Genomic DNA, 144,179 nt, shown 5'->3' with positions numbered 1-144,179 from the left:
GTGCTGTTGTTTGCCGTGTAATTATAATACTTCACACTCTTCATAAACAGTGATGTATTGTTATTATTAACCACATTATACAGCTAACATAAAAATAACTGTACCATGGACAAATATACCAGTGCAATCAAAAGATTTGAGACTTTTATATGTTCTAAGTGTCTTTTTAAATGTTGATTATCGCTTGCAGTTGATCAACAGTCCAGCGTCTTACATTAAGGGTGATGAGGACGCTGCACCTGTTGTGGTGAAGTTCACCAGGGGTGGGGAGCTCCAGGCCTCGAGGGCCGGTGTCAATTCAATTCAAATTTATTTATATAGCGCCAAATCACAACAAAAGTCGCCTCAAGGCGCTGCTTCCTGCAGGTTTTAGATCTCACCCTGAGTCAACACACCTGTATCACATGATTAGTTCATTACCAGGCCTCTGGAGAACTTCAAGACATGTTGAGGAGGTAATTTAGCCATTTAAATCAGCTGTGATGGATCAAGGACACATCTAAAATCTGCAGGACACCGGCCCTCGAGGCCTGGAGTTGGACACCCCTGCTTTAGAGGGTCATCAAGAAGAGGGGGTCCAAGAACTCTTGAGAGCTTCAGAAGGAGCAGACTGAGGCTGGTGTTGATGCATCAAGAGCCACTGCGTACAGTACATGAGATACGAACGTCACATCCCTGATATCAATCCACTCATCAACCAGAGTTTGACGAGGGATTTGGAAATCAAGGTCCTAGAGCAGGGGTCCCCAATCCCAGTCCACGAGGGCCGGTGTCCCTGCAGGTTTTAGATGTGTCTGTGATCCATCACAGCTGATTTAAATGGAAAAATTACCTCCTCAACATGTCTTGGAGTTTTCCAGAGGCCTGGTAATGAACTAATCATGTGATTCAGGTGTGTTGACCCAGGGTGAGATCTAAAACCTGCAGGGACACCGGCCCTCGTGGACTGGGATTGGGGACCCCTGTCCTAGAGTCTGGAAGAAGACGGAATCCAAGTTGTTTGAAATCCAGCATCAAGTTTCCGAACTCTGATAGTTTCAGGTGGGTGTCGTGTCATCTGCTGGTGTTGGTGGCTGGTCCACTATGTTTAATTCAATTCAATTCAATTCAATTTTATTTATATAGCGCCAAATCACAACAAAAGTCGCCTCAAGGCGCTTTATATTGTACAGTAGATAGCACAATAATAAATACAGAGAAAAACCCAACAATCATATGACCCCCTATGAGCAAGCACTTTGGCGACAGTGGGAAGGAAAAACTCCCTTTAACAGGAAGAAACCTCCGGCAGAACCAGGCTCAGGGAGGCGGCCATCTGCTGCGACCGGGTTGGGGTGAAAGAAGGAAAACAGGATGAAAGACATGCTGTGGAAGAGAGACAGAGATTAATAACAGATATGATTCGATGCAGAGGTCTATTAGCACATAGTGAGTGAGAAAGGTGACTGGAAGGAAAAACTCAATGCATCATGGGAATCCCCGGCAGCCTACGTCTGTTGCAGCATAACTAAGGGAGGATTCAGGGTCACCTGGTCCAGCCCTAACTATATGCTTTAGCAAAAGGAAAGTTTTAAGCCTAATCTTGAAAGTAGAGATAGTGTCTGTCTCCTGAATCCAAACTGGAAGCTGGTTCCACAGAAGAGGGGCCTGAAAACTGAAGGCTCTGCCTCCCATTCTACTTTTAAATACTCTAGGAACAACAAGTAGGCCTGCAGTGCAAGAGCGAAGTGCTCTAATAGGGTGATATGGTACTACAAGGTCATTAAGATAAGATGGGGCCTGATTATTTAAGACCTTGTATGTGAGGAGCAGGATTTTGAAATCAATTCTGGATTTAACAGGAAGCCAATGAAGGGAAGCCAAAACAGGAGAAATATGCTCTCTCTTTCTAGTCCCTGTCAGTACTCTTGCTGCAGCATTTTGGATCAGCTGAAGGCTTCTCAGCGAGTTTTTAGGACTTCCTGATAATAGTGAATTACAGTAGTCCAGCCTGGAAGTAATAAATGCATGAACTAGTTTTTCAGCATCACTCTGAGACAGGATATTTCTAATTTTAGAGATGTTGCACAAATGGAAGAAAGCAGTCTTACATATTTGTTTAATATGTGCGTTGAAGGACATGTCCTGGTCAAAAATGACTCCAAGGTTCCTCACAGTGTTACTGGAGGCCAAGGTAATGCCATCCAGAGTAAGAATCTGGTTAGACACCATATTTCTAAGATTTTCAGGGCCGAGTACAATAACCTCAATTTTATCTGAATTAAGAAGCAGAAAGTTAGCGACCATCCAGGTCTTTATGTCTTTAAGACATTCCTGCAGTTTAACTAATTGGTGTGTGTTACCTGGCTTCATGGATAGATAGAGCTGCGTGTCATCTGCATAGCAGTGAAAATTTATGCTATGTCTTCTAATGATGTTGCCTAGGGGAAGCATGTATAATGTAAATAGAATTGGTCCTAGCACTGAACCCTGTGGAACACCATAATTGACCTTAGTGTCTGAAGAGGACTCTCCATTTACATGTACAAATTGGAGTCTATTAGATAGATATGATACAAACCACTGCAGTGCAGTACCTGTAATACCTACAGCATGTTCTAATCGCTCTAATAGGATATTATGGTCAACAGTATCGAGCGCAGCACTGAGGTCTAGCAGGACAAGCACAGAGATGAGTCCACTGTCAGAGGCCATAAGAAGATCATTTGTAACCTTCACTAAAGCTGTTTCTGTGCTGTGATGAGCTCTGAAACCTGACTGAAACTCTTCAAATAAGCCATTCCTCTGCAGATGATCTGTTAGCTGTTTGACAACTACTCTTTCAAGGATGTTTGATATGAAAGGAAGGTTGGAGATTGGCCTATAATTAGCTAAGACAGCTGGGTCTAGAGATGGCTTTTTAAGTAAAGGTTTAACTACAGCCAGCTTGAAGGCCTGTGGTACATAGCCGATTATTAGAGATAGGTTGATCATATTTAAGATCGAAGAATTAATTAATGGCAGGACTTCTTTGAGCAGTTTTGTAGGAATGGGGTCTAAAAGACACGTTGATGGTTTGGAGGAATTAATTATTGAAGTTAACTCAGAAAGATCAATTGGAGAAAAAGAGTCTAACTTAACATCGATGGTACTAAGAGTAGCTGTAGATAATATTACATCTGTGGGATGATTATTGGTAATTTTTCTCTAATGATAAAAATTTTATTTGTGAAGAAGTTCATGAAGTCATTACTAGTTAACGTTAAAGGGATGGTTGGCTCAGTAGAGCTCTGACTGTTTGCCAGCCTGGCTACAGTGCTGAAGAGAAACCTGGGGTTGTTCTTATTTTCTTCAATCAGTGACGAATAGTAAGATGTTCTGGCTTTGCGGAGGGCTTTCTTATAAAGCAGCAAACTATTTCTCCAGGCTAAATGATGATCCTCTAAATTTGTGACACGCCATTTCCTCTCCAGCTTACGAGTTATCTGCTTTAGGCTACGTGTTTGAGAATTATACCACGGAGTCAGGGACTTTGGATTTGAGGCCTTAGTTTTCACAGGAGCTACAGTATCCAGAGTCGTACGTAGTGAGGAGGTAAAATTATTAACAAGATAATCGATAATCGACCAATCAAGACCAAAGTCAATGCAGCGTCTACAGCTCTCCACGCTTCCATCTGCTCACAAGCTTTATGCTGTGAGACCTGTCCGCCTTGCCTAACTACTACAGACCACGTTATTACAGCGACTGACTGACCAGCCAGCTAAAGAGAGCCAAAACAGAGACAAGCTAAACAACCCGGGCTTCGGCGGCACCTCAGCAGCCCTTCAAGCTGATCACCTCCACGCCACGCTGCGCTGATGCAGGCGTCATTGTGGCGTGGAGTCCTCGCCACGACAGTAGCTGCATGTACCAAACTAGACTGAGATCCATATTTATACAGTTTAAATAATAATAGTAGATTCACCATCAACCAGCCGCCCGAGTAGGAAAAGGCTTCTCGTCCTCAGCCCTTCAGTGTCTAATACAGTGAAATCAACTTTAAGTTCAAGAAAGGATGGTTCACACTCTTCACAGCAGAAAGCCATTTTCAGATTTTTAACACCGTTTTTATTATTTTCTGTGCAGATGTGCTTCATGTTTTTCCACATAGAGCCATTTATGTATTTTTTATATTGTACCATTATTTTTTTCCAATATCCTGCAGCCCCAGAAGAAATTATTCATCACGTTGTTCGACGCCGTGTGTTTTGGTGAGCAGCCCTGAAACTAAACACAACTTAGTTTGCCTGTGAGAAGCCTCCACTGGGCACCTTTACTCTTTCCTTCCTTCCTCTCCGATTGTTTCCTCCTTAGCCATATTATTTCGTTTCCCCTCCCTCTCTCTCGCCTCTCGAGTTCGACACCATTGAGTGCCACAAAATCGCCTTTGATCACCTTCATCCCAGTTTAAGCCTCTTCATTTTTGATCATCCAACCAAACGAGTCCCTTCTCTAATCACTGCAAATACCTCTCCAATAAAAGACTAAAGAAGCAGCCCTTTATAGAAGAAAGAAGCCCATCTTCAAGGCCTTTGTCTTGTTGGGATCATCGGCTTGGATTACGGCTCGATGAGAGGAGGCAACTCCCGATCCACGGCCTGTGTTGTTAAGCCTGATTTAAAGCCGCCGCGCTTACTGGGATTAAATTCTGGGAAAATACACACATGCTCATGTATCTATTGTTTGGTACCGTTCACACACACTCAAACAGAACAAGAGTGTGTGTAGTGTGCAGCAACATGCACATGTTTCTGACAGAGTGTGTGTGGCAGTTATTAGTGGGGATGTGTGAAGACCTGAAAGCCTCACACTGATGAAGAGAAGACGGTCAAAACTGCTTCAAAGTCCAAAGCAAAACTCAATGACCCAGTTCAGAAGCGGGACGGGAGAGACTCTGACCTGCTTCTCACACGAAAGGAAGACGCCGAGAAAACATCAGTGACCTGCGCGGTCGATATTTTGGTTCTCCTTTGATTCTCCACTTTGTTGCTCTGCACTCACCGGGGCCTTATTTCACGCTATTTCTAGATAAAATGAAGATAAACGCTGGTAGCTTCAGAAAGTTGTGAAGCATTTGAGAGTTTTCAGACGGTGCGTTTGCACAGCGGGGGTCCAGCAAAACAACACCGAGCCATCCAGGAAAGTTCAACTTGCAGCAACTTTTTGTTGTTATCTTAAAGGAAAAATAAAACAGGACGGCGAATAATAAGACCGTGCAATGGAAATGAAATATGAGTTTGTAAACTCATACATATGAAAACCGCAGAGCTAAATTCTTCATGGTTTTTGTGTTCAGGACTTTTTGGGCAGGTTGAACACTTTAGCAGCTACGTTGGGGATTTTGTCTTCTATAGCCTGTTACAGTCATAACTGTCGAGGCCGACTGTGTGGCAGGCAGGACTCAGGAGACAGGAAATAAACTTGAAAGCTGCTTTATTGCTGAGCACCAAGAAAAGCAGGTCAAGAGCAAATAATCCAAAATGATCTCTCGTCATGTAAAAGCACACAAAGAGGGAGAACGCAATACAGGGCAAGGGGGAGTCGGACAATACGTACACACTAGAGAGGAGGAACAGGTGGGACCAGAGCCGACACTAATCACAGAGGAAGTAGAACTAAATACAAAAGAACAACAGACTATCACAATAAAAACAGGAAGTAACCCCAAGACACGAACTCTAACATTTAAACTTGAAACAAAGACAGAAAGGTAACCAAACACAGAGACTTCACACAGAAGACACAGAGGACAAACAGAGACGAGACTCGGACAGAAAAGGGAACCGACATCACCTGAAGTAGAACTAGAAGAAAACTAACCAAAACACAATAGACCAGGGTCGGGGACTCCAGGCCTCGAGGGCCGGTGTCCTGCAGGTTTTAGATGCGTCCTTGCTCAGCTGATTTAAATGGCTAAATGACCTCCTCAACATGGTTGAGGCCTGGTAATGAACCAATCATTTGATTCAGGTGTGCTAACCCAGGGTGAGATCTAAAACCTGCAGACCTGCAGGACACCGGCCCTCGAGGCCTGGAGTTCCCACCTCTGCAATGGAACACGATGCCGTCACATTTTCACACTGCATAACTGTAATCTCTGTGTTTATTAACATTGTTCTTAATTAACTTAATGCATAGGTGTCAAACTCTGGCCCGCGGGCCAAATTTGGCCCGCAGCCTAATTACATTTGGCCCGCGAAGCCATACCAAATTACTATTACAGCTGGCCTACTGGCATTATACAGCTAATATATATATATTGTTTAGTATTAAGCTTTGCTTGTTCCAAATTCAGTTTTTCAGCAAAACTTGTTTGAGTCCATAAGAAAAGATTCATTCATATATCTGGAGGAAGATTTTTTTTAAAATAAATATTAATGTTAGCCCGCGACTTTGTTCCAGTTTTGAATTTTGGCCCACTGTGCATTTGAGTTTGACACCCCTGACTTAATGGGTCGGTCTTTAAGACATTCCTGGAACACACAGTTGTCTGAACTCAGACTAACGAGTGCTTTTGATTATGAGTCCATGCAGAAAGGTACCGACGTGCCTGCGATCACGAGCTGAGAACTTTGGTTGTGCACTTACAAATGCAGACCCAACGAGAGATACACTCTAACCTCTGAAAAACAATCTGCTCATGAAGAGTTTGAGTTCACAGGCGAACTATACTTAGAGATCTGTGTGATTGGTCAATCTCATCTGAGGTGGTCATGTATTGATGTCGGTGTATCTCAGTTTCCTCCTTTATCAGGTTAGTTTTCCTCAAGCTCAATATCCTGTTCAAGCGCAGCAGATGCGTGGGAAACAGATTCATTTCATTTTTAGATCGTGTGGTTTAACTGGTGATGTATCTGATGCCGAGGCGTTAGACTGGTTTTACTCAAACTGATCTAAAGTGGGATGGAGCTTACACAGAGTCTCCTGAAGTTTTTCAGACCACATCATTAACATGCTGAACGCTCACTTGCTGTATCCACAGCGCATCCATAAACAGGACATTATGAAACGCCGGTTTGCAAATATTTTTTATTCAAAGTGCAGGAGAAAGACATAAACCCCATGCAAGGGAATAATCTGCATGAAACAAAAACACAAAGAGGACAAAAAAAAACAGGAAGAAAAAAGAAGAACTTTAAGCTTTTCCCACGATGCAGTGCAAATATTTCAGTGCAGGTGGAAGCGGCGTGTTTCTGCACGGCGGACACGCTCGTGTTCGCAACACAACACTCGCACTGTGTAAGAAGTCGACCTCGGCTCTGCCCGGCCGCAGCATACCTGACTGAGACTGTTTAGCATTGCAGAGCAGATGAGGAGAGCTGCTAAGAGCAATGAGTAACCATAGTAACGGCAGACAGCAGCAGAATTGGCGTTTCCTGAATAAATAACAGAAGCAGTGATATTTTCATACCATGAGGTGAGCTGAAGAAAACCTGCTTTTGTATATTTGTGGTCAAAAATGATTTAACAGGAGTGCAAAGATGTTTAACGTTTCTGTTTACCTTCTATATCTACATATCTACAATTCTGTATCTCTATCTCTATAGATATCTATATCTCTCAATCTCTCTATGTATCTATATATCTCACACAGCTATATCTCAGTATCAGGAGATTAAACTGATAGTGAAAACAACAAGACGTCACATGTTTGATGCCAGAAAGCTGCACATTATTTTAAGGTTTTCACTTTCTGCGATCTCCGACCATCACGCTGCTGTCAGTCTTTACAGTGTGAGCACAGCTGTAGCACCGATTAGCAGACCTCACAAATGTGCTTCTGGAAGATCGGTCAGAAATTCCCACAAACACTCCTAACCTGTGGAAAGACTTCCCAGAATAGCTGAAGCAAACGGTGGGTCGACGTCATATTAAACCCTTTTGGTTCAGAACGGGATGTTACCCTGTCAAAACCAACCAACCCACCCACCCACAGCCTGGTTAGTGCAGGGTGGGGTCTCAGACCAAAGCCACATTATAAATTCTCAGCCTCCGCCCTCTGCACGTGTGGTTCCTCCGTGTCGGTGTTTTTCAATCACAGCTGAATTTAGATGGTGTCTCATCGGTGACCTGTGTGAATAGTTGAGCAGGCGCCGCGTGTGCATCAGCAAAAGAATAAAAAATGAGACTCGCTGCCAAATGTGAGCAAGAATTGATCTTTTTCCTCCAAGCAGCACTTTGGGAGAAAAAAGGCCACTTACAGCTCGGCTTCATGAATAATGTTCAGACGGTGTGAAACGAGCAGGCCCGGCTCGTGGTGCTGCTGACCCTCCGCTCCTTCTTCATACCCACATGATACGTGAACAACACGCTGAGGCCTTCCATTTTTCATAAGCACGCCTCCTGTGTGTTAAAGGCTGAAGGATGCATTTCAGTGTGAGACACGGGGAACATTAACCCCCAAACATCTCAAACTGAACATTGTTTTTGAGTGCGGTCCTCTCCACTGCAGACACAATCACCATCGCATCATCACCGTAAGTGTCGGGTAAACAGAGTGAACGTGGTAAGCCTTTATGTCGCTGCTGTTTGAACTGTACAAAAGCAAAGCCGCATTAAACTGCAATTCTCTCCCACTTGAGGAGAAACAATGGAAGCGACGTGAAATCAGAATAAGTGATGAACAAGATGTTTATGCCATTTCACGGCTCCTGTAAATCCTGATGATTCATAAAAACACACAGTGTGGCTTTGAGTCCACACAGGAAATCTCCCCTGGAGGCTGTTTGTCTTTCTGTGGGACACTCTGGATTAGTTCTGGTCAAATGTGTTAGATTAGCTTTGTTCACAGTGTGGAGTGAATTTACACGTTTGATGACTAATGAAGCAGAAGAAAATGATTACAGCTTTTATTTCTGGATAAATAAGCACTCACCCTGTGAAAACATAAAATATCCAACAATAAAAATGTTGTCTGTGGGTAATTTTACATGTATTTCCATATTCAACAGAAGACCACAGATCTTCCATATACAGACTCTACTAAAGTAGCTTTGCATGAATCACAGATCAATATCATCTTTATTTGTTTTAAACTTGGCCCCTCAGTTCCTCCTCTGCCTGAATCAAGCTTTTAAGTTCCGCCTCTTTAAGACAACATTCCTCTGATTGGGTGATGGTCACAAACAAAAGGTTTGAACAGAAGGAGGGAGGGACTTGTAGTACAACAATTCACAGCCCAAAGTGATCCATATATCAGGCCTCGGTCTGAAATTGTTCTTTATTGGCCAAATTTTGGAAGCTTGCTGAGGGGCAAAACACACTGCTGTCTTAAAAAGAAGGTTTAAAGAGTAAGAGGGCGGGGCTTCAGTGCCCACAGCCAAATCTGTGAGCCTGAGATGGCCATGATATCATGTATCCTTAAAACATAAATTTGGAAGACGATTCTCCGCCCTATTAATCTTTATTAAGCACCAATCGGTGCACCTCTAGTGTGTCACATGTTTAAACATGCCACCATAGAAAAAATCCACCATTTGTACATACTGTGGTGCCATTTTTAGAGTATTTCAACTTACTATTCATCAATGCAACCCTTATATCCCACATTTTAATAATGTGTGTGTAACATATCCATAGTAACCATAGAAATGGCTAAAAAAAAAGTGCAATAAATCAGAAGAATATCCGAAAAACATTTTTTGTGTTTCACATATTTTTCTTTATACAAAAATGTCAAAGCGACAAAGTTCAAAATTGTTAATAAAAAAAGTTGCACAAAGTCCTTTCAGACTACATAAAATTCATTTTTGGCATCAATCGTTTTTATAAACTGTAGCAAAAATGAAAATGAATAAAATGCATATTGTGCACAACCGAACTGTAATTATTAGAAATGTGACAGCTTGGAAACCTGCTGTGGAACTGCCCCCAGTATCGCCTCACAGACTCTCCCATACACGGTACACATCACCAACATCATCATCATCATCATCATCATCATCATCATCTGCCTCCACTCCACGTCTCACTCAGCCCACGGCTTTACAGCTCCTTCACTTTGCTTCGGTTTACATGTGAACAGGATGAAAGCTTTGGGCTGCTCAGCCTCCTGGAGAGAGAACTCGTCCTCATAAATCTGTACAGCCGGCACATTCTGTGGAATAAATCGCTCATCGCTCACTCAGACTTCCTCCACCTGTCTCTGCCTCCTCCCTGCTGCTCGTGTATAGAAAGTATATCAGCGAAGGCTTTGAAAATGTTTGACAAACTTCAACAGTCCTTTCTTATTGTCTGTGATATTTAAGTTATTGGGAAGTCTCCCAAAGTGCGGGCTCATTTCCTCCCTGCTGGCTCCGGCCGTCCTCCTCCATTCTCCGCAGACAAAGCAAACAGCAGAAGCCTCTTCTGTCTGTGGATGAATCTCTCATTCACACCTCAAACACACTTCACATGCTGCCTGTCTATTACATCCCTGCTTAAGAGAAGCCTCCTGCTTTCATATGGAAAAAACCTCTGAGCTGTGAGGGATTCAAGTTTTTGGCATTTCTGCAGCTTTCAAAGACACACGCAGTCCTAAAAGTTGCACATCAGTGATATCAGAAACCTGCAGCAGCTTTAAAATCACTCCTATACACCAACCGCGCTCTGCCACGGCCTGCCTGTCCTTAAATAAATCTTTCAGGAACCTTTTAATTTTCTCTGTAGCCTGAAATGTTGAAGGAGTCACAGCAACGTGGGGCAGACACAGACGGTAGCACCTCGTCGATGCTTTGTGCCACCGCGATGCACCGAATACCAGAACAGTAACAGAGTTTGTGATTCAGAAAGCAGCAGTACGATGGCAAAACAACCCTAAAAGACAAAGGCTTAGGTTACCAATATTGTCCAGTGTTTAATTTGATGGGTTTTTGAAGTCGAGCTTCGAGTGCAGGAAGTTCAAGTATCTCAGGATCTCGCTCACGAGTGCGGAGAGCGCGGATTGGCACGCTTTACCAGTCTGAACGGTGTCTGGGCTCACTGGGAGCAGCAGAGTCAGCTGAGGTGGTTTTGGATGGATGAATGAACACAGACAACACTGGGGAGACCCCGAACCTCGTCTGTCCTCCATCCGAGGAGAAGCAGGTGTGTGACGTAGACACGCAGCAGCAGCTTATCTGAGCCATCAGCCACCGTCATGGCAGCTGTTGTTGGACAGGCACAGATACACTTAACTCCATCAGCTGTATGAAATCAGTTTACACAGCAGGGATGTAAAGTGTGAGCAGTCAGCAGAGGGACTCGAAATACAGCCAACCTCATAAAACCACAAAACATTTTAAAATCATTTTTCTCAGAATTTTCTCTGATGGCTAAAAAAAAAAATATGAATCTTAATGTGACGATGACGGAGTCCTGAGTGTCACCACAGCCACGAGGGGAAAAGTCGTTAGTTCATCTCTCGTCAATGAAGTCTAAACGCCCGGTTAATTAAACCAAACAGTTCATTACACACAGCAGTGTGTGTGTGTGTGTGTGTGTGTGTGTGTGTGTGTGTGTGTGTGTGTGTGTGTGTGTGTGTGTGTGTGTGTGTGTGTGTGTGCGTGCGTGGGGGGGGAGTACAGGCCAGTATCTTGCGGACAGGGAAAAAGAGACGAAGAAGGAAATATTTCTCGCCGAGCGTGGAAATGAAGCTCTCCAACTGTAAAATTAAATCTGCTGCACAGGAACATTGTTTGGAGAGGCTAACAAACAAAAACAAATGAGCTGCTGTTTGACATTCATTACTAACTAGCCAAGTGTGGGAGCTCGACACAGACGAGATTTCAGCTCCCATTTCAAGCCACTTGGTCTCCATCTTATTGCCATGATGGTTTTATTTTTGCTTCATGTGACAACAGGGAAACAAAGATTACAGTCTCTGTGTCAGGCAGGAAGATGACACATACGAGTGTTTGAAGCCTGGAACTTCGAGAACAGACTCTAAATATATTCCTTTCTTTAGCTTATACATTTCTCACGGTTTGGTCCTATCAGTGTTTCAGTTGTGAAGTAAATGTGTGGATTTTTCTGGACTGAATGTTTCTTTAAGGAGATGAGAGCAAGCAAGTGGGTCATGCTAATGGGCAGTGTGCAAGCAACAATCAACCAAAACTATGACACACAGTCCTGCACGGTCATGTGGATCTCTTGTATGTACTGTGCAATGCAGTGAAAAGTCCTCATTTCTGTATGTCAGCCTGAGTTTTTCTCTATACGTTGTTGTTTCTGCACTCAAGCACATGGGATTTGTTCCTATTTCTTTAGCTTAGAGGCTACTATACTGTATACCTGTGTGTCAGTATGGCTGGATGGATACACTTTGTAATTAGTTAATTTGGACTAATGATGCCAGCCATTTCCTGCACAAAGCTAAGGCAGGGACAGGTAACAAGCTAGCTGTCACTAACAAGCTTGTTTCTGGCAGTTAGTGAATAAAATCAGCACTGTTTAAGATATGTCTACTCGGAAAGGCTTAGTTACAGTCACTGAGTTGGTAACTGAGTTACAATATTCTAAAAGTAACTAATTACTAGGAAAAGTAATTATTGCATTACCAGGGTATAACTGATTTTTCCTCTCTATTTCACCTTTAAAAACTAAAGTTAATAGCAGCTATTTACCTAAAAATGCAGCCAAGGCATTTCTAAAATAACAATTTCAGACTATTTGCAGAACAATCAGGTGTTCTGCATCAAATAAGATGCCTCACAAATTATTTGTGCCACTCCAAAAGATAATTTGTCCACTACAAGATAAAGGAGAACCTCACAGCCTGATACCTGCAGGTCTGACAGCAGCAGGTGTGTCACTGCTCCTGTTTTCACCTGGAGACAGAGTTTACACTGTAATGTGCCTTTGGTGGCTACACACACACACACACACACACACACACACTACTACACACTAACTACACACTCCAAACATTTTAAACATCATAAATCTCTCACAGCTCGAAACTCTCTCTCTTTTTCGCTCTCTCACCGCTCCTAAAACTTCCCCCTCGTCCTGAACAACCAAATGTCATGTTGCCGTATCATTTTTTGATTGGTCGACATGGTACATTTTTCCACCAATAGGAAAAGGGTGTTTTTTCTTTTCTTTTGCTTGTTAGCGCTTAGACAGTAAACGTGACGAAAGTATTCATGACTCTGGTTTCATGTGGGCTATCAACACAATTTAAAAACTGGTATTCAGCATCTTGTAGCTTTTTCATCTTAAATTGGTCATGTGATTGGTTTACCATGACTACTTTATTCTTCCTCAGCCAATCAGCAGCACCCCCCGCTCCCGGTAAGAAGAAGACAGCTTCAACTGTCTGTGTTGAAAAACAGTAACGCATCCACACTGCATTTTTTTGTTAGCAACAGTAACAGCATAACAATAGAAAGAGTAATTGGTTAGATTACTTGTTACTGAAAAAAAGTAATGCTGTTACTTTTAACGCCATTATTCCCATCACTGGTCCTTTTAGGATGTGAGTAACCTTCGGCGTGCGGCTAGCCGACATGTTTTGGACATGACCAGGAAGCCGATCAGCACACAGTGGTGAGGTCTCAGCTAGCTTGGGAATGACTCCGTGTCCTCTGGAAGAGCTTTACAGGCTGACGAGGTGGACGGGGATCTGGGTGGTTTTGCTTAGACTGCCGGCGCGTAAAATATTGTGGTAAGTTTTAAATAAGTAGGATTTAAATTCAGATCTGTTCATTTTCAGCTGTGGTGCATGAATATAATCAGCTTGTAATGTTGGCAGATAACAGCTAACAATGTCATTAAAAAGCTGCTAGTTAGTTTAGCTGACAGATCGTCCCGATCAGTTTTCTGCAGTTTAATGCAGAGTAACACACACAAACCTCCATGAATGTCTTTCTGACACTGACCTTAACTTTTAGGGTTATGTTAAACCAATAAACACACTCGATAACATTTAATGCCACAGAGGAAAAATACCAAAAGAATTACATTTTAAATAAACTGCAAAACATGAGACCAAATCGTCCTGTGATGGAAAATAAAGAATCTAAAAACTAATGCCAGGCAGCAACAGTGACCACAAGTATCTTAGTTTCCATCCATCCATCCATTCGCTTCCTATCCTTTCCAGGGTCGCTGGGGGCGCTGGAGCCTATCCCAGCTGTCATAGGGGCGAGAGGCGGGGTACACCCTGGACAGGTCGCCAGTCTGTCGCAGGGCCAACACACGGGGACAGACAACCATTCACGCTCACATTCACTCGCACATTCACACCCTAGTGACAATTTGGATTATCCAATTAACCTATCCCCAAACTGCATGTCTTTGGGCGGTGGGAGGAAGCCGAGTACCGGAGGGAACCCATACAAACACGGGAGAACATAAACTCCACACAGAAAGACCCCGGCCTGATGGTGGAATTGAACTCAGGACCTTCTTGCTGTGCGGCAACAGTGCTACCACCACCGTGCCACCGCTTAGTTTGTCTGCAATATAAAAAATACAAACCCACAGCACTAAAACGAATATTTTCAGTTTTTCAGGTCAGATAGAGAAAAATAAAACAGCTAACTGAACTTTAATGAAAGTGTTCCTTTGTTCAGTATGCGCTGCATGAAACCACAACAGCCTGCCAGACTGCTCGCCAACATCAGCCTCTTTGTAAAACAGTGTTTTGGCTTCACGTGTTCCAAACGCCAGAGGCTGAAAAGTGCACAGAATATTAAAACACACACGGTTCAGAATGCAGCGCGCTCCAGTCCATGCTCGACACAGCAGCATTCGACCTCCCAGCCGGGCTTGCTGCCCTGAAAGGGGCTTTGCAAACAAGAGCATCAGCGTGCTCCTCGTTAAGTCGGGTTACAGATGAACCTCCATGTGCCAAACACCCACTCTGAGGCTCAGGTGAGTTATGGTGTTCTCATTTTGTTCTCATTTTGTTGTACACTGTCACACTTTCTTGATCGTGCCTGCTGGATCCTCAGCTGTGGGTGTGGATGATAGATCACATTTCTTACTTGCCCCAAAGTTCCCGTCCGCAGGGCCTTCAGAGCTGTTCTGGGTTTTTCCTACATGGAGATGTTTGTCGTATAATCCCTAAGATGCTGTTGAACTTCATTTTGAATGCACAAAACTGACCTTGAAACACGATCCAGGAAAGATGGCTGCGTTCATCACCAGCTGCAGGACCTGAAGATTTTCTGCAGTCGTTTCTTTCAGCTGTGGTTTCAGGTTCCCGTCCTTGTCCTCAACTGATGAAGTTGAATGTATCTTCCACATTAGGACAGAGTGGCATGGACTCAGGACCTTTTACACAATCTCAACAACGATAGGTCCGAATCTTTTGGCATGAGCTGCTACTTCTTTCTGCCATCTGCTAAAACTGCACAGACAGTTTGTTGCTGTTCAAAAAGCCGGGTCGCAGTGTGTCGGCTCATCGTGCCGTTTGGTGTCATTAGTGATTATACGACACTGTTTCTCTTGGTTGTGGCTTCAGTCATTACTCAGAAAAGTGGGTGGGGTCTTTACCTTGACATGGGTGGCTGTTTCTGCTGCCTGGACTACAACACTGGTGTCTGCCCAAGTCCTGGATCCAAGTCCTGGAATAGCTGCAATAGGTTTGAACCGAGCTCCTGCACCTCCACTGGATCCTAGTCGCACATCTCCTATAACATACTGTCACCTATTCACTGAGGCCTTCGGCCTTCAGTGTTTTTGTGTAACGCAGCCTTGGGTTCATTGAAAGGAGCCATATAAATCTTCTTACTATAATTATTTCAAGCTAGAAATGATAATAGCGACTTGCTCACTGTTGATGCCGAGAGCAGAAGAGAGGCACTCAAGGTTTTCCATTCAGACACCAGCAATAAAAAAAGCTTTGCTGTATGAAAAAGTCTTAACTTCAGAGTCTAAATGGATAAAGCCAACATGTTCCTTGTGCCACACAGGAACGCAGCATTTTGTAAAATCCTCTAGTTTCTCACAACCAAGTACAAAAACATTTAACACTGAACCCGGATAGAGAGCAGGAGCACGTTTACTCTCTACTGTACGAGGCTCCTGACTCACTGTTACTGAGAAGGCTGTGAAATTAAAGTTGCTCTGAGACCTGCTGTTGCGTCCATGGCCTTATCTCTGAGTTAACTGCCTGAGCCTCAAAGGAAAAGACGGCAAGGCCACAACAGAGAGACGAGTCAGTGACGCATGATGAGAAACAATATTTAAACACTAATGTAGGTTCGTATATGTCAGGTTCAAAGAGGACCCATTTTATACTGCTAGACACAGACACACACACACACACACACACACACACACACACACACACACACACACACAGTGTAGTATATATAAATATACAAGTACTGTGTCTATGCTATTGTCTACAGCAGCATTCAGCTCTCAGCGTCCACACGATAACTCTGTTATTAAGAAATAAATCCCTGCTGATGAGAAGTGAGAAGAGTGGAGGGTTAAAGGAAACACAGCGAGCTCTTGGGAAATCTTTAGACTCTCTTGGCAGCATCAGCTGTTGCAGAACTCAAAGTGCGAGCTGACGATGTTTCTTTGTCTGAGGCCGAGCTCCTCGTTCCTCCTGCGTCGTGTCGTCGACTCTTTATGGTTTCTCTGACTTTGCTCCAGCTTTACGAGTCCTGAAATGGCCCGTCTCCGTAGTCAGGTGTCCTTTATGTGTCTTTGCACCCACAGTGCTCGTCCAAATTTATGGCAGATGTCTTGTTTGTCTGTGTAGCAGTCACAAGTTGGCTGATAAATGTCTGTATGTTCAAGTGCACTTCCTTTATGTCCCCGCCTCGCCTCTCTGCAGCTTCTATCTTTGTAAGTTTATGTTCACATTTACGATGAAGACAGATGTTGCCTCTGTTTGTGCAGTATTTAATGCACGTTTATCATTTTGCCTTTGAATAACTGGCACACATTAATCCCACTCTGTGACAGGAAAGGCTGGACCAGAACACCAATTCATAGACGAGGTGTATTTTGTTCTTGATGTGGAAAGCAACAAAACTTTTGCTTATGATGTTTGAATAGTTCTCCATCAAACAAAGGGCTTTCATTCAGCTGAATTCCTTTGTCAGGAGTGTCCAAAATAATCCCAATATTTGCTTCTTGTTCGTCTCCTCAAACTCATCTTTTGTCAGTGATCAGTGCTTCAACCTAAATGTGCCGTTGACACCTTCCAGGAGGTCCCAGACCTCTCGTTTGTTTCTGCCCCCGATTGATGGATTGTATAAACTTAGGTTATAGATTATAATCTATATAATCTGTGGTCAAAGGTGAGCAGGTAAAGGTGGAGGAACAACAACAGGTGTAATAGAAAGGTTTAATGTCAGGTTTGAACATGTCCTGTATCAAAGGAGGAGCGGGCTGACCAATGAAAATGGATAAATAATAATTCCATGAGCCTTCTTGGGAAAGTCTGAACCAGGATACTGGAGAAAAGTGCTGAACCTTTGGACCCTGACCAAAGTGTGCCCACTGGTCTGTGATTTGGGTGAAGGCATTAGGGATCACTTGTACAGGAAGGAAGCAGCGTTACTTTTATTGACCAGCAACACTTTTTTTCTCCTAACAAAAACAATTAAATTTTATTTATATAAATCACAACAACAGTTGCTGCAAGGCGCTTTATAATGTAAGGTAAGGACCTACAATAACACCTGTCAATCATATGACCCCCTATAAGCAAGCACTGTGGCGACAGTGGGAAGGAAAAAACAGGAAGAAACCTCCGGTAGAACCAGGCTCAGGGAGGGGCGGGGCCATCTGCTGCGACTGGTTGGGGTGAGAGAAGGAAGACAGGATAAAGACATGCTGTGGAAGAGAGACAGAGATTAATAACTAACTAGTTAAAATGCAAAGACTAAAACTGATGAAATGCCACCGGTGCTACCCCCTCAGCGTCTCAGTAAATGCACCTATGGTATAAAATCTGAAAATCCCAGGTGATTGAGGGAAACGTTGACCTTGGGGTCTTCTGGGGACGACCTTGGGGAGTCTTTTTACCCCTCAAACTGGTCTCAAAGCGATACAATTCTACTTAAAATGGTTTTCGACTGTAGGAATGTGTGAAAAATGATCTTTTCCAGCATTCCTCACATCTTTAGAGCCACGTAGAATAAAGCATGGCATCGGCTGCCTCCTTCACAGACATGAGATGCTCGGCGTCCATGTTGGATTGTTTATATATTGGTTATTCCTCCAAGGTTACTCGGCGTATTTTCACTCAGAGTGAATTACAGGTTTTGAATGACAAAGGTTACAAAGCAGTGGAAAACAGAATGAGCTGCCATCTGCAGGATTTTACTCTCCGGGTCGTGAGGTCAAACAAACGGAGACGGTGCTGCAGAGCGTAAGCAGGCCGAGCGTCACGTTCCAGGTGGCATCCGGGGTTTCTTGATTACAGAGAAGCGATGTGAGTCACGCCGAAGGGTTTGTGTTATTCAGAGATGACCTCAGCAGCAGACAAGTCAGACTGTGAAAGCTGAAGTACTTTTCATCCCCACCAAAGCAAGATTTACCCGTGCGAAAGGTCATCCTTTCATTCTCACATCCCTCCTGCCCGAGTAGATTTCTCATTTTTGATATTAGAGCTGTAATACCCAGGAGACCATTTTTAAAACCACAATGATGAAGGCTGTGATAGTGAAGCAGTACAGACTGAAAGTACTCATAACTCCAATAAAAGACCTCGGGAGGGTTGTAACTCCGAGCGTCTGCACTAAACTTAAAAGCTTCTGAAAATGTCTCAAAGTATGAAGAACGGATGATAACTCGGGACGCATTCATCATTTCCTGCTCGGTCACATTTCCTTTGCTTTTTTCACCAACTAATATTCTGAAATAAAATCAGTTTCACTGCTAAAAGAAAAGCTGGTGCTATCAAAAGTAATCGCCTAAAGAAACGATTCCATTATCACAACTGTGGCTGTAGTAATGAATAACCAGCTGATTTAACTCAGTTAGCTGCAGTGATCCTGCAAGAAGGTCAGCTAGTGTATGGGACAGGACTTTTTGGGGGGCAGGGCTGGGGCTTATCAATGGGAAACTGAGTGGAAAGAAAAAAAGTGGGAGAACAACCAGGATAGTGTGGAAAAGTCAACTGAATTGGACCGAGGCCGGAGTCACGGCACACCTGAACCAGAGACAGAGTCTTACCTGGACTAAAGTCTTGGTTTCAGATTAAAGCACATTTAGTCTGGAGGACGAGTGGAGACACAGAATCCACAGTGTTTGAAATCCACTGTGAAGTTCCTCTCAATGCAAAGTAAAGAAAGCTTTATGGAGATTTCTTTTTCCAGCAGCACTGATCACCTGCCCGTCATGCCACACGACTACCAAACGGTTTTCTGACCATCCCATCAGTGCCAGCCAGCTCCGCTGACATGAACCTTTCAGAGAACCTGAGCTGTTGTCAGGAGGAAGACGAGAAATACCAGAACCCCAAAATACAGACTAGCTGAATCCTTCTGTCAAAACCTGGTCCTCAGGAGCACCTCAGCAGAGCTGATCACCTGCACCATGCACCAGACTGATGATGCAGTAATGCGTTTACCCAGGACTGTGTGTTTAAATCGAGACTAAAGATTCTAATGTTTCAGATACTGAAAGACTGATTTTGGTGACCTACAAGCTGTGATCACCAAACTGAAGCTGGTTTCATCATCGGTCACATCAAATGTGAAAAATCTGTAAAAACTTTAAATTGTATTTATTTACCTTCATTGTTGAGCTTCCTGAACAAGGTCAAAGTTCAGGAAACCATATTGAGTAATACATCGTATGAAGGGACATGAGGAGGTGGTTTCACATGTACTGAATACTCAACATGTAAAAGCTTCACTTTTCTAACTACATTACAAAAACAGGACACATCTTTGCCGACACATCCTCTGCACCCCCGTGGAGGTGGACTAAATTTGTCTAAATGTCTCATCTCAAAGCTCATCATCTCAAGGCTGGCCGTCAGCAGCTGTGATGCAGATGTCAAAACCTGATTTCAGTCCAGCTGTTCAGCCTGAAACACAAACAGGACAAACTGAATCATGTTCGCAGTAATCACAGATGAAGCTAGCTCGTTTCTCCGACTGCCTGTTTCTGGATCCCACTCAGGTTCTCTTCTCCTGTGTCACAGCAACATCTGCTCAGCCACTTGTTGGAATAACCAAGGTGCTTGCAGGGTCGACAGACCCCGGGGACCAATCTGAGGCTCGGCAGGCTGAACTGAACTGTGCGCCTCTCAGACGCTGAGCGGAAACGCGCAGAGGGTTGGTGTGACAGAGGAGGATGCTGGGATAGGACCAGATGGAGGCAGAGCCACTGTGGCGCCTCCTAAAGGTGAGAGTAGGGTAGAGCCCGTAAGACACACACACACACACACACACACACTCTCACACACACACAGCCCCATGAGTTTTCCTGATTAAGAGATTAACATGTTAGCTCTCCTAAGGACAACTGGATGGGTACGCCGTGTGTGTGTGTGTGTGTGTGTGTGTGTGTGTGTGTGTGTGTGGACTCCTAAATCCTATTATTTGCTGCGACTGATAAAGAGCAGTAGATTATCCCTTTAGTGTAAGACGACGGCACAGGCGGCGATTAGCTCAGCGATAGCGTGTGTCACAGCGTGTGAGTCTTTAATTCAGCGATCAGAAGAAGACGCTCGTGCTAATGACGCTAACTGGAGCTTTCTGTGTTCATGTTTACATTCTGACCCTGTATCTGAAGCATGTGTCGGTCGAACGCAGCAGCTTTCAAAACCTCATCAAATCACATTTCAGCTAAAACAAAGAGTTTCATCAAATGATCTGAAGTCAGTGTTCAAACATCTGAACCAACAGAAGAGGCTGACTGGGAGACACCTGGAGGGTTTCCATGTTGGTATGGCTGCCGTCTCAGCAAAAGGTAAAATCAGTTTGAAACATCACGACACGACAACGGCGATCAAGTTTGGGTCTCAAGCCATATGGAAAAGATGTTTATAAATCTTATCAAGTTTGTATCTGTCTTGTGTGGAACTTGTATGAAAAGCGTACAAGAGTGAAAACAGATACAAGATCCCTTGAAAAATCATATAAATGAAACTTGTATGTTTTGGATACTTCCTAAAACAATATATGAAAGTAATGTGAAAGTGGCCACTTTCATGAGTAAATCATATGAACCTTATATGATTCACTTTATGAAGCAGGCCACATCTGATCCAAGTCTTTTATAAGTTTTGACTATTTCTTTTCCATATGGAAAGCCCCGTTTTCTGCTTCAGGCTCTGAGCGCGCTCACTTGTCACGTGAGTGCCACCTGCTCCAATCAGAGAGGTTACCTGGTGATGATGATGGTAAAAAGGTGAGAAAGACAAACAGAAAACATCTGTAACACTAACACTGCTGCAAATAAGATGCAGAAACCCAATGATCTGATGATTTAAGACGGAGCTGTGAAATAAACACTGCTGTCTGAGCGTGCTCTCTGTGCTGCTGTTTATGTGTTAGAGCCTTCAACCTGCAAACTTAAACATTAAAGGTTAAAGGTCACTGTCCCACAGGAGACGTGGAAATGTAGCAAATGAAGTTTGTCAGCAGATGAACTTCATCTGATTGAGCAGGTTTTCTTATTCTGTGAGCTTCATGCATGTGAGCCACAGTTTAAATATGAATGCATGAAACATGCATTCAAAGAATATGCTGAGCTCACCGAGGCTGCAGAGCAGAGCCGGAGTTCATGATTATTTATATTCATATGAACAGAAACTAATTATTTATCTGATGACACATCATGGAGGTCAGGAATCCCACTGGTGTTAGGATGTGGGAGGCTTCAGGCCAGAAGATGATTGGACTGGAGTAGTGATGTCATCGTTGAGTTTGACAGTGTGGGAAAGTGGAAGTGATTTAACGAATATCAGGCAGAAGTTTGATTCCAGATCATCCTGATTGAACAGCCACACTACACATCCCACATGATGAGGATCATCCATTTCTTTATGGACACATATCACCCTCAGAGCTTTTACTCCCAGCACACCCGCCTGCCTTTCTTCATTTTTTCATTCTAAAGTAAAAATATGAATCATTGTTTCCCAGATGAGCTGCAGGAGGCGAGAGGGAGGTCAGGCCTTCCCTGCTTAGACTGCTGCTGCTTTTCATCTACTTTTCTGAGCAAAACATCCTGTTAGAAAACTAATTTGGTTTTTTAAAATGTGCACCTGCAGGTTGGGACTCCATCGTAAAACTGCGACCGTCTGCCAGCTCTCCTGTGGATCAGACACTGAAAATCAGGACGGATGTCACACGGCTCGTGTGGTCTGAGCCTGTGTGTGATCTGCAGCAAAGCGCCCAAAAAGATGGCGGCAATAAAAATCAGCTTTTAAATCAGTCACTCCGCTTTACCGCCACCTCGACCTTTATGGCTGCACTGATGGAAAGACAGGCGCCAGAGATTGGCTTCATGATTGGCTGCAGCTGCACCACACACACACACACACACACACACACACACACACACACACACAATCAAACTCTGAAGATGACTCCCCTCCACTTTACATCATCAAAACACACCTGATGTGTTGGAATTTATAAAAAGTAACGTCCTGATTATTCCACAAATGGAAACAAACAGTGTTTTCATATTTCACACACACAGACACACACACACACACACACACACACGCACACACACACACACACACACACACGAGTCTCTTAAACAAACTGAGGCTGAATTGTGTCTCTCACATGTTGCTCATCAGGAGCATCGTTATCGTCTGCAGAGGAAGAAACTGGCAACACATTGGCGAGTGGCTCAAGCAACAACCAATGGGAGTGAAGGAGACCACTCACAGTTTAAGTACAGAACCCCAGTGTAAAATGTTAGCTAGCATTCAACTGTCAGCTACAAGACTGTGTGGTGATGTCAATGTGGGCGTGGTTTTGGGCACAGAGACTGTTCAGGGTCACCGCTAACAGAGCGGCGCGGGCTGAGGTGGCAGACAGTGGAAACAAGGCTGGGAGCTACACAGGAAGTGACGGAGAGACGACAGCCAGCCAGCCGACAGCTCGGCCCAAAACAGATGCACTTGATTTATACTCCAGAGCTGATGACGTTGTTTTAAAAAATCACTGGAAAATAATGACCAAAACAGAAAACGGACTGCACTTGATTTATACTCCAGACCAAATCTGAGCTGGACCATCCCAGCCTTGCCGTAATGGTCTATTTGATGATGACGTTGTTTAAAAAAAATCACTGGAAAATAATGACTCCTGTTAGTCTTACAGAACGAGTAAAACGGACTGGACTCCAGCAGGAGGGTTATGATGTTATGATATTAGCAAACATGAAGAATGATGTTAGCCATGAAATGAACTTCCTTCTGCTTATTTCTGTCACTGCCCCCTGGTGACAGAACACAGCTACAACGTGTAGATGTGAGTCTGCCAGTAGTCTCTAAGCTGTGTCACTGTAACGCGAACAGCAGCAGAATCTCTGAAAGATCTCAGCAGAAACTCACATTAACAGCAAGACCCCGACAGCACGGCGGAGGGGGAGCTCCTCATTATCCAGAGTGAACTGAGCAGCTCTGACACAGAAGGAAAGGAGGCTTTAACTGGAAACCAGAGACAGGAAACAAAGTCGTTTACCAGCTGCTCAGCGTGCGTCACGTCATCAGAGCCGCAGCAGCAGCAGTCATCTAAATGTAAATGGAATGTAAATCACAGACGGCGTGGTCACAGGAAACATGCGGCCTCAGCAGCACGTCACACAACAAGAGATAAAAACAAATACAAAATTTCAACCAATTTTAAAGTGAAAGAAAAGCAAAACAGCTCCGGTCCAGCTGCAGTGTAAACACATGGGGTTTGTGTCACAGGGTGGGATTGGCATGTTTTAACTTGGTGTTTTTAATCATTTTGCAGTGTTGCTGTGTTTCATCATTGTTAATCTTTCATAATGTCTTTTCTTAGTTTTATTGCACCCCCTCCTGGCGGACGGAGCGCTGGACCGCGGACGAGATTACGGCGGCGTCGTTAGACACAAGGCGAGGAAAGCACACCCTCGGTGGAGAGCAAAGCAGAGACGGAAGGACGTCCTATCTTGTGAGACAACGAGACACCAGCCACGCATGTGGAACACAGAACAGCGGTGGGCGGAGCTCTGCCCATGCGGGGTAAGCTCCGACCCTATCAATTAATGAAGGCACTCCGGGTAAATAAAGACAAGTGTCCTCCTTTTTCTTCAGTGGACGCTGGAACAAACTGGTGGAGAGGACGTCCGAGGACTCTGTCGGTTTGGGGTTTTAATGGACTCCTTGATTGGCTGAGGCCATTTGAACTTTTGAACTTTGTTGTATTGTTTTTATCTATTTAAATTCTTGTTGTCCCTGGTCAGGGTGTTTCATTATTGTTTTTATGCTAAGTAAATTATATTTGAGAAACTTCGTTTTTATATTCACGACTGTCTTGGCTCCTCCACTGCTCGTCCCGTTTAGAAGGATTTCCTTCTCATAGACCCGCCTCGTCACATTTGGATAAACTCGTGGGCCGGGTCACACAGCAGCTCCGGCTGATTCTGGCTCCTGCTGGGAGGAAACTGGAAATCAAACTTCCATCTGTATCTTAGAAGACACAAAGATGAATCTGGTCCAATAAAAACATCCTCTGGCAGTGAAGACCAACAGCAGATGTCTGAGGCCAACTAAACAGCAGCACACTTTAAACACATGCTAACAGTGTTCAGATGCAGGGTCACGACCTAGACCGGAGGGCAGACTAACTCTTGGACTTTGGTGACAAATGAAACATGTAAAGTGAGCCGTGCTTCTCAGCGTGGCAGCACTAGCGTTGCACCTGTGCAGCCGCGCTCTGCCGCAGCACTCGCCCAGCAGTGACAAACAGCTCAGCACATGTTAGCTTCACTGTTCAGTTACATCAGAGAAATAAACAGACTGAAGAGGCTGCCTTTCACTTTAACGAACTCATTAAAACATCTCAACAACAACACAAACATCCACCCGAGCTCATATCGATTCAGTCAGGGGGGTCAAATCTACAGCAGTGCCTCTGCTCAGTCCCCCAAACAAGCTAATTTCTTTCTCTTTCATTTTATTTTCATGACTCAGTTTTAATAAAGTGTCTGAGATCACACGTTTTTATAGAAAATCTGTGACTGTATTTGAATGAAAAATTTGGGGGATTTTATTTCACATTTGATGTTTAAAAAGGTACAGTAAGTAATATTTTGGGGTTACAGAATGTTGTAGTTATTATTATACACTGATTAGTGTGATTAATGTGCTTTTATTCCGAATATTGTCACAATCACTTATTTTCAGCAGGTTAGACGACAGCTGTCTCTGAGAGCTTCAGAAGAGCCGGCTACACAGCAGCTGGTTATAAGCTAACTAAGCTATAAGCTAACGTTGGGCTCGAGTGCCCTAAAAGAAATAATCATACTTTTTCTCTGATAAACAGTTTTATCACATTCTCACATCATATGAGAGTTTATTCAGGACTGAGTACAACAACGGCAATCAAATTTGAAGAGTTTCACTAAGGCCGGCTTAGGGAGCCTAACAGCAGCTAACAGCGGCTAACAGCAGCTAACAGAGACAAAAACAGCAGCACTTACTGACAGAAAAGTTCAGGATATCATGAATAACTCACCTCAGTTTCGCTGTCATCAGTCACACGTGAGCTTCACTGACTCATATTCGAGTCCTCTCGCAGAGTTTTACAGTCTGATTTGTATTTCCTCTCAGGTTCAAGCTGACATGTGCACATTGGCTGTTTTATGGAGCAGAAAATCAAAGGAGCTCCACATAGAACCACCACGACGGTGCTTTAACAGATCTATGTGCTGTGGATCACATGACCAACCACACAGAACAACTGACAACAACAGCACACGAACTGTGCAGACGTTTAGAGAACAACCCCAGGCTCCTCTGCACTTCATTCATTAGACACAACGAGACCCTCGGTCTGTGTCTCACCACACAAAAAGAAACGAGGCTTCACCTGACATGTGAAAGATCGGCTTTACACGTTGATCAGTTACTGAAGTCATTTCAAAGGAGGCAGAGCTGCATGAGTCAAACAAGCAACAAGAGTCAGACCCCAAAAGACGGAGGTTGAAGCAGATGAGCCTCGCATCACTGAAACATCAGAACCCACAGAAAACACACACACACACACACACACACACACACACACACACACACACACACACACCAACAAAAAGCAGCTTCTTACCTTCATGATGTCCTCAGGTTGATGATCAAACGCTTCATCACAACATTTTCATCAGTTTGCCACATTTATTGTTTTCTCAGCATCGGTCCAACAAACGGCGAGTGTGGAGGTGTGTGTGCAGCAGTAAGCACCCCCCAACCCCACCACTCACTACTCTCACTAGACGACCCACAGAACCGTGTGTGTGTGTGTGTGTGTGTGTGTGTGTGTGTGTGTGTGTGTGTAAATGTCCACACAGTTAATAAGAAGGCAGACAGAGCAAACACCGACCAACAGCCGAGACACTCCAAGCCATCATCAGGTGAACGAGATGCTTTCAAAACATGAAGAACAGCAACTTCTTACCTTTATGACATCATCACCTTCATCAGCACACTCTTCATCACGCTGGTCACAGCCAGGTTTATGAGACAGACCGTAGACACCATCAAAAGCTGTGAAGGAACTTTTACTTTCCTGTCTCCACAGAGCTCAGATTAATGTGGCACACCTGCACAGGTGTGCTGCTGCGTTCAAACAAACAGGAAGAATGGGAAATGAGAGTTTCCTGTCACTAAAGTCTCTGTTTTTAGGAGGAAAATTGTCCATGATGAAATCCTCCGGTGTTTTTATTCAGTCAGCTGATCAGAAAAACTAAATCTGTCATATAATAAATGTTTAAATATTTTACAGTGAACATGTTAAACTGAAATCTTTGGTTCACATAAAACCAACCAAATCTGTTCAGACCTGAGCTCCTCACAGTCAGCTGAATGTTTATTCACAGTAACTTTATTATATTTAATGAAGCAATGCAAAATTTGATCTGCTTTTAAAACTTTCCACGTCACAGGCAAAGCCCACAGGAGGTCACTTTAATCCCTGTAATCTCATAACTACAAATATCCACGTGAAATGTTCAGCTCTGTTTAAAAACCGCAGCTGTCACAGCCAAAATCTGCTCTGTGTTCATCACTGCAGCATCAGTATCATGAGATTTATCAGTCAGAAATCTGCAGCGGTTTAAAGTCTGTGATGAAGAGGAGCAGGAACAAGCAGGGGCACTCTGATCTGCTTTATCACATCATTCCTGGGAGAAAACCTCAAAAAGTGCACATTCAAAACAAGGAAATTGGGTGTTTGTTACATTTAAAAAGTCTGACTCGTAATTTGAACAAAATAATTTCACGTTTCCATGGTGAACGTAATTAAATCATGTGATCTGCAGGAAATTCACCAACTTAATTTGTTCTTGTTGAGATGACCTGATATGATCTAGTTAGAGTGGATACCTGGACTGACGAAATTCACAAGGTCACAGGAGATTTTAAACCACAGGAAAATCACTGCAGTTATCAGATGCAGACAACTGCACACACCACGTGTATGCTAGTGTTATTTATTGTGGTTTAACCTGTTAAGGACTTGTAAGCATAGCTTTCCCACTTTGGTTAAGTCTGTAATGACAGCGCAGTGGTTCACACTGTTGCCTTAAAGCAAAACGATCTTGGGTTCAAATCCACAATCCAGCTACTTTACAGTGGGTTCTCTCTGGTTTCCTCCCGCAGTTATTGGGGTTAGGCTAATCCAGTCTTTAAGTGACGATGTATGAACCCTGCATCTGTGTTTAATAAGGCTGTTGTATTTTAATTCTTTGTATCTTGTTCTATTTAATCTGAACAAGCCCCTAAAAACAGTCAGTGATCACTGTCGGCCTGTTTTTATTACCACTGTTCATTTTAAAGCTCAGTCTTTAAACCCTTACATGTAACTACAGCCCAGCCCATGCTGCAGTATATTAATGACTAACCTCGTATTGTGAATGGATTATCTCAGTTGTTCTCCTGACTGAAGTTTGGTCCGTTTACAGCATCCTGCCATGCGATTGCATTTGTCCCTAACCATCAGGAACCCTCACGTTAACTTTTATCGAGTGGAAAAAGTTAGCGTCATCCTCCAGCTTCACTGTGTTTATGCTATGCTAACATAGCTGTTAGCTAGTAATCACGTAGCACATCATTATATACCAGCTAGCCCAACTTCAGTAACCCTACAAACATCACTGCTGTTTAGTTTTCTGTCTTCGTTTATGTTGGAAGTGATAGCAGAGCTGTACGTTTGCTAACTTCCTGCTAACTTCTAACTCCGTTAAATTTAATAAACTCTGTTTTCATGGATGCCTGGATGTAAAACTTAATTGTTACACCTGGTAAAGCAGCAACGCTGATCGTTTTATTAAAGATGAAAGAATTTAGACAGTTTGTAACTCTGAGTGATGCCGCAGTGTTCGCTGGACTTTAGGAACTGAAGCGGAGTGGACCCAGAGACGGCTAATGACGTCAGACTTCTCTGCGTGAGCCCTGTGATAGACGGGTGATGTGTCCAGGGTGTATCCCGGCTCTTGCCTTATCACATCTGGGATAGGCCCCAGGCCCCCTGCAACCCTGATAAAGATAAGAGGATGGATGGAGTGGAAGTCGTTATAAATCCATTAAATCTTTATGTTAAGCAGACTCTAGACTTTGTTGAACATTATGTAATATGAAGATAATGTTTTTAAGTGACCAAGTAGTATTGGAGTAAAAGTGAATGAACAGTGTTGGAATAAAGTGACAAAACTGTGAAGGACTGAAATATTTGAAAAGCTCAAATTACTTTATCTAAACATGTTTCAGCCACATATTATCAGCACAAACTTCACAGGGTTATTGAATATGAATAAGTTGTGCTGATTACACTTTGATTTTGATTTGACTAAAAGTTGTTTAAGTTGCTGCCAAAGCAAAACATCTGTGTGCAACAATGTCCACGACTGAATGAAGTAAATCCAACATGTTGTTTTTTCAGTGCAGACGCATCGATTCCTTCTGGAGCTTTTTGTTTACTTGCTTTGTAATCCCATCAATAATGGAAATGTCATTAATCAAACTGCAACAGAAATTAAAATGTCCGTTTTAATGAATGAAACCTCAAACTAATGTCTTCAGATTTCTTGTTTTCTCCAGCAGGACACAACAACGAGAAATTTATTGACACATAAGGAAAAGAAAGTAGAAGACTCGTAACGATTAATCCAATAACGAGCCTGATGCTGAAGCAGATTTGATATGTGGACAAAAAAAGCATTAAACGTGGCGCACCGAGGCGCAGTTAAAGGCTCTCGCTGTGATGATGGAGCCGATTTCACCTGCTGATGAAAGGAAACAGGAGGAAGCTCGAGTGTTGATGTTTTCCAAACGTCTGCCGAGAGGATGATTGCTGGTTATTTCTCAGATGAAAAGCTGTTTTCAGTTGTCGTTTTATTCCAGTTCTGCAGATGTGTAATTAAGTTTGTGAATCGATGTTTCCCCCTCGCGCTCGGCACGGCTAATTATGAATCAAAGACGCTGGAAGCTCTGCCTACCTCCTGTCTGCATTACATCTGTGCGAGTCAGAGTCGGCTTCGGTTGTCGTTTGGCCTTCGGCTAAGTTTAAGATTTAAAGCACGGGAATGAGCCTCCCCGTCACAGACGGCCATAGACTGAACAAACAGGAAGTCAGTCTGATTGGTTCTCCAGGAGGTTTTTTAAGCATAAAGCCTGAAAGTGCCGAGAACTGTGCCAAAAATCACACTGAACTCGAAAAACACTGGACTTCCTGTTGGTTTTGGGGTCCCGAGAGATTTTCTGTTCCTCTTGGGATGTAACAGGATACTGAATTCCATAAATGGAGGAGAAATGTAGTACTGGGAGTACTACATGGTAGATTTTATTCAATTCAACAACCGGCACGGCGCCATAGAAACATCGTGCAGCAAAGCTTCACTATTTAATATACCAGGAATTTGTTTACACACAGGGAGAAGCTGATTGGTTCTGCTCGGGCTCAGGGATGAGAGACAGTATTGTCATGTGATGCAAGCGTAACCATAAAACCTGAGCGAGACGATAGTAAACGTTTATTCTTCCAGCATGTATTCAAACACAAACACGCCAACGTGCATCCTGACTGACCCTGACCCTTAAGCAGAGGAGAAGCTGGACCATCCTTCAGGAAAAGAGAGGAAATAATTCCATCCCATAATTCCCAGCGACGTTCCCGCCATCCGTCCGTTCATGAGAACAATCAGTGAGAGGATAACACAGATCATGTACATGTTATTTATGAACATGTAACCTGCTGATGTGTTTGGATAGTTGTGTTAAACCGACAGCTGAACTCTGAACGTCTCACAGCTGGAAGAACATCTGCTTCTTCTGTTTGATGAAAACTCCTCAGTTTATGTTTATTAATGGATGAAAGTGTTTAAGGTGGAATCAACATACCTGCTGTCGTGTCGCAGTCCTTAAGATACTCATGAATGAATGTTTACTCCGGTCGGCACAGTCGCACTGATTACACACCATGGTGGTAATCTATGAACACCTGGAGCCAGATGTTTAATATCAAGGAAGCCATTTGTTTTATTAGGATGAAATTATAAATTAAATTTTAAAAACTGTAAAAATGTCACTTATATATAAAAAATTCACCTCCCTCTTTAATAGCAGTATGTGGGGTTTCCTTCAGCCATTAAAACTTTAATTAGATCTTCTGTAAATGTTTAATCCCTGTAAAAGTACTGACATATTGTTCACACACTGACCACTTTATTAGGAACACCTGTGTAATCTAATGTGGGCCATTACAGGTTCGAGGTTTTCCCCGGCGCCCGTATTACTCAGACAGGTTATCTGAAGCGCCCGCTCTGTTCCTCCAGCCGCCATGTTTGTTCATGAAAACTGTGCACCTGTTCACTTCCTGTTCGTCTCTAGTTCACCTAGAGGGCACTCGCTGGGTAAAGCTCGTATAAACCAGTCTGAACTGGACTCAAACGACAACAAAGAGGTGTAAAAATGACCAGAAATACAAAAACAGCAGAAATTTACCCAGAATGACCACAAACATGCAGAAATGACAGTAATCAGATGCACAGGGACCCGTTAGGACATGCAGAACCAGCACGATCTCATCCACGGGGCCTCAGCTGTCACTGGTTATCAGAGGCTGCCTGTATTTCATCGTTACACACACACACGCTGTCCTTTGGTTTAATAGGTGAGCTTTATTATAAGAGCTCAGAGATGCTGTTTCATGTCCTGTTTGAACCTTTGCCTCATTTAAAGCTCTTGGTTTATATTTGGAAATGATCAGAATTTAGTTTCAAACAGAATCCAAACAGGCTGAAAATGATGACCTGAGAGCAACAGACCCGTCCCACACACACACACACACACACACACACACACACACACACACACACCCACACACACACACACACACACACACACACACACACACACACACACACACACACACGCACACACGCACACACACACACACACACACACACACACACACACACACACACACACACACACACACACACACACACACACACACACACACACACACACACACACACACACACACACACCACACACACACACACACACACACACACACACACACACACACACACACACACACACACACACACACACACACACACACACACACACACACACACACACACACACACACACACACACACACACACACACACACACACACACACACACACACACACACACACACACACACACACACACACACCCACACACACACACACACACACACACACACACACACACACACACACACACACACACACACACACACACACACACACACACACACACACACACACACACACACACACACACACACACACACACACACACACACACACACACACACACACACACACACACACACACACACCCACGCACACGCACACCAGAGGACATTTTACATGCAGAATAAGCAGAGAGAGACGGAGGCCACGGTGCAGAGAAAACGAGCAATGACTCCAAGAGAAGCGCTAACATATAAATGATAAAATAATATAAATATAACAAACAGGCAGAATCCGTCCATCGTTTGTTTCATGTTATATACAAGTTGACAGATCCTGAGACACGCGCCTTTTAAACTCCATGGTTCCACCACCTGGACCTGAGTTCTCACAGTTTGTCACCTGCTGCTGGTTTAACCAATCAGAGGCCAGTAACCAGCCTGGCCATCTACTGGGCAGCAGATGTTTGGCCGGCCGGAGCGAGCGGTCAGCAGACACGCTATTCTTTTGGTCTATCGACAAAGTGAGAAAAAACCTGGAACCAGAGGATTCTGCTGCTGACACGAGCTGGCAGTGCAGGTTTGCAGGTGCAGATGTTGCTGCAGATGTTGCTGCAGATGCAGTGGTTGGTGCAGTTGCAGTTGCTACAGCAGGAATATCAGTATAGTGTCATTTTCTGACATTATGTCATACATACGACAAAGTTCCTGCTGTAGCTGGAGTCCCATCAGCTTATTTATGCAGACATATCAGGACACTTTGGAGGGTCTTTGCTCCACCCGCCTGTGGTGCGAGTCATTAAGGTCACACAGGTGGAGGTGTGAATGATGGTTAAGACTCTTTGGACCGCAGGTGGCTCATAGTTGGTGTTCAGTGATGGTTGTTTCTCCACTCGGTGCTCAAACGTCCCGTCTCCTCTGAAACATGCCTGACTCGAGCACCACCCTGACCCGGAGACCCCCGCACTGATATTTACCACAAATACAGCTTCATGTTTTTAGTACACACAAAAACCAGCAGATTTCTGCTTCTCACTGGATGCTGCTCGCGCACACACACACACACACACACCTCAGTTGATCCCCAACAGATGGAAGCTGGAAATCAAGCGGCGTTGCAGCTGAGGTGACATTTCAGCTGACAGCGAAGAGGCGATGAGTGGCGGCGCCGTTGCCTTAGCGTGTGTGACGCTGAAGAAGAAAATCCTCCAGTGTCGTCCACGCCGCGTTGTTTCTTCTACAAACAGCAGCAGCAGCTGATGAAGGCTTTGCTGAAGACATATGAGGCAGATGTTTGGACAGCTGTCTACATTACAGGGTGGTTCCTGGTAATTTAATGCAAGCTTCTGGATGGATGCTTTCACAGTCATTAATGAGCAGGATGGAACAAAGCAACAGAAAGCCTCACATGTTCGCTTCATGGCCATCACCAGCTTGGGTTTCTGGAACCAGAATTGACCATATTTAAATCTGACATGCGTCCCCTATTTCAAAGACATGCGTCCCCTATGCTCATCAGCAGACTGACTCCAACGTGTTGCCGATGTGTTTTCAGACTGCAGTTATTTGCAGATCTTTGCTAACCTGTCTGAGAGCGACTGCAGTCAGTCTGAGTCAAACCAGGATTTTGGAGACAGGTTTCCTCCTACAGGATGGACAGAGGTCTCCCAGAGGTTGTGGGCCCAACACCTTCATCTCTGGACCATCAGCTGGCCTCCACAGTTACTTGCAGTCAGACTCTGATAAAGTAATCCTCTTCACAAGGAGGCTGCTGTCCTGTGTTTACTGCAGTGTGACTGAGCCACACGGAGGTGACTCACTTCACTTCCATGATTCCAGATTTGATTCCCTTCAAGTCTTTGATAAAAACTTAAAACCGTCGAGACTCATTATTAGGATGTTTTTCACATTCTCATCATCACTTTCACTTTTTCCTTTTTCACTTTCAACGTCGTGCCGTCCTCCTGTGTGGTTCGCACACACACACACACACACACACACACACACACACACACACACACACACACACACACGCACGCACACACACACACACACACACACACTTTAAGGTAATATTCCAGCACATCTTGTAACAGCTTCTTTGTGATCAGCAGAGTTTACAGTGTTTAATGAGGGTGAGGTAAAATTAAAAATAAAGAAATTAATACATTTGATTAATATGCCACCAAAAGTTTCAATGTAAATAATGATTACTTATAATATTATATGAAATTATATGATATAAATATATAATAATTAATTATAATTAGATATAAAATATTTATATCTTTTAATTTCCTTCTTTTCAAAAATGTTGATTTTTCATTTTATTGAACACATTGAGAAATCATCACAAAGGCAAATAAATATCAAAGTGAAGTCAGATTTTTGAAGATGATTAAAGGCTCTTTCTCCTTTACATGCATTTGACCTCTGAATCACTTCTTTCTTTCTTGGTCCTCCAAGGATCCGTGCTGTACACCCGATCATCTCCTACCATCTCCAGCTAGATGGTCCTCTCTCTACACGGCGGGGTTTTCATGCTGGATGCCTGACAGACTGTCCTGTGTGTCTCGTGAGACAAGTTTATTAAAGTCTTTTGTCCAAACAGTGACAGGATTGGTACAAATTTGATCAAGCTCCCACACAGTGACCACCTGATGGCTCAAAGTCGAGGTCACACTGGTCACTTTAGAGCCGAAGGAGCTCTGCTTTGAATCTCCTCATGTCCAGTTTGTGGTAAACCTGAAAAACTCATCATCGTTCTGTGACTCTGAGTTATTAATGGTCAGATCAGCTGCTCTGAACCTTCAGCGCTCTGCATTATTTCCACTTCACGCTGCAGCGGCTCAAACTGCTTCAGTCTTTATCGATCAGCTTTCATCTCCTCGTCTCCGGAGCGTTTGTCTTCCTGTACGGTCTGATCTGTTCGCTGGCAACACGGCACAGCTCCCGATCACGGCTGTCTCACGCTGCTGGCAGGAAGCAGGTCACAGCTCAGCGGAGTCGACTTTACGGAGCAAACAGCAGAAGGAAGTCCTGCTGTCTGTAAATGTATTTTAATGAGATGCTGTCTGTGTATGCATGCAGTCGCTGACTGCACAGAGCACTGACCTTGTAAACGTCAGCAGGAGAAGCACTGAGGGACTGACACTTTGTGCCTGAGCAGAGAAATGATGGTTTAGAGGGTTTGTCAGCATCACGGAGATGCAGAGAGGCCGGTTTGACTTCCTGAACCTCTGTATGTAGACCCACGGCTGGCTAACAGCTTCGGTCGATCCCATGTGCAGGTTTAAGTGACTGTTGATCAAAAACAGCCAAACAGGGCGGGGCCACACCGGGGTCCAAAGTACTTTTGTTACCTTATGATGAAGCAGCTGCTGGAAACTCTGAGAGGAACATCTGCAGAGAGTCCCACCCACCTACAGGACATCACCTGGGTGTGCCCTGCAGTGACCTGTGAGGCTGAGCAGGGAAGATTTCAACTTCCTTTTAACCGTGAACCATGAAGCTGAAGGCGTCAGTCGCAGACAGCATGCCAGCAGACGGCCTCGAGGGTAACAGACAAAACCACGAGCTGCTTTCTCTCCTTGCATGAATATTTTTCCTGCTTAACTCCTGCTGCATGGAGCAGGAGACAGATGGAGCGAGGACTTCTGGGAAATGTTGTTTTTGCCATCGCTCCTGCGAGATAAAAAGATGAATGTCCTCCCATCAGCACGTCTCCTAAAACAGCCAATGCTGCGTTTCTAAATCCTGAGCGTCGTCAGCCGATTTCTCCGACAAATCGTTCTCTTAAACTTATCTGAGCTCATTACGGTCCGAAGCTGGCGCTGACATCAGCATCGTCACCACAGTGTGTGTGTGTGTGTGTGTGTGGCCGTCCTGCAGAGTCGAGGTGAATAAATGTGTTTTTAATGAATCCACTTTAACTGTTATTGCACATCATGAGGTGAGTAAAGCTGCAGATAGCGCTCCACAGTGAGGATCACTTATTAATGAATAACTGGGAGTTTAATGAAATCTGCTCAGCGCTGATTGCTGCTTATTACAAACAAATGTTGCTGAGTCATTTCTGGGGTTTCCTGGTTTTACCTGCGCCCGTCTACAGGGACGCCTCCGCTCTCCTCCAGCCAGCTGAGCCGAGCGAGGCCTTGAAAGTTAGTGAAAAGTTAAAACACAACTCAGACGGAAAATATCGGAAATCATGAAGCAGCGAGCGGCCTCGGCTGTCTGCTGTGTGAAAGATCTCAGGGCCAGTTTTAAAGCAGGAATCATCACGTTGCTCTTTTCCAGACACTCGGTGGCAACGTTCCCTCTAATTTTTCATGTGTCTGAGCGAACACACAAACTCCCTGAGCGTCCCTTGGACCACTGTGAGCGACATCAGACGTGTGCACTGTGGTCACGCCAGCATCGAATCCATCCAAGTTACATGGTTTATTAAAATGATCAAATCACAGCATTTACATTTATGTTAGACTACTTTTAATTAACTGCTTTAGCCCACTTACAATGAAAATTAAAAAAAATCCTGTTCATGACCTGTGTAGTATGTTAACACTATTGGAAGTAAAAATAACTTGAACTCCAATTTTAAAAACACAACTTTCTTTTTTTTTTCCATAAAGCTCTGACTTGTATTATGAGTCTGTGGTCTGGGAGAGAGTCTATAACTCTGTCTGCAAAATACAGCATATAATGACCAATGTTGGGCAATTAATTATATAGTTACTACTTCAAAAAAAAAGTAACTCAGTTTGGCAAACAACAAAGTTTTTGCAGCAGCTATTTATTTTTTAATGCAGCCAAGGCGTTTTTAAATAAACATTTCAAACTATTTACAGAACAATCAGCTGTTCTGCATCAAATCTGATGCCACACAAATTATTTGTGCCACTCCAAAAATAATTTCTGTCCACTATGAGATAAAGGAGAACAACAGCCTGATACCTGCAGGCCTGACAGCAGGAGATGTATCACTGCTGTAACACCTGTAACACTCAGCAGCCGCCTCATTGTTCTGACACACACAACAAAACTATTGACTACACTACACACTAACTACACACCAACTACACACTAACTACACAAGATTTGCGCTAAACGTTCAAATCTCTCACATCTCAGAACACCGCCGTCACTCCTAAAACTTCCCCCCGTTTCTTAACAACTAGATGCCACGTTGCCATATCATTTTTTGATTGGTCAACATGCTACATTTTTCGACCAATAGGAAAGGCTGGGGGAGTGGGTTGTCTTTGCTCACAGGCTTTCGAGCGTTTTCCTTATAAAACGCCGTTTTTACCGTTTCTTCCCGCAGTAAATATAAACAACGACAGTATTCAGGAAGAAAACCAAACATTGCAGATATTTTTATCATAACTCTGGTTTTACGTGGCCGATCAACACAATTTAAAAACTGGTATAAAGTCCACACTTTTTCCGTCAGTTGTTCGGTCTGTCCTGCTCACATCTCCAATGGTGTCGGCACATAAGGACGCTGTCATAGCCTGTCAGCGACGTTGATTGGACTATAGGATAAGGTGGCATCGTTCTAATCCCATACAGGAGCAGCCAGTCACTTACTGACTAACACTGCAAAACAGAATTGTTAAAGTTTTAATTTTAATTTCAATTGAGGTTAATTTTTTTTGTGCGCAACGCAGATTTTCTGTGCGCAGAGACCGTGCCAGCAGTGCGCAATTGCGCACGTGCGCAGCTTAGAGGGAACATTGCTCGGTGGTGGTTCATAGAGGAGTCTTCTTCATGAGTGAGGGCAGCTGCAGATCAGCAGAGGGACTGAAGCAACGATGATGATTTTTATTCTTTCTTACTCTTTGTTGTTTCTGTTTAACACGCTGTGTGTGTGTGTGTGTGTGTGTGTGTGTGTGTGTGTGTGTGTGTGTGTGTGTGTGTGTGAGCATAAAATAAGGGAGCAGTAATTTTCCATTTTCTTTAAAAAGTTTGGAGACAAAAGTGCACACTGTGTTCTTGAAGAAAAAAGTTTAAGTGAACTCATTCTGCTGATTTCAGGCTCTTGATTTTAAACTTGGTCAGCTTTGCATGACTAAGTTAATAATAATCCTTCTTTAGCTGACACCTTTAGCTCCTCCCCCTTTTAAAGGGAAACAAAGCTTGAACGGCAGATGGGTGGGGTTCTGTGTCTTACATGACCATATTAGGACCACATGAAACACCCTGAGCTCACGTCTGATTTGAGCATCCGCCAAAGAAACCGCAGATCCACGACAGGAAACCTGGATTTTCAGGACCGTCTGAGGAGCGCTTCCTTCAAGGATGGAGCACCAGCTGATTATTAGAACTAATGATGAAATGCTCCAGTTTCCCACAAACAGACAGAATCAGTCAGGAAGCCTACTGTACATGCAGGCTCCAGGTTGCTACAGCGACAAAACTCACCATTAGAAACTGAGAGTGGGCGTGTCCGGAGTCACACTTACCTGTTAAACACGTGAATGGGGGACAGCTGATGAATCCTCTGCCTTAAACACGCTGTTATCTCTCACGCTAATGACACGAAGCTCCTCTGCAGTTTACTTTGCGCTGATGTTAAAGACAGGAGGGGGTGTGAACCTCAGCTCTCTGTGACCCTGCCCTGTAAGTTCACCAGCTCTAACACTTCCTGGCTGAGCTGCTGTGGTTTTCAAAGGCAGACTGCATGGACAGGTACACACCTGTGAAATTGAAAACGACGAAATTCAAAGACGTGTGGCCCAATTCGTCTTTCCGTAAAATGTGTGTGACTTGTTCTTACATCAGTACTGACTCTCAAATGAGATATCGTGATATAAACACATTTAAAAATCATTAAAGATGGTGTAATTATTGGGCGTGGCAGGTGGGGGCGTGGCCATTTTTGAACAGCCAGTTTTCATATTTTCATGCTGTGAGGGATAAACCTCTAATTTACCTTGTCTCAGCACATCTGTGCCACATGTGGGCGGGGCAGAGGAGATCCTACGTGACATCTCTGCTGCACAGACTCCGCCCACGAACGATGTCACCCTTTCCCGCTCTATCCGGTTGTTCAGTCTGACGTCACTGGCCGTGTCTGGGCCTAAACTCCGCTGCAGGTCCATATATCAAACGATCACTGTGGCATTACTGAGAGTTGAAAAACTGTCTAAAGTCTTTCATCTTTAATAAAATGATCAGTGTTCTGCTCTACCAGGTGTAACAATTGAGTTTAACATCCAGGCATCCATGAAAACGGAATTTATGACATTTAACGGCGTTAGAAGTTAGCAGGAAGTTAGCTCGCTAGCTTCTATCTAAATACAATATAGCATGTCCTGACTGCGGGTTTTGAAACAAATTCAAACGTTTCTGCTATCACTTCCAACATAAATGAAGACAGAAAACTAAACAGCAGTGACGTTTGTAGGGTTACTGAAGTTTGGCTAGCTGGTATATAATGATGTGCTACGTGACCGCTAGCGACACAGCTATGTTAGCATAACATAAACAAGCTAACTTTTTTTCCACTCGATAAAAGTTAACGTGAGTGTTCTCGGTGGTCAGGAACAAATGTAATCGCATGGCAGGATGCTGTAAAAGGACCAAACTTCAGCCAGGAGAACAAGTGAGATAATCCATCCACAATCTGAGGTTAGTCATTCATATACTGCTGCATGGGCTGGGCTGTAGTTACATCGTAAGGTTTTAAAAACTGAGCTTAAATAAATGATTAGCAGTAATAAAAGCCGAGGGAGGTCAACAGTGATCACTGACTGTTTTAGGAGCTTTTTGAGATTAAATAGAAGAAAATACAAAACATTAAACATGTTAACAACACAAAAGCCATATTAAACGCAGACTACTTTAGGCCCGGAAGTAGGATTCGTCACGTCATCACTGAACAACCGGATTGTGGCTTCACTTTGGCACAGCCGGAGAAAGAAGGGAGGACACACCGAGAGCTGGGGACGATTAATTTTATTTGAGCAGCATCAGAGAAATTTCAGCCAATGGCAGAAGAGGACCATAAATATCAACCAATGAGCTGCAGAGAGCCTCGCTGACAGGAATACAGGCGCTACGTTTTCACTTGGTACGACCTGAACGCTGCATCGACGTTAATGAGACAAAAAAACAAAGTTAAGTTCAGCAGGTGAGACGTTTGTTTCTTTTAAAGTGCTTTTTCCTCTCGGCGCTTCAACAACGTTACAGTCTGCACCACGGTACACGCTTCATCACATAAATACGTCAGTTATTGCACCAAAACCAGGAAACAAAAGTTCAAGTTTTCAAAATAAAAGCAGAGAGGAAGTAGAAGACAGACACAAAGAGTGAGTACATTATTCAGAGCATTCGACTGAATCGTTTAAATACAGTTTAAATACAGACGATTATGAAATATTAGAGTCAGCTCAAAGTGAACATGAAAACAATCCCAGCACTTTACTCAGCTCACATAAAGCCTTCACGTTTATAATTTAATTATTTTTATAATGTGCACAGCTTCGATAAACAACAGCAGAGAGGTTTTCCACAGCAGGGCTGACATAACCTACGAATCCTGAAGCATCACGGATCGAGTGTAACGTTCATCCTGATAAACACACTTTAAATGTGTTTCTCTGCTAATCATCAGTGTTTTCTACCTTTTGTGTTTTTGTCACTGCAAAGCTAGTTTTAAAGAAACTGCTGTACCCCCTCATTTCACAGTAAAAGCATTCAGGATTATTGGCTTTTATTGTGAAATTGTTTCGTATAATTGTTGTTGAGCTGTCAGTGAATCTAAGTACTTCCTGCACAGGTGTGTCACAATAAAACCGGTCTGAGAACTTAAAGTTACACTCAAATAATGATTCTTCACTCTTAATAAGCATGAAGCAACAATTTTAAGTGCAGCTGAAATATGTAAAAGTCAAAGTTTCATTGATTTAAATAAGTAATTATTAAGGAAAATGTGCTTGGTGTAAACTGAACGTGCAGCAGTCATTTAACATTTTAAACTGTACTTATGCAACTAAATTACATGGAAAATTTACATGTAAATAAATATATTCAAGTTATTTTTAAGGACTAAAAAATGTTTAGTGTATACTCTCCCTACACAGAAGACTTTTAATTTGAAAGCACAGAAGAAAATGCTGAGTTTTATTGAAAGCAGTCAAATAAGTGATGAAGCAGATGTGATCGAGTTTAATAATGATTTAAAAACTCTGTGAGACAAACACACTAACGCTCTGTGTAATGACCACGACTTCATCGTTCACACTCTGTCTTTGTGACCCGGGCAGAAGTTTCAGGGTTTTCTCTCCCCAGTATTCCCTCCCCGGGTGGTTTGAGTCACTTTTAAACTGCGGCAGCTGATAAAACCTGATTGGATGTTTGACTAACGACGAGGGACAAACTTTAAAGTTAAACCTGAGACACGACGGTGTGAAGACGAGCAGCAGATGAAGACGCTGAGACACGACCTCCTCTGACTGCAGAGGACGCCTCAGAGACAAAGCGGGACTGTTTTAAGCTCCTTGGTTTTGTCTCGAGTTTCCGTAAGCCGGGTTTCGGAGTTTGTTTCAGATTTTAGAGTTTTTGGTTCCTCGACTGATGTGAAGGTTGCTCTGTGTCTTTAGTTCACTTCCTGTTTTACTTTGAAGGTTTTCTTTCGTGCTTTGCGCTGATTGGACATGATTGTTTTCAGCTGCACCTCGTTCCACTGTAGTTTCTGATTAGGCTCCATGATTACAGGAGGTCTATGATTGGCTGCTTGTTTCAGATTCAGCAGCTTTAGGCGAGTCTTCGCTCAGAGCTGCTCACTTCCATTATTTCAGCTTCTGGAGGATTTAGACAAACAGGCGCAGACGGAGACATGAAGGCCGAGGTGGAGCCTTGAGGTGGCTGATTTTTTTCTGGTTGTGTGAAAAGTGTTTTTTCGGAAATGATGGAAAAGAAAATGTCAAACCTTGTTTGAACCAGACAAAATAAAAAGAGTGCACTAATTTATTTTCCTCTTTCATTTCAAACGGACGTTCCCTGTTTGCTTTCTGCTCTTTTCATTTCCCCCCGTCGATGAGGGGCTCGCCGAGGAACATCAATCACAGCGTTTCTGCAGACTCTGTGTGTTTCAGGACTTTGATGATGAATTTTAAGAGCAGCAGCAGCTGAAGCTCGGCTGCGAACGCGCCCTGCTGGGCTTCGTGTCGCTCGCATGAATTAAGGCGGCTCAGATTTCCCCGCTGGAAACGAACGACGAGATCTAAAGGAGACGAGCGACTCCACTTGAGCAGTGATGCAGCACAAAGTTAAGAGCAGACGTCTGAGTAAACCTGCTCATGTTTAAAGTCGCTGCGGCTCAGAGCAGAACGAGGAACGATGATTTAAAGCATTCAAATACATTTATCAGACAAATATGAGCAAACCTGCCGCCAGCAGTCAGACTGTGCTGTTCGGGAAGATTCGAGGTCAGTCGGGGCTTTGGCTGCAACCAGGACTTCCTTTAAAAGGATTTGTGTGAAGTTGTGAACATGACTACTAAATATGTTTGTGGTAATATACGGACGTGGACTCGTGGCACACCAGGTGGGAACCGAATCAAAGATGTCTGAAAATCCGGCGAACACTTTGTTTTCCGTCTTAAAGACGACGTCAGTTCAAATCAACCCGACGGTGTTCAGTTCATGTTTAAAGCGACACCGTGAGCCGGAGCCAGGGGCGGTTTCCTCCGTCTGCTGTCGTTCTTCACACCGAGCCGCCACGGAGCCTCGTGGTTTCTGTAATCGCCCCAAACCTGTTTCTACTTCGTTTCTCGGCACCGGACTGTAGAGACCGCGAGCGTCCTCTTCTTCGTGAAACGTGGAACTAAGCTGAGCTGGTCTTGCATATATTTTAAATACAACAAAGTGTCCTCTTTTAGGGTTTGAACCTGCGACTCTGTTGCATATTTTATTGCATATACGGTTACTAATATCAAAGCGAGCAGCACTGACAGTTAATCGCTGACAGAAGTGAGACTATGTTTGATTTGTCAGGTCTGAGGGAGACTCGTTGTCCTGTAGCAGAATGAATGTGGACGTGGTTCAGCAGGCGGATCCTGACTGCACGTCTGAAAATATGAGACGCAGTAATGTCCAAATGTTGAAAGGACGACTGACAGACGGCTGAAATGTCAGTTTGCCTTCAACTAAAGACACTTAAGCTACCAGCTCCTCCTCTGATCACCCGTAATCCTAAAATGATTTGAACTTTCTGCCTTTTTATTCGTTTACTGAGTATCTGAAATGACAAGAAGGCCTCAGCACGCTTCACATCATACAGCCGAGCTCATCTCAGCTGTTTCCTAAAAAGCAAACCAATTAGAGCTCCTTCATCTCTTGGTGTGGCTCTTTAGTTCACACCAAAGGGGAGGAGCTAAAACATCTTGTTCCAGTATCAGATTAGTAGGGATAATTTAGACCTGGGAGGAAACCTTCCTCCTCCTGTACGCTGTGATTTCTGTTTCCACAGCAGAGCCAAAAGCTCAGAGGAATGCTGAATGCTTCCTCTGCAGAAACAGCAAAGCCTGGAGTCACTCGTTGGGCCTCTGAGGTGAAACCTCTGGAGCTCTGATTTTATTTTAGTTGGAGGGTTTTTGGGGGACATGCAATCACAGTAGACTGAAACAAACATCTCCAAACCATTTAATTCAGACCCTGGTCCTTGGTTTAGCTCGCTGTGCCTTCAGCATTAAACCAAAGTCAGAACAGAGCTGGAGCGCTTGAAGCATGCTGAGACCTTTGTGTCCATCCAGATTTCTGCTGGACTGATTTTCAAATCACTGCCAGATGGTAAAAAACCTCCAACCTCAGGACTCTTCAAGCACACAGGTGTTCTTCCATCTACCAAGTTCTTCTTTTTATGGGAACAAAGACTGCCACACTTTCACAGCTGATGCAGGAGGAAGGAGGTGTTCACACCAAAAGCAGCGATTTGGACAAGATTTCAGCCTCATATCAGTCTTCATTTGTCTGAAAACCAACAGGTTTCTAAACTAAACACAGTGAAGCGAACACCGAACTGAAAACACACGGACAGGCAGGGCGATGAGATCAAGATCATTTCTGACCTTCGAGATGATCAGAGTCTGTAAAGATGAAGGTTGGAGGAGGACGCAGTCTGCGGTGGTGATGGGGGTCCTTCCTCTCCACTGAGGAAGACTCACTGTGGTTGGACTTCAGGGAAGGATGGAGAAGGATGGAGGAGACGGAGGAAGTTCAGGAGCTGTAAAATCGGTTCCTAACACACAGCGAGAGGGAGCGAGCCTCTGAGGGAAGAGGACCGATGTTTTGTATGAAACCAACAGCAGAGGGGCGGCCCTTAAATACCGATCAGGGTTCAGAGGCGTTTGTCTGGTTAATCGTCGCTCTCGGTGCAGTTTTAGTGTTGATGCTAAAATAAATGAAGCGTTTTGGAAAGAAAATAAAACCCTGACATTTAAGGATCCTTAAAGGCTGTGATGAAGAGCCAAAACCTCACATACCTCCATCTGAAGGCCCCTCCCACTCTCTGCAGAAACTGCCTCCTTCAGGATCCGCTGACTGTTTTTGTAAAGTTTCTGTGCAAAGTTCTCAGACTTAAACCTTTATTCTCACCAGGTTCTTAAAATAAGGTTAAATAAATTAACTGTGTCCATTTCAGCCTCAGCCTCAGCTTCGATAATCTGCAGCTCTTGTTTTATTTTACAGGAAGTTCGGCGCTCGCGTCGCTGCGTGTTAGGAAGGAGTCGGACGCTTCAGTGGTTCTTTGGTTTGGGGAGGCGGGAGGAGGTGGAGGTGGAGGTGAAGGCCAGCGTTCTTAAATTCAGTCCAGAGGTGCTGTTGGTGTCAGGGTCGCGTGGCGCCCTCGTCTTCGGGAAGAGGCGGAGCTTGGAGGGCTGCAGCGGCTGCAGGTACCTGCTGTGGGTTTTCTTCCTTTCCCCCGACTTCGTCTCCTCCACCTTCCTCTGCTTTTTCCCATCATCCTCTCCTATGTGGGCCGCTGGATGGGTGGAACTGGGAGCCGGGGGGTGGCGGAGTCTGTTCGCAGAGGTTTCGGGATGTGCGGGGCAGATGTTAGTGGAAGGCGGAGCTTGAGTTCGCGGTGGCGTCAGGACTCGACCTGTCAGTGGCTCCTGGTCTTCCTGATTGGAGGAGTGAAGTATCTGTGGCTGAAGAACAAACACGAGTCAGGATTCACTCAAATATCTCACAAACACACAAATGTAGAGTTTCACTGAATCAGACGGCGAGAGCCGAGGCTCAGAGATGTTTGCATCTTATTCGTCTGTCAGTGAGATTACACCAAAGTCACCGAGCCGATTTCATTAACTGTGCTTGGTGGAGAAGTGGAGCGTGGGTGGAGGAAAAAGTGAGAACATTTTGGATCACTTTATTTAAAACCATGAAGCGCGGCATTGACTGTGACTTCAGATGTGACTTCTTTTATGTGTTTCTTTTGCTTTCTGGGGAAAGTAGAGGAAACACAAACCAGGGAGGATGTTCCTCAGTTCACTTCAAGATACTTTATGCTCCACCTCGATTTCATGCTCTTGTTCCTTCCTGTTGGGTTTCAGAGCCACGTAAAGTTTTTGGACTAAAGTGAGTGTCACGTTTTCCAAGATTTTATCCTGATATGTTCATTATGATCACTAAAATGTCTAATGTGTAACAATACAAAGAAATACAGTTATCTGAACACCTCAACGCTCAGTGTTATTAAGCAGTGACATAAATTTATCCTCAGACGACGAGCGTGAGGTCTGTGCAGAAGTCTGTGCAAAGACTCGTCCATGCAGAATTAGAGTGCACCAGGAGCGTCTTAGCCCATTTTGGGGGTGCTGAAGGACCCCAAAATGACTCAAAGCACCCCCAAAGATTTCTCACTTTTTTGACAGTATTTGCTGTTTGTGTGACACACTACTAAAAATATAAAAACCATAGAGTACTTGTTTGAGACATAATATTTTAACTACAAAAGTATAGATATGTTGAAAACATGTTTTCCGACGATGTTTGCTACCCTACAGTCCGTCCTGCTCTGTAGTAAAATCAGCGACATTTGACCGTCATTAAAATTTATATATCCTATTTAAAATGTAAAACTTAAAATTGTCCGTAGCCTGCTGTTGTTACCACTGTCCTGTTGCAAATGGAATGAGAGAAGCTGCTTATTTGGTCATATGTGCCGATATTAAACCCAAGGTACTAACTAGCTACCTAACTAACATTTAAGGATGCAGGGACAGACAGAGACAGGGAAGAAGTCTCATCGTGACACGTAAAGCTGATGTTGCCTGGCTGGGCAGCTCTCTGGGTGCTCAGCACCCCCAAAGCTCTGATCCTAGAATCGCCCCTGCAGCGCACCAACTGCACATGCTCACTTCAAGCAGAGATCCAAGAAGTCAGGTTTATTTTTATAGCACCAAATCACAACGAGTCGCCTCAAGGTGCTTTATATTCTACTGCAAAGACTCTACAACAGGTGGGGAACTCCAGGCCTCGAGTACCGGTGTCCTGCAGGTTTTAGATCTCACCCTGGGTCAGCACACCTGAACCACATGATTAGTTCATTACCAGGCCTCTGGAGAACTTCAAGACATGTTGAGGAGGTCATCTAAAACCTGCAGGACACCGGCCCTCGAGGCCTGGAGTTCCCCACCCCTGCTCTACAACCTGACTCCATAACTTGCCGTGCTGCAGCATCAGTCATTCTCCTGATTTGAAACGAAGAAGAACCTGCGTGGCGATCAGGTTATCCAAGCCTGGATAACTTCACTGCTGCGTGCACCACCTGCTTAACAATGATAAAGCAGCCGTCTTTGTTGTATAATTGATGGCATGTTGGAGGTGAGAGCACAACAGCAGTGAGGGTGTTGGAGAACGAGCAGAACAAAAGCAGGAGCTGCTCTGCAGACGAGGTCATCGCGCTCGCCGTGTGTGTGTCTGCTCTGATCTGTGTGCATCAATGAGAAACAACAGAAGCACATTGTATTTAAAAAGTTGTGGATTTTCACGCTCCAGCTCAAACACAGAGGAAACGCTGATGACACGATCAACACAAACAGTTTCTCGCATGGGGAGGTGGGGTTCAGCGGGAAGGTGACGTTTGTTCTCGACGAAAAACACGTTACTGTGCGTTTTAGCCCGCCGTCTCATCTGTGCATGAAAGACGAGCTTCCAGGTCCGAGGAGTGCACGCTGCAGGTCTCTTTGAAACAACTTAAAAATGGCTGTTTTGGTTTCAAGATTTGTCCTCAGAGATTTGTTCTCATTTCTGTCCACAGTCGTCTGGAGTTTGTGCTGAATTCAAATCCTCGTGTAACACATCTGATCTGCACAGAGCTACGAGAGCGCCATTGATAACTCTGAGCGGTGGAGGCGTGCAGAAATCAGACACCATATGTATGTGAGAGAACTTAAGCAGGTGGGAAAAGCAGCAGCAGCACAGAGACGGATAAAACAGCAGATTAGTTATGACTTCACACAAGTTTGCCAGGATCAATAAGCTGAGATTGTAGCACATGATGGATCTCACCGCTGTTTCTTCACCTTCCCTCTGATAAATCAGATTAACAGCGTGCAGATGTGAGCTGGCTGCAGGATTAAAGTGTGCAGAGCAGCACCGAGCTTCACTTCCTCACTCGGGTACATCGACATTTCTTCTTTGTGATGTCAGATTTCTCTCCACTGAACACAAGCATCTCACTCAAGTCTCAACCTTTCAGACGTCTGAGAGCAGACGCAGCTTTAGATCTAAAAACCAGAAACATTCATTTACATATTCGTGGTCATATCTCACTGGCTTTACCTGCTGACATTCAAACACCCTGATCCTGGCTCCTCATTTTACCCTATTACACATTAGAACTGACTTGTCATTACTTCTGAAGCTCATCTGGATCTACAGATGTTAGCTCGGTGTGGGTGCTGGTAGATGCTTCATCTAAAGCTGACGGCTCTTTTACCATCAGGACGCCTCGGCTTTGAAACATTTCCAAGGATCACTCAAGCAACCCATCCATCCATCCATCCATCTATCCAGGTCTGGGTCACAGGGACAGCAGTCTAAGGAGAGATGCTCAGTCTTTCTTCCCCATTCACCCCCTGCAGCTCTTCTGGGGGAGACACTGAGTATTCCCAAGCCAGTCCAGAAACATAACCTCCAGCATTTCCTTTTTCTCCTTCCAATCAGAAATACCTGATAGACCTCACCTAGGAAGCAACCAGCAAGATTCCAGGAGGCATCCTGGTCGGTCCTTCTCTTAAATGACACACCTGCCCAGAGACCCTAGAGAGGAAGCACATTTCTGCTGCTTCTGCCTTTTTCTTCCCACCAGCACCAAACAAGTCCCTGAGATACTCAAACTCCTCCTGGGGCAGGAATTTGTGAGGAGTGGACCCTCTACCCCCTTTGAATTCAGCTGATAGGTCCACACTTCTTGACGTATTCGGGCAGTTTTTAATAATTTTGCTGACAGGAAGCAAAAGTGAAACCTTTTGTTTGTGTTGTTAAACTCCAGCAGTGTCCAGCAGGGGGCCACACTGAGTGCCTATGCTGAATGTATAGAAAACATTTTTACTGCTCTCAGCAGAACATAAAGCTCCAACCAGGAAGAAGGAAACACCTGCTGGTAAACACTGGCATCTGGTGGTGGGCAGCGGTACTGCAGCCTGCCTGTCTCCCTCTGGGATGTTTCCAATGTCTTCAAGTGTGTCCACACCTCATGAATAATGCAAGGCAGGATAGACGGATTAAAGGCAGCGAGAGAAGGGCAGAAGGAAGAAAGATATGAGGGGAAAGGACAGAAAGACTGAAGAGGAGGAGGACAGAGATGAACAAGCAGAGGAGGGAGGTGGAGGGCGTCCTCCACCACACGCAGCTCTCCTCCAGGAGGATTCACCTTGGGAGGGAAACACTCCACTGCCCCACTTTTTTTATTCTACTTCTCTGACGCCGACTCACAGGACGTCCCCACGGTGTTACCGTGCACACACACACACACACACACACACACACACACACTCTTTCCTGGCATATAAAGTGCTGAGCCACCCAAACTGCATCCACATCCACCCACATTCGTCTTAGTTGTCGTCTTACTGGCCCCCAGAGGCTCGTTAGATGAATAATCTCCCTCCATCATAACATCACTGTGAAGCTCAAATATTAAAATCAGAACAATAATGAGTAAATATTCGGTGGTAGCAGCTTTGCTCCGTACAGTTTTATATTTGATAACTATGTTTTCTATGTGTTTCAGCGTTCTGAGCACAGCAGAGACTCTTCAGCAGGTCCAGGATCTGCCGCCGAGTCTCTCCCAGGTGGACACGGCGTCCTCAGTGAGGAGGAGGAGCTCTTCCTGCTCCTTGTATGTGCCGTTTCATTCTCTCAGTCTCCGCCCCCACCTGTGCTGTCTGCTGAGCATGAACCTTTAATGAGCAGGTTTGTTGGCAGCAGCACTCCACAACATTTACAGAAATCCATGTTTCATCACAAAAACAAGCCATCGAATATGAAACCGAGCCTCCTAACGCCCAGCAGGTCACCGTCGACCCTCGAAGGTTAGCACTAACACAGGCGGGGTCAGCTGACCTCACTGCACTTCACTGTCTTCATACTGATCGTGGTTCAAATCTAAACTACAAACTAAAACCAGATGGGAAAAAATCGGCTGGTTGATTAAAATAAAAATGAAAACTACATGAAATGATTCCTCAAACAGTAAATATCCTTGGTTTTAGAATTAGTTTGATAATTAAAAAAAGATTCAAACTAAAGTAAAACTAAAATTATTCATAGATTAAAATAAGAAAACTCTGGAAACTCATCAAATCTAAACTGAAATAAAAACTAATGAGAAAACAGAAACCTGACAGTTTGTCATGATGGCCAAACTTTAATACATCGCTGAGCTTCACTCTGTTCAGTCCAAAGGAGGAAAGTTACAAACATGAAAATGGCCACATTTGTCCCTCTGGGCTGTTTAAAGGGCCAATACATGAGGAAACGATGAAGGAAGAAGCTGATCTGAGAGGCTGGCGTGTGTGTGTGTGTGTGTGTGTGTGTGTGTGTGTGTGTGTGTGTGTGTGTGTGTGTGTGTGTGTGTGTGTGTGTGTGTGTGTGTGTGTGTGTGTGTGAGTTTGAAGCTTATCAGAGATAGCGATCTGAAGAGCAGGTGCTGTGAGTGAGGGCGACGCCCCTCTAACACACCAGACTCCCAGAATCCTCGGTGCTAATGCGACACAGCGCTGGCTCGCTCGTGTTGAGGAAATGAGCGATGGCGTCATCTCGAGCGGTTTGACCGCTTCAAGTGACGAAAGGAGCCGGAGTGGAGCGCACCTCATCTAATCCAAAATTTAAGAGCCATTTACAAAGATAATTTTAGCTCGGCGCCGCCTCCTGATGGGCCTCTGGACTCCACAGACTTGCTCCACTGTGAAGGAGAAGGTGTGACCTGTCCTGCAGGCAGCAGTGAATCATGGGTAAAAGCGTGCAGACAGTCACTTAGAAACGTTACACATGAATACTGATCGACTGCTTTGTCATCACTGATGCGAGCCACGTTACCTGGTTCCTCTCATCTCGCCGATTCCTTTTATAATCAATCTTAAATCTCAGCTCGTCTCATTTATTAAGAGCTCGGTGAGTTTTGTCTTCTTCTCCTCTGCCTGAACATTTTAAATAAAATTCATTAAAAACAAAACTGTGATATCAAAAGCCATCAAGCTGCTGTCACCTGAGCTTTTTAATGAATTCACGGTTTCTTCTGTGAAATTAACAAAAACCGTTCACGTGACTTTACAGAGGCAACAGAACCAAAACTGAAGAACTGAGTTTGTGAGCCGGAGCGCCGGGGACGAGTGCAGGAATTTAAGTACCCCGGGGTTTTGTTTGTGAGTGGGAGGTGGGACAATACCCCACCTTCAGCTGAGGTCAACTCTGGGTCGTGACCAGACGATCTTCCCCTGAAGGATGGCATCCACCTTAGTGACGGGCGAGGAGTTCATCTGGGCGTGCTCAGAGCAGAGCCGCTGGAAAGGAGCCGGCTCAGGTGGTTCGGGCACAGGTAAGCTCTAAGTCTGAGATTAACCCAGGATGTGAGTGGGTGTTAAGGCGTCTGGGAAGGATCTCAGACTGGGTCACAGGTGTCAGACAGTTGTTGTCGTAAGCCCCGCCCCCTGTTCAAAGATGGTCGTTCACAGTGGACATAGATGCTTCTTTCACTCCTAAATGGTAAATAGCCTGTATAGCTCCTCCTGTATAGCGCTTTACTAGTCCCTAAGGACCCCAAAGCGCTTTACACATCCACTCATCCACACATTATTATTACACAATAACACCAAACAGCTTTACGTGTGTTGTACTGCGATATCATCAAAACAAGCATCACCTGCACTCCCTGCAAAAGACACGCATCAAACCTTTAAGCATCGACACATCTGAGTACAAACAGGTCAGCTCGGTTTATGTGACGGAAGAAGAGAAGAAGAAAGAGGAGGAGGATGAAGTGAGGAAGATTAAAAAGTTGCTACCGTACCACGCTGTGTCACTGAAGTAAAGCACTAGATTTTCCACTCCTGGACGAAGGCGCAGAGAAAAACAGAGAAGAGGAGGAGCAGAGTTAGGAGAGAAATGACAAACAGTCAGTGACAGATTTCTGAGGAGACACAAGGAGCAGGATGAAGGTGACAGACGAAGAAGAACAAACTCATCAGGAAGGACTGCAACAGAAACCTGAGGGAGGCTGGGGGAGGCTGAGGGAGGCTGAGGGAGGCTGGGGGAGGCTGGGGGAGGCTGGGGGAGGCTGGGGAGGCAGGAGGCTGGGGAGGCTGAGGGAGGCTGAGGGAGGCGGGTGGATGCAGGAGGTAAAAGCGAAGCTGGGGTGAAGGTGGCTGATTAAACTCCTGCCTGAACTCGGTCTGCTCCGCTCTGAAGTGGCTCCGCTGACGTTCGTCTTCATGAATAACTTAAAACAAACCAGAAACTTCTAATTTGAGCGTCTGGATTCAGTGGCGTCGTGTCTCGGCTCAGACTAATTCTCAGAATCATATTCGAGTCATTTCGTGCCGTCGAGTCTCCACGCGTCCATTAAAACTTCCTGCCTCGACCTCTGACCTTTCACCTCTTTGGTTAACTCTGAACGCTGGAGCTTTAAACAGCTTTGGAGGTTAGCGTGTGCAGATCTGCATCCTTCTTTCATTCAGCAGTGCTGCAGCTGTAAGAGCTTCATCCTGACTCTGCAGGACGCTGGAAAATCCTGGATCCCTGAACGCCTCACAGCACAAACCGTTTACTGACTAAATTTGATTCGTTCTGCAGTTAAACATGAAATAAACTGAAGAAAACGTAGAATCAAACCTGCTGGCTTCAACTTTGTCTCTATTCTCAGTTTAAAGTCTGAGATTTCATGCTGAGCGTTTCTGTCATCACTGCAGATTTTGGATGGCTGAAGTTGTTACGCACATATTTCAGACTACAACTCCCGACTTGGCTAACTCACTCACGGTATTTAGTCACGACTCTGAAACCTTTCACTTGCACGCTGTCATTCTGTGCAATAGATTTATAATCAGTTCAATTCAATTTTATTTACACAGCGCCAAATCACAGCAACAGTCACCTCAAGGCGCTTTATATTGTAAGGTAGACCCTACAATAATACATACAGAGAAAAACAGTCATATGACCCCCTATGAGCAAGCACTTTGGCGACAGTGGGAAGGAAAAACTCCCTTTTAACAGGAAGAAACCTCCAGCAGAACCAGGCTCAGGGAGGGGCGGGGCCTCTTCGTCTCAGACTGACTGACAAGAACATCTTTATCTGAAGTCCTGAACATGTGGTCAGAAATGAGAAATGTGCTGCAGACAGTCGTTCTGAGACACGGCGTCAGATTCTGTGAATATTTTGGTTGAATAAATGTTTATGAATAAATATTTTCCTGTAGTGCCGTTCACATACGGCTCCTCTCACAGGATGGAGGTTTGTTCAGCGTCACTGAGCTCACTCTGCAGACTCTTTTCACGTCATTGAAACATAAACACACTTTTCTACAGACGTGTTTGAAGCGTCGACAGAAAAATGGACCAAAACACAAAAACATCTCAGTCCGAGGAGCGAGAGAAGGGGATGATGATGGGGAGGAAGAGGAGCAGCAGGTGAAGCGTTGATCATGGGGGCAGGGCAAGAGGCGTGACTCACGTTTTCTCGCGAGGTGGGAGGGGATGCTGGGCCTGGGCTTCCCCCTGTAAGGCCTGGAGCGCTGATACTGCCAGGGCGGAGAGAGGAAAGGAACAGGAGGAAAAGCCTGAGGAGAGACGGAGAGGAGACGGAGAGAGGAGGAAAGGAAGCTGATTTACAACATCAAGAGAAGAAGACGGAGAGAGACGGACAAAAGGAGGACTGGAAGGACAACAGTTCATCACGTCTGCATATCACAGAGCAGAAAGGTGAGAGAGGAGACGCCTCCATAACAAACGTTTTACAGGCAGCGGGAAGCAGAAGGAGAGTTTATGATGTGTTTCAATGAAGGTAAGAATCTCTGAAGGCGACCAATCAGAGCCAAGAAACACAAAAACCTTCACCTGCACCACAGAAAGTTTTTTTTTAATCAACCTTTTCCTGTCTCCCGTCTGAGCCCGGGTCGCACGAGCAGAGACACTCAGAGCTCCGCCACAGCTGGATGTGACCGAACAGCTGTTTAAACTTATCAGAAAAACACAGGCTGTGTGTGTGTGTGTGTGTGTGTGTGTGTGTGTGTGCACTCACCATGCGCTCTCTCCATGGCGTCCAGCCCACACTCTCTCTCTCCATCACACTCGTCTGCGTGTGCTGATCCATCTTTGCCGTCGTCTCATGGCAGCGACACCTGGTGGTCACCGTGGGAACAGTCTACACACAGACACACACACGCACACCTTATGAATACTTGGACATCTTCGATCGTCCCACTGTCCCACATCAGTCACACTGATCAACACAGATTCATCTGTCAAACCTGACGAACAGATGCAGAAACATCAGAGCTGAGAAAGACTTAAACCTGAAAGCATTTGTTTGATACATTATGATTAATAAATTGAAACAGTTTCCAGCTGCTCTTTAATGTTGAGCACTCAGTGTCAGTGTTACTGTGACATCAGTGTCCTGTTATGGATGTTTATTAATATGCTTTAGTACAGCTGCAGTCAGAGCCTCTCTCATCAAATATATTTTTAATTTGCATAACGAGTTTGGATTGGCTCAGGCAGGAAGAGGGCGGGACACCCACCAGCTGCTGGGTGAGCTGTGCGATGGTTCGGTCGCGGCTCCGCAGCTCCTCTCTGAGCTGCTGCACCTCCTGCAGGAGAGCCTGGACCTGCACACACACACACACAGTCATACACTGGCGGTGGCTGAGCAGAGGCATTCTGGGAAATGCAGGAAAACAGAAGAGACGATAGAGGAAGAGAAGAAACGCCTGAAAGGCGCCGACCTGTGAGTCGGAGCTACGCGAAGAGTCGTTGGCCTCGGGACTCAGAGTGTCTGTGGTCAGAGTGTCGTCATCGCCGTCGTCCTCCTGATCACAAACGCAGCAGCAACAACAAACAGTAAACACGCTGATATGGAAGATGAAAGCTGGACCAGTACACCAGCCCACAGCTCACCTGCAGCAGTAACCTCTGCAGGTACTCCAGCTGACACCTGACAGCCGAGCAGTCTTCAGCCAGCTCCTCCACATCCAGACCCAGACTGGGAGTACCAGGAGACGGGGAGGTGGAGCTGAGGGGAGGGGGGAGGTTAGAGGTCACACATGTCTGCCCACAAATATCGGAGCTTATGCTGAACTCTGAAAGCACCTCTGAAGATAATACATGTAAAAACTTTTTCACATTTTTCATTTTAGGCAGAAGGTCTATGAGAGAGCCAATCACGTTTCAGGGCTAGCTCAGGCCCCGCCTCAGGACATGCTACATGCTACATAAGGTCAACATTAGGCCAGGTTCATCATCAGATAACTAAGAAAACGGCTGTTTGCTCCAAACGGGAACTTTGAGGTTTGAGGACAGAAACTGAGGATGTGCTGAATCACCTTGTAGGAGGACAGAGGTCCAGGACGAGCTCGCCGTCCCTGTTTGAGTCCGTCCTCTTATTCCCAGGATCCTCGGTGAGCTTGTAGCTCTGAAAATCACTGAGGCTAGAAGAGAAAGGCGTTGCAGGAGGTTTAGTGATGACCGTCAGAACATTACAGCAGACACAGTTTGTCCCATCATGGCTGTATGAACAGTGTAGAGCATCTCTCTGCAGCACACTTTAGCTCGCTCCGGGTGTGCACCGAGCCGAGCTTCTCAGTTTCCTAATGACAAGATTTATTAGACACACAAACGGCTGTAAGCGATAATCCATTTGTTCCATCTGTGACCTTCTCCTCAAAGTCAACATCGGTCTTGACCTCTAAATGACCTGCTCTGACCCCGAGCCCTCGGCGTGGACAGTCGGTACTCCTTTTCTCTCGCCAACAATAACAACAAGCTGATACACAAGACCCGGGCTGAGAATGATAATCTCAGTACTTCTATGCATTAAATCCATTAAACGTTGTGTTTAAATGACGAGAAATTAAAAGAAAACACTAAAATAATCAGAATTTACAAATATCAAAAACAATGAGGTACGCTGACACAAAAAACACTCAAATAAAATCAAATAAATGGAGCTGATAGACAAACCTTTCGTTGTCGTTGTGGACGTCCTGCGTCCCCCAGCAGAGCTGCCTCCTCCTCCACTGAGCCATGTGGGACAGCCCGTCTCCGTCTGCAGTGGGAAAATCAAACGAGTCAACACTGACCGGAGACATGACGCTGTCGTCACCGGCAAAGCTTTTAACCTTCATGCATTTCATACCGAGTGACTCCTTCACCGTTTGAACCCTGCACAGATCCTGCTGCTCGCACTGACACGACGGACTGATCACCGCGGCAACCAGTAATGATTCAACTCCAAACAGAGGATGATTGTTTTCGTAGGACATCCTGAAAGCTCGCATCGCTCCAGTTCCCTTTACAATACTTTTTAAATGACACCAGCACTAAGCCCCGCCCCCAGCATGATGAGCCCGAGTGTCCAGCAACTCTTAGCAAACTGGTCTCTGGGAAAGCCTTCATCAGTTAAACTGGTGAATTTTATGCTGCAGAATAAAACGTCTAAAGTCTAAACTACACATCTGAGTTCACTTTGCAGTCTCAGCTGAATTTTGTTGTCTTGCTGTTAGCATCTTTTGGCTAAACTGCATTTTTACAGATTTTTGCAGATCTTGCCACAAACCTCAGTTCCTTTACGTCCTTACTGGGATCCATCATTTGACTTTACAGGTATCAGTGATATCTGCACATGTTCAGACGTACCGCTGTGCAGAGAGCCATCTTCTGGGAAGTCTGCGTCCAGCATGAGATCATCATCAGCCAGATCGCACGAGTCCAGGTTGTTCAGGATGTCCTGAAAGACAACGTACGACAGAGACACGTAAGCCGACTCAGAAAACACACCGAGCCAAACTCGATGAGCAGAAAATGTCTCAGAAACTTCTAACGTCAGCGGACAGCGAGTGAGAGCATCCAGAGCTGGAAACACAAGCGCTCCTTTCCACAGAGAGTACAGATCCATGCAGTGAAGTCTTGTTTAGGGCCTAACCTAAGCTGACAGTTACAGCTTCCTGTCCTTCATTTTGGAAAAGAATTAAAAGGAGATAAAGGCAGAACACCATTTTCTTACCTCGTAAATAAAGAAAACGAGGTTTTTAAAATCTGGACCTGCTTCCCTGATTTCCTCTCCTTAAACCCAAATTCAGCAGATTTTGCTGTTAGCGTGAACATCAGCTGACAAGAGGTGATAAAAGCATGGCTCATGTGGAATTAAAGAAATTATTTTACTGCTACGATATAATCTACAGCATTAACATTGCATTAATAATATAACCTACAGCATTAAGATGTTTAAACATACTGGCACCATATTAACCTTTTATTACAGGTGCGGTCATAATCATTGTATACACACATTGCATTTTGTGCCTATTAAAGAGTTGAAGCTCAGTCAATTAGTTAAAGGTTGTAAGCCTCGTTCGGCGCGATGTCCGGACGATCTATTGTGTAAGTGACTTGGAGCTATAGAAGGTTAAAACTGCATACACGCCTACAAAACACATATAACACATATAATCTAGAAACAGGCTTGAGCAAAGGCCTGAATGTATTCAGCTTCTTGTTGCATTTGAGTTTGCTTAGTAACAGGTGACAGAAGATGTGCCAAAGAGGAGGACAAGTCCACGGGGACCTTCAGGGCCTGAAATCATCGCCATATTTGGAAGAAGATGCTGGAAAGAGGAACTTCAGTGTCTGCATTTAGCTCTTAAAATTGATCATTTACTGTGAAAGATGCAAATAATGTTCTTATAACGCGAGAAGGGGCGTTAACCCTGACATTATATATTGGTTTGTTTTTGTGCCACATTTTCGAGTTCGGGACGCTCACTAAGCCGAGCTAGCAGCTTTCACATCATTGGGTCACCTGTTACTGCAGCTGGTTAACGACAACAACACGACTACTAAGAAATCCACGCAGCTCCAAAACTAAAGAGTTTCATGCATCTATAAAATGTATTTAATAAAAACATTTATTAGCAGAGCCATGAGTAAGTCTGTTACTGGGTAAACAAAACTGTTAGCTCCAGGCTAAGAAACGGTGCGTCCCTTTAAAACAAAGAAACGTTCTCTCTGCTGTCGAATGAGCTCTGAGGATAAATATCTATAACTAATCAATCATATCTATCAGTTAAACATGAACATTAGTTTTTACCTTGTGTTGTGTAACATGTCAACATGTCACTGGACATTTGGAAGCTACAGGTTAAGGATCAGCTTTGAGCGCCTTTCTTTCCTGTTGTTCAGCTAATGACACATTTACAGGACGACACATGCTGACCATGTTTTTAAAGCTATTCTGAAAAAATAAAAGTTCGTCATTAGAAAACAGCAGCAGATGATCATTTTATCATCCAGCACAGCAGTCGGAAAACTTGATAGTATCTCAAGTATTTGTGTCTTGGTGGAAAAAGAACATTTATTCGAATAATTCTCTATTTGATTCTAGTTTTGCACAAGGTGACACAGACAAAGAGACGTGCTGCACAGCCGACCTCGAAGAAACACAAGGACCAAAGAAAAAAATCAACAGCAATTTATTTCCTCCCTGTAACGAAGCCGCTCCAGCACGAAGGCTGACAAAAGACAGACCTTCCCCTCATCATCAGCAGAAGGTCTTTGTGCTTGCTGATCAACATCGCTCTGAGTTCTTCTGTCTGTGCAAGAGTTTGAAAGCTGCTTCATGCAGAAGCATCAGCCTGCACGTGCTCAGCATTCCCGATGAGCCACATGCAGTTAGCCTGTAGCTACGACACAGTGGGCTCCTCCAGCCACCATCACGCCCATGAAGATGATCTGCAGCGATAACCACAACAAAAGTTACAGGAGTCGTTTTTAGTCAAACGGCTTCAAACTGTCTCAGAGGTGAACACTCGCCAACACTAATGTCTTAACAGATTTAAAGTTTTTCACAACCAAACATCAAAATTCATCCTTGAAGAAACGAAGACGAGGACGAAGAGTCTGAGTCTACGTACGGTTTGTTTTTCTGCTTCGAAAAGCTCAGTCACACCTGAGTGACCCGAGAGGAACATAAGATTCATCTTGACTGTGTGCTCACACACACACACACACACACACACACACACACACACACACACACACACACACACGGGGACAGCTGTCCTTCAGAGGACCCTAAAAGGACATAAACCTGATTCTAACCAAGTCCCCACAAAGCATGAATCTGAAGCAAGTCCTCTCAAGCATAGATGTACTAGAACACACACACACACACACACACACACACACACCTGCAGAAACTCACCTGGTCCCTGGTGGCTGAGAGCAGTCATCCACATCAACACACTGCCTCCTAATCTCCTCCTGCTCCCTTATCTCTTCCCTTCTCTTTGTCATCTTCTCCTTTTCCTCTCCTACTTCCCTCCTTCCCTCCCACCTTCCTCTTGCCCTTCTTCCTTTCTTTTTTCCTTCCTTTTCCTTCTCTCTTATTCTTCTGCCCACATCACTCACAAAAACACGTATCAGCCAGAAACTAAATCACTGATTTAGACTTCAGGATATTTCATAGAGCTGTGAGCACAGAAGCTAAAGTAACGTTATTACACATGAAACAATCATTTAAACTTTAAAGAAAACGCTAACCGAGTCCATGACAGGAGAATACAACACGACATTATAGTATATACTGATGTTATAATCGATAAATCATGAGAAGGTTGAACCTAAAGATGGAATAACGAGCACTGCCCCCTACAGGAGGAAACAGGTGCACAACACACTTTATTTATTAAACACGATGTCCTGTGACATCACAGTGATGCCGTAACCGGCTGACGTCAGCATGTTGTAATAAAAACATTTCCCGTGACACAACACTGACCCCTGGTGGTCGGGTCAAATATTTCTAATGATAATTCCTGTTTCACACCAACAACAAACAGAAGACAATCAGGTTAAAGCTTAAAGACGAGAGAGGCTTGAGCCATCAGTCCAGAGCTCATTAACGTCCTCACATCATTAAGACCCTCAGCTCATTGCGATCAATCACTCGTTAATGTCCACAGCTCATTAACGCAGAGGGCACATTGAGACGGGGAGCTCATTAACAGCCTCTCAGCATCACTCAGGATGGAGATTAACTTCACTCAACAGGACAGAGCGGTAACACCTGCAGGTAGAGCATGAGCCTGCTCTCAAACCTGGACATCCTCAGTCACAGTGTACATGAAGCCACGGCTCGAAGCAGTTTAACACATCTGAATCCCTTTGTCTGTTAGCATTTAGCCTTTAGCTTTGTGTAACACCACCCAGATGCTCACTTCATGTCTGATAAGAAGACAGAAACATTAGTCGTTTCTGGCAGCTGTAGCTCACAGTAAACACTGTGATGCTAACGTTAGCTCAAACTATTGATATGAAGGGTAAATAAAGTGCGATTTATTAACCTGCAACAAGCGGAATGACCAGGTGGCGTTTAAGCCGCACAGATACAGGATGTTTAAACTGAATGCCGATATTTGAGCATTTGATAGTACAACATATCAGCAGACACGTGAAACATTTCCTGTTTCCTGTGCCAGTTATTTATTTATTTACTGACTCATTTCAGCTGGTTGTTGTGTTTTCATCAGGGAAGTTGCAGAGTGCCCTCTGGTGGACAAATTATGCAACATCCGCACTGATAGCACGGTCGAACTGTGTTTTTATCGACGTTTTAAGGTTTCATTTATTGGCTGTCATACATGCTGACACATATATAACCATAATACTGATAAACCAGTCGGACTTTAGCAGAGATGCTCTTAAAACTGGAAAACCCTGGGAACAATGGGAGCTTCCAGCTTCTCTCATCATGTCATAAAGATCAGTGTCTGTAAAGTTTCAGTGGACACTGGAAGCTGGAGACAAACTTTACTGAAAAAATGATATTAAATCAAAAATATAAAGAATGCGTGAGGAAGGTCAAGAGAGAGAGATGCTCAACACTAAACATATTACTGAGTTATAATAAAGCCCCAAAGAAAATCCTGACCAAAAATACAGAAACCACAGCTGGATTTAAGAGAATATAAACAGTGTGGGGACCTGTAACATCCCTTCAACTGTAGAAGAAGAATCAGAAAAAGAAGAAGAAGAAATAGAAAGGTGGAATCAGGACGAGACTAAAGCGGAGCACAAAGAATAAAAGGAACAACAACAACATGATGTAATGAAGGACTAAAGAGAAATTATAGAAGAAAAATGAAGATTAAAGGGCAGAAGAAGAAGAAGAAGAACAGGACAGCTGATCTGTCGTGAGTGTCATTCACAGAGTGGACACAAGAGGGAGCCAGAGGACTTCCTGCAGACTTAAATGAGCTGATGAAACCTGGAGCTGAAACATGAGAGTTCATCATGAACAGCTTCTGATTAAAAATGTCTGATTTTCAGTTTGATAAATTAAACTGTGGGTTAAACATGAACTCTTACTGAACTTTGAACATTTCAAATCAATGAAATCAAAACATAAGATCAGTCTGAGTGAAGCTTTTGCTGGGACATCAGATGGTTTTCGAGCTCCACTGAGAGACCTCGAGCTCAGACTTTAAAAAACCTTGTGCTAATCTGACACGTGACTCCATCACGATGAAGCGTTTCCATTGTGGCGTCTCTGTGGAAGCAAACCTCAGCCGCTGCTTTCTCAATGAAGTGGGGCAGCACAGCAGACGCCGCCTGAATGTTAAACGCTCCTTTTTGTCATTTCTCTGCTGCGCTGCCACGAAATCATCCAAACTACAAACCAGCCTGGAGGAAGGTTGGGGGCGAATGTGTGTGAGGTGCAGGTTTGTCCTTACGATGCTGTTGAGGTCGGAGTCGAAGCTGCCGATGTGGTGGGTGGTGTTGCTGCTGGTGTGGATGGACGCGGTCGTGGCGGCGCCCCCCAGGGGCTCCAGACCCTCCTCGTCCCACATGTAGGTGCCCCCGGACCCACAGCTGTCGGAGGGGGACAGGTCCAGGGACGAGCCGCCCTGCGGGGGGACAGACGTGTTTGATTTAGACCACATGGAGTTTTTCGGCTTTTATTAAATGTTCATGACTGCAGATAAAAGCAGAAGACAGACGTCCTCCTTTCTTTCCCAACAGCGTCCTGCTTCACCCGGCTTTCAGGGACAGAAACCACGCCTACACCACTGTCCACGGGTGGGGCTGGCTTCACCTGCTGCACCTGAACTGTGAGTCAGGTCAAAGTGTGAGTAAAAGATTATGTCATTTTTCTGGAAATGGGTTTAAGGTTTGACTAACTGGAGGAAACTGTGACAATTTAAGAGGCTAAATATCTGAAGTAGGTCTATGAGGTGAGGCTGAAGGCAGGGTGAGGCCTCCTCCTGTGCTCTGATATCAAAGCCTGCAGTTCCTCTAACGTCCACCAGAGGCTCCAGCACAAACAAACCTCATACAGAAACTCCATCTTCATATCAACTGTTTTCACAACTCACCTGTTTAAACTGCATTAAGGCTTAAAGTCTGCATTATTAGGGGCGTGGCCTCTTTGACTGACAGGTGGATGGTGACACAGGCGGCTGTAGCTGCTAGCTGTCTGCTAGCTTCACCTCAGCTAACTGGAGTTGCTGAACTGGACCTCCAGACTGTGTTTGTGCTGTTGGACTCTGTTTTTCTATACAAATAAAGCTGCCTACTGGCTTTTATTGAGTTCTCTAATTAAAAAACAAAATCTCTCAAATTAACAGGAAGTGTTGGCCCAAAACTACAACAAATATGGCCGCAGCACAGGCTAAGCCACAGCATTAGCTGATTGGTTTGCAGAGCTGCTGTTGTGGGCAGTGAGGTGGTGAGCTATCATCAGTCAGCATAGCATCTTCTTTCACCCCAACTGGTCGCAGCAGATGGCCCCGCCCCTCCCTGAGCCTGGTTCTGCCGGAGGTTTCTTCCTGTTAAAAGGGAGTTTTTCCTTCCCACTGTCGCCAAAGTGCTTGCTCATAGGGGGTCATATGATTGTTGGGTTTTTCTCTGTATTTATTATTGTGCTATCTACTGTACAATATAAAGCGCCTTGAGGCGACTTTTGTTGTGATTTGGCACTATATAAATAAAATTGAATTGAATTGAATTGAATAGTTCCTTCTGATTGGTGGATACAAAGTTCTTTGTCTGGGTTTAATGGTTGTACCTGCTCGTGGTAGTCCGGCTGACTGGACCGTCTCCGGCGGGAGATTTGGGTCAGCTGATGGTCTCCTCGTTCACCTGGACAGAAGCAGGATTATTCTTTTTATAAGCAGTCGCCTCGACACTTGTTTTCCTCCCACCTGCTCCTCATAAAACTCACCTGGGAGTCTCACGCTGCTCCAGTCGATACCATCATCCAGAAAACACAGCCCGGTCGCCTTGGTGACACAGTTAGTGACCACCTTGTCGTCATCAAACCTGGCGCACGATTGGTCGAGCCCAGAGTCGTCCTCCTCATTTTTGGAGGAGAGCAGCAGGATGCCGACGCCTCCATTTCCTGCAAACAGCGGACAAGCGTCGCCGTGAAGTTTATTGTTATTTTAATTTACTGACATCTTTATAAAAATTAGAAATCTGATCTCACCGAGGTTGTCAAAGTCGTCCATGTACTCCTGACTGGTGTCGTTTCTATCCAGAGAGGAGGTGGAAGACAGGGACATGTCCTCCAGCGTCTCCCCTAAAATCGACACCTCTCCCTGGGATGCAGGCTCCGCCGGCAGCTCCTCTGCGTCCGGAGCCTCTGGAGTGTTTTCTGGAGGAGGACGAGCAGCCGTTAGAGAGAAACTACAAACAAACAAACAAAAAGCTGTGGGTAAAATAAAGACTTGAGAAACGTTGAACCTGGGCTGTTTTCTGTCGTCGAAGGCGTCTCTACAGAGTCCTTCCGTCTGCTCAGTCCTTGATCGCCTACACACTGATTGGCCGTCGTCGCACGCAGTGGGCGGGACTGCTTGATGAGTGACGGGCGTGACATCTTGTAGCTGATGCCACTGGGCCTGGAGGTGGGGCCCAGGCTGGGTAGGAGGGGTTTCTTTAAGGCAGACGGAGGCAGGAGGGAGGGGACCCCCGACCTCGCTGAAGCAGCAGAACTAAAACTGGCTCCGCCTCTACCTGCCTGGCTGCTAACAGGTGGTTTCAGCAGGCTGCCTTTAGGTGGAGCCCTGCTGGTGGAGGGGGACTGAGGGAGGGACGAGAAGGAGGCGGAGGAAGGGGTGAGGGTGGGGGAGGGCTGCCGTCGGACCTGGGTGAGGCTCCGTGAGCGAAAGCGATCATCTTCAGTGAGCCGGACGGAGACAGCGGAGCCGAGGCTGTCGCTGGAGTACGAGCGGTTGGCCGGAGTCTTCTTCTGGAACGGGGAACCAGCTCGAGATCCAGGACCAGAACCGCCGGCACGAGACAGGAAACTCTGAGGCTGTCTCAGAGAGCTGCTGGATCCGGGCCGCGGTTTGGGCCCCGAAACGCCGTTGAGGGCGTGTTTGGCGCCGTTGGTCGGCCCTGATGGACTCAGTTTGTTGGATCTGATTTTGGAAGCAGGAACCGTGCTGGGGCTGGACTGTGGAGACGGCGATGATGATGATGCCACAGGCTGACCAAAGCCACGCCCCTTTCCCGCAGAGGCTGCTTTTTTGGCGTCACGCTGGGAGTAAAACTGCTGGAGGCTGCTGCGACTCCGCCCACCCTTCCCCCGGCTCCACTCCCTCTCCCCATCACCGCCGCCGTCCTCCATCGCTCCATTTTCTTTCTTCAATTTCACAGAAATCGAACTCGGCACTCGGATAAATCCATTCTGTTTAGCCGAGGACGGGGGCGCCGTCAAGGCGCCGTTGCCCCCCGATGGTCCAGGGTGGTGGTAGAACCCATTGGTGAGGCGGGTGCCGGCGCCGGCGCCAGCAGCAGCAGTGCTAGTGCTGATGGCGGCGGTAGCGGCGGGAGCCGTCTGAGATCTGGGCCGAGAACCAAACTTGGGCAACCTAGAGACCATGGTTGGCATGGCGGGAGGGTCGACAAGATGAGGGGCTGACATCAAACCCCGCCCACTTCACCATGGAGACACAGAGTCAGAGGATCTGGACAGAAGACAGGAAAAGATGATGTTAAAGGTCACGACCTCAGAAACGTCAACTATTCTGAAAACTATTCTTCTAAAACTCTAAGTGATGAAATCTGATTTAAATTAAAAAAATATTTTAGATTGTTTTACAAAGAAAAACAAAAAAGACAAATTTCAGCAGCAATGTTTGGACGTGGAGTCAAATGAATCCTGCCAGTTTCCCTCGGTTAGCTTCACGTGCACTTTGCAGCTGATTCTGTGTGACATTTGTGTTTCAGTGCAGACAGACAGGCTGCATGTGGAGCTTTGTTATCACCCAAAGCAAGAACCAGTTCAGAGAACGCTTCCATTCAGAGCTGCGAAGGAGCTTTACTGGAAAACCTTCCAAACGCCTGTTTGCTGCGGTTTCTCTGAACCACAACAAACAGCCAAACCAGCTCTCAGTGCAGCGTCTGCAGGCGCTCCTCACTGAGCAGAGGTGGAGGATTAGAAGAGGACAAAGCAGCAGCAGCCTGGGAGACTCTGGTGAGCTCAGCGGTATAAAAAAAGCCTGGTAGCCCACAGTGGGTGATCACGTGATCACAGGATCCCTCTGATGGTAAAGAAAAGCCCGCCTCCATGAGGTCACCACATTCAGTTCACCATAAAGAGCAAACTGTTCTCTTGGTTTAAAGGTTTCTGAGGAAGAATGACCACAGAAGGTTCAGTGATTGAACTTTACAGGCTCGAGTGACACTGTGGAACTGTGCTGTGGAACTGTGCTGTGGTACAGCAGAGCTTTCAGACACCCTGATTACAGACTGCAGGTTTGAATGGTGACCTTACAGGAAAACGCCTCTGATCGATGTGGGTCCAGTCCTGACGGTGCAGGTGAGATGGATGGACACAAACATGTATTTTTAGCCTTCCCGCCCCCCCTCATGGCCCCCGCTGAGCCCACAGATATGTTGGTATTCATAACACCAACCGTTTCCCTCTGACTCTCCAGAAACAGTCACTGAAAGAGGTCGTCTGAGTTTCTGCTGGTCGCTCTGCTCCACAGCAGCTACGTGATAGGCTGCTTTTATAGCATTAGCATTGTTAGCTTGACATGACACCATGTTTGAGGCTCACACAGAAACATGGAGCTGCACTTTTTTTTAAAATGGCAAACAATTCAGTTTCTAAAATCTGCAGAGCTCAGTTTGTGATTCTTATTTTTTAATATATGGTTCCACCTGCAAGGCTCAGCTGTATTATAAATAAAAGCTATTGTGTGTTTTTTTTTTTCAAACAAAGTGAAAAATGGATTTAAATGTAGATACTTGTTAGTACTGCAGGACTCTATTTAAATGAAAACTACTTGCTGTATTTTTATTGATTTTTTAAGCTCATAACAAACTGTCATTACTGTCGGTCACCTGCAGTACCTTCTCGGCCCATCAGGGGTCCCCGGCCCACACTTTGGGAAACACTGGTTTAGTCCTTGATGTGATTCCGACTCTCAAACCTCTGAGATGAACAAACATGGATAAAAAAATAAACGAGCTAAGTTTAAGAGTATTAATCTGAATTTTGTTGATATTTTTAAGTTTGCTGTGAAAACCAACATGTTGTCTGGTTTTAAATCCCAGCGAACATACGAGCTCAGACTGAAACCTGCTGAACAAAGACAACAGTTTCATTCATTTTGGTGATGATGCATGCTGCAAACGTTCCAGAAGTTTCTCAGCACCAATGACAATAATGAAGGTGTGAAGACGACAGGCCCCGCCCTCCTGCAGAGAGCCAAGCTGCGGCGTCTGCACGGAAACTAAATTACAGCCCTGAGGGAGCGGAAAAATCCAGAGAGGAGCAGCTCTGACTCCTGCTAGTGATTAACAGCTGAAACATGTGGCAGCTGATCGCTCTGCAGCTTCAGCGCCGCCGGCTCGTGTGTGTGTGTGTGTGTGTGTGTGTGTGTGTGTGTGTGTGTGTGGTGTGTGAGATAATGCTTAAATGCTCTCCGCCCCTAATAAAAACAGTCTGCTGTTCCTGTACACAGACAGTCACTGGTGTCACACCCATCTCTCATTCTCACACACACACACACACACACACACACACACACACACACACACACACACACACAGGTAAGTCTGCATGCAAATCCAAAGGCCGGGAAGCTGCAGGGAAACAAACCTGCAGGTTTGTGTTCTGGGCGTCTCTGTCGTGTCGCTGGTTGCAGAAGTTCATAAAACCACAGCGACAAGAGTTCAGTACACATAACTCAAATGTGTCAACACACACATGAGTGCATGTGAGTAATTCCCACAGACGCAGACATGTGACCACAGGGTGTAGCCTCACTGGTTCCTGCATCTTAATTAAGTTGAGGAGACTCGTTTCAACTGGAAAGGAATGCAGAGCAAACGCCGAGTCAGCACTCAGAGCTCAGGAACGTCATGGTTTTAGGTGTTGCACACACAGACAGCAGCAGCTGTTGCAGAGCTCAAATAATCGAATAAATTATTTATATATATGAAAAAGTTTTAAAGTGTCTGAACTCTGCTGCAGGCTCTGGATCAGCTGAGTGCGGGACGAGACGCTCTGGATGCAGCGGGCAGCTAAATTACTCTTTAAAATGCATAAAAACTTCTGGTTTTATAACTTTGTTCTTTGGAAGGAGACGACTCTTTTCACATCACACCATCAGGACCCACACACCTGTGGCCCACGGCGCCTCCATCACAGCGCTGCGTGCATACATCCTGGTGTTGGTCGGACTGTGAGTGACCTCAGAACACCATGATATATTCCAAATAATGAAAACATCAGTTTATAAGTATCACTGACGTTACATTAGTGTACATTATAATCGGTCTGAGCTGTTAGATTTGCCCTCTTGGCCTTGCAGCCTTCAAAGACACATTTTTCATGTCAATGACACTTTTTACTGGGATAAATAAAGAAACATCACTTTGCACACTGTCACAAGGAAATGACTTGGACTCCTTCATGAGACCGGTTGGACAGATTACAGACTGACGAGTCATTTACAGCCAGTTACTCTGGCGTCAGAGCGAAGCCTCCCTCTCACGTTGTGCTGATGCTAAAACCAGAACCGTCCCTCCAAGCTCGCCCTCAACTCAGCTGAGCATCACGAGCTTTTCTGGAGACCTGAAATCAAACAGCTGATGTGCTTATCGAGGAGCGAGGTAGGTAAGGCGAGACCGCTGAAGAGCTTGTGACTTCAGCGTGAGAGCCACAGAAAGGACGGAGCAGCCAGCTGCGGGATCATCTGCACGGCCCGAAGGCTCGCCGCGCTTTGGGCCGCGTGGCCACGTGCTTCACTCACAGTAACAACATTATTCAGCATCAAGTCTCACCTCTAAACTGAGAACATGTTTGCCATCAGTGACGTGAATAAAGAGATGCTGCAGAAAGCTGACTCACAGCTTCCCCTCAAACACTCGTCACAGCTCGTAAAGAAGGATGAACTCGGGCACGGCTGGACGTTACCGTCACTGTGGCCAAAGAGCAAACCGCCTCAGGCTCACAGTGACGGGCACCGTTTACTTCATCTGTACAGTACTGCATTTATGAGACGCTCTTATTTTTGTCCACAGATAAAGGTTTATGAATAATTCAGGTGAAAGACTCTGTGCACAGCGCTGCTCTGAGGCAGATTCATCATTTCCAACACTCTCATCATCATCATCATCAATGTAAATATAATACTCAATCCACTTTTTCCAGCAGCAGGTTTACGTTACTGCTTCTGCTTTGAGGATGAGTTTCTGTGGGGGAAGTTTGTGTCATAGTCACGAGTGATGGAAAGGTGACACACGAGGTCGCTCGGTGGATCAGTGTGGTGTTCACCCACCAGGAGCTCTTCTAAGAGCAGAGTGGAGACCCCGATAGTGGAGCGGGAAGCTGCTGGAGAGATTATCCATCTCATGTTGGTGTATTTGGGGAGATTTTAAACTTGCTTTATTAAAGATGCAACAACAACGTGGACGCCCTCCGGGTGTCCTCGCTGCTGTTTGCTGGTTGAGTGCTGAGCTAACGTTAGCATGGGGGTGTAAACAATGGTAACCATGGCTTCCGTTAGCTTGCGAGGTAGTTCAATTGTGCTCACAAAGGCAAAGCTTGGACTATTACTGTGGAGCTAAAAAAGGTAATCAGGACAGCTCTCATGTTTTCATCATCTGATGTTAAATAAGTGTGAAAAGGTTAGCGTCCAGATTAAGGTCACGTGATTCATGTGCTGTTTCAGGACAGCAGGCTGGTGAGATTAGAGATGAAGTCCGATTAACTGTTCAGGTGGGAGTTTTTCTACACTTGTGTCACATTAACTGACACGTAGCCACATCCTCAAAAAACTCCAGTCATGATGATGTCACAAAGCCTGCAGCAATATTGTCCTCCTGTGTGTGTGTGTATACGTTTGTATTACCAATGTTGTGGGGACATAAATCTGCCGGTCACTTTGTGGGGACTCAACTTCTCTTTGGTGGACAAAGGACAAATCCACGACTTGAAGCATTGAATGTAAGCTGGTGTAAAGTCCTCTGAAGTGCTGCGAGCAGGACTGAGTGCAGCTGTACTGCAGCAGAAGCACTGCTGCGATACCAAGGACACACAGGAGGAATGAAGACTGATGAACGAGGTCAGGGCAGAATCATAATGAGATCCTCTCTCCTCGCTCTCGTCTGTGTCTGCACACTGTGTCTCTCTCTCTATCCTGTGTTATTTATCAGCCTCTCTCCATCACTGGGCCTCTTGTTAATTTGGATTCTCTTCAAGTTGAAACTGAGCTGAGCAACAATCCCGGCCCACAGAATATTTGACAGTGTTGTGCTGGCACACACTGATGCTCCCAACACTTCATGGTTCCTGTACAAACATTCATATTAAACATGCCAGAGTTTCAAATAATGAGCCGTTTATGCTCAGCCTGCACACTACTCAAAACACACAACTGTGCACTGCTTGTTCTACTGTTGACTCTGTGTGACCTGAGAGAGGGGATCACTCACAAGCTCCGCCCACCTGACGTTCAAATCTCGTTTACAAAGAAAAGTCTGTTAGAAGAAAGTTGGATAACAGGGAACTGCAACATGGCCCAGCATGAGAGGAAAAAGGCTTATTTCCAACTGTGAATCATGCAAAGCTACCTTCATGGGGTTCATGAACAAAAACGTGGGGCTGGAAATGAAACACGGACCCTTTATCACAGTGGTGACAGTTCCTGAACCTCTGATTTATGACTGATGATTCTCTCAACCATTAGTTCCCATTCAGCAATAACTTTTATTACCGAACGGATCAAAACGAGTGCTTATTAATCAAAAAACACAGCTGTAGTAGTTTTACATCGTGGTCACTGTCCACAGTCCAGGACACATGTTAGATAACTGAAGACACATGATAAAGACACCGTGCAGCCTATCTGAAGTGACACATGCTGAACAAACACGGTGCCAAAGTTCAAAGTGTCTGCATGTGAGCCGCGACGGGGAAAGTCCAATCGGTTCCCTCACCTCCTCTCGTGCACGGCACCAACGACCTGCTGCGTCAGCGCTCGCTGGTGTTCCCCGACCTCTCTGCGTGGGTCTTTAAAGCCTCACACATAATCCAGTTTGGTGTCACGGCTGCTGGATGACTTACAGGACAGATTTAAGCTGGATGAACAAGTGTGTTTAAGATAAGAGAAGCAAACACACGGAGGATAAGTCAGCTCAGAGTCTGAGCGGTGTGGATAAGGCCTCGGCTGTTTGGCTGTGAGCCACAGAGTCCATTTGAATTAATGAATGAAAATCCAGGTGTAAAGTCAACTCGCTGTTTGTTCGTTTGTTTAATGGATAAGAAACGAGTGAACTGTGATTACAGCAGCAAACCTCACAAGAGCAAAGATAAAAACCATTATCAGCACCAAAAACTACTGACGCCCGTATCCTTATCCTTCAAATTCCCACACGCAGAGTGTTAGCGGAGCACCACAAGTGGGCTAATGCACAGTTAAAAATGGGCTTCGAGAAATACAGCACTCCCTCTGAGGCTGGATTACCAGGAGGCAGCTCCACGTTTGCTCCATTGTTCCAGTTTACGTAACTTAATTCACTGCAAACTAGTTGGAACTTTGCACCACTTCAGCTGCAGCTTCCTGTGGGCTCCGTACCAAACGTGCAGCTCTTTGCCCCAAAGACGATGTTTGAGTGCTGAGGTGTCTGCCATCATCAGTGAATCGTGGACCGACAGTTACCTTCATTCATTTATACAGAAAACAGAGAAGACTTGGCATCAAAGGAAGTTTTTAAAGTGTCAGTGATGCAAAGCTGTTCCTGGAGGCCCAGGATACGAACACAGAGCTGGAAATGATCTGAGCAGCTCTCCATTAAACTCAGAGTCTGGATCTGAAATCTGCAGAGAGTGCAGAGAAGCCAGAGTGCTGCTTACGTGTCCTGACCTTGACGGCTTTGTTATCGACAGAGCCGTATCAATGAAGGATACCGGGGTGATCCGAGCCCGAGACTGACTGTACTGTGCTTATGAGTCACTTTCACTAATGCAGTTCACAGAAGATGAGCCAGAAAACAGAGCTGCAGGGAATCAGCATGCAGCGTTTATCTTCTGAAGCTCCAACAATCAGTGAAACTATCAGAAAAGACATCTGCAGCTGAAAACAGCAGGTGATGAGCGCCTCTGTGAATGCAGGCAGATGTGATTAATGGACAGCAGAGAGAAACATATCAGAACATACTCAGCTCTGTAACTTAATGGAAAACCGTCAGAGAACGGAAGCAAACATGCTGAGCGCGTAGCTACGTGACGCTGCGAGGTCTCGTGTCCGACACATTGTGTCTCAGATGGTTTTTATTCCATATCTGCACAAACTTTGTCAGATGTCACAGAAAAATAATAACTGTAAAGTGAAAATCTAGATGAAACAGCATCTTTTGTTTCCCTTCACCAGCCGCCTCCTCCTCGTTTACGCATTAGTCTGCTCTTACTCCCCCTCCTCTTCCTCTACTGTACGTCCATGCAGCCATGCTCTGAGCTATCGATGTCTTCATGCTCCAGTTCTCCGCTCACTCAGCTGAGAGGAATCGAGGGCTGGCAGCGAGACGGCCAGGAAAGGTCAAACACGTCCATCTTTAATCTGAAATCAGTTCAACCAGGATGAAAAAGGACCTCGCACGTAGCTACTTTACTTATCACTGTGGACCGCTGTCCTGAGCAGGGGGTCTGCTGCAAACAGTCAGTATTTTCATCATCAAATAATCTGGAGATTATAAAGGAATATGTTCATTTATGGTTTATCGAAATCCCCAAACCCACCAAAAAGCACCCACTCATACCCCAAAACCAAACAATACCTCATGTGTAATGAAGCAGGGCCCAAACTCATTTTTTATGCAAATTCAGACATTTAGTGCACCGACGTTAAATTTTGAGTGCACACTTTGCAAATCATCTATTTGAAGTGCAAAACTGCAAATATGTGGCTTTAATATTATTTTTGGACAGAAATGACAATGACTCATTAAAAACATTATCAGTTATAAAATTGTTGATCAACTAATCCTTCCAGCTTCAAATGAAACACCAGAAAATGGTCATTGACTTCTTAAAGTTTAATTTCCACAGATGAGTTCTGAGTCAGACGTCCGGACTCTGCCCGTCTGGGTTTATTTCACAGGAACGACGGCCTCGTTGTCTCCTGACAGACGCCGCTCTCTCTCAGATGCTCAGGTGAACGTTTCCGCTCCACGGGGTCAGATTTCATTCACACTCGAAGTGAGAAAGGCCAAAAGCTGCTGGAGCAGAGCTCACAGATGGACCAGCGACACAACAGATGGTGTGGACGGAGCTCGCCGCGTGCACGAAATGTGACACCATCAATCTTGCACAGCGAGTACAAAAAGCCAGAAAAAGTAAGATGACCCATTAAAAGGAGAGAATTTTAATGAGTCTGCAGCTCCTGAAGCAGGCTCATCTTCCATATCAGACCAACAGCACAACAAAAGAAGGTATCACAGGTTATTTTTCTATTTTACATTCATTACAAGGCTGAACTGAACACATCACATCACCACCAACAGCCGGTGGACAAAATAAAAAACAGAGGAGTTCCTCAGGGTTCGAGTGTGGGTCCTCTTATTTTTCACATCATCTGAATCTAAAGGTTGTAAATAGAGAAATACTACTTTTGTTTGATTTCGAGAAAAACTTTAAACTTTTACTACACATAGCTTGAGTTTCAAAAAACAAAAAGTAAAGGTTTAAAATGCACCAGTTGAATTTTCATTTTATTTTGCAAAGTGTAACAATCTGCACAGTGCAGAACGTTATTTAAAATTTTGATATCTTGCAGTTTGCATAGTGCATGTAACTATTAGTTACAGGTATGTTTTGCTGCTACATCTTGTTATGCTGCCTATGACACGGGAAACAAAGCTTTGCTTCACTGGTCTGCCTGCATAAACGAATGTGTCAATAAAACCACCTTCTGTGTAAGATGCTGAAAAACAACACCTCATTCACACGTTACGTTCATTGCCTGAGTCTGTTATGTAATATTCGACCTATTAAGTTGCTCCAAATAACAACAGGAGAGACTACATGTGAACGCTCTACCTCTGAGCCTTCTCAAAGATAAAGAGAACTCTGTGCTGCTGTGGAGGGTTTAAAGGCCAGATGTGATGTAACTGCACTCATGAGGACACGCTTGCTGCTGTTGTTACACCAGAAACACTCACAGGTTTATCTGAACTCTGCTGCTGGGGTTCCCCACGTCTGTCCAGGTGAGGAAAGAACAGCAGGACATATCTGAGCTTCTTGAGCTTTCACGAGTCCCACCAGCTGGTGATGAACAACTGCATGTGAATCAACAAAACTGTGGTTCCTCTAATGTCCACTTGTGGCTCACTAATAAACTAATTTATAGCCTGATACGAACATAGCTAGCTCTAAAGCTAGTTCATTTTTAAATCTCACTTATTATGCAGGTAGATGGTGGCGCAGGTGACTTTAGCTGCTAACGGTCTGCTAGCCTTTCCTTCTAATGCAATTAGCTGATTAATAATATGGCTGCTGTGAGCTCAGAGCGTCCAAGAAGTCCGAGCTCCAGTGTTTTATTATTTGGATGTTACGGAGAGCTGATTAGCAGGCAACTGTGTCTGTGTGACGCTCGCACAGTCTGTGGATGCAGCTTGCTAACCCAGCTAACAAACATTAGCAAGAAAACACTGGACTCCGCCCTCTTGTCCAAATATGGTCACTTCTGGCTCCAAAATAACAACAAGCCAAACATCCATCCTTTATTTACAGTGGACAGCTGTAAATTTACCAACTGTGCCAAATGAAACTGACCCCAAACAGCAAAGCCTTATGGGTAATGAGGACAGGACTGTTGAGATGCAGGCAGCACAGACAAACATGGCAGCCTGATAATCATGTCTGAACACTTTGAATAATAACAATGCTCCTGAGCTGTAGCTCACCGTCTATCATGACTCTTTATTTCCACCTGCGTGCGTGCAGATCACCCAAGGACAGATGTTATTGGCTCAGGGCAGAGTAACATTACCTCCTCCTCCTCCCGCCTCCATCACCGAGCACAAAAAAGCTGCACTAATCTTCCAGACGTATAAAACCCTGTTTAAGTGACCTACACATCTCAAACTCATGTGAATTCAATAGACATGACATTTAAACATGAGCCAGACTGTCGATCTGTCGCTGTGTAAGAACGCGGCTCTCTAATGAAGCCTGAAGTCAGAGTGAGTCATCGTTTCTCCGTCAGTCCAGGTCACGGTGTGGTTTCTGACTCCTCCTCAGTCAGGATGGCTCCCCATCAAAACAACAGAGCCACATTTAGCCGAGCCGTTTTATTATTCATGGCTGCCGCTTGGATGCAGGCCGTGAGAGTCATCATTCGATCTGCGCAGACTCAGCAGCAGGTTTCTTCCAGGCCTGATGTCCACGCTGTTAGTCCAAATACTCAGACAGATAAGAAAGCGGCGGGCTCGCACGCTTTACTGCGCTCCACGCAGGAAAGATACGATTGTAACAAAACTCTGACCTCAATTACTTTATTATTTGAAAGGCTGTAACATTCAAATATGTGTAACTGATGGACACAAAGCCTGACCTGCAGCTTGTTGTTGTTGTTTTGTGAATTATTAGTTATTATTACTATTAGTTCATTTTTAATGACAGCTTATTGCTTCATTTCTATTTATAGAGGCCATCAACTATGCAGCTGTTGGAAAATATTGAAATTATATGAGGAGTTTAGTCATTTATCTTGTATTTATTTTCCTACATTCACCTAAAACGGACAGTTTATTGACTTAACAACAAATTCATATTATGCACAAAATTAAATTTTACTCAAAAATACCAAAAACTGATCAAAACAGCAAAAACTATTTAAAATAATTTGCATTTTAATAAGCAAATGTATGGAGGGAGGTTGCAGAAGAGCTTGTCTGAACACACAGCACATGAAACCATGAAGCAGGGCTGCAGCAGCTGAAGACCCCACCGGGTGGGACCCACTTCACAGGCTCAGCACATTTCACACCAGACGTGGAAACATGAGCAACATTCAGATGGTAGGATCAGAACGTGGCGTGAACGTGAGTTCCTGGATCATCCTGCCTTGTGTCAAAGGTGCAGGTGGTGCAACAGTGCAGTGGAGGCTTTCATGGATGTGCAGCTGACAAATGAAGCGAATGCAGAACTTTTACATTTCCTCCTCAGTGATTCTGAACAAAGAGCAGAGACCAGGATGTGCAGCAGCACCGCAGCACGCATTTATTAACTGCCTCAGCGTGGCTCCGACACCACCACACAGGCAAACACACAGCAGGAGGGCCCCGCCCGGGTGGCTATTAGACCAACAAACACACCCTCGTCCAACACAGACACACACAGGACGGATGAATGAAGTTTTCCCACAGACAGCTTTCAGTCTGAAGTCACAATGATGACGGTGTCGTGGGATTTCAGTCTCCTGCAGGAACTGGTCTGACTGGTCTCCAGTGGGCGGTGATGACAGCGGGGATCCACGAGGAGATTCTCGTCATTTTCATAAACAAATGTGTTTGTGCTGGTCGCTGTTTAAAGCATCCAACAGGTTTCTGTGCTCGTCTCTTCAGCTCTTTCAAAAGACTGAATATCATATTATATTTAAAACTAATTATAAATATTTCAGTATTTTCTCCCACAAACAGGAAGAGCCCGTCAGAGTCTCCCTCTAACAACACGTTTCATTTTATCAGCCATTTAACTGAAGAAAGTGACTCCTTAATAATTCAGAGGTTTTATTTTAATTATAATACACACAATTATTAAATTAACATAATTTTGATAATGTGCCGGTCCTCTGTCAGCCTGACCTGGAACTATGGAAGGTTTATTGTATACTATTTATTATATTGATATTATGTAATGAATGATATTTTATTGTATTTTATCATTTATTCTGTTTTCATTTGTTTAACATCTCATCATTTCTTCTGATTTTGTTATGTCATTTTTTTTACATTTCATTTAAAACTTTATTTTTTAATCTTTGAATTTTTCTTTTTGTTTTTATTATGTTTTGTTTTATTTTTAGTCGTATTAAAAATAAATAAATATTTATGTTTTGATTGGTTTCTGCCGTCCTCTGACTCGTTCTGTGTTTATCGCCTCTGTGTCAATAAAGTTTGATCGGCGTTTAGCAGCGCGAGCTGTTCGTTAGCCGTCAGTCAGCAGCCGCCGCTGGATTTCCCGTCAGGAGCTGAACGCTGCTCGCGCTGCCTGGAGGTCGCTCGCCTCCACCCTCCCCCTGTGAACTCCATCCTCCCCAACTCTGTCTGCAGCTCCTCCTCCCCCACAATCCAGATCACTTCACAGCAACAGGAAACAAGTCCTGCAGATCAGCAGCTCAGACGCAGCTTTCATAAACCTGAAGGATTAAAGTCGTAACAGTTTAAACATATTTTTAAACTGGATTTTGCACATTTTGAATGTTTGATTCTTTAGAATTAAATTTGTGAAAAACATGAATCCTCCTGATAGAATTTTTATTAATATTTTTTAAAAACATTAAGAATAATTTTATCATGTATGTATCATAATGTGTACATTAGAATTGTTACACATTACTCTATTAATGTTACAAAATCATTTTATTATTGTAGAATATAAATAAACTAATAATTTATTAGTTCAAAATATTCCATGTTTATCATATTCTAAAACTGGACTTCTTCTGTTTATTATATGGTTTATTTTTGTTTGTTTTTTTATTTGAGAATGTTTCAGTATTTATCAGGCAATATTTCATATTTTTCTGCCACGTTTGAGTTAAAAAGTAATTTCTATTTCAAATTAATTTTAGCTTCGTTTTTCATGCTTTTTAATAATATTTTTAAGTGAATTTTTACTTAATTTCCAGACATATATTCTTTTTATTCTTCATTTTTCAGAGATTGGATTTTCTTCTGTTTTTGGGTTCATTTCCTTCCAGCAGCTAATAAAAAAACATGAATTCAATAAATAAAGATTTCTGGCTTCTTGGACAACATCAGCTGATCTGAAGTCAGTCTCACTGATTTTCTTTAAACTTTACAAAGAATGAATTTTCCACATGAATCCTTCTCATGTCCTGATGTAATTTGTCTCTACATGAATAACTACACTTACGTCACTTTGTTTACATTTTCCGTTTCCTCCACGCTCGTCCTCGCTGAGCTCGGCTCACATGATCTGATCAGTGAGGAAGCAGCAGGCAGACACCACCCAGTCAGAGATCCACAGATTCACCAAACATTTCCTGCTGCTGACCTCCATCAGCAGAGACGGAGAGGGCCTCAGACATCGGCCCAACAAACCCACAGCGGAGGACGAGGAGTGCACGATCACAGCTTAGCACCGACGCACGACCAGAGCTGCGATTTGAGCTCCGACATGCAGAAGAAAGTTTCCACCAGTGAAACAAAAAGATCAGACTTAATTTACAAAGATGACGCAGGACGATGAGGACGATGATAAATCAGAGAAGGTCAACGCTGACCTTTGGGGGGAATTACTTTTCAAAAATAAAAATTGGAGCTAAATGCAAATTTTCTTTCATTCATACACAACAGGTTACAAAATGCTGCCTCAGCAAACATGATTTGAATCTTTGGGTTGACACCAAGGTGACCTTCTCCATCCAAACCCCAGCACAGCAGCTCGGCCTCCAACACACACACAAACTTGTTTTCATCTAACACGGGGACTCCACTGACTTGATTTGCCAGCCCACAGAGGACACTAACTGTGCCATCTGTGCTGAAGGCCTGATGGAAAACATCGCTGTTTCAAACTCGTTTCCTCAGGCTAAAGTTAAACCTGCTCAGGCTGCAGGTAGGACTACACCTTCCACTTCAATTATTCATCCAACAGTCTGGAAACAATTAATGTTTGATCAGCTGGATCCAAACTCCTCCCTCTGCAGCTCCTTTGTCTTCCTCGGGGATGAGAGCGGGCTACAGACACAAAAGGCCGGGACCCATCTATGTACTGAAACTAGGTTTCTGTTTCATTGGTATGTGAACAAAAACCTGAACAGGAGGCACAAAACTAATGAAAGCACCAGCAGGGCTTCTGTTTTCTGTGCTGTGACTCATCCCCTCTCCGTTATCTGTCGGGTTCTTTGTCTCAGAGGGAGAGGGCGAGGAGGAGAAAGGCAGGAATGAAGTCCAGCCGGGTGGAAACGCCACACAGAGAGACAGATGGGCGGACCGACTGGACTCCTGCCATCGGTCTCGGTGTCAGCAGGTTCCCTCAGAGAGCCGCTGAAGCTGGCAGCGAGAGCGCCGCAGGGCAGCAGGGGACTCGTCCCTGCAGCTGCTTTCACACCTGATTCTGCCGACCAACCCACGTCAGCTCGCTTCACAGTAAACACAGTTAATTTCATCATCCACCGCTGCCTTTCCTCCATGACTGCAGACTCCAAGGCTCGTGCTCCAGTTTAGGACTCAGGTTAAATGCCCGGATGATGCATTAGACTCTGGGACGCCGTCCATCACACTCACTGCTGAGGCCTGCGCTATTTCCTCTTCATGCTGACGGGGAAAATCAAACTCCACGTTTTCTCTCTGTGTGCTTTCACACCGAGCAGTCAATAAATCATCACACACGTCTGGATCCACTGAATGAAACTTACTCAGAAAGAGGAAGCTGAACCTGTCCATGTTATTATTAACTTAGTGCTTCTAGCTGGTTAGGAGGCAGAACTTGAGCTTAAAATAAATAAACAAATGTGTGTGATGATCAAAACTCATTTAGAAATGAATTCAACTTGAAGTTTCATTCCTACAATAAACTGGAATCAGACCCAAATCTAACTGAAGTTTGGTGACTTCACTGCAGGTGGTCTGTTCTGTACCTGAATCTGATTGGCTGGTATGACTCTCACATCAGCTGCTGATTGGCTCTTTGATGGCAACCGTTTATGTTAACTAACCTGACTGATCGGTCAATAAAAGAAAAAAAAAATTGACTAATCAGCTGAGCACTGATTAACTGAATAATCAATTAACTAAATAAAGTAGTCAGTAATTATTCACAGAGACGGTTCGCTGCAGTAAAAACATCTGATGTTTTATAAACAGCACATTAATCAATCAGCTGATCTGATCAATACAAAGAGCAGTTATGTTATTACCAGGTTAGTTTAGCCGGTAACAATAACTGATCAATCAGTTACTTTACTGCTGTGTGACGTCAGACCCTTAGAAACAACACCAAAGTTTTACCATCCTGTGAGATTTTCTGAGCTGTGTGAGTGATCGCTTCACGGGCAAGAGACCGACTGATCGATTAATCAGTTCAATAAAATAATGAACAAGTCTCGTTATCTTTAGGACAAAATTAACAAAAACAACCCGTCAATGAACAAGATAAGTCTCGTGACAGATCTTTAAGTGACTAATCGACAAACGGATCTTCAGCTCCAGGAGAGTCTGACCCCCCTAACAAACACACACACACACACACACCTTTGGTTTGCTATCCTGGTGGGGACATCCCATTGACATAATGGTTTCACACCCCTTATCAACCCTAACATTAAAATTTAACCCTAACCCTGACTAAACCTAACGATTAATAATTGTAACCCTGATTAAAACCCCATTTCAGTGTGAAAATTGCTTTCAACGGATCCTGGATTTTGGTCAGCTCCAGTCCCCACCAGTAGAGTACCAGATAGTACCCCCACACACACACACACACACACACACACACACACACACACACACACACACACACACACACACACACACACACACACACACACACACACAGAGAGCCTGGATGTGGTGTGTGTGTCCTCTCAGCAGATGTTTCCTCACACTCACCTGCAAACCACTCGGAGCATCTGGCACCGAAATGCGGAAATATCGGAGCAGCTCGGCTGGATGAAGACAACCGAGCCGTACCGGGCTGTGAGCCGGGATGTAGCGGGCTGTGCCGAGGTAAAATCCGGCCGCTGGCGGTGTGCTGGAGGCCGGGCGGCGGTAAGAGTCCCGGTAAACTGCGCTGAGCTCCGGCCTGTGGTGGCTCCTCCCGGGCTCGGCGGGTCTCGCGCTGCCGACGATCACCTCCGCGCGCCCTGACGGAGTGGAGACGCTAACGTGAACGCCTTTTGTCCGCGTGCAGTTTGTTTGTGCCGCACATGCTCAGAGCTCGAACCGCTGCTGCTGAATCATCCACACACTCGCGTGCACGCGGACAGCGCTTGCGCGAGACACAGCTGACTCTGACGTCACGCAGACGCTGTAAACAAAACCCTTTCGTGACCGGCAGCAGACCTGCAGGCCGAGCTCTGCTCGCTCTGTGTGGACCAACGTCTCCATGAATGATGACGGGACAGCTGGACTCACTTTTCTTAGATGACACTTTCAAAATTCCTCGAATAAACAATTACTTAACGATCCAAACTTCCTTATGGAATTTTATTCCTTGATTTTATTTTGCTCTGCATTTACAAGCTTTACAGAATTCCACTGAAATGATCATCTTTTCATAAACAGATATAAACATGAGTTTAGCCCACATAAATGCTTTATATAGAACAACAGCTATACTCTTTACAAAAACATCCATTTTATTCCAGAACTGGTCGGATGAAACATTCTGACAGTAATGAAGAAGGGAACCTGTTTACTTGTGCTAAATTTCCCTCTGCCATAAAAATGAAATTCCTGTTTCTGTGAAGGAGTTCAGGGTTGTTGTTGATGCTGTAGCCTCAGGCCCGTTTTCACTTCTCAGAGGTGTCACAGGAAACAGAGCCCAGCCTCCACCTCCTCAGGCTTCTGGAAATGAAGAGCCGGACAGTCCGGACCCGTGTCTTCCAGACTGCACCCGTCCACACTCTTCTCAGCCACACTGCTCTGTGGAAAACATCTGTTGGACAAAGTCTGCCTTTAAACCAAAGTTCTGTCTGACCAACAAAGTAAAGGAAGTTTCTTTTACCTTCACAGGTTCGATCCAACGAACCCGAGCGTGCACAGACTCAGAGCTGATGTTAATGTGAATTGTAGTTTTTGTGAAACTGATATGAAATCGATGGATTGTTTATTCTGGTGTCGATCATTTAAAATCATCTTTGCCATAACTTTGCCTTATGCTGGAACAATGTGTGGATACACAGACACTGACATTAACTGACGCTTACACTCTCCACACTCTATACTCAGAAACCCAGGTTCTCCCACCGTGAACCAAAGTTCACTGAATTACTTTTGTACATAAAGTAGAATATTTTCTCAGTAGTGAACAGCAAGAATAAAAAGAAAATTTAACAACAAGATTAAACATTTTATTTTACTTTGTTAAGGTTCTAATATTGAGGAGGAATCCAAAAATAACCACTGACCCGGCCTGGTGCAATTAGACGACATTTTAATGTACACATGTGGAGTCCAACAGCCCAATCAGTGTTGAACTATCTTACAATAGTCAGAACAAAAACTTTATAGGGGTGAGAATAGTACAGCCCCCTCTTCTGTTGGCAGGCAGACTCAATACAGCATACGTCACTCCAAAACCACAACCGTTCTGTTGACAACTTTTAACATAGTTTAAAAAGAACATTGTCTTCGGCTCGAACCCAGGTGCTTCCTGTCACCTCGCCTTCGCTGTCGCTTATCTCTGGGACATCTGGTGTACTTCCTGGAACAGACTAACACGTACGCACCCCAACTTTGCAGTTATAGCAAAACATGATTAAACTCTTACCTATATAAATGAGTCTAACTAATCTGTGGGTGTGTGTGTGTGCTGTCCTTTATTTCACCCTCCACTTCATCAGCTACACCTTGTAACCTTTCCACCAGACCGAAGGCCAGCCCGTCCACAACTGAAACTATATGTGTGTGTATATGTGTCTCGTCCTTAAATGCTCCCTCATCTCACCCGTTGCACCTCTGACCTTTCACCAGAACAGAGGCTCATCCTTACATGTAATAACCTAACTGGAACTATATATGTAATCTACTGAATAAATGTTTTAATCAAAAGCCTCTACTAAAAGCTTAATCCAAAGATATAAATGCATAATAAAATAACCTGCTCTTAGGTTGCACTCAGACTCTGCTTTCAGTTTCACTTCCTGCAAAACATGCAACTTCAAAAACATGTAACTTCCTGTCTTTACACAGAGTATATTTCCTATCCCTGCAGTCTACACAGAAACATTTAAGATTATAGATTCAACTCAACAGTTTAAAGTGGTTCTTACTGGACTTGTAATAAAGACTAATATAATACCAATATATTTGAACATCTGAATGCATCTGGATGCAACATCACTATTAATAATGAAATGGTAATGATGATTATAGAAATAGCAGCAAATAATAGCAGTAAAATATTCCTACTCTTCACAACTTCTATAGTTCTGTTAGAATGATTTGAAGCCCCCAGTGGACTCGGGCTGTGTCTTCTTCGTTTATTTCCGTCCTCTGATGTGCGCCATGTTCCGTTTGTGATCGTTTCCTGTGACGTTTAAACCCGCCTCACAGGCAGAAGCATCTCCGAGGACTCCCAGAAACCTGTGAAAACTCTGACAGCAACACAGGAAACAGGAAGCCAGGCTGTGATGGTGACGTGTGTCCACCAGAGGGCAGAGTTTCACTGCCTTTGAGACACCTGACAGCTTCAATGACTTCACGAGCTCAAACTCTTAAAAACTGAACACCTGATCATGTTTCCAGCTTCTGCTGTTTTCTTCGTAATATCTGGATAAATAATTGATAACTAATCTATTGATCGCTGTGCTGCTGGTGGAACACACTGACCATCAGAGGTGTTCATGAGTGAAGACATCTCCGATATTTCATATCGTTTGAGAACTGTATCGTTTTCATTTGTGACAGAGGTTAAAGTTCAGGTTACGGCTCATCGCAGTGCCCCATACTTTATTATTATGGTGCTCATTATTAACAACAATCCAAAAATGGCCATAAAAGTAAAAAACATTCTCCAGAATTCAGCCTCTGTACATGCAAAATATTTAAATGACTTTTATATGTAAATGAAAAACAAATAAAAGAATGAACAACACGCGTTTATAACGCTTTGTTTTAATTATCGCGCCCAAAAAATATAAAAGAAACGAGTTCAGCGTCACTCATCGGAAACCTGTAAGTTAGTTTTTATTTGTCTGTTATGATAAACTTTTTTTTCTATAATCCGCTGATAATGTTTTACTTTAAAGCTATTTATATATTTATAGTTTTGAAAAGTGAACTCTTATGAACGCTGGAGGTCACAGAGAGCAGCTGGAAAAGCAGTTTTATCTATAAGGCTCTAAATCACAGAGCTGTGAGGCTTCAGTCTGCAGACAGTCTGAAGCTGTGCAGGACCGAGAGCGACACACAGCGAGGAAGTCTAAACAAACTGTTTCACGACCTGCAGACAGAAAAGCTCAGTTCAGACTCACCTTCATTAAACGTGCGGGTCCGTGTGTGCGCTCGCACTGCAGCTGCGAGGATCTGCACCTCCTCCTCCTCACTCCCAGGAGCTCTTTCCCTGAAAGAAGCTGCTGTGGATCCGCATCAGACACACCTGAGCATGAAGACCGCGGGAAACCTTCAGATTTCAGTCAAAGAAACCGACACAGAACCGAATTACTGCCCCAGCTGATCCCCGGGCGGAGGCGGGTCACGGGTCCATTACAGGCAACGCAGACGGACACCTGAGAGACCCTCACCGGCACAGACAGGTGTGGGCAGGCGCAGCAGGGGGGTCCGGGCTCGGCTGGAGTGTCTGTGGCGAGTCTGGATGTGGCTCTATGCAGGTACCCTCCCACAGTGGGACACACACGCCGGGTCAGCTGGTGCTTCTGTCTACCTGTTAGCCCTATAACGGTTGGAGAAGTGTCCAGATGGTGCGTGGGTCTGCTCCTGAGAACCGGATCACTCGTTAATGAAACTGCAGTTTCCAAAGTTTGTTAAACAGTGAGTGGAAGTGTCTGCTCTCGTGACGTCTTTGGCACATTAAAAACATAAAGAAACTGAAGCAAACGAGCTCCGCGTGGACTTTCCACGCTTCAGTCCAGATGTTTCACTTCAGCCTGGAGGTGATTTTTTGTTTGTTTTTTTACAGACCGAAACATTTGACGTGTGCGTTTCACGTGTGCTATTAAGTGTTGGAGTGCTCTGAGCTCCCGTGGATTGAGTATACCTGAGGGAGGGAGGGACCCTCTTAGTGTCCATGGAGACTTTTTACAACGACACGCGGAACCAGCGGCAGGACCAGAGCCAGCACCCGGTGGTCACGGCGGCAGCGGACAGCCCCGCGCACGGGAGCGACCTCAGCCTCCGCGCGCTCACCGGATGCGTCCTGTGCGTCCTGATCGTGTCCACGCTTCTGGGGAACGCGCTGGTGTGCGCCGCCGTCATCAAGTTCCGCCACCTGCGCTCCAAAGTCACTAATGCCTTCGTCATCTCTTTGGCCGTGTCCGACCTGTTCGTGGCCGTGCTCGTGATGCCGTGGAGGGCCGTGTCCGAGGTGGCCGGTGTCTGGCTGTTCGGCCGCTTCTGCGACACGTGGGTGGCGTTCGACATCATGTGCTCCACGGCCTCCATCCTCCACCTGTGCATCATCAGCATGGACCGCTACTGGGCCATCTCCAGCCCGTTCCGCTACGAGCGCAGGATGACGCGCAGGTTCGCGTGCGTGATGATCGGCGTGGCGTGGACGCTGTCTGTGCTTATCTCCTTCATCCCCGTGCAGCTCAACTGGCACCGCGCGGGCGCGCAGAACGCCACGGACCCGGGGGACTGCAACGCGAGCCTGAACCGCACCTACGCCATCTCCTCCTCCCTCATCAGCTTCTACATCCCCGTCCTCATCATGGTGGGCACGTACACGCGCATCTTCCGCATCGCGCGCACGCAGATCCGGCGGATCTCCTCGTTGGAGAGGGGCTGCCGCGCGGCACACCGGCGGCGCCGCGCCTCTGCGCACGAGGAGAGCTCGCTGAAGACTTCCTTCCGCCGCGAGACCAAAGTGCTGAAGACGCTGTCGGTCATCATGGGCGTGTTCGTGTTCTGCTGGCTGCCGTTCTTCGTGCTCAACTGCATGGTTCCGTTCTGCCGCCTGGAGCGCCTGCGCGCGCCGCCGTGCGTCAGCGACACCACGTTCAGCGTGTTCGTGTGGTTCGGCTGGGCCAACTCGTCCCTGAACCCGGTCATCTACGCCTTCAACGCCGACTTCCGGAAGGCCTTCTCCACCATCCTGGGCTGCAGCCGCTACTGCGCCACCTCGGCGGTGGAGGCGGTGGACTTCAGCAACGAGCTGGCGTCCTACCACCATGACACCACCCTGCAGAAGGAAGCGTGCGCCGCGCCGGCGGAACTCGAGCGCGACTTCGATAAAGTTTCGGCCACTTCCGGTGATTCCCGGAACCGCCGGAACTTGCTGCTGCCCGCCATCCTGCGGCACGAGTGCGAGGCCGAGATCTCTCTGGACATGATGCCCTTTGGACACGATGCACCGGCAGACTGTTACGCGATCCCGGGTCAAGTCCAGGACCTGTGAGCGACCGGGGTTGACCTTTGACCTTCTGCTTGTAACTTTAAACGAGAGGAGAGGATTTTTTCCTGTTGTCAGATCGTTTCAGTGTGGACGATTTTTCCCATCAAACATTTGAGAGGATGTAAAAAAACGGATACTCATTATCATCATCATCATCATCATCATCGTGGTCTTCAGCGGCGGCTGGGACCTGCTGTGGAGCTCAGACCTCCCGATGGAAGGCAGGTCGTCCTATGTTTGTCACTCTGAGCTCTGCTCTGCTCATCCCCAATATTCCAACGTCTGCACGTAAAAACAGAGATGACAGAGTTTGTCCGAGTCTTTGGACCGCCTTACCGTTTCCTGTTAACACTCTTCATACATTAAAGTCTTTGCTTGAGACTCACTTCGACTCTCTTTCATTTGGACCAAACCTCCACAGCTCTGGTTCCTCTGGTACTTTCCCTTCCACCACCTGAAGCTCGAGAAGATCTGGCAAAAATCACAAATCCAAAATGATCCATTGAGCCAAACAGGCAGTGCTGTGTTTGATGTTCTCACCACACATTTGTTGGATTTCTCCTCAAATCTGAATTTTAAAAAACAAACCTCGTCCTGCTTCATGCTCACTGAGTTTATTCTTCTAAATCCTGATGTCAATGTTCAACTTCATGATTGATCACACAGACCAACAACCAGTCAGTTGCTGCTACCACGACACAATGACATATACTCTTACTGCCATATTTTGGTGTCTGGTATTTCGGACACTGCACTGAGGATGTGTTTGTGTATTACAGTCCATGCAGGGATTCAGGGGGGTTTGTAATGAAATAAGTGAAACAGACACAATTTACATGTTTATGACTTTTTTTTCTCTGCAAAAAGAAAAGTGATAAACAAGCTTTAAAATAATTCATCCCGTGTGAGTTTACATCAGCACTGTGAAAAGATTTTTGTGTCACTGAGTTTTCAGTTTATAGTAAAATGTAAAATTGTGTTTATAGTAACCTTCACAGGTTTTTTCTCTCACGGTTAAACCGATAACTCTTTAAAGGTACTTCTTTCCTTAAGTAGATCAATTTAATCAAACTCCAGCATTTGTTCAAGAATCCTTCATCTTTGTTTGAATCTGCAGCTGCTGAACAACAACACTGTGCACTTAATAACAGACACATATAAGGTTAAATATCCCAGGAACATGAGGATTGTCTGTCAGAGACTTTAAATGGCACCAAGCTAACGGGCTGAATGTCGGGAATGAGGGGAAAATCCGTCCTGATTGTTTTCTGCTCTGGTTAGTGACACTCTGTCTGGATGGCACACATCATCACACATAAACTAATAAAGTTTTGTGTGATGTAATAAAAATGACCTTAAACGCATGGATATCGATGCTGGTTTGAATTTTAACCAAAGCCCTGACTTGTACTCGATGCCCACAGATTGATTTTCCATTAGAGCTGTTTGATGTGAGTGTTCAGACCCACTGACTGAGCCTCCCTTTGATATGTTAAAGATGGAGGACAGATCATTAATAACAATTACATCATTAATTTTGGCATCTAATTGGCCCTTCAGGTAATTGCAGGCTGATGGAGTTTGTACATGCAAATTGAACATGAAGCTGAACAAAAGCTCAGATGAGCGTTTCCACAATGGAGTTTTCTGGAAAGCTTTGGCCTGCTGGTTGTCGGTGAGCTGAGCCAAAGCTCTGCAGACTGCCCTAAACTCTTGGATCTGAATGTTGTCACAGAGACGGAAAACCTTCTTTTCTGTCTGTGAGATAAAGAAGGATTATTTCAAACCACGAATCATGCAAAGCTCCTCTAGCACAGTCCAAGAATGAAAATGAGCAGAATAGTTGCACTTTAAAGTTACTGTCATGTTGCTGTTTGAAGCTTTGAGTCAGTCCAGGATTAATGTCAGTACTTCAGATAAATCTCCTTCACAACAGGAGGTGAGGAAGAGCCAGCCTGTCGTTTTACTGCACAGGAACGCGTCAGTGACTTTAATGTTAAATGTAGGACAAAGGTGAAGGCAGCAGCTTCACCACGCTCCCAAAATAATGAAAATGAAGGAAAAAACGCATATTTTCATCAAAAAAGTTATAAAAAAGAAATTCAACAACCAAACTCAACTCTGGCTTCAATGTCACCTCCCTGGGTGGAGATGTGGAACAGGTGGAGCGCTGTGATGTTGAGTGGATCCAGATGGAGAGGTCAGAGCTGATTAGCATTCAGAGTCCTGCCAGAGAGGAGGAGATGAGGACGAAGGTCACAGAGAGACCTGAGAAAGGAAGTTTGAGTGGTCTGAGGCAGCCTGCTCGGGTCTCCTCTGGAGAGGTGAGAGGTGTCTGTCTCACCGGGAGAACAAACTGAACTCAGAGGAGAAGAAATCGCTGCAGACATTTCACCATGTTTGTTGTTCTGACTGTTACTGACAGACACAGAGCAGCCAATCCCGGCACACCAGGGTCCAGCATGGCGATGAAAGTGTGGACCATCTCTCAGAAACATATACAAGCTGAAAATCAAAAATCATATTAACCACAAACTTGTCAGGTTATTAACAGCAAATACATAGAAATCTATTTTTGCCATTATGGTTTCACTCTTTTATAAAACTGCTGCTTTTTCTACCTGATGAACATCAGTCAGCCCAGACTGAAATATTACATGTGGCTTGAGTGAGTTTCTACGTACAGTCATCTTCCACTTCTCTCACCTATGGTGTGCCACAAGGTTCTGTATTGGGGCCCTTATTGTTTCTAATAGATCTACTTCCTCTTCAGCATATTTTGAACCCCTTTGAGGACATTTGCTATCACTGCTATGCTGATGACATTCAATTATGTTTTTTTTTTAAGCCCCAAGATGTTTTTAAGCTGCAGATCCTGAATAAGTTCTTAGACCCCATTAAAGGTTGGATGGCTGACAACGTTCTCCAACTTCATGAAGGAAAAACTGAAGCATGTGTATGTGCTCCTGACAGATTTGTGCCTAAGATCATGAAAGCTCTTGGCCCCTTTTGTGAAATCGTCTATCAGAAACTTTGGGGTAACTTTTGACTCCGCCTCATTTTGGATGTTCATGTCAAATCTCTGGTTCGGTCCTGCTTTTATCACTTCTGAAACATTGCTAAATTAAGTCCTATTGTATCTCGCACTGAACTGGAGATTGTCACACATGCATTCATCTCATCACATTTGCATTACTGTAATTCACTGTTTACATGTCTAAGCAAAAACTTCCTGGAATGTCTGCAGGTCGTTCAAAACGCTGCAGAAAGGCTTCTCATGTGCACTCACAGGTGGCGCTGTTGCTAATACAGCTGCAGTGGCTCCCCATTGAACTCAGAGTCCATTTAAAGATTCTGGTTCTGACTTTTAGAGCTCTTCGTGGACCAGCACCAGCTTACATTATTGAACTTCTACAGCCCTGTGTGAGGTCATGTGATCAGCACACGAGGCGTTTGCCACTGTGGCCCACAGACTGTGGAGCTCTCTCCCTCTGAGCTAAAGATCTGTGGACTCAGTAGTCTCTTTTAAAAATAACTATAAACTCATCTTTTTGGAACTGTGTTTGATTAACTTTTGTCTGTTTTGTTTTAAATGTCCTGGTATTTCTTTGCGAAGCACTTTGATCTTTGTCTTGAAAGGTGCTATATAAATAAAATTTTACTTACTTACAATTTTGAAAGTAAAAAAAATGTTTACAGACCTGCATATGAATGAAGAATGATAAATCCGAGCTTCTTTGTCACTTTCCTGCTCTGATTGTTTCTAAATGATCCATCTTCATCTGCTGAGCTGTTGTCATCTTAACCTTCAAGCATTAAAGAAAAAGCTAGCATCACTGCAATAACTAATAAAACAGTTATTGCCACGTCAGCCAAACTGTGAGTTACATCGTCTCCAGCACGCTGTAGTTTAAAAACACCACCACTAAATACAGGCCACATAGACCCAGTGCATGAATGATGAAGGATGCAAGTCAGGGAACAGGAACGGTTGAGATTGTTGTCTGTTCGTGGACTCGAAATGAAGCAAATACCCTCCTCTGTCAGAGCTACACTCATGTTGAGGAATGTTACACTTGTTTCTAATGAATTCCTCTGCTTCTGTTTTTATTGTATGGGTTGGGAAAAGACATGCTCCCCTGAAATCTGCCCCTGTGCTTGCCCTTAAAGAATAGAATAGAATAGAATAGAATAGAATAGAATAGAAAAGGTGAACAACAAGCAGGACAGATTACAGGAATGACTGCAGCTTTAACGCTGATTCGAGGTGTCAGTTGTGGACGTGTTGCTGTACACATTACATTCAGAGCTCTGTGCACTCAAACACACAACACGATGCTTATGTTTAACATGTTTGTCTGAACATAATGAACACGTGGCTACGACACCTCGGTCTGTCTTGCACACCTCATTGTTCAGCTTAGTGCCTCCTTTGATGACATTTTGTTAAATAATGAACAGGAACAGCTCTCAGTATTGCACTTGCTTCCCCTGTTTGAAGCTTTTGTTCCACATGTAGAAATGTGGCTGCAGCCACAGCAGCAGCAGCAGAGGTGAAAGGTCACACAGAGAAACAGACAACAGACACAACCATACTTAAGAGCTCTCTCTGACACACACTCTCTTTCATCTCGAGGAGAAGAAGGCCAGGATTGTGCAGGCGTCTCCTTTCATTCGCTCTCTGAAGTCACTCGGTGCGAATGCTGGCGTTTTAATGACAGTCGGGCCGATCGGCAGAGAAGATTAACAGTGTTCGTCCTCTCTGAGGTATTCAAGTGTTAGCACTGAACAACACATATAATTACATGGAGGCAAAACATAAAGAGAAGAAACAAATTCAACAATAGAGAAACTGCAATTTCAAAATGGGTTCAAAATCTGAGCGCTTTGAATTAGAAAAGAATCAAGTAGATTTGATTTGTTTCTTCTGCATTCTTCATATTACAACAGTATGCTGAGTTCTGGCTGCAAAAGAAAATAATTAAAATGTACAGTCAGTAATGTTATGAGATAATTTAATAGAAAAAAGGATACTGTACTCATAAATATACATAGATTTGTGTCTAATTACTTCTTCCAATAAACTGATGCATTCTCATAAACTTATAATAAATCTATTAAGAATACATAGCGGTGGGTTTGTGGAAGCCACCATGTTCCCCCACTATATCTGAATACAGTGGAGGGGACGAACATCTGCTTTGCAACTAATGGTGTTTTACATATGTGGTGCTAGAGAGCGGAGATATACAGTGTAAGTCAAAAGAGAAGGAGAAGTCACAGGTGTTCGTGTGAAGGTACATTTAGATTCACGGATGCCCCTCCGGTGGTCCTCCTTGGGCTCTCACACTCTGGGGCCTCTGGATGTCTGGAGCCTGGATCTCCTCCATGCCTGCTTCATGCCCTGGGGGACGGGGCTATGGGCCTCCACACCCTCTAGCAGATCGTTACATGGGGAAACCTTTTGAATACAAGCGCGCTGATCCACACAGGTGTGCACACAGGTGCTCACTGTCCATAGACATAAACTACACCCTTATTGGCTGCTATTCCCAAGCACAATGTGCGCTGTCGGTCCTGCGTGCTACACAACAACATTCAATATTTAGTATTTACTGCTGTTTACACTTAGCTAGATTAATGTGATGGTGTTGTGTTTAGTATGTTACTGGGTTTTTTTTTGGTTTTTTTTGCTTGTTTTCTCTTCTTTTTCTCTCAACAGGTGATCCAGGAGATTTTTCTTTTCCTTTTTTTTCTCTTCTCTTTTTAAGTGCCCTTTCTCACTGCCCCTTTTCCCTTCTGTTTTTCTTTTCCTTCATCTTTCTTTCTCCCTTTCCTATCCCTCAGTCATGTCTGTCCCGTCTGTAACAACTGAAAATAAAATAAAATAAATAATAACAACAAAGGTTGATCAAATGGACCAATACGGCAAGGCTGTGATGATCCATTTGGCAAAGTAAATCCATTGGGTCTCCTTGTTGGTCTTCAGACAATTCTGACGGCTAAAGAACCAAATGGGACAGACAAAAAAAAAAAAAGATTCACTTCTGTACCTTCAGACTCAGGACATGAAGGATCATACCTACATTTTATACCCTTCACCAAAAAAAAAAAAAAAAAAACAACACCAGGAAAGAGCACCACTGTCATCTTAATCTTCTTCAAGTCAGAGCTCCAACACATAAAAACATGCTCTCTTATTCCTGGTATTGTCACAGTTATTGTCAGCAGGTCAGACATGTGACCCTCTCATCTCCGGAAAGCTGAAAGAGCTAAACAACAATAACAGTCAGTTATAAGCTAACATTATACCAGCTAATGTTTGGCTCCAGTGTCCTAAAGGTCACACTTTCCCTCTGACAAACAGTTTAACTGCTTCTCACCCGGCATTGAAAGCTGAGGTAAACAGCAGACTGACTGCCTTCTACAGTTTAAATGTTTTTCATCTCTCCTGGCTGACGAACATGTTTGTACTATAGCAGCCACTGTAGCTAGGATCATGCAAATGAGTTTGTGGAGGTAATTAAACAGAATTCTGCAAGCTGCTGACATCTGTTAAAACTTTGCACACTGTAGCTTTGTCATTGTCCATGGTTTGACTTTGGGATTTGGGGTCTGGTTAAAGTTGTTGGTTGAGTATTTTCAGTACCTTTGAGTTATTCTCGCTATTTTAAGTCTTCAGTTCTAGTTATGTTTTATTACTGTTAACTGTATTCTCCCGGCTTCCTTTTGTTTTCTGTGTCTTAAGTCAGCTGCTTCCTGTTTTGTATGGTTTCCTCAGGCATCTCCACTCTGCCATAAAGTCTTCCTTTGCCTGTTAACCTGCCCTTCTATGTTCCTGCTTTTCTCTCGAACAAATATAGATTTTTGTGGGAAGTAACAAAGTACAAATATTTGTTAATGAACTTCAGTAGAATTTTCTGTACCAAATATTTATTTTCTTGGCAACTTTTTACTTTTACTCCCTACATTTTCACACAAATATCTGTACTTTCTTACATTTTCACATAGGCTTGTTGCTTCAGGTTCATTTAGAGTGTTTATGGATGTTAAAGTACTTCAGTGTTTACCCAGTGCTACTAAAGAGGAGTGAACATAAAGTAATGTTTTAAGTGGCAATTGTGTCCATTAGCAAACAAACTGCATGCAGTTTGTTACACAGTATTTTAGATAAGACAGACAAAAGGAAGGCAGGACAGGAGAGGAAGAAGGTTATATTTAAAGGTAAAGACTGCTCAGTAACACAAACTGTAGATTTAAAGATTTCATGTTTCTTCTTTGGCTTTTGACACAGTTTGATCCTGATTTTACTGCTTTAATTTAATCCAATTAAAATCCGAGTCCAAAAGCAATAGATGTTTTTAGTGAATGCATTTTATAAACCGAAGCTGCAATAACCTAAGCGACACATGACAAATTGAGATTAATGGGTTAGCAAGCTACATTAAGCTTTATGTCACAAAAGTGGCTCTTACCTGGATAAATTACTATTGTAACTAATGCCGGATACAAGACATTTTAATGGGTACAAGTTATGAAACTGCATCTTAGCTAAAAGGGGAAAACAAAACAAAACAAAAAAAAAAAACACCCCACCCACAAAATTATTAGAGGCTGGATTTCACTAGACCGGGCATTTAATCCTCCGACACCAAACTAATTGTACACCAAATCAGTTTTACACTTCCTCAGCTGCTAGAACACAGATGAAGAATACCTGTTCAGTCAGTGACTAGACCCTGAGCAGAACCACTTAGGTGGTTAATATTAGTGCTGCTTGTTTAAATAGATGCCTTTTGCAGAATAGTGTGCAGCAATCACCACAGAAATGAACAGCAGCACTGAGTGCAGTGAGAAAGAAGTGTCCACTGTAAACACTTCCTGCAGCATTGTCATTTGCTATAGTGTTGCCTTTTACTCCATTATGCTTTTCATCATCCTTCATCACATGACCTACAAGACAACCTTTGTGACCATACACAAAGGCCAGCTTAAACAAATGGCCTGCATTTATATAGCGCTTTCTAGTCCCTAAGGACCCCAAAGCGCTTTACACATCCAGTCATTCACACACAGGTGATAGCCACAGCCACCCTGGGGCGCACTGACAGAGGCGAGGCTGCCGGACACTGGCGCCACCGGGCCCTCTGACCACCACCAGTAGGCAACGGGTGAAGTGTCTTGTCCAAGGACACAACGACCGAGACTGTCCGAGCCGGGGCTCGAACCGGTAACCTTCCGATTACAAGGCGAACTCCCAACTCTTGAGCCACGATCAAAGTTGATACCCATCATCTCTGACTTAGATTTTAAGTTGTGTCAAGTTTAACCAGTTAAAGTTAAGTCCGGCTATGCTGAATATATAAACCTCAGTGTCTGACATTGTCCACAAAAACTCAAAGCTGACCGAATGACTCATTGGCCAGTAAAACACTCAAGGAGAACATTTTGTTGTTATAGTTCTTTTAATGATCACATGATGCATGGAGGGCCCGGGCTCAGCTGATCAAGTTGACCTGCATGAACAAAACAGTCACTACACAGGTTTCTCCAAACTTAAGCTTCAGTTGCTTCTCAACAGTTCCTTACCTCAAACCTTTACCCTTTGAGAATCAGCCACTGGGACACTTTCTGGATTGCGTGGCAGCACAGGGCTCAGAGGAAAGGGGCTGTAGACATCATCAGTGTATTTTGAGTAAGAAAAGGCTTCTCTTCCTCGCTGGTAGCCATTGCCGTTCTGGATGATGTAGGATGAAGGCAATGCAGGAGGAGCCATAAACATGCCAAGTGGCATGTGATAGGCATACCAGGCATTAAAGTCAGGGGAGGTCTGAGGTGACATCCAGTTCCGTTGGTCAAAGGAGGAAGGAGCTCCCCCTGCAGGATCATTTACCAATGGAAATTCAGCAAAATATGAGGATCCAGTAAAGCCACCAATACCAACCCCTCCAGAGCCAGAGCTGCCAGCTCCAACGGACCCAACCCTTCCAGAGCTAGAGCTGCCAGCCCCAACGGACCCAACCCTTCCAGAGCTAGAGCTGCCAGCCCCAACAGACCCAACCCTTCCAGAGCTGCCAGCACTGACGCTAACGGTTCCAGCCCCTCCAGAGGTGCCAGCACCGACGCCTGCAGTAACAGAACTGCCAACGTCAACCCCACTAGTACTAAAGCTACCAGCACCAACCCTTTTAATACCAGAGCTGCCAGCACCAAGCCCTGCAGTAACAGAGCTATCACGACCAACCCCAGTTGTGCCAACATTTAAAGCAGCAGATCTGCCAGCACCAAAGGTCCAGTCACCAGTACCAACTCTTAGAGATCCAGAGCTACCACCCCCAAGCAATCCAGTTCCAGGGACCCATCTGACAGCACCAACCCCTCCAGTACCTGGGACCCAGCCAAGGTGGCCTAACCTTCCGGTGCTACCAGACTGACCTGAAACCAGAAATAAGTTTCACTGAAACTGAGCTTGAAAAGTCAAGTTGCAATGAAGCTCTTGAACATTTTGCTCTGAGTAACATTGAAAGAAAACCCTTTCATTACTTGGTTTAGCTGACGGAGCTTTTCAGTCAAGTATAGAACTACAGTTTTCTGACACACACATGTTCAGTCCTGCTACAGCTAGCTAGACAACTCCAAGACAAACTCTCTTGAGGTTAAACATGAAGACTTACCTTTAACGAAAACAGGCAAACAAGCACCTCGGCCAAAAAAGAGGAAGCAAATCCAGGAAACCCTGTTAAAGATATAACATATTTTGTATAAAAACTTACATTACAAAACAAAATCTATCATCAAACAGCACAACTAACCTCAGAATAACATCAAGCAACATGATTAAGCCTCAAAAGGGAGCACAAGTCAGCTACAGCAGGTCAGTACCAACAAGCTGCTGGCTGCTTACAGATCAAATCAATGTCCATTGACAAGCTAGCAGCAGATGCATGGCTTATATTGGCGCTCCACATGCTCTCAGCTCTCGTTAAATTCATTCACTTCACCTGGTGCCCATCACGCCCCAGTCAATGATGCATTCATTTTAGCTTGGAATTTGAACAATACTGAAGCATGTACAGGCAAGTTTGACTGCAACAGAGAAGAAGAAGAAGCAAAATGTTTTAATGCATTGTCAGAAATATGATGCAGAAAGAAGACAACTGATTGAAAAGCTTGGAGATATGAAAGTGAAACTGGACTTGGTTGATTTATTTATAAGAACTCAAGAAGTGAAAGTGATCAGGCCATATTTGGTTTTTAAGGCAGACTCATTTGTTTGGGAGGTTTAATTTCTTTGTAAAAATGTATTTATTTATTTTGTTGACATTTCCGTCCACATTCCACACCAGTTGGTGGCAGTAATGCACCATTTTGCTGTTTGCCAACTGCCAATAAATAATATAAAGAAGAAGAAGAACCATCCTGAGCTCCTATTTATTCCTAGAATGGAATAAGTGGGACCTCTGACTTCCACATTAACATTAAGCCTAGTGTCAAGAGATGTATTCTAAGACACTTCTTCAGCTTCGAATCAGAGGGGAGAAACACACACTGCAGTTAGTTACTTGCAAGCAAGGGCAGCCACAGCACTCGCACAGAAGTGAGGGGGGCAGAGTGTGACCCCATAAAGACTTCCCTAAACCTGCTGGTCTGGAAGTCCAACAGTTCATCTAAACAAAAGGCACTTAGCTAAAAACAGACATAGATACGTTTATCCTATCATAAAACAATAAGAGAAGGTACGACCTCTCCCATGCTCCCAGGATGTGGGTGTGAAAGCCAGAACACTCTGGAATGCACACAAAGCCTTTGCAGCCTACTAAAGATCACACATCCTATCACTACACAATCGATTATACACCTCTAAGCATATATGGAAACTTATATCATTAAAAGATTATACTGACTACTAAGTACAATTTTCTATTGACACCTAGCTAGTTTGTAATTGTATACAATACTCTGTCTGAACTCCTGTAACATGTCGTGATTAGCCGCCTCTTATACCTGCCACTTTTTTCTTTTTAGCCATACTGATCAGTTGCATGATGAGCCTCTCATGGTCAACTATCTTGAATGTTTTCATTTGGTTTTGGAGTCATGAAACATGGTCACTCCAACCCTAGATCCCTACCAGCTTTCCCTTAGCAGGTCAAGTCCACCCTAGCCTCTGTTGCTGTGCATCAGCACCACGCAGCTGTAAGAAAAATTACACTGGGTTACAATTTTTTCTAGTATGACTATAAGCTTAGGGCAGCAAGGTGGCGCGGTGGTTAGGGCTGTTGCCCGAGTCCTGAATATGAATCCACCAACTGGCTGGGGCCTTTCTGTGTGGAGTTTTCATGCCGTCTCTGTGTACTCCGCCTTCCTCACAGAGTCCAAAGACATGCAATGAGTGGGGTTAGGTTAATTGATGGTTCTAAATCAAATCAAATCAAATCAAATCACCTTTATTGTCCGTCACATGTGTAACTGGTGTGAGGTTGAATTCACCTGTCTCTCTAACGTGCAACAAGCAAAATATAAAATGGTTAATCTAAAAGTAGCCCTGGTATATACATATATAAATTAAATATATAAATATATAAATATATATATATAAATTGTCCGTAGGTGTAACTGTGAGGTTGAATGACCTGTCTCTCTCTGTTAGCCCTGCGATAGACTGGTGACCTGGCAGCTGGGATAGGCCCCAGCCTCCCCACGACACCCCATCACCCTAAATTGGATAAGCGGAAGAGAATGGATGGACTGTCAGCTTAAAAGCTGTATTTGTAGTGTAGTGGATAAAACTTCTGTCTTTTGTGCCCAAGCTCATTGGTTCAAGAGTTATCTGTCTCATCACTAAATTCGTGTGACTTCAAATTCAGTTTAAGTATCACTAACACAGTATTAATATTTGGAATTTTATTTTTATGGAGGACCCAGATGTGTGGGTCAGCAGTAACACCTACAAGATCATCACGCTGAGCAATGGGGCTCCATGGGTGTGTGCTCAGCCCACTGCCCTTCACCCTGTTTTCCCATGACTGTGCATCAACCTAAATTACTAACCACATCATCCAGTTGGTGGAGGATACAACTGTAGTGGGCCTCGTCACTAAGAATGATGAAGCCAACTACAGGAGTGATGTGACCCATCTGTAAAAACAATCTCTTCCAAAATGTGGAAAAGACCAAACAGCTCGTGGTAGTCTTCAGGAAAGGTCATTCACAGCACCCCCAAGCACCACCAATGGTGCTACTGTGGAACATGTGAGCAGCACTCTGGTTATTTTCACTACCATCCATGTACATCTCTCAAGTTCTTTATTCTGTAAGTTTTAAACAAACTCAGCATGTTTAAATACGGTGGCTCTGTAGTGCAATGGGTTACTTGTGCTCAAAGGAAAGAGCCTTTGTTCGACTCTGTAAGGAGACAAATTTCTTTAGACATACTCGTCTCTTACGCAAATCCAGAGATGAAGACTCAACTCTTGGTTCTCCCTTTAAACATGTTCTTAGACCTCAGTTCTCGGTAATGACTGGAACACATTAACTTTTTTTTTTTTTTTTTTTTTAAAAGCGGTCTTTGAAACTGCAAATACTGGTGACATCAAAATAAACTTGAAAAACATTCTGCTTGTCTTTACGGATTTGAAGGTTGTTGAACCATTTGAACATGTCAGCTACTACCACCACAACGTTAGATCATCCCCTCATACTGCAAGTTGGCTTTTAATCAAGAGGTTTTCTGCATTTTTAATGCAGAAAACACCATTACCATTCAGTCTCATTTTCCTCAACTTATGTTTCTCTGCTTTCCACATCAGCTAGTCTCAGTTACATATCAGTTACAAACATATCATTTAATGACAATGAAATGCACAGAACATTTAGATTTATGAAGTCTTTATTCCATATCCAAAAGGCTTCTTGAAAGCAGACACAGGCTCTTCCGTTTCACCTGCAAGATTAAGAGGACATGTCAGTCAATTAAAAGGACTTTTAGTCATTAAGGCTTCACGGCATGCACGTTACCTCATTAGACTTTTATACCTTGAAATCCACTCGCACTTCTTGGGTAGTGTGGCAGTACAGGACTCAGAGGATGGTGGCCCAAGACATTAGAATATTTGGAGTGAGAAAGCACTTCTCTTCCTCGCTGGTAGCCAGTTCCAGCCTGGACAAGATGGGACGAAGGCAATGAAGGTACCTGAGGGGGCAGCACAACCATACCTAGTGGCACCTCATAAGTAGACCAGGCATTGAAGTCAGGGAAGGGACGTGGTGGGATCCAGTTCCATGGGTGGTAAAGGAAAGAACTCACTGGAGGATAATTTTGATAAGGAACGCCACCAAGGAATGCATAACCATTAGCCCATGTTGGGCGAACCTCTCCAATGGGGCCACCAAGAGCAAAGGACCAGCCTCCTGGAGAGCTGCTAGGGCCAACCCATCCTCCACTGGAGCTCCCAGGGCCAAAGGACCAGCCTCCTGCAGAGCTACTAGGGCCAACTCCTACCCCAGTGGAGCTCCCAGGGCTAAAAGACCAACTTCCTCCAGAGCTGCCAGGGCTAACCCCTCCCCTAGTGGAACTTCCTGGGCTAAAGGACCAACCTCCTTTGGAGTTGCCAGGGCCAACCCCTCCCCCAGTAGAGCCATCAGGTCGAGAGCCAGGACCAACACCACCTCCATTGGAGCTGCCAGGGACAAAGGACCAGCCTCCTGCAGAGCTGCAACAGCCAACTTCCCCTCCAGGAGAGCTATCAGGTCCAGAATCAAGTTGTCCTCCAGTAGAACCATTTGGTCCAAGGCCAGAACCAACCTCTCCTCCAGTAGAGCCATTAGTTCCAGGTGCAGAATCAACTTCTCTTCCAGTATCATTCTCATGTCCAGGGTTAGTGCCAGCGCTTCTAGTACTGGCAGTTACATCTGGACTAGTTTGCCCTGAATTAAAAGATTTCAACTAAATGCAAACTTGTGAAATCAAATTAAATTCAAGCTTCTAGGCATTCTGAAGTTGAAGGATTAGCTTACCTTTTATTGTTACAGGGAAACAAGATCCACTGCTGAAAAGCAGGAAACAAATCCAGGAAACCCTGTGTGAAAAAAAGTCTCTGTAGATAAACAAACTACTAAATCAGACAGAATTAAATTTCACAACTCACTTTAAAACAAGCTCGAGCCCCATGCCTAACTCAAGAAGCAGCATAGTTCATCTACAGCAAGTTGGGAGCAAAAACATGGGTGCCGCTGTTGCAGGTTTGTGCTTTAACTGGTGTGTGTTTGCTGTTTGCTTTATATTTGTGCTCTAGTTGCAATTACAGTGATCAACTACACCTGGTAAATCCTGCATTTAGCTTGGAACTTGGAAATGTTTCACTCATCTACTGAACAGTTAGGAGCAAATGAGTGCAAACCTCCAAGGAGAAAGAGGTTTTCAACCTAACCTTGTATTGTTTATATACTGCCTGCTTTTTTTCTTTTTTTACAGTCAATATGTCAAATTTTCAGGTTAGTATTGTGGAATTTTGACTTAATGAAATATTAAGTTGAAATATTGAGATAACTTGGAACAAAAAAAAAACAAAAAAAACTGAGATAACATAAAATTTATTTTAAAAAAAAAAAACATTTGACTTATACTTGTTTTCCTCAGTGCAGGAAACAAGCTCCCATAGATATGACTGATGATTCTGTACATACAATTCTTATGTTTTGATGAACACTTAAACTTAATTTAGATTATGTTTCAAATTAACCACCATTTTAAGTCTTTCCAGACATTTCAGACGGCTGTGGAGTTGCAAGACTTGCTTTTGTTCAGAGGCTTATACCAACAAAGATAAAGTGACGGCCCAAACACTGGACTGTTGAATTAAAACATGAGGTTAACTATATAAAACTCAATGATAATAATCCATTTGTTAGCATAAACAATGTAGAAATAATACATTTTGCTTAAAAAACCCCACCCCAAATCAACATAAAATCTGTACCAATTATATGTATTGAAATCATCTCTCACGTCTTATATAGGGTATCTTTTAAATCCTACAGCTTTGGTAATGTTGTGTTAAAAACAACATAGGACATTTATGGTTGCTCATCTGAACCCTTACAGCGTCAACACTGAACAAAACCAGCTAATGTTAGCTCAACTCAAACTTGATGAGTGTTGTGGTTGCAGATAGCATGTTGGTAAGGTTTGTCAGTCAGCTGTTACGTTAGGTAGCAAGATGGTTATATTCAGGAATTTTATGTTCACCAAATCAGAAAAAACATTTTTCTTCTGAAGCCGCCTGATGTCAGGTGAGAGTGGGGGGAGAAAAGGAAAGTTTGTGGAGTTTGTTTCAGGGATCAAAACTTTCTTCTTGCTATTTATAAGAAACATCTAGTGGGTTTACTCATGCCAGCCATTTTGTGTGTTACTTTGGGAGCAGCAGATATACGAGTGTATTTCCAGCTCACTAGCAGTAAAATTTTGGCAACCAGTTATCCTGCTGCATTTATTTCCAGGCCATAATACCCTTCATTCAGTGAACATTATTGTAGTTTACAAATTGTGGTTCATTGTCCATAGAGTTAAGAGCTCATTGAAACATCTAAAACAAAGATGATTGACAGTCAATGCAATTTGTCTTTTGTTTAATGTTTGAAGACTTCAGTTCTTGCACAGCATCACCTGCAGAAACAAAGACAAATTACTACACAGGTTTTGATTTTCCAAGCGATTGCTTACAAGTAGCCCCTTACCTCAGATCTGCGGCTCTTGAAACTCAGTCTCAGGAAAACTCTGGATACTGTGTCAGAAGAAAAGGAACGACTATATCATCAGAGTATTTAGAGAAAGCAAGGGCTTCCCTTCCCCGCTGGTAGCCATTCCCAGACTGGATGATGTAGGATGAAGGAAGTATGGGAGGTGCTGCGACCATGCCCAGTGGCACGGTGGGAGTAAACAAGCCACTGAAGTCAGGGAAAGACTCGGATGGCAGCCATTTCTGAGAATCAAGAGAAAGGGCTCCTCCTGCAGGAGCAGTAACCCAAGAAACACCACCAAGAAATGAGGATCCATAAAAGCCTCCAGCACCATCCCCTCCACCTCTGGAGCTGCTAGCCCCGACCCCTCCAGTATCAGAAGTCCAGTCATCACCAAATTGATCCGAAACTAAACACAGATTTAAGACAGTTTCATTGAATTTTAAATGTAAAAAAAGAAAATCCAAGCTTTAAGGTTACAGGTTAAGAAATGAAGACTTTAGCTAATCGAATTCTTTCAGAAGACCTCAAATAAGACCCACACTTGCCTTGAATCATTGTAGGGAAACAAGCTGCTCTGCTGAAGAGCAGGAAGCAAACCCAAGAAACCCTGTTAAGATCAAAGTTCTCTATAAGTACAAACACACAAACTAAACTACTAAGCAAGTAAAGACCAAAACTAACCTGAGAAACAGGTCAAGCATGTTTAAATCTCAAACTGCAACACAGTTCAGCTACAACAGGTCAGCAGTAACAGTCTGATAGATGCTGTCAGCAGAAGCTCTGTGCTAAGCGCTTATATTTGTGCTCCGCCTCTTCAAAATGAACTTCACCTGGTCACAGTCAGTGATTAATGCTGCGTTCAGTTCAGCTCGGATTTTAAACATTTCTGATCTCCGTTGGCTCGAGTGGGAGACGTAACGCTGGACGGCGAGTGTGAAATTATCCAGTCAAGCTGACCTCAGACCATAATATGATTTTCTACACGTATTTTCATGTTTTAAAATGCACTTGTACAGTAAGGATTCATTAAAACCCACAAAACAATAATAAAGAATAAATCCTAAAGCCGCACAGAGTTGTTCTTTTATTATTCTACTTTTCATCTGCAGCCTGAAGGATGCAGATGGAGTCCAGAGCTCACACATGCAACAGCAGCAGCAGCAGGTTCAATTCAGTTTTATTTATACAGCACCAAATCACAACAACAGTCGCCTCAAGGTGCTTTATATTGTAAGGTAGACCCTACAATAATACATACAGAGAAAAACCCAACAATCATATGACCCCCTATGAGCAAGCACTTTGGCGACAGTGGGAAGGAAAAACTCCCTTTTAACAGGAAGAAACCTCCGGCAGAACCAGGCTCAGGGAGGGGCGGGGCCATCTGCTGCGACCGGTTGGGGTGAGAGAAGGAAGACAGGATAAAGACGATGCTTAAGGTTTAAGGTTTATGAACCTTATCTTAGTTGGCTCTTCTACCTTTTGTCTCAGAGGCTGAAACGAATGAGGTGGATGAAAGAGCTCCTCCTACAATCTCACAGCAAGTGTAAGAACTAGAGATGGCACGATACCACTTTTTTTATATCCGATACCGATATCATAAATTTGGATATCTGCCGATACCAATATGAATCCGATATAGTGTGTTTTTTAATCAATAAAACTGTTTTTTTTAATATCTTGCTGCATTTTGTATAAGTTCATACTCTAGTTTAAATAAACAACAACACTAAAGCTATTCTGTTATACCTGTATGTAAAAAATACACTGCGCCCAAAATATTTCATAGTTCAGCAACACTGATCAATCTAATAAACTTAAACCTGCTCCATCCTCCCTATTCTGGTATTTTAAAGAGTACTTAGCAGAAATATTAAGCAACCTAACTAATAGGGTTGCAAACTCCCAGCAAAAAAAAAAATAATAGGGAACCACCCACCCTCCACCTCATGATGCTTAATCAGTGTAATCAACTTTAATTTGATGCAGGGTGAAAAAAAATGCACAGAAACAAATTATTTTTCAAGAATAATTAAATAGATTCAACATCTTTCATCTACAGAATTGCAGACTGCACAGATGGTACCTTCCCAAAGGAAAAAGTACTATAGCTTACTAGGGTATATTAGACTTAAGAGTTACTATATACAATAATGGACTTCTATGCATTTTACATCAGATTAAAACTTTGGGTGTAAGATTCAGATAATTATTTATTAAAAGCTACATATTTTAAATGAGAATAAGAAAGAAAAGTATGTCTTTGTGCCCCTTTTCCTGTTCATGCCCTATTGGCCCCCTGGCTAAACTTTGCTAGATCCGCCCTGCACAGTTACCAGCCGTCAGCTACGTAGAAAAGGATCCTGCTGTAGAAAGTAATATTAAATAAATTCTAACAACAGCTTATCAAGCTTAAACGTGCTGCTGTTGTTCAGCCGCTGGTTTCCTCTTTCTGGTGCAAAGTGGGCCAAAAACAAAGAAGAGAGACGGACTCGCGACAGAAAAGCCGATCAGCTGATCATTAAGCAGTTTCACGATTGAAGTAGCGGCAGCAGAGGGAGGGAGAGAGGCAGTCGCTCCATATATCGGTTGTTAAGCTTAACATGGGAACGCTTTACAAACATTCAGAGATGAACTTACACACTTGCTTTACTTCTCTCTGGGATAACTTCCTCGGAGATGAAATGCTGGTTTGGCAGCGAGGCTACAAGTACACACAGCCGCTCTATCACGTGAGCACACTGCTCCAACCTAGGGTTATGAGCCGAGTTACGCCGTGTCGCAAGTTTTGTGAGGTGTTTTTTTTTTATATTTAATGTATCGGATTACATTTTTAATTTCTCACCGATATCCGATCCAGTAATTTACGTCAGTATCGGACCGATACCGATACGTAATATCGGATCGGTCCATCTCTAGTAAGAACACATATACTGCTTTGTGCTTCTGATAAAGTGACAAATGCAGACTGAAGGTTAAAAGTGAGCATGAGATGCTTTCTTATCAGAGCATAATGCTGCATCACACTTTTAAATTCCAATGCTGTCTGAGTGCAGATTAGCTGTTGGACCGTCATTTAGAACCGGAGAAGAGCAAAGAAGAGGCTGAAGAGCTGGTGAAGGCGGACATATTCCGTTTATTTGAAGCTACTAGGGCAGCTTTGCATGAATGACAGTTCAAAAATAATCTTTACTTACTGGAGCTAAGTAAACAGTCTCTGACAACTAGTCTCAAGTCTGATGGCTATTTTGTAAGGAGCCTGAAACATGAGATGATTTAGGATGAGGCCACCCTGACGTGTCCCTCAGTCACATGCAGGTATCATGTCTGGTTTGCAAGAAGCTAAGATGGTGATGACAAAGATAGTTGTAGGATTTAAATGTGAGACTTTACAAACCAATGCATGATATGTGATGGTGATTACACCTGTCCATCTTTAATATACAGTCTGTGGTTTGTAACCTATGATGTGACTTGAACACATCATGGATGCAAAAGGTGAACGCGGCACCAAACTAATGATTATTTCCACCACTCCCACTCTCACCATTTTACGTCTTTACCTTATACAGATGTGAAGACTCGAGTATTTTCGTCTCTGAGCTGTGCTGCTGCATTTCAGTATTTTCTCCTGTCTGTGGACTTAAAAGATTAAAGCTGTCTGAAACCTGATTGTTTGGGGGGATTTTGTGTGGCTTCAGAGTATTTCCAGCCATCTGTTTTCAAATGCATTTTCATTTCACGCCATTCAAGCATCGCAAAGAAACTTTCACAGCTGGGTGGTGTGTGAGGGAAACAGCTGGAGTGTTGTTGCAGAAACGCAGCTGAAGTTTGGATGTTCTGTCCCAGCACCACCTCGGGTCTCCAGGTGTCTGTAATGAGCGTGATGAGTGCTGAGCTCCTACATTAGAGGAGCTTCAATCAGCAGCCAGCCTTCACCTAACAGAGCTGCTGTAGATGACCTGCTGTTCTGAGTCAAACATGGTGTTGGGACTCTCTTTGAGGTCAGCTGATCATCTGTTTTCATTGTCATGGATACTGTGAGTCATCGCTGGACCTTTATGGAGGGTTAATCATGTCTGACTGTCCCGCAGGGCTCCGTTGATCTGCCTGCTGATAGGCACTGGTTGTACTTTCCCTGCACCAGGTAGGGCTCAGTCTCTGAAGGCCTAAATATTTCAACATTTTTGTGGTTATTCTGTTTTAAATGAAACTGATTCCCTTGGTTCTGCTTCCTGTTTTTCTTGTTAAATCAAACATGGACTTACTTCTAATGCACTTTACAGGTTTAGTGAAAACTGAGCTGGATAACTCCGATCGATGGGACACTGGTCAGTTACCATGGTAACAGACTCTCTGGACCTAACCTGCTCCCTGGCAGGTGTTCCCTCCGACTCCCTCTGAGCAGGAAATTAGTTTTCAGACTTCTACATCATCGGTGTCATTTTTTTACACTTGAAAAAAAAATGCTAGATGTAGCAAATATTAAACAAATTACAGCTTAATAATATTATTATTATTATTATTATTATTATTATTATTATTATTATTATTATTATATTATTATTATCATTATTGACATGATTTCATGGTTTAGGCTTTAAAGTTCTGAATGGAGAATCATTAAATTCTTTCAGACAACATTTGGAAATGCACAACGCTCTAAAAAAGGGAGTTAAGTTGGACCCTCGACATCTTTTCCACTCTAAAATAATCGTTTATATTTCCCAGTTGAAGTCCTGTCACAGCTCCAAAACCGTCTTACTGGTTTGATGTGTATCTGATACGTTTAATCATCCGTCTGTACCTGTAACGCTGCAGCTGATTCAGGTGAAATTTGTTGGCTTCCAGCTTCAATAATAATTTTGGAAAAATGAAAGTGGGTAAACGAGTGGACAGATTTAAATACCACTCTCCCCTCTCAGCTTTGACTGAGACTCACCATCCACAGTGAAACACACCCTTATTCCTCGTATCATGGCTTTCCTCTTTATTTACTGGTTGCCATGGTGATTCCTTTTGGCTTCCCTTTTCCACTCTGTTTATTGAACCAGTGCTCGGCCGTGTGCTGCTCTCTGGGACGGTCCTGGATGTGTCGCGGTGGTTAGAACATGGGAAGAAATGATTCTCAGTAGTCCTTAAAGTGATCATTTTAAACTTGGGCTTAAACTGTTGAGTAATTTAAACTCTGTGTTTTTTCAGATTACAGGTATCCCTACCCAGGTGGTGGACCTTCTTCTGGATTATCAAACCTTCAGTCTGAAGCTTTTCACTCTCCCTTGGTTTCCCTGATGTATGAAGATGCCCCTGAACACGGTGGTTCTCCTCCTGGAAACCAGTCTCCAAGTGGTCCGGTAGCTTCCCTTCCAGCTCGGCGTTCTGTACCCATATACGAGCCAAAAAAGTTTGTTGTGACTTATGATTCCAGCTCAGATGAGTCCAGTCCTCCTGAAGTTCAGTCTCCTGGCCCCTGGTTCAGCTCTCTGGGAGCTGTGAGGAAACCTCCCAGCGTCTCTGTGAACCCTCGGTCAGCTTTGAGAACCAGTGAACGCCCACATGTGGTGTTTGGGTCCCGTCCGGTCTACGAGGCTTTATTGCCCCCTCGTGGAGTCAGATATGCTGGTGGGAACTCTGCTTCCTACAGATCATCCCCATTTAATCCAGCATTCGCGTGGGATGAACGGCTTGCAGCGGGGCCTTCTGCCCTGTTCTACCTGGGAGGGTGGACACCTCGTCACCTCCCGGATGCCAGCTCCTGGAACACTGACGAGGTGCCGGTGAGCAAGGCTGAGCTGCCGTACCTGCTGCCTGCATCTTACATCGTCCAATCAAGAAACCGCTACCAGCGAGCAGCAGAAGTCCTGTCGCACTCCAAATACTCTGACGATACCTTCAAGCACATTCACCCCAGCAAGTCTCCAGATCTGCCTGAATCTGAGGGACCAAAGGTTCACTGAGGTGGAGGATTCATTAAAGCTCACACTGAGAACACGTTCATGTCTTATCATTCATCCAGAATTCATATGACCTGTAAAATGCTTCAGACTCTTAGACCGATTGATGTGAACCTCTGAGATCACCCACATAGGGACTGCAGGGTTTTTCACATTCATTCATAAGGCGCATGGTGGGCACAGTTTCTTGTCATTTGAGCAGGCCGGTGATGGTCCTAGTTTTCAGTCTTCAGTACCTTGGTTGATGTGCTTAATGAGTCTGTTTCTTTGGGCTGTCGGGGTCTCCGTGCCATGAGGACAGACTCAGCTGAGTTTGAATACTACAGGCAGAAATTAGACTCATGGCTGCTTCTTGGGTTCAGAATAAATGTGATTGGTTTCCATGACAATGGAAGAGTAACGCTGAGCGATGTTTAACCTGCTGCTCTGGGTTCAAATCCAAAGATTCACAAACTTCAGTTTCTTTAAAACGTTTAATACAGTCATGAGGTCAAACCTGTGTGAGGAGGGGAGCTCATTTTAAATGAGCGATAAACCGACTTTTACGGTCTTTGTTTTGTCCATCAGCTCCTGAAGGAAATCTGCTCCGAGTACCGAGGAGCTTTGGTGTTGAAGCTCGAGGCTGAAAACATGAGTGCAGAGAGCGAAACAGAGCGATGTCTGCAGATAATCAGCAGCGAACTGAAGCTCATCAGAGCTCTCATGTCTCATTATGGATGACCCCTTTCACACTAAAAGTATGATTACGGCTGCTGATTTTGCGGTTACCATGATCACATAACCTTAAAAATGTTTCAAATTCAACTAAATCTGCTTTATTTTTCTAAATGGTCAAGAAAAAATGACCTGCGTAAGCAGACGATCCCTGCAGTTTGTGCAGAAATGAGACACCGTTAGTTGTTGTGTGTGTGTGTGTTTTTTTTTTTGTTTTGTTTTTTTTTTTTCTCCTGTAAAAAAAAAAAACAAAAAAAAAACCAGTTAAACCAGTTAAACGGGCTGGCTTAAAAAAAAAAAAAAGGTAGCGCTTCAAGTTTGTACAAATAAGCAGCTGCAGCAGGTGATGGAAATGCTTTTAAAAGCACAGGTTTAAAAAAAAAAAAAAAAAAGCAACTTAATTTTTTTTTTAAAGGTTTTATTTTGAAAATATGATGCCATTACATCCTGGTAAATTTCTATGACTCTGCAGAGATTTTTATTTTGACTAAATGAAAATTGTAATCATCTTAAGGTGAATTCCCGTAACTCAGTTGGGGGTTTTATTTTGAAACTTGTCCTATAACAACCAGAGCTTTTATTTAGAAAATCTGAGAGCGTTAAAACATCACTAACCGGAGGCTTTTAATTTGAAAAAGTCTTTACCTTTTTTCATTTTCCTGGTGATTTCTAAAACTACCTTGGGAGTTTTATTTTTAAAACACACATTCTTAAAGCATTCTCATAGCTTCCTTTGGCTTTTATTTTGAAAATTTCATTGAAAGCATCTTCATTAGGAAAAATGAATTTTGCCAAAAACATCCCATGGTGTGATTTTTGCTTTGGAGCAATAATTCCACGTGATTATTTTGCACTTCCTCTGTCCCGCTCTCTAACGTCTCCGTCTGGGCTCATATTTCCAGATTTATTCACAGAAACTGAGGAGTCGTCAAAAACTGCCCTTTTGTTTTACGCCCGGAGGCCTCGCCTGTGGCTCGTTGCTTCAATAAAAGAAAATCACGGAGGACTGCAGATTTAAATGCTTTAGTCACAAACTTTCTGACGCTCGTGATCGTGGCGGTGTGGGAGGTGTTTGAGGATAACTGGAGATCTGCATGAAGCTGCGAGTCACATCAGCCTGTTTTCACAGGACCAGTCTGAATGTTTCGGTTCACCGCGATCTACCTGCAACCTGAAATTTCACAATTTCTACTCATGTAGCTTCTGAGAGTAGTTTAAGAAATCGAAGCTTTTTGTAAAGACGAAATAACGAGCTTTTGTTTTTAAAGCAGAGTGATGATTCAAAGGTTCTGCGTGCAACTTTAAAACTTTGTTGGGGTGGCTGTAGCTCAGGTGATAGAGCAGGTCCGCCACCAATCAGAAGGTCTGGCTGCATGCCAAATATCCTTGGTCAAGATACTAACCCCATGTTTGCCTACTGGTGGTGGTCAGAGGGCCCGGTGGCGCCAGTGTTCGGCAGCCTCGCCTCTGTCAGTGCGCCCCAGGGCAGCTGTGGCTGCAATGTAGCTGCCATCACCAGTGTGTGTGTGAATGACAGAATGTAGTGTAAAGCACTTTGGGGTCCTTAGGGACTGAGTAAAGCGCTATACAAATGCAGGCCATTTACCATTGTATTCGTGACACGTGCGTCCCTCACATGTATGAGATGTGAAAGATGGACGTCACTAAACATCACACTGCTCTAGGCTGCTGGTTGTTGTAGGGCACAAATAAACTAAGAGGTCTGTCTTTCCTACATTTACTATGTTTGAAATGAGAATCAGTACGAACCACAAACTCGATGTAAGAGTTTGTAAAGGTCCAAATTCTGCAGATGGTGCTGCAGAGGGCAAAAGAAAGGCAGAAAGCCTTAAAGATGAATGTGATGACATGTGCCAACCAGAACAGCAGAGATGATTCCTAACAGAGCCACATGGAGCAGATCCAGTTCAGATGACTCCAGCAGCCGTGACCACGAGACGCTGACTCGAGCTGACACGCGTTCAAACGATCGGCGCTGCCCTCGTCTCGACTGACAGGTCTGCCGCTCACAACGACGCCTCGCTCTGACCTTCAGATGGAGGACGACTGTCAGGAACCAGTGAGCCGACAGAACAGTTTGGCTGTGACGTTTGGATCGACAGACTGAAGGTCAGGAAGGAAAATGTCAGTATGTCAAGGCTCAGCAGCGACGACCAAACCAAAGGCTTATCGACGTCGGAGCTTCTGCACACATTTCCCCTTTTTTCAGCTGGAGAACTGATCATTTCTGCATTTCTACACCCATCCATCTGCCTGCTGAGTTTTGGATCTCCTCCCACCTAAAAGCCTTTCAAAGGCGGTGCAGGAGAAATCCTGATCAGCCCAAACCGTCTCAGGAAGCTCCTTTCACACCAAGGACCTGATCTCTCTAAAGTTACCCACTAACCCACGGCCTGTCCCCAAACCAGAGGGATCAGTCCACCACTCTGTGGACTTCAGACTCGGAGGTGTTACCTCTGATCCGAGCCTCTGCAAACACAAAGTCTCAGTGTCTGTTTTTCCCTCTTTTGGTTCCTTTCTATTAATAACGTACCAGATCACTAATCCTGCAGATAACTGTATGGCCACATCTGCAACTTTCTCTGCTTTACATTTAGTTTCGGTGGATTCGGGGTGAGCGTCGCTGCCTCGCCTCAGCCACAGGTCCACATGCCGTGGACGGGTGTCGGGTGTGTTGAGACATTTGACATCATTGTCTCATCCAGGCTATCATCAGCCCGGATCTGTGTGAGACTCAGAAGTAGAAAAACTCGATGTAAAATCAACATTACAGAATTTATGTCAGTTTTCAAAATCAGTGTGTTATTCACACACTGAACTTTTCATTTATTTATTCATGCGCACTTTTGTCATTTTCACTTTCTACAGACGTGACATTTGAACAACATAGTTATTGAATAATAAACCTGTATTCAACACTTCAGGCAGAGTTAGTGTTCGGTCCATCACTGCAGTATTTTATTGTAATAACAGAAAAGAGTTGACATGATGACGCTAGTGTAGAGAGATTTAAATGAACCATGGAAAACCACAGACAGGGTCATTCAGGATTGACTGATTTCTTCTGCTGCTGCACAGAAGAAGAGTCCAGCTGTCGTCATTCAGCCAATCACAGAGCAGAAACAGAGGAAACCAGCCCAGAGAGCGGCGAGGACACAGCTGATCCGTTTCACACATCTCGACTGATCAAAGTCCAAATGATCACACATCCACCTTTCTAACCAAGCGTGCTGGCTTTAGCTGAGAGCTCCACCCTCTCAGTGAAATCTGGGGACTTTATCCAGTCGTGGACTTGGAAGTACAGGATTTGAGAAACCGGTAAAAAACCCACATTGAACAGATCAAACACCATAAAGCACCAACAGCTTTATCTTCAGATAAATGTTTTACAGTCGCTGCAAACACAGGAAACAGCCAGGGTGAGAAATGAGCTTCGAAAATGCCACATAAACCTGATGAATCCTTTAATTAGCACCATTTTGGTCCATCAGAGTCAAAGAGGTGTTCACTGTAAGCTGCTGGTTTTCTCCCAGTCTGCACCGAAACACTGAAACGGGCACAACGAGCAGCTCCCACGTATCCAGTCAGACAGCACCACATGCATCATTCACACCACAGAGGACGGGAGAACTCACAGCGGCAGAACAGTCGGAGCACATTTACCCTGCAGGTTTTACAGCCTGAAAGATCCGACTGTTCTTTGATTTCCAGGGTTGAAAGTTTCGATTCTGCAGGACTGAAAAGAAAACGTTTCAAGATGATTTGGGTTATAAATCTGAACTCATGGATGGAAAGTGACCCCGCCCCCCCACAGCTGAGGTTTGAGAAAACCAAATGAACATAATTTTGTAACTAACGACGCTCCAGACTTCTGAATCGCTCTCCAGCAGTCACTGTGAAAAAACAGGTTGCATGCTCAGTGATTTTAAACCAGCATCAGCTCTATGGGAGGCTTTTTCACCTCTTGCCCACAAAATTACCTCCTGTTTCGGTGCAAACCTCTGTTATTAAACCCGTCTGCTGAGCGTTCTCCTACGCTACTATTTTAACGAGCTCAGTGTGAAACCAAGCTCTGTGTTAAAAAGTGCAAAGCAGAAAAACCCAACAGGGAAACCTTTTCGGAAAGCTTGTTAATGTGCGCTGCTGAGTCCAGCTTTTAGCCCAGAAATCTCCTCATTCTGAGTAATTTGGGTCATTAAAGAAAACTGAACTTTCTTGTTTTCCTGTTTGTAAGCTAACAGTGGGCGAGCAGTCAGCCACCACGGGGACGTTCTGAACTATCAGGTTTAAAGCTCTCATGCTACCTGCAGGAGGAGATTCCACATATTTCTGATTTATTTCTCGTTTCAGAGAAAAGACAGCCGATCAGTCTGCATCAAAATAAAATTCAGAGCTGATTGTTTATTCAAACGTACACAGTTCGTGGTGTGATCACTCTCTCCAGTTCACCTAAAAATACCTTAGTTAGAGACAAAATCAGCACATCATCTGCAGACTCAGAGACAAAAAACAGCTAAAACACATGGAGTTCAGAAAACTGTTTTTGTTTTTAAAACTTAATGAACAGAGGACACCTTCAGAAAAATGAAAACTTAATGAACAGAGGGACACCCCTCCGGACTCTAGTCAGAAAATAAATGAATAAGAATTAGTGACGTTGTGTGTTTTGTTGCTTTGTTCAGCTTCAAACAGAATTTTATGTTAGCTTAGCATTTCAACTAAAAAAAAATCAAAGCTACAAAACAGATTTGACAGTTTAACCTTTCCTGGGGAAGCTGTTTGTCTGAAGGCATGCTACGCTGATCCTCACACTCAAAACTCTTCAGTCCAACATCAGCTGATTTTTTAAAACAAGAAATATTTTTAAATGTTCACTTTTTGTTATTTTCTATCAAATATAGCTTTAAGTTATGTTTGATGTCTGGATTAAATGTGACAAAAAAAAAAAAATCAAAGAATCTGATGAACCTGCATTAAAGTGGTCCCTGTTTTTTTGTTTTTTAATATTAAAGTACAAGCACTGCCCCTCGGAAGGCTTCCTTATTTTGGCCAGTCAGAAAAAAATTGAGCTTTTCGAGAGGCGGGGCTTAAAGAGTCAGGAGCTGAAGCAGTTTGTCTGGCCGAGGTCAGCATCACATACATACTAAGAGTGATTAACAAATTTATATTTGACGCCACAGCTGCCCTAAATTTAAACGATTAGAAAGGACCAAAATCATTTCTGATTTTTCTGTAATGTTAATTCACCAGTAAGTGTAAAAACTTTAATTAAATTTTATTTTTTTAATGCTAAAATTTAATTATTGTTATTGTTGAATTTTCTAATTTACTGTTTTCACAAAAAAGTAGAAAAAATTGTGAAGTTTTTTTTAATTAAGTTGTTTTAGTAGTTTAATGATACGCTTTTAACTCCTGACAGACATCCAGCCGGCTCAAATTTGGAATATAAAAATGTGTATTTTTTTGTTATCTGCCTAATAAGTAACAATATAATTTATTAGTTTTAATCAAGTTTTTGACAGATTTCTAAAATATGTGTGTTTCCTTGTTTTTATGACAGGTCGTCTAATAAATTTGTTAAGGGCTGTATTTTTTTTTAAAACTGTGAATCATAAAAAGCTTTTCTGGGCTGGGATAAAAACACTGAGCTGGAAAATGAACAAAATAAATCTCCTATAATTAACTCTGAAGTCAGAGATCTGCAGTCAGGCTAAGACTGCACAGGTACGTCTGCAGCAGGTAAATATTTGTTTGATGAATCACATTCAGGTTTTCCTGAACTGTGTGACAACGCTAGCCAATCAGAGACTGCAGCTCGTTCAGGCTGATTCAGAGAAAACCCGGTCTTCAAAAACCAACAAGATATTTTCACTTCATAAATATTAATGAACTGACATGCTTGTACAAAAAATAAATATACACGTAACATCTCCATGAAACCAAGTCAGTTCTTCATCTCGTCAGGAGGTTGCCAGGCAACATGTAGGGTTGTTTTGACCGTTCTGTCTGCAGCGAGCAACCGTTCGCTCTTCAGAGTCGTTCGTTCACCGTTACGTCGCCGTTTTCAAAGACGGGGAGCAATGAACCCGTTTATCCGCCAATTACAGCAACTTCCCATCACGTGGGTTCAAACATCAACAACGCGCCGCGTGGGTGAAGTAAATGGATTTGGTGGCAGTTTTAAAGAGTCCCGCTAAACGTTTGTAGCGTTCAATTGTTGCAGCAGCATTTTGGGAATTTGGCGACCTTTTGAAAAATGACCTGAAATATGTGAATAACACGATTATAACGACAAAAGGATGAAATCAACAGTCACATCACATCAGGACGGAAGTCAATAAAGTGCATAAAACCACAAAAAAACAGTCATCTGATAAAAACCTACATGTTTTATACATGGTATAAATAAAGTTTTCTCCTTGCATGCAGTAAGTGAAGACTCTGGTGTTTCTTCATGTTTTCCTTCCCTGACTCCTTCTTCTTCATCCGTCTGTGGAGGCTTCAGGCTTTATGATCTGTAGGTGATCAGGTACTCGGGGTAGGCCTGTGGGCGGCAGAGAGGCGTTCACTGACACTCTGTAACAGACACTGAATCCTCCCCAGTTACACTGAACTAAAAACTGATTCTTTAATTTACATTTATGCGATAATCACTTTGAGCTGGCGTATATGAAACGTGTTATTCATAAAAGCGTTCATGACGATTATACACTCACAGAAACTCTGCAGCTGTTCATCATCAACTCCATTTATATTCACAGAAAGCTTTGAAAGCTTTTCATGCACAAACAGATTTCTCTTGAAACAACACAGAGTTAACCCCCCAAACTAGCTCTGAGCACTCAAACTAAACTAAGCTGCTGCTCGGCCTGGAACTGAATTTAAACTCAAAACAATGAGAGACGTTTCGAGGCGAGCCCACAGTCACCTCTCTGCCTGTTTGCGTTTGCAGGAAGACGACAGTAAATGTGACACTCTGACACGCCTCGGTGAAAAAGCGAGCAGCAGCTCCTCTTTAACGTCCCCACTTCCTCCTCGTCCTCTCAGGCTGCTGCTTTCAGCACTAAAGCAGACCTCCGCATGTAATGCGACACACTTGTAACGTCGCTGATTGCTCGAGTGGACATGTATTCATGCCGCTTTGTGAAGTGCCACTTCTGAGAAGCTACTGGTTTTGGCACAATTGTCTGAGCACGAGCCGCTCTCTCCACTTACTCAACGACTATCTGTCATCTGGCTGTTTGTGTAGGAGACGCGTCCGCCCTTCAGAGGAAAGCTGAAGCCAACACGGCCATGCTGCAGATTTAAACAAAGCTTCACAGAGTTCGGTATTTAGCAGGCTCAGGTTTTATTGTGTTAAACCTCATAATTATTTCTTCAAAACTCTTAATTAACCCAAAATATTTGATGTCTCTAAGACTCCAAACCACAGACTTCATCCAAAAGTAAAGTTCTAAGGATGACCAGGTGTTTCTGACCTGCTCTCCTCTGTAGATGACGTACTCGGCCAGAGCGAGGCCGTTAACGCTCGGCCTGCCGGTGACGGAGTGGTGACCCGGTGGCGAATGAGCCATCTTCATGGCGCTGAACTGCAGGAAGGATTTACCCAGAGTCACCCTGCAGAACAACAGGTGCCTGCGAGGAACACAAAGAAGCGTGAGAGTGGTGCTCCACAGCAGTCTGAGCACAGGTGTGTTCGGGGATGGAGGGTGGAGGTCAGGTGGTGTACCTGTGGCAGACGTAGCAGGAGCGGTCTTTGTGGAGCGGACAGCCCGTCCCTCCTCCGATGCCGTAGACGTACTGGTTGCTCTTTGACGAGTTCTCTGCAAAGTAAATCCCGGCGCCGAACATCCCCCCGATGTAGGCATGGCGCTCGTCGAAGCCTTTATGGATGATGGCGTTGACGAACGGCGAGCCTGAGAGGGAATCGATGCAGTACGATCAACGCCCAGGTTAACATTACTGTTTCATGTCATGATTCGTATGATTCACGCTTCTGTCCCTACAAGCTTCTACTTCACTATCCACAAAGTCCTGAGCACATCTGCACAGATCCCAGGACAGCTGCCATTTTTACATCTGTCCCTGAGCGTCTCATGTCCTCTAAAGCCTCGAGGACGCAAACAGCTGCAGACCCGACGGCTGAGTTTTCAGTCCTGTCGTACTTCTTTATATTCCGCTTCACAGCCACGTAGGGCGCATGTGTGGTTGGAGATGAGTCCACGTGGTCACATGAAGCAGGCAGGCATGCAGACGTGTCCGCGGACCGCCACTCAGACCGCGGCAGACTCCTGGACGTGGAAAATAAACTCCAGGCCTCACACTGTGAGATCACCCCGATCACAAACAACTCTGTGACTTTGACCTGAATTTGTGTTTGTTGGATCGTCGCTGGCGATGAGAGCTGAGCGTCCGCCTACAGTCCACCGTTCACGGGAAAACATCAGAGCAGAAAACATTCAAAGGAAACCATCTGAACTTTAGCAGGCGCCATCTCATGCCGGCTTTGAGTTTCTGAGCCACACCAACACATTCTTCACTTGTGACACTTCCTGAAAATCAAAATCGTGTTGAAGCATCAGTGTTTCGACACAGAGGAGGAGGTTTAGAGGAGAAGGGGAGACAGCCGGACTTCCACGGAGGGATCTAAGAATGGCAGCTGTGCTGAAAACCAGCGATGTACGTGGAGACAGTCCCTGACTTTGTACAGGCCAAGGCTCTACACTGGTACACCTGATATTATAGAGGTTAGATCTGTTAACTGTTCTCCTGCTACCATCACAACACTTCTGCTGCTTGTTCCTATAACATGATCTTTGGTGCTCTGACCGTGAAACAGCATGCGCTCATTGGAGTGGTTGTGGTTTTCCTCAGACACTTCCTTCCTGCGGTGGCTGTACCTCTCCCACAGCTTCTTGTTGCAGACCTTCTGGATCTGAAACACAATCAGCTGAGAGTCAACACAGTGATCTCCTCTAACCTCTGACCCCACCACCATCGTACCCAACAGATGTTCATGTGAGAATAACAATGTCCCGTGGAGCTGGGTCACAACTTCCTGCATCTTAGCACCAAGTCTGTGATGGCGATCGTGCGTAAGACCTGCATGCTCATCTAAACCAAACAAAATAGAGCTCGTACGATGAAAATGATCTCCTGTCATGTGCTACACGTGAGAGAGGGCGGCTTCAGATTCTTCATCTATGAAAGCAAATCAGCCCACAGCTCAGGAAATGACACAGCAGCAGGGACACAACTCTCCAAGCCTTCGCAGCGTGTTACCTTGATCAGGTTGTATCTGTTGAAGACTCCTCCAGCGTGGCCGCCGTCCCGGTGCTCTCTGATCGTGCTCTGCATCTGACCAACACGAACAAAACCACATTAGGACCTGGTAGGCTGTTAGGCCTTTAAACTCAGCAAACGTCCTCTCTGTGTTCACTTGGCTTCTCCACACTTTCACTGTACGTGTAGTTTATTCTGTCCACACTACATGTATTACACGTTTGTGTGTCCTGAAGAATCGCTCACAGCTGGCTCTTTCACAGGGATTAAATAAATCAAGAGTTTCAGAGTTAACCTGTAGGTCTCGTCATCAGGTATGAGTCAGTACCTCCTCCTCCACCGACTGGAACTCCTTGTCGTCGGCCGAGAGGTCGATTAAGATCGTCCCACTGTTGGCTGTGTTCAGCGTCAGATACGGATTCAGACCTGTCACAAACACACAAATCTCTCAGATACGATGGAAAAAAGCTTAAAGCAAGCCGACCCAAACAGTCGACTGAAGTCATCGTGGTTACCTGCCTCGGTCCACCTGCAGGTATAACATGTGTTTTCCCTTCATTCAGTAAAGCTCAGGAAATGATGGGAATGTGTTTCAGTCATTAGGTGGAGGAGACCTAACCCCTGGCTCTCGTGAACCTCATCAGTAAGAGGATGAGGGAGGGGGTCCTTAAAGGGGGAGGAGCTAAGAAATGAGGCTCAGATCAGAGAAATAAAGATTATTTACTGTTGAGAATCATACAAAGCTGCTCTGATAGAGTCCAATGATACAAATGTAGAGCTCACAATGAGCAGAATAACTCTAGTGTGTGTGTGTGTGTGTGTGTGTGTGTGTGTGTGTGTGTGTGTGTGTGTGTGTGTGTGTGTGTGTGTGTGTGTGTGTGTGTGTGTGTGTGTGCGCGCGTGTCCTCACTCTGCGGCCCACTGATGAGCCTCTCCACTCCTTTGATGATCTTGTGTCTGTGTCCGTAGGCGTTGATGCCGATCTCCTTCAGCTCGCGATGACCCATCTCCACCAGAACGTCTAGAGTGATCTGCACACACACACACACGCACACACACACACACACACACACACACACGTTTACTGCCTTTGTAAGGACGTTCAGTGACACAACCTATTTCTTGGGTCCAAAGAAAAAATAACCAGAACCTTAAAACCGAGTCAGAAACCATCTGCAGGTCTTTGCTTGATTCTTTTATTTGCACTGAAACTAAACGACTGTGAAACAGATCGTTTATGAAGAGTGACAGCTGTCACCCAAACTAACAAAGCAAAGGTCATGACAGCTTCTCACAGCTGCTGCAGAGCGGTTTTACTTTTCATTCATTTATGAGGTTTATCAGCATTCATGTGAAACATTAGGCGCAACTGCCAGGTGCTGCTAATCAGATGCTTTTGATCAACACGTGACAATAAAAAATAAAAGTTTAGGCAGACTCTACAGGTCTCAGCTAGCATGTTAAAGGTCAAAGTTCATTGGCTGTTTGGGAGGGCTGCAGCCTCATCTCTCTGAAACAACATGGCGGCACACCTTTGGTTTGCACAGCTGCACCTGAACACACCCAAAGACTTCTGGGACAGCGTCCTTTGGACAGGCGAGACTGAAGTGGACGTGTTTGTCCACAGCAGCACATTATGACTGTGTGAGAGGTGGTGATTTTAATGTTAGCTGTGCTGGTCAGTGATTTTAATGCCATCTGCAGAGGATGGTAGTCATTTTTCACCATCTCCACACCTGGAGTGATCTCCCATTCGTCAGAAAAATGAGCTGCTTCTCCTGTAATTTAATTCACTTCCACTTTCATGCCCCAGTTTTTAAAATGACAAAGGATCTGCTGGGAACATGTAAATGCCAATAAGTAGTTTATGAGCCAAGAAGACAAAGAAAACAAAGCTCAGTTTTTTGTTTTTTTTACATTTAGCCAAATTAAAGTTGACAGTAGCTGAATCATGTGTTAGCACTTCCTGTTGATATCACTGGATATCTGTGACCTTCAAGTCTCTCCACAGTAACAGCAGGAATAATCCTACCTGAATGAAGAATTATTCAAATACACCTGTTGTTCATCAGTCCTTTCAATGGATGGAGATTTTTCTCATATTTAAATAAAGAAATTCTTCAATGAAAGTCGGTGCAGCTGCTCTTGTACCTGCCGTCAATGTTTCCTTACACACGGGAAACCTGCCAGCAGTTTGCCGGTGTTGAAGTTCTCACCTGCTCTCTGTCGAAGATCTCGAGAAGATGCTCCAACCCCAGGTTCTTCAAGAACTGACAGATGCTGAGCTCAGCCCCTGAACAACAAACACAACCGGTTCAGAAACCAAAACAAGACGGCGCTCATCCAGAGGCTCTCGGCACGCGATCCACAGGGATACAACTGACTCGGCTCAGACTGCAGTGGGAAAAGGAAAAGTAGTAAAAAGAAAGCAAGAGAAAACTTTTTCCCTTCTGGACTTCATACGAATCAGGAGTCGCCCCCTGCTGGACAGTTTAAGGCTCTTCAGCTCTGGCCTCACTTGTCAGACCTGCAGCGTGAGTTAGCTTAACTTAGTTTAAAAGAGCTCCTGACAAACACTGTTGATGTCACAGCTTTTCTTCATCACTCACCTTCATCTTTCTTCTCTGCACCCGGGGATCCCTCAGCAGCCGACAGCAGGGCCGACATCTCAGGAAATGGTGAGGATGATGAAGACGATGGCGGCGGTGAAGATGGGAGGCTTGCAGCAGCGGCTATGTTACTGGTCGCTGCTGCAGATGTGGAGGAGGAAGAGGTGGAAGGGGAAGAAGACAGGAGGACAGAAGGTGTAGGGCAGGTGGATGACGAGGAAGGGTTGGAGGAAAGGAGTGGTGGGATGATGGCGGTGACAGGTGGAGCACTGGAGGCGGACGCCGCTACGCTGATGACCTGAGGTTTGTAACAGCCAGGGAGAGCGGAGGGAGGCATCGCCGCTGTTAGCAAGGCCTGGACATCATCAGCCTGCAGGAGGAAGAGGAGGAGGAGCTTATCAGTATGCTTTATAACCACATATTGTTTTATGGTGGACTGTCCCTTTAACTCAGGGTGAGACTGACTGTGACCAGGTCCAGAGGCGACTGTCCTTCCTGGTTCCGCAGGGTCGGGTCGGCACCGTGAGCCAATAGGAGAGCGCAGAGCTGCGTGCGTCCCTTCTGAGCGGCCTCGTGCAGCGGCGTGAACGCCCACTTATCAGTGGCATTGACACAGGCGTCGTACTTGATGAGGAGAGCCGCCACATCCACGTGCTGGAAGAGACACTATGTTGACACTGAGCAGGCTTTTATTGTGAAAGAAAATAAAAACTGATTTAGGTCCTCTGATAATCGTGTCGTATGATGTGGACGCGACCAACAGAAGAAGAAAATAAAAGAAAGAATGAGCAGAGAAGTACGGAGGTGAAGACTGGGCGATGAGCGGCTGGAAGACACACACACACACACACACACACACACACACACACACACACACACACACACACACGCTAACAGTGTCATTTCCCTCCTCCTCACTGAAGTGTGTTTGTTCACACTGTCTCCAGCTCATCAGTCTGTGTGTTTTGGTGCACTTGAACCAACAGGGGGCGCCACAAGGGAAAAGCTCAGTTAAAGCCTTTATTACTGCCACACACTAAAGGCTAAAAATACAGTTCCATTTATAAAATGTAGAGCACAATAAGGCCACATTAGACACAATGGCACCACCATGTGGTCAGTTAAAAAACTACAATGTTGTAAAACTTTCATGCTCTCCTCCTGTGATTTCAACTAAAGACACCCTTCAGCAATCACACTGAAACGTCTCTCAGACGTACACTCTTTGTTTGCTTTGTCAGGTGTCTGTCTTTGTGTTTCTGATGTTGGGGGGAGAAATCTGTTTACACCTGTAAAATCTGTTTCTGGGTACTTTCTCTCTTTTTTTCCTCCTCAGGGAGATAATTACATGTTAGCATAAAGACTGTGTTTAAGGTTAGAGTACAGCTGGATTAGGTGTGTGTGTGTGTGTGTACCTGTCTGTGATGTTATGAACCTAACGATGTGTGTGAATGTTATCCCCGACTCACCCCGTACGAGGCAGCGTTGTGCAGAGGGATCAGTCCGCCTTTGTCCTGAGAGTTGACCTCAGCTCCGTGCTGCAAAAGGTACTCTGCCACCTCCAAGTTATTATAGCCCGCTATACACACAAAGAAAAACATGCGTATACATATGTATGCCAGCATGTTGGAGAAATTAATAATGGCATATAATAATTTAACATTTAATAGAATAGTCAAAGGAATTTGCAAAGAAAAGCGTCTGGACTTCTTTAAGTTGCTTGAAGACGTTTCACCTCTCATCTGAGAAGCTTCTTCAGTTCTAAGGTCAAATGGCCGAGAGTCCCAGATTTAAACCCAGTGGGAGTATCCCCCCAAAGAGGGACAAAGGACCTTCTCGGATGAGAGGTGAAACGTCTTCAAGCAACTCAAAGAAGTCCAGACGCTTTTCTTTGCAAATTACTTTGACTACGATGACCTGGATGACTGAGAACCTTCACAGACATTTAATAGAAAATTTCAACTTTAGCAGGATGTAAAATACATTAGTTAACAAAGAAAATTTGGCATCTAATATGTGAAACTAAATATCGCTGTAAAAAAAAAATCCAATAAAAAAACAAGTCCTCTTTGCCATCAAGCATTCAGGCGTCACTTTTTCATGACGGTAAATTGTTTATAAATATAAACAGGATCTTAAAGTGAAACCACTTAAACCTGCATTCTCTCTAATGGCCAGCAGGGGGCGACGCTACTGCATGCAAACTTCTAATATATGTGCAGCTGATAGGCTGCTAAAATTTTCTGGATTCTTTTGATGTAATTTGTTACAATTGAAACAAGTTAGTAACAAAACTATCGACATAAACTGCCCCACACCAGGGGGCGCTGCACAGTAGGGGTAACTGACTGTCCTTTAAGGCTACACCTGCATGAATAACGTAGGCGCTGGTGTTTCAGGTGTGTGTATTTATGTACCGGCCAGGTGCAGCGGCGTGGAGTGCCTCCCGTGTTGGTCTCGACAGTTGACGTTGTCTCCAGTACAGAGTTTCTTCACTCGAGCCAGGCAGCCTTTCTTGGCGGCGTCCAGCAGGGCGGCGTCACCCCGCAGGAGGTCCTGGATGTCCGTGTCGGCGTCCTTCACCAGATCCAGAGGGGTGTTACCGTCACGGTTTTTCCGGGTTGGGTCGGCGCCATGCTGGAGCCAGGAAATAACCAGAAACTGGCAGTTTGACTCTGGTGACCAACTGATGTTCAGTGAGCTGTGTGGTGCTGCTGCTTCTATCCTTAGTGTTAGTAAGTGTTTATTCATTTAAAACGTGTGTGTGTGTGTGTGTGTGTGTGTGTGTGTGTACCTGCAGCAGGAGTTTGCAGATATCGTATTTGCCTTTGGCTGCAGCTTCGTGCAGCGGTGTGAACTTCCAGAGGTCGGCCACGTTGACCACGGCGCCGTGAAGAACCAGCAGCTCTGCGACTTCATAATGACCGTAGGAACAGGCGTTATGGAGAGGAACCAAACCCCTGCAGCAGAGACGGAACCACGACTTCAGCGCGCATTTTTCCACCCCACAGAGATAAATTCTGAGACATTTCTTTCACAGCTGCTCAAGTCTGAAGATACTCGGTCCTCCTCCTCACCCTTTATCCTTGGCATGGACGTCGGCTCCGTGCTGCAGCAGGAACTGGACGACTGCCAGACGGTTGTAGCCGGCAGCGAAATGCAGCGGCGTGGACTGCCGACCCTCCACGTCCCTGCAGTTCACGTTCTGTGCTGTGCAGAGCTTCTGCAGATGCCGACGAACATGGTGTGCCGAGACACAGAAAAAAGAGAAAAAGGGAAAGAGTGAATTTGTTCAGTAACTTTAAGTTCAACAGTGAAGCAACGTCTGCACAACCAGAACCTACAGTTCCTCTAATGTCCAGCAGGGGCTCCAGCAGTTTGCTAGTAAACTGGAGTCACTGAACATTTTGATGACGTGAACGTGTTCCTGTCTTTAGAAATCAGACTGGTCCGCTAACATGGCTAACCTTGACGGTTTCCAGATCTCCTGATTTGGACGCTTCCAGCAGCTGTCGGTCGACTTCAGAGTTCCCGATCAGAAATCCTTCTGCTGAGACAAACAAATGAAACAAAGATGATCAACAAAGACTTCAAACTAGTGACGTGAAAGTGTACGGCAAAACAAGTGAGCAGGCGGCTCATTTTCTCATAGACTAGTTTTTACAGCCAGAGGCGTCGCCCCCTGCTGGTCATTAGAATGAAGGCATGTTAAAGGAAGTTTAGCCACGCCCACCCTTCATTTCAGTTCATGGATTTTAAAAATAGGACAGCAAAAGTGCACCATGCGTCCAATAATCATTGATCATTATTCTACTGATTTTGTCGTCTTGATAAATCAGTTAATCAAAGCCGGTTTCTCCCAAACTTACGAGTTTACTTCCTGCTAAATTAAAGGTTAAATAACTGAAACAAACATGACTGTATTCCAAACGTCCACATATGTTTGGTGCAGCAGCGTTTCTAATACCTGGTTTCCTTTTGAGTTAAAAAAACTGACTATTAAAAACAGGCGGGATGATCCGTCACCTTGCAGTATCTCCTGCACGCTCTCGTTGCCCAGCTGTGACGGTGACAATCCCTGCAGCGACGTGAGCAGCGGGTCGCAGCCGGCGGTCAGCAGCAGCCTGCAGGTCTGCAGGTGGCCGCAGCGAGCGGCTCGATGCAGCGCCGTCTGGCCGAGATGATCCACCGCATTCACCTGGAGGGAAACGACAGGCGGGATTCGGCTCAGGTGTTTCTGATGCTGCAGCGACACTTTCTAATGAACGTGCTCGAGATTAACCACATTTTACCTGCCGTCCGCTCACCTTTGCTTCGTGTTTCACCAGAACCTCAATGACATCGTTGTGGGCTTTCTCTGACGCCACGTGGAGCGGGGTCTGCAGGCTGAGGGAAACAGTGACATCACAAAAAGATCAGGAACTGTGTGACATCACAAACATCACCAAAACAGGAAGTAAAACGCTCTGATGTCTCGGGACTCACTCTTTAGTCTTCTCGTTGACGTTGGCGCCCTTCCTCAGCAGAACTTCACACACTTGCTTCCTCTTTGGATACGGAGAGGCAGACGCACAATGCTGAGAGAACACACACACACACACACACACACACACACACACACACACACACACGTTTGTTTCTGACACTGAAAATGGTCAATTCATTAAAATGTGCGTGAACTCGGGGCGACTGCACAGGACTGAACACGGCGCCTCACCAGCGCCGTCTCCTGAGTGTGCGGGTGTTTGAAGCTGATGGTCTCCACGCTCAGATGCTTCTTTACTTGAACCATGTCGGCGTCCCTCGCCGCCTGCAGCAGGCTGTGACCTCTGAACTCATCTGAGAAAACAGAAAATCCTCGATGTGCACGCTAATCTGCTAATGACTGTTTGACTTATGTTCTTACAAAGAGGGAAACAGGACGTACAGGCGAGCCGCTCCTTCAGCTGTGTGGTTGGAGCGAGGTCGATGGAGCTTTTATTGTGACAGTTCAGGAAGGTGGGGTCGGCGCCGTAGCTCAGCAGCAGAGAGCACACCTGTGCAAACACACGAGGGCCACCTGAGTCAGAACGGGGGAGGAGGGACTATTTCTACAGCAGAAAGTAGTTCCGGTGCCCATGATGCTGTGCTCTGTGTGACTGTTCAGAGTTACTCTGTGTCAAACATAAGGCCGGAGGGCCCGAATCAGCCCGGCAAAGACTCCAATCTGGCCTACGGGACATTTTTGGAAAAGCTAAAGGACAACACAGATTATGGACTTTTCCTAAATTTCACAGCTTGTCCTGCTGATAAAGACAGAACCATAGTAATAAAGTAACAGACAATTAAATGATGGTAAAGTTCTGTAGAAATATATGTTTCTATTTTGTGTTGACTGTTACACATTTATTTTTTTAGATTAAGTCCAAAGAGTGGAGTTGACAGATCTCCTCAGCAGCACTTCTTTTTCTTACATTGAGATTTCTCAGGGATTAAATGTGCAGTTAAACTTTTTCACCGGCATTTAAGATAAAAGCGGTCTGTGTGTGTCCCGCAATAATCTGCTTCATATTTATTGGTTATTTGGATGAAGCAGCTGTTTTAAGGAGAAAGAGCTTGTACCTGGCATCACAGTGTGAGGTTTCGTCGGGAACAACAGGGAGAAAACATGTTTAATGAAGCTGCAAATATCCGACACACTGCAGCGCCATCTAGTGACCAAATAAAAAACGCAACCTCGAGGATGCTCTGAGTGTAAGAGCTGCATTAAGGAAAAAACGTATTAACTTTGCATTTTAATTAAAATGCAAATCTTCAGTTTTTCCATCCTGAAAATTCTGTTGATGAAGCGTGTCCTCCAGGGTGCGCTGTGATTGGCTGTAGTGAGTTTTGTGTGTGTTTTACCTCCACGCGGTTCTTGGAAGCAGCTTCATGCAGAGGCGTGAACTGCCACAGGTCCATGGCGTTCACGCAGGCGCCATGCTGCACACGCAGACAGGACGGATTAGTATGGGTATGACCCCCCCCCCGCACATGTGCACAGTGCCCGCTCTGCTTGAGCCTGATATCAGGTGGATAAAGTGACAGATACCTTCACCAGCAGCTCGGTGACCTCGTAGTGGCCGTACGAACAGGCGTTATGAAGAGGAACCAGGTCCCTGAAACACACACGACAGCGAGCGGTCAAAACTGCTGCTGCGTTTAACACGTCACAGCAGAGGTGGAGCACTGCGTGTTAAAGAAAACCATCCACAGACTGCAGGCCTCTGTCGAGCCTTACAGACGAAGGAAAGGGCAAAGAAGCTCCACACAGGCTCTTACCCCTTATCCTTGGCGTGTACGTCGGCGCCGTGCTGCAGTAACAGCTGCACCGTCTTCACGCGGTTGTAGCCAGCGGCGAGGTGTAGCGGCGTCGACTGAAACAACAAAAACACCACCCGGTGGTGTGTTACAATACAGGGACACACCGACACAAGCCTCCACCCTGCTGTCAGAGTTATCACCAGCACAGAGCGTTGAGCACTAGATCCAGTCACGACCTGGATTTTTAGGTTCTGTCTCGATTTATTTTTTTAGATATTTTACTGTTATTTTAACCATTTCATTCATTTCTCCAGTATTTGTGCTGGTTAACAATGTTTAAACCGTGTATCTGTTATTTATATTTAACTCAATAACTTTCAGTTTACTTTAACCAGTTATCAGGGGCGTAGCTAAATGGGGGGAACCTGTGGTTCCCATGTGCCCCAAAATGTGATTAAACTGATGAGGCATCACACACTTAGAAAAAACGCGTTCAGCTCAGTCTGATAGAAATTCAGACCCTCCTCGTTACCTTTCGCCCATCACTGGCGTGACAGTTGACGTTGAGTGGCGTCAGCAGAGCCATCAGCTTCTCTTCGTTCCCGCTCCTGTGGAGACATCGGCATCATGTTCAACCAACCACAGCTGGAGTTTAATGAATTATATTCAAGACGTCTATTACAGAAGAATCTGCTGATGTGTTTTCTCACGAGGTCAGAGTCTCACTTCCTCTGTTTCTGAGAAATGAATCAAAAATCCTGATGAAAAGCAAAACTTCACATTTAAGCAGCTAGAAAAGAGAAATTTGGGGATTTTTAATTTTAAAAATGACACCAGCTGGTTCAGCTGTAACATCTAAACATTTACGCTTCAACCAAACAAGGTGATACAGAATTGCAGAGTACTGTACCTGGCACTTTCCAGAAGCTCATCTTTTCTGTATTCACCTGCAAACAAAAAGAACCCACAGGAAGAAGCTGATAAAATGTTTCTCTAAACTTGACCTTTGACCTTTTTTTCTTTCAGTCTTAATGTGAACCACGACCAAAATAAAGGCTAATGCTAATGCTTAAAACAAAGTAAAACAAAGCTCAATGAAATTAGCAATTTGCTAACATGCTAATGTTTAGCAGCGTGTATTAGCCATAAATACCAAATGAAACTATTCTGCTCATTGTCTTTGTTTCTGTGCCGAGTCTCGACTAGAGAAGCTTTAGAAGAAGTGTCATTATTGATACACGTTCATGGTCACAGCTGAATAAACTGAATTTATCCTGAAGGGGGCGTGACCGCCTCGTCCAAACTTCGTCACAAACAGGTGAGCTGCAAATGTCCCCGTGAGGTCCAGCTCACCTGTCAGGACCGCTTTGGCGGACGCATCAGCCAGATCCAGAGCGGTTCGACCGTCGGTGTTCCTGATGGTCGGCTCAGCACCGTGCTGCAACAACACTACACACACACACACACACACACACACACACACGTTAATTAATTAATACGAATTAAAGTGAGTTTAACAGGACGCAGTGACTCAGGTGCTCTTCAGTGAGGCAGGTGACTATAATCTTACGTAGAGCAATAAACAACAAAAAGAGCTCCTCAGTTTTTATTTTAATAAATTAGAATTTTTTAAAGATTTTAGAAGGCTCTGATTGGGCAGCATGATCCACTGACACTGCAGGAACTGTGATGTGTGTGGAGGGTGTGGCTTGTAGGCCGTTAGTGGACATACTGTCTGATCTAAAGGACTCCACAGGCTGCAGTGAGACTTTCATTAAAAACCTATAGAGATGTGAGGACAGTGCGGTAATTCACACTCTGACCTGATGGTGGCAGTGTTCCAATGGCTGAACTGTCCTGCTGCTCTCTGAGCTCAGTGACAGCTTCCTGGTGACTTCATGGTCTCTAGTACAGTAAAGCTGGTGCAGGTTGCAGCTGCCTCATTATATTCAATATGTTTGGTTTCAAAAACTCAGAAGTCAAAGCTTATTTACTGTGGCTATGTCCATCTTTTATATACAGTATATGGCCACAAATAGTTTTCCAGGACAAATTTCCAATCTGCAAAAGGACGATTTCCTTCATACATTTCCTTCCATAAGCATTAAAGTTCCAACATTAAAGTTTCATAGCTTTGTATCAGGTAACACGGCAGCACGAGTCAAACGCAGACACAGAGGCAGACAGAAACGAACAAAATGCAAAACTTTATTAGGGATCAGGGAGCAAACAGAAATACAAAAGTAAGAACAAGACGTCACGGAGATCAAAATCAGGACAGCAAACAAGCGAGGAGGGGAACACGACACGGGTGAGAGCACCTGACAGCAGGAGGAGGCAAAGAGGGCGGAGCAAACGATGACAAAGGAAGGGGAACCAAAGCAGGAAGTAACCAAAAACACCACGACAAGACGACTCACAGCAAACATGACAACAGACACGGGAACACAAGAGGAACTGACATGTACACAAGACGAGGAGGAAGGCAAACAGAAACAACACAAGCAACTCACAACACGCCAACAAACCAAACTGCATCACAGGTTAGCTTCAGTTACCAGAGCGAGTCAAATAAAACGTCTGAAAGTATCAAAGCTGCTGATAATTCATTCATTATAACATATTTCCTGAATTCTTAGATTCTAACACAAAATATCATTTCAGCAACGTTTTGTTTGCCTGAAGTCAATTTGGTTTGAATTCAAATGAAACCTTTTGTGTGTCAGTGTGTGTGTGTGTGTGTGTGTGTGTGTGTGTGTGTGTGTGTGCAGTAACTCTGTGTCCTGCAGGTGTTTGAACATCTGGGTGCTTTTGTACCTATGCACACGTCGATCTTGCCCTTGATGGCTGCCTCGTGGAGCGGGGTGTAGTTCCAGTTGTCTCTGGCGTTGGCGTCCGCCCCGTGGTGAAGCAGCAGACTCACAACCTACGCACAAAAAAAAAACCACACAAAGCTGCAGAGCTTCTGAAGTTTCAGGGGAAAAGTCTCCACTTTCCAGCTCTGGATACGGAACACATGGATGTACCTCAGCGTGGCCGAAGGAGCAGGCGTTGTGGAGCGATATCAGACCGCCGTCGTCCCTGGCGTGGACACTGGCACCGTTCTGGAGGAGGAAGTCCACCACGTCTTTACGGCCAAAGCCTGGAGACGCAGAGAGCGACACGAATGAACGAAGCTCATTATTCCTCCACTGTCTGAGCCCTCGAACACCTCTGTGACTCCTCTCATTATACACCCATAAATTATTCAGAGCGAGGCGGCAACGAGCTAACAGGGCTGTACAGGGAGGAGGCAGCTTCATCATCATCATCATCACAGGGGAGAAGAGATGCACTGAGAGTTTCTGAGCTGAAACATGGCTGCAGTCAGTTTGACAAAGAAAAAACTCGTCTAATGAATCAACAGAAACATCATCCATAAACTCGAACGCTGATGAAACTCTGCAGAGCTGCAGAGCGAGGTCATGGTAACCATCCACACAGATCCGGCTTCCATCCACCGAAGTCTTGGGGAAAATAACAACAGCATAAAACTTGCACTTCTTTTTACTGCGGTACAAACTTCTTAAAGTACATTTCAAAAGAACAAAAAAAACGAGGTGAATATACAGAAATGATGAAGATTACAAAGAGACTGCCTGTGTGGAGGTTTGTGCTCTCTGTGTGCTAACAGCTGCTTTTATTCTTTTAAACCCATTATACTTCCATACAATAACATTACATATGCTTTAAACCATTCATGCTACTTATGAATGTGAACCTAGCCGTGGTAGCGTCTGGCAGAAACACGAGGACGTCATCAGGATATAATGAGATAACTATTCTTATTATTACGTTTTTTTATTCTGAAATCTGGATCACACCATAAAAACTGTAAAAAGAAGATGGCAGACATGCTGTTATCTGAGAGGTCAGTCAAACCTGAGCGTCTCACCTGCAGCGAAGTGCAGCGGCGTGGATTTCCGGCCCGCCGTGTCTCTGCTGTTCACGTTCTCGGCCGTCATCAGTTTCCGGACCCGCTCCAGGTCTCCGCTCCGACAGGCCTCAAACAGCTCCCTGCGGCCCTCACCGGTACCCGGCTCTGCCACCTCCACCACCACGGGCCCCGGAGACACGGCTCCGCCCCCGAGACCCGACACTCCTGAACATCTCCGGCCAGACGACATGGGCGGAGGAGAGCGGCCTCTTCCCAGTTTCAAGCTGCCACTTCCTGAGAGTTTGGACTGCGAGCAGCAAACGGACGAACCCCAGAACCCTGTAGCCACCGAGGCCATGCAGCACGACGAGTCCTGGTACCTGAAAGGCCCCAAACCCAGGAAACCATGAAGAACTGCTTCAGCGTCTGTGCAGCAGATGGAGTTAGAATTAATAAACAACCAAAAAGCTGACAAATCTTTTTCTGTCATGACTTCACTGGTTTTACTTTAAAGTCACAGACGACAGATCCTGTAAAACCAAACTTCCTCTGGTCTTATTTTGCTTCCACAGGTCAGTTGAAGTGTTGCACACTTTGATTCAGACTTTCTGCACAAACATTCGCCTGGAATCGGTCTGAACATCTGAATATGCAAAAACACACTTTTCCAAACTATGACTGAAAAAAGAGAAAAGCTGGAAGATCATTTATGGCGCGTTTTCTCACATTAATATTAAAAAAAACTTATAGGAGCATCCATAATGCACTGCTCTGGATATTTTTCACTACCCACTGATGATCACGTGGGGCGGATTGTGCATTACACATTTTTCATGTGAAACATATTCTGAGGAGTCCTCACCTCCTCACTGACGCTGCCGACAGCAGGAGAACAATAACACGGGGGTTGCGTAATATCAGCCGCTGGAAGCATCAAAGGCGCGTGGAGGGATTTCTGCGTGTACAAACGGACCTGAAGAACAAAGTGGGTCACGTGACCTCAAAGGTTGGATTTTTAAGAAAGGAAAGAAGGAAACAAGCACGAGCGTCGGTGAGACCGAGAGATGCTCAGAGGCGGAGACAGAACCGAGCGGGACCGACCCTCCACATCCATCCACGCGGGGATTTTCCTAAAGACGCTTCTAACAAACACATTTTAAAAAGGTCTCCGTGCACTCACCCTGCGCGCTCACGGTGATGTTCCGGGATGTGAGAGCTGCTCACGGCTGGATGAAGCTCCCCTCAGCGGCTGACAGGAAGGCTCCTCCATCCTCCTCCGCCTCCGGGAGCGCGGTGTGTGGATGCAGAGAGAAGCAGAGCCGCTACAAACGCCGTGAACCCCGCAGCTCAAGCACCGACAGCAGACCCCCCCGCCCCCTCCAACCAGAACAAAGGAGAGCTTCATTTAGCTACCAGGCTCCGCCGAGCGAGCGGAGCTACTGTCTCATCAATGCGCCAATAATAATGATAATAATAATAATAATAATCTTTTCCAGCACTTAAAGGATCAGGACGTGATATATGTATGTAATACTGAACATGTTATGTGTTTGTTTACGGTGGAATGAAGGTTATATATTTATTAAGTAAGTAAAGTTTATTTATTAAGCGCTTTTCATAGACAGGCAGTCACAAAGCGCTGAACACAAAGGTTACAATAAACAAGAAGTTAGGAACCAGAACAGACAATATGGACGATACAAAAAGGTTAAATGTAAATAAAAGTTAACAGGTTTGTTTAAACAGAAACGTATATCATGGCGTTCCATGTATGTCCTGCCTGCTAGCATCTTGCACCCTGCTGTTATGTGCTGATTGTCTCAGGGGCATCTTTACACAGCCTGCACCTGGGGCCTCACCTGGTGTGATAGACTCCAGCCTCTATGGATCTTGTGCTTAGATTAGTCATGATTGTCTTTCAGTCCAGCTCTGCTAGGATTTCTGGAAGTCAGCCACTTCCTCTACCTGCCGGTGGCACATGCCGTGCAGGGCCCTTCCATGACGGTCGGTCATCTCCTTGCTGCTCTTCTTTTTCAGGGTTTCTGCTTCCTGGGGTATTTACTAAGGGCTGATGTACTCAGAACAAGGTCTTAATGTAAGTTGCAGTCCTGTGCTCCGAGCAGCGTTAGCTTTGACTTCGTGATAAAAACGACTAGAGGTGGACAACTCGACCCAAATGATACCAGCACTGGGACTGGTGTCAAAATTATACTGGAGTACTTTCTATCCTCTAACTTCAGCCTCAAATATCCACTCTGGAAAATACCAGAGCCTTTTTTGTGTTCACTGTTACGTTGATTTGATTTGTAGCCTGTAGCACATTTAAAACAACAGAAACCTGTGGAAAGTAAAAAAAAACTGATGATTACTGAGCTCAAGTTATTGGAATGGGCAACACTGGTCCAGAATGCTGCAGCTCGCCTTCTGACACGTACTAAAAGATGTGAACACATTTCCCCGGTGCTTGCCTCTCTTCATTGGCTCCCTGTCCGCTTCAGGATTAATTTTAAAATTTTATTGTTGACCTACAAAGCCCTGAATGGACAGGCTCCCGGGTATTTGTCTGACCTCTTGCAGACTTATACCCCCCTTAGATCTCTTAGATCAAGTGATCTTTTGCTTTTAGCTGTACCAAGGTCGAGGCTGGTTCATAGAGGTGATCAAGCATTTGCAGTCGTAGCGCCTAAGCTGTGGAATAATTTACCCCTACACATCAGACAGGCTCCCACTGTCAATCTTTTTAAATCTTATCTTAAAACGCATTTTTATGTACTGGCTTTTAATACAGCATGAGAGTTATTTGTTAATTCATATTTGGTGTTTGTTTTAATACTCTAAGTTGTTTTATTAGGTATGTTGTATTCTTGTACAGCACTTTGGTCAACGCTCCTGTTGTAATTAAATGTGCTATATAAATAATTAAACTATTAAACTATTAAACTATATTTCTTTGGTATTAGGTAAATATTTGCAGCATCACCCAGCACTAAAAACTAACTTCCGTTCATCTCAGGTCCTTGATTTCCTGTTTGGTTCTTGCCCCACCCACAGACGATCTGTCCCACCAATCAGGACATCAGAGTAAATTGAGTTTTACAGTTTGGAGTTTTATTATTCTTTGATAAACCTCTCGTAGTTTCACTGTCTCGCTCAGTAGCGGTCCTAGCCTGTTTGGCGCCCTGGGCGAACACTCCCTCTGGCGCACCCCACCCACACACACACACACACACACACACTCACACTCACACATAAAACATATTAAGGATTGTACAATAACATAAAACTGTTGTCGGAACCATGCTGAATTTCGCCAGAGAAACACACACAGACACATATGAAGAGAGAGAGAGTATGCATAGTATGCAAACAGCCATCATAATTCGTCATACAATGAGAACAGGACAAATCAACAATTGACAATGACTAATTAATATTAAAATCTGTAACATAATGTATTGTTTGGAATTTGGTCTGTTACTGTTACTATTTTTACCATTTCTTCTTGGAGCAACTGTAACCCACATAATTTCCTTAGGGATTAATAAAGTATTCTGATTCTGATTGTTTCAGGATGACCTGCCACAATGACACATGTGCTTACCTGGATCTTTTACTCGTTTCTCCTCTTCTTTTCTATTATTTCTAAACTGAGCACCTGATGGCTTTGAACTTTTCTTGTCCATCTTCCATTGGTTTTAATTTTGCACTCCAGTATGAGCACCCATCCTTCAACCCAAGGATCACCACAACATATCCTAATAGACCTACACCTTAGTTCACAGATTCACTTTGTCTAAGGTGTATTTCTGGGATTTTGCACAACCCAGGATTCAAATCATGAATACATAATGGGCTTGGATTTACAACATTATGAATGAAATGTGCTCTATTTGGAAGCAGCTGCCCCCTCCCCTGTCGACAGATTGTGTGTGAGACTTTAAATCATCAAACTGTAAATTATACATTTTAAATTGTCATTGATCCCTTTACCCCGAGTCCTAAAGTGTATATTTATTTTCTTACTCTTCTTATATTTATTGTTTGTTTACTTGCACTGCTGTAACTGGAGCCTCGTCGTCTCGTCTCTCTCTATACTGGACTGTATGTAGCGGAGATGACAATAAAGTTTACTTTGACTTCAGCAGCGAGCAGGCGCACCGAGGGCTCTCGCGCTCACTTTTCGTGTATAGAAATTATAAGTCTGTATCATAATGTCCGGTGTTTTCGTGTTTGTTGGTTTGTTTTTATTTTGTTTTATTTTGCGAGTTGGTTATTAGATGCTGCTCCAGCCGGTCAGAGTATCCCCCACCGCCCCGCCCTCTCCTCCCTGTGCCGCAAACAGCAGGCGCACCTCGCAAACGGAGGGCGCCCTTACTCCCAGCAAATGGGCGATAGAAAACCGATCGGTGCCTATGACATTCCCAATATGCGCTGGCTGATGTCGGGACAGCATGAGTACGAGCAATTTTTTTTTTTTTTTTTTTTTGCCGATGCCCGTGATGCCGCCCCCCACCACGTTGCCGCCCCGGGCAACCGCCCGTGTCGCCCGTATCTAAAACCGCTACTGGTCTCGCTGTATGATTTTATCCTCACAGAGTGCAAAATCGAGTAATCGAGAGGCTAAGAAACTTCGTCCTGCAGGTTTACCACACATTCGTTCTTCAGGAGAAAATAAGATGAGTTTTAAAGCTGCTCCAGTTCTCAAATCTAATTTAAATCATAAAGTTTTCTTGAAGTAAACTCTCCTCTGGGGGGAAACCCCGCTCAGTCGTGCAATGCAGGGGATTAAATCGAGCGTCCCCAGCCTCTGCAGACGGAGTTCGTGTTGTGCGGCAGTATGCGCGGTCTGCGCGTGCGCGCGTGCGTGTGAGCTGAATATTTGCAACCTGAGGAACTTGAATGCAACACACCACAGAGGCCTCGTGCTGCATTCAGGTGCTTCAGTTTTCTGTTTTATTTGGACAGGCTTCTGTTTTGTTGGGACAATGACATAAAAGTGATTCATTTCCAGCTTTAAACATGTAAAAATATTAAATTGTTACCCAAAGGTCACCTGCCAAATATGTGAGTGTTCACAAGCAATGTTTTTAATCCCCCATCCATCATCATCATCACAGGATCCTGAGGGAACTCTTCACACTGTAAAATCTAATTAGTTCCCAGAACTCAAAAAAATTATGGAAACTCGTTGCCTCAAAAAAATTGAGTAAAGCTTAGCTAAAAATGACTAAGTTAGGACAACTTATTTACTTTGAGTACTCTGTACAAGCTCATTTGTTCCCAGAACTCAAAAAAATTGGATCAAGTTTACGTAAGATGACCAAGTTAGGGCAACTTACTCATTTTGAGTACACTGAACAGCCTTGTTGGTTCCCAAAACTCAAAAAAATATGGAAACTCGTTGCCTCAAAAAAAACTAAGTAAAACTTACTTAAGATGACTGTTAGGACAACTAATGTATAAGTTGTCCTAACAGTCATCTTAAGTAAGCTTTACTTAGTTTTTTGAGGCAACAAGTTTCCATAATTTTACTACTAATACTGCAAGTCTGCAGTATTAACAATAACTTGATATCTCTGACTGTACAATACTAATTGTTTACCTACTGACAAACATGTTAAGTTCAACTAAATGAAAAAACAATTTGTGGTACCATCAATATTTTTAAAAATAATTAACAACAATTTTTGTAATGATGTTAAAATCAGCCCAACTTTTATTTTCAAACACAACAAAGTATAACAGCCAACATACTGGACACTGTTCTGCTGAACAACAAACAATTATATTGCCATCACTGTTATAATCTTACAATGAAACAAAGTCTCAGATTTAATTATTCTGAAAATAAGTTTAGGCCTACCACAAGTTTGTTTTGTACTTACATTACTTATATAATCAAAATAAAATATTTATTGTTCTGTCACAAGTGCAGTCTCTAATTTAAACAACACATTTGTTTTCCATTCCAACACAGGAGTTGGAATGTTGTATTATTTTAAGGATGCTTGTTTCCAGTCCAGGCATTACTGCCTGAATGACTGTCATGGATTGAGGTGATCCAAATGTAGGTGCAGAAGAAAGTCTTTAACTTCCCTTAAGTACAGTGGCAGTGGATGTGGGTTGGAGATGCAATGAGCTTGAACCTGCAGGCGACCATCTTCACTGACCACACCACCTGTGACGGAGGACTCATCTCTCCTGGTGTCCTGCAAGCAAACAATCATATTGTTTGGAACATGAACTTAATTGCTTTCTTAAAACATTTTTTTCTGCATTTGGTATAAAACAGACTCCAATTTAGACAATCTCAGGCTCCCTCCCCACGGAGAGGTGACATTCAATGTCCCAAATTGTCAGTCTGGATAACCCTGACCACCACCCAACACACAATAATGTCATGAAAGCATCATTTTAAAAAGGGCTATGCAAACATGGCCTCCCCTCTGTCAGTGCGCCCCAGGGTGGCTGTGGCTACAACGTAGCTTGCCATCACCAGTGTGTGAATGTGTGTATGAATGGGTGAATGACTGGATATGTAAAGCGCTTTGGGGTCCTTAGGGACCAGAAAAGCGCTATACAAATACTGAGCCATTTACCAATAACTTTCATTCTAATGATGTGCAAAATGATTTTGGGCACAAAACAGATTTTGCTGTTAGAAAACTTGCAGACTTCACTATATACAGTGTAGACCCTCTAAACTAAGTTTGGGGGATGTGATCTTTCAAGAAATGCAAACCAAACTGTTGTTGTTTGTTTACTTACACAGCATGTCTTGTAGAATTAACTGTGGTCACCAGCAACAGCATAGTGCAGTCATATCTCAAGTCTAATAACAGAAGACAGGAAAAGATCAGTAAAAGAAACAACTTCCCAAACCAAACCACAAATAAAACAATAAGTAAAACAGGCTGATCTAAAGTATGATTAAAGTTCAGCCTGATTAATATAAATGTCACTGACAGTTGCTAATATATTGGAAAACCAAAATACTTACTGATGTCTTTCTGTCCAACAGCAGGAGTGCTGGTCCCGATCGGCCTCAAAGACAGTAAGAAGCAAGCAGAGGGAGAAAAAACAGAACATTTTTCAGAAACTGATTTGATCCTTAATGGCTGTGCAATCATTGTAACATAGAGTTTGCTTATGTTGTTAAATAAAGGCTAGATTTGACATTAATAGATGCCACAGATGTTGTAAAGCTGCCACAAAGCATGAAAAAAAAAAAAAATAGACGTCTCCGAAAACGTCGGAGCATTTTTGCAAATATGTGATGTCTTGATAAATCGAGCAGATATTTGAAATTTACACAGCTACATTGTCGCCTGAAAATATCTTAAAAGTTTATTTTGTGACCCAGAAAAAGTAATAAGTTTTTCAGCAGCGCTCCTCCGCCATTGCCGCGCTTACAAGTACGCACAGGCTCCGACAACCGTGGCCGATGCGATCCTCCTTTTGCTGGTGCTAAACTAAGAGAAGCCACAAAATCAGTTTGAATAAGAGTAAACATTTACTCACCAAGTCAGTGTATCAGGTAAAGATCCACAGCAATGACAACAATAATATCTTGAGCTGACGCTTCTCCAGGTTTGCTCAACATATTCCATAAAAAATGCACCGTGAACATGCGGACTGATCCGAGAGGGAGGAGGACGGTAGTCACGTGGCATTTTCAAAACACATCTTTCATCCTTCTGCACTGAGAAGCAAAACTTCCAGCTTACTTAGTTTTTCTAAGTTAAGACAAATCAAATAAATGGAGTTTATCAGCGTTTTTGCATAAAAAGTACTGGTAACTTATTTAAATTGAGTTCTAATAACAAATTGATAAAAATTGAGTTCAGCCTATTTAATATTTTTAATTAAACACAATATTACATTTTACAGTGCAGAGAATAGTTTTGTGTTTGTGTGGAACCAGCTTCCAGTTTGGATTCAGGAGACAGACACTATCTCTACTTTTAAGATTAGGCTTAAAACTTTCCTTTTTGCTAAAGCATATAGTTAGGGCTGGACCAGGTGACCCTGAATCCTCCCTTAGTTATGCTGCAATAGGTGTAGGCTGCTGGGGATTCCCATGATGCACTGGGTGCTTCTTCTTCACTCACTATGTGTTAATAGACCTCTCTGCACTGAATCATACCTGTTATTAATCTCTGTCTCTCTTCCACAGCATGTCTTTATCCTGTCTTCCTTCTCTCAGCCCAACCAATCACAGCAGATGGCCCCGCCCCTCCCTGAGCCTGGTTCTGCCGGAGGTTTCTTCCTGTTAAAAGGGAGTTTTTCCTTCCCACTGTCGCCAAAGTGCTTGCTCATAGGGGGGTCATATGATTGTTGGGTTTTTCTCTGTATGTATTATTATAGGGCCTACCTTACAATATAAAGCACCTTGAGGCGACTGTTGCTGTGATTTGGTGCTAATATCAATAAAATGCAACAAGAAGGAAAATATCAGCAAATTATTTTTTACAATCAGATGGATTCTGCAGGAAGAAAATAATACAAAGAAAGAAAGAAAAAATCTAATCAAATCATCACAAAGAAAAAAAAGCTTGGATTAACAAATCATGAACTAATTAAAGGTTTTAATCAGGATTAAAGTGCCGGATCAATTAAGGCATAAATAGTAAAAGAAATTAAAAAGAAACCAAATGAGGCTTAAAACTTTACTGTGTAGCGTCTCATGGTTGCTGTTACATACAGGTAACCATGGATACGTGCAGGTAGATGGAAAAAAGTTTCTTTGAGTTTGAGATGTGATCTATGTTTGGGTTCTATATTTAGGTCTTTGAGTGTGGTTTTATTTCATAGTGCTTCTACGTTTTGTTATCTATGTTTCCTAGTTCTTTTTCTTTCAGATGATGTTGGTTCCACCTTTTGAGTCTAGTTTAGTTACGTTTGACTTGAACTTTATCAGTTTTCTCCCTGTTCCCAGAAGCTCTTCTCTGTGTTTTGATGTTGTGCGTCTCTGTTGTGAAGTCAGTTGTGTCTCTGTGTTCATTTAACTGTCTCAGTGTTAGTTGTTTCCTGTTTTATTGTGACTATCACAATAAAACAGGAAACTCTTGTCTCTTGTGCCTTGGGTTCAGTTTTACATCATCCCTGGATTGTTCCTGCTGTGTTTCCTCTCTCTTCATTACCTGCTGTGTATTTATTATCCAGGTCTCCCCTTGTCGTTTGTCACGTTGTGCCTTTATGCGGTTTCTTTCGCCGTGTGTTCCACGGTTCTCGTCCTTTCTAGCTCGAGTTTTTGTATTTTTAAGCCCATGAGTATCAGTAATAAAGCTGCCTCTTCGTCTCTGGAGTCCTGTACTTGAGCCCACATCAAACCCACCACACCACTGAGCCGTTATAGTGTGAGGCCAGAATCATATCAACACCATAAGTCATGACCCCAAAGCTCAACTCAAACTCTAACCATTTGATTTCATTTAATTGTTCTCACAACTCGCATTTAAGTTAAAAAAAAACAACAACAAACAAAAACTGACATGTGTACAAAATTATTCATATTTCTTATAAATAAGAAATAGCACTCATCCCAAAAACACAGAAGAGTGTCCACTCAGAAATTACAGAGAGCCATCTCACAGTTCAGACTATATAGAAATGTGGTCAGACCACATGTTGACTTTAAAGCTAGATAAAACTGTACAAACTCGATTTTCCTCACTTGGAGTTGGAACAGGAAGTATCACTGCCTGTTCCAACACACAGTGGTGTTTCTGTGTAGCTTCTCTATGTAGCCAAGTTAATTAAAAACATATACGTAACTGTGGCGGAGCGTGTTCTGCGGTGCCGCTGCAGGGAAGGCAGACGCACCTGAGCGGCGTCCGCAATCGCGCCTCGCTGGCTTAAAAGTCTGTGCTGGCTGTTTAATGGGGTTGTTGTTGTTGGTGATGTGTGCGGCTGGCAGTGGGAGTGTGTAACAGCAACTGTGTGAAAAGTGTGAAATAAAGAAGCTGAAAAGCACGAATGTGTGGACGGGTCTGTTGTGCGTATTTCACAATAACATTATTTCATAGTCTAATCTTCATGTTTTATGGAAAGCACACTCTGTTGATTCACCTGCTAATTATACTCACAGTGTCTGACTCGCTAGCAGCATGGCCTCTTCACCTGTCCCTCATGCACTTAACTGTTCATTGTGTCAGACGATTGATTGATCATACTTTATTCATCCCGAGGGAAATTGGGTTAAGGCCATACATACATACACACACATCACATGGGGAAGACAGGTCAGAGAGGTATAACAATGGAAAATGCACAACATGAGGAAAGATAAGGAGAAAAAGAGAACTCCCCCCAGACTGAGCTCCAACAGGGAGATCGGTTTGAGAACAGAAACGTAGAAGACATAAGCTTCGAAGGCATTTGGAGGAGGTGGGGGGGTGAGTGTAGGTGTGTGTGTGTGTGTGTGTGTGTGTGTGTGTGTGTGTGTGTGTGTGTGTGTGTGTGTGTGTGTGTGTGTGTGTGTGTGTGTGTGTGTGTGTGTGTGTGTGTGTGTGTGTGTGTGTTCAACCGAGAGAAAGTGTCCCTTCACCCTGTTTAGCAAAAGTCAACAATCTTGGATCAACGCGGATGGCCTTGAAGTTACTCCTCTGCCTCCTTTAGCAGTAATGATACTTGTAATAAATGCAACCTTTTTGCAGCTCTGGAGGCCAGGATTACTGACTTAGCTAGTCATGCACGGGACTAGCTAATTCAGTCGTGGGCTGAATCCCTCGGCTTCACCGAAGGAGCTACCTTCCACGCTACCTTCAGGAGCCAAAAGTAGCGTATCCTGGTTATCTAACCTGGGAAAACAGGATGGGTGGGTCACAGTCAGGGGGGAGCATAAGTGGCTGTTTTTATTCCTCGTATGCTCATTCCACCATACTGTGGATCAGCGGTAGGCAACTCCAGGCCGCGAGGGCTGGTGTCCTGCAGTCTTTAGATGCGTCCTTGATCCAACACTGATTTAAATTTTTAAATGACCTCCTCAACATGTCTTGAAGTTCTCCAGAGGCCTGTAATGAACTAATCATTTGATTCAGGCGTGTGTAACGCAGACACTAAAGCTGATGTGCCAGAATGTCATGCTAAAGAGGAGGATTCTTTTAAATACAAGCGAGTCAGATACCAAGGGCACAGAGATGGTGGCAGGTCTGATCGGAAACTGTGTATTTCCAGGCCAGGGAGCACAAATAAAAACACCTCCTAAAAACGTATATAATAAAATCTTGTCGATATACTAAAATCCCCATGAGACTAAATAAAACAATTCTAAAAGCCATAAAAATACAAACATTCACTAAAATCCCCTGATGTAATTACAGCACATGTTCATTATGGGTCCACCAGCAGGCCAGGAACAGAGTCCACACCAGCCTCGTCTCCGGCAGACGAGGAGGAGCCTCCTATCCTCCTCTTGTCCCTTCACATCACATCTCAGCCCAACTCACGTTCTGCACCCGAGTCCGTTATGCGATGCGACCACGGCTCCCCTCCCGTCAGCGCCCTGTAAAATAACAAAAACAATCGTCCTGAAAGCGGCTCTGACTTTTAGCCACAGTGACCCTCTCCCAACCCGGCTGCACCCAGTAAACGACAGTGGAGACCCTACTCACAAATGCAGGCAGAGGTATATCTCTGCCCTGCTGCCAATAGCCTAGCATCTTTATTTGTAACGCACTTTACATCCAACAATGTTGGCTAAAGTGCTACAAATATAAAACAAAGAGAACACAGTTTAAATTACATATAGAATATCTTAAAATTAAAAATAATATAATTAATAAGAAACATATTAAGAGACATCAACAAGTCCTGCTGTGCTGAAAACCAAGGTAAATAAATATGTTTTAAGACGCGATTTAAAAACAGATAAGAAACCTGTTTACACTTGTCGCGATTTCTGAAGATGGTAGCAACTCCACCTCCAACCAGATGTGCGTGGGACATTAAAATAGCAGCAGTCTGAAGGCAAAAGTTCTGCAAAGGCGCTGGAATCACCAGCAGTTGTCCACGTCTAAGTTAGGCAGAGAAAGTCCAAATAGTGGGACAAAAAATATTCCATAAGGATAAAAGTCTTATTCGATACTGATCTGGTGTTTACCAGGCAAAATTTGGCTGGAGTTGAATAGTCACCAGACTTGAAGCTCGTGCAACATACCGCAGGTTTTGCAGATTCACTCCGCACTTCCGTGGACAGGGAGGCAGGGAGCAGCCGGGCGGGAACAGCTCAGAGTCAGCAAGTGGCACCAGATACGCATAGGATGGCTTACGAAGATGCCAGGGAAAAGGGGGGCGACAGGCAACGCAAGGGACAGCAGAACCAAACGCCAGACAGGCCTTCAGCTTCACCAATCTTCCACTCCATTTGCCATGACGGCGACCTCGCTTCCGGGGAGACGGTACAGGTACAAGGAGCAGGTGAGTAGGAGCCAACGACAGGAGTGGAGGCGGTATTTCATGTGCATTTTCCAGTCTACACACCGAAGTATTGGGAGATAGCCAAAGATCAAGTAAAAGTTGGCGATCATAGACCAGCAAGGAGTCGACATGATAGCAGAATAATGACATTAAAACAGAGATTTGGAGGAACAGCAAGCCATTCACATCGGCGCCATCTTCACCTGCAGTAGTCAGCATTACTGAGCTGTCTCAGTAATGGGCAGTGCAACTGAGTCGCCGTTCCTTGCTGTCAGGACTGGGTTGCCATGTCCCGTCGGCCGATCTGTCTCCAGGTTAGGCGTCGCACCCCCACGATCAGGCAGCGTGTCCCTCTTTTCACCTGGCCTTCACACATTCCTCCTCATATCTGGGGCCTCTCTCCTCCAGTGCTCAGCTAGCCTGCTTTTAATAGGTCTTTACAGAGCTGATAGGCCACCTCTGGACACACCCATACCTCAGCAGGTGATCCCTATCAAATAACTTATCCCATGTGCAGCCAGTCCACAGTGGATTAAAACCATATTAAATAAAACACTAAAAATCCATGCAATAGAAACAGAATAAAATCATGCAAATAAAAACTGCACTCATAAATAAACACCAAAAATCAGAATAAAACCAATATACGAGATTAATACCAATTTCCACTGTGTGACACGTGTTGACCCAGGTGAGGACACCGGCCCTGGAGGCTTGCAGTTGTGGACCCTGCTGTAGATTATTCCTCATAGTTATGTAGACATACAGTGCTGTAAACGAGATCTTAACACTGTTCGAATCTGTTTTCCAGTTTTCCAAGAATTTGTAAATGTAAAGTTACAATGATTATAGATGTTTTAAGGCTGTAAAACCCCTCATTACACACTTTAAACACTTTTCTCAGACAGGCTCGAACATTTTCACACTTTTCTCTCTTGTTTAAACACAAAGTTCAAACCTTCGTAGAAAAATAAGTCCAGTATTATAGAATGAAAGAGTCACACGGCTAGTGATCGAAGATTTATGTAAAGTGTTACAAGCTGAATGTTTCTAAAGGAAATTACCATATTTCCTGTAGTAATTTACTGCAAACAAAACAGCTCTAAACCTTTAAATATCTGCTTGATAAAAACCTATATACCATAATTATACATCGTCACCATATTTGTTATGTTCTGGGAACCACAGCTGCCAGCATTTTACATCTAAACTGTTTTTTGCAGTGTATGGTACAAGTAAGAGCCAGAGTTGTTGCCACTGTGTAACTCAGTGTCACACCAACACCTGAACTCATCAGCCAATGATGTTACGACATCACTGAGTTGAAAGTGGCCGATCGTGATAGGGACAGGTCCTCCTTTGTTTTTCACCCTGGGAGAGTTCTGTGCTGATGCAGAGGGAAACTGCAACGTCATCCCAAACCAGACAGCACCCAATGGCTGCAATGCAATAACAACATCCACACATGTACAAATATTCACTTAATAGTTGTCCAGCTTTGGAGCGATGTTAAAATGGTTTCATAAAATTGTATTGTTTTTGTGAAGAGAGTGTTTAAAGAGAGAAGTACAAATGACATTTGTAACAGATGATAAGGAGTGGTTGATCATTCTGAAAAATGACAGCAGACGTTTCCCTTTGTTGTCAGGAATGA

The 144,179-nt window shown here is 44.3% G+C and overlaps 6 protein-coding genes and 1 long non-coding RNA gene across 9 annotated transcripts; 2 read left to right on the top strand and 5 right to left on the bottom strand.

Annotated features, from left to right (window-relative positions):
- Positions 1-39,800: 39,800 nt before the first annotated feature.
- Positions 39,801-83,609, bottom strand: LOC116321951 (serine-rich coiled-coil domain-containing protein 2-like). 2 transcript variants are annotated; one of them, XM_031741898.2, is made up of 17 exons: positions 83,488-83,609; positions 79,901-80,948; positions 63,326-64,551; positions 63,069-63,236; positions 62,805-62,981; positions 62,649-62,722; positions 61,315-61,488; positions 56,222-56,312; positions 55,547-55,631; positions 54,910-55,014; positions 54,485-54,599; positions 54,313-54,396; positions 54,109-54,195; positions 53,607-53,729; positions 53,040-53,145; positions 51,378-51,417; positions 44,822-45,009 (listed from the first exon to the last, which is right to left on the bottom strand). In XM_031741898.2, the coding sequence occupies exons 3-17, from the start codon at positions 64,506-64,508 to the stop codon at positions 44,964-44,966; spliced, it is 2,658 nt and encodes an 885-aa protein (XP_031597758.2). In that variant the 5' UTR covers positions 64,509-64,551; positions 79,901-80,948; positions 83,488-83,609; the 3' UTR covers positions 44,822-44,963. The 2 variants fall into 2 exon arrangements, with proteins under 2 accessions (XP_039472479.1, XP_031597758.2); XM_039616545.1 differs by lacking the exons at positions 51,378-51,417; positions 53,040-53,145; positions 83,488-83,609 and adding an exon at positions 81,018-81,682 and having other exon boundaries at positions 39,801-45,009.
- A 620-nt stretch (positions 83,610-84,229) lies between these two features.
- On the top strand, positions 84,230-86,924 carry LOC116321945 (D(1)-like dopamine receptor). The gene has a single exon (XM_039616546.1). The coding sequence runs from the start codon at positions 84,261-84,263 to the stop codon at positions 85,587-85,589; it is 1,329 nt and encodes a 442-aa protein (XP_039472480.1). The 5' UTR covers positions 84,230-84,260; the 3' UTR covers positions 85,590-86,924.
- Positions 86,925-94,032: 7,108 nt separating this feature from the next.
- LOC116321955 (glycine-rich cell wall structural protein 1-like) lies at positions 94,033-95,540 on the bottom strand. 2 transcript variants are annotated; one of them, XM_039616677.1, is made up of 5 exons: positions 95,399-95,540; positions 95,261-95,322; positions 94,648-95,021; positions 94,176-94,569; positions 94,033-94,102 (listed from the first exon to the last, which is right to left on the bottom strand). In XM_039616677.1, exons 1-4 carry the CDS (start codon positions 95,419-95,421, stop codon positions 94,177-94,179), a joined length of 852 nt encoding a protein of 283 aa, XP_039472611.1. In that variant the 5' UTR covers positions 95,422-95,540; the 3' UTR covers positions 94,033-94,102; position 94,176. The 2 variants fall into 2 exon arrangements, with proteins under 2 accessions (XP_039472611.1, XP_039472610.1); XM_039616676.1 differs by having other exon boundaries at positions 94,176-95,021.
- Positions 95,541-98,457: 2,917 nt separating this feature from the next.
- Positions 98,458-99,911, bottom strand: LOC116321954 (uncharacterized transmembrane protein DDB_G0289901-like). The gene is made up of 4 exons (XM_031741901.2): positions 99,734-99,911; positions 99,603-99,664; positions 98,622-99,512; positions 98,458-98,529 (listed from the first exon to the last, which is right to left on the bottom strand). The coding sequence occupies exons 1-4, from the start codon at positions 99,775-99,777 to the stop codon at positions 98,465-98,467; spliced, it is 1,062 nt and encodes a 353-aa protein (XP_031597761.2). The 5' UTR covers positions 99,778-99,911; the 3' UTR covers positions 98,458-98,464.
- Positions 99,912-100,895: 984 nt separating this feature from the next.
- Positions 100,896-101,729, bottom strand: LOC116321953. The gene is made up of 2 exons (XR_004199598.2): positions 101,322-101,729; positions 100,896-101,250 (listed from the first exon to the last, which is right to left on the bottom strand). It is a non-coding gene; the product is annotated as an uncharacterized LOC116321953 (long non-coding RNA).
- A 3,461-nt stretch (positions 101,730-105,190) lies between these two features.
- LOC116321952 lies at positions 105,191-107,318 on the top strand. The gene is made up of 3 exons (XM_031741899.2): positions 105,191-105,331; positions 105,422-105,474; positions 106,530-107,318. Exons 1-3 carry the CDS (start codon positions 105,285-105,287, stop codon positions 107,282-107,284), a joined length of 855 nt encoding a protein of 284 aa, XP_031597759.2. The 5' UTR covers positions 105,191-105,284; the 3' UTR covers positions 107,285-107,318.
- Positions 107,319-112,596: 5,278 nt separating this feature from the next.
- LOC116321949 (poly [ADP-ribose] polymerase tankyrase-2-like) lies at positions 112,597-131,553 on the bottom strand. The gene is given in 31 exon segments (XM_031741897.2): positions 112,597-114,533; positions 114,536-114,560; positions 115,495-115,651; positions 115,746-115,932; positions 116,846-116,951; positions 117,299-117,373; positions 117,627-117,724; positions 118,209-118,329; positions 119,515-119,591; positions 119,908-120,277; positions 120,373-120,561; positions 121,377-121,486; positions 122,325-122,544; positions 122,702-122,867; positions 122,985-123,130; positions 123,375-123,454; positions 123,934-124,105; positions 124,215-124,293; positions 124,393-124,484; positions 124,625-124,746; positions 124,835-124,943; positions 125,791-125,868; positions 125,978-126,044; positions 126,208-126,302; positions 126,722-126,797; positions 127,100-127,136; positions 127,543-127,638; positions 129,007-129,115; positions 129,216-129,331; positions 130,124-130,485; positions 131,286-131,553. Coding segments are annotated over 30 exon segments (3,750 nt in total). The 5' UTR covers positions 130,464-130,485; positions 131,286-131,553; the 3' UTR covers positions 112,597-114,498.
- Between the last annotated feature and the right edge of the window lie 12,626 nt (positions 131,554-144,179).

The sequence above is a fragment of the Oreochromis aureus genome, linkage group 8, assembly GCF_013358895.1.
Source record: "Oreochromis aureus strain Israel breed Guangdong linkage group 8, ZZ_aureus, whole genome shotgun sequence".
In the NCBI taxonomy this organism is placed as follows: Eukaryota; Metazoa; Chordata; class Actinopteri; order Cichliformes; family Cichlidae; genus Oreochromis; species Oreochromis aureus.
This window is presented reverse-complemented; position numbering and strand designations above follow the sequence as displayed.

Coding starts and splice junctions, on each gene's coding strand:
- LOC116321951 (XM_039616545.1), bottom strand. CDS start 64,508: ATGTCAGCCCCTCATCTTGTCGACCCTCCCGCCATGCCAACCATGGTC. Junction 63,237..63,325: donor GACGACAGAAAACAGCCCAG/GTTCAACGTTTC, acceptor GTCCTCCTCCAG/AAAACACTCCAGAGGCTCCG. Junction 56,313..61,314: donor ACTCCGACCTCAACAGCATC/GTAAGGACAAAC, acceptor GTTGTCTTTCAG/GACATCCTGAACAACCTGGA.
- LOC116321945 (XM_039616546.1), top strand. CDS start 84,261: ATGGAGACTTTTTACAACGACACGCGGAACCAGCGGCAGGACCAGAGC.
- LOC116321955 (XM_039616676.1), bottom strand. CDS start 95,421: ATGTTGCTTGATGTTATTCTGAG. Junction 95,323..95,398: donor TTGCTTGATGTTATTCTGAG/GTTAGTTGTGCT, acceptor TATCTTTAACAG/GGTTTCCTGGATTTGCTTCC. Junction 95,022..95,260: donor TTTGCCTGTTTTCGTTAAAG/GTAAGTCTTCAT, acceptor TTCTGGTTTCAG/GTCAGTCTGGTAGCACCGGA.
- LOC116321954 (XM_031741901.2), bottom strand. CDS start 99,777: ATGCTGCTTCTTGAGTTAGGCATGGGGCTCGAGCTTGTTTTAAA. Junction 99,665..99,733: donor GGGCTCGAGCTTGTTTTAAA/GTGAGTTGTGAA, acceptor TTTTTCACACAG/GGTTTCCTGGATTTGTTTCC. Junction 99,513..99,602: donor TTTCCCTGTAACAATAAAAG/GTAAGCTAATCC, acceptor CTTTTAATTCAG/GGCAAACTAGTCCAGATGTA.
- LOC116321952 (XM_031741899.2), top strand. CDS start 105,285: ATGACCTGCTGTTCTGAGTCAAACATGGTGTTGGGACTCTCTTTGAG. Junction 105,332..105,421: donor GTGTTGGGACTCTCTTTGAG/GTCAGCTGATCA, acceptor ACTGTCCCGCAG/GGCTCCGTTGATCTGCCTGC. Junction 105,475..106,529: donor TTGTACTTTCCCTGCACCAG/GTAGGGCTCAGT, acceptor GTGTTTTTTCAG/ATTACAGGTATCCCTACCCA.